The following is a 144,179-nucleotide window of genomic DNA, read 5'->3' as shown; positions in this document are numbered from 1 at the left end:
ACATTGTAGCATGGCATAGACCCATCCACGATCTCTCTCTTCTTGCTGCTCTCCTCTCCCACACTTTCTAAAGTAGTCCACTAGATTTCCCATTTTTCATGCAATGTGTGCAGCAATATCGGGGGACGGTGCTAGGACTCGCCGTGCCTGTCACGGATCACAACACCTACTCTCTTCTGTGTCCGTGGTGCGCATTGAAATAGTATCCCTCCGCGTTCCCCGTCAGTCAGTAATTTCCGGTCAGCGTCATGCGTGGCCACGCATGTACGCAATGGCGGCGATCCTCTCCGTCAGAGGGATCGCCGCACATGCGCATAGTCAAAGTAAATGGTCTTGGAACGCACAGCCATTATGTGAATCGGAAGCACTGGTCCAATTATTTAATAATATTAAATACTCTATTAATAATAGTACAACACTGTGAGAATACATGAGAGGAATCAACAAATCACTTATAATTTAAGAAAATACACAATAATTAAAGAAATGTTATACCTCAATTATATTTCTATCCACCAATGATACCATTATCCAATACAAGGGCTCCATCTAGTGGAAAATTTCATCAATCTCAATTAATACTTACACTACATAATATAGACATATGGCAATGGCAGGGGTTAGATTGTGAGCTCCTTTGAGGGACAGTTAGTGACAAGATATATATATATATATATATATATACACTGTACAGCGCTGCGTAATATGTCAGCGCTATATAAATACTAAATAATAATAATAATAATTAATAAAAAATCTATCCATATACAAAAAAATTTTGAAATAAGAAAATATATAATAATAAAAAATATATATGATAAAAAATGTGCAAAATGACCTTGTATTGGTTTGACTGAATACCAATCCAAGTAAAATACAAGAGAAAAACCTAAAAATATGTGCAACCACCGACCAATACACAATAAATATAAATATAACATTGTTGCCAAATTATATATCATATCATAAATCTTCATTGCTTGTCTTCTTCTCTTCATTAAGTTGCCATGCTGGGAAAATCTGTACCCTCAAACCTCGCGGGTAAATCCCTTCTAGATCATAATTCTGCAAACTCCTTATATTCCACCATGTCTTGACATACGCAATATGCATGTTCTTCAACTCTCTACACAATTCTCTCACTTGTTCCGTGGTTCCACTGTCATTTCGTTCCAAAGCACCCTTATCATAAATGGTTTTGACTTGTAATTCCCATGATTGTTCCAATGATTGTAATATATCCAAATTCATGTTGTACAACAAGACCCTGAAAGAAATCACAGAGATGTCTGAAAACCTGATATGAAACACAAAAACTGGCTCTAAAACCACATAATTGCACCATAATAGGTGTCTCAACAGAAGTACATAGTACACTACACACTTAAAGAGAAAGATCATCTGTCTGAGAAACAGTAATAAATACAAATATGGACCAGTGATAAATTCCATGCATAAATCTTTATTAAACACACCTGAACAAAAAACTTCTAAAATCACTTAAAAATGAGAGCACACAGACAATCATAATGTAATAAGAGATATCAAAAGGTATCTCAAAAAATATTCAATTATAATACTCCCAAGCACAGACACAAAAAAATATATCAAATCTCTTGTCTAAACCTCAAACCCTAGAGTCAAATATGACTGACATACTATACGCACACTAGCAGTGTGCAAAATGGCATGATATGCTCATTACTACTCCACAACCACAGAGCTGCATGTTGTTAGATCACACAAATACAAGACCTCTTGCACGAATATCTATGTTGAAAAACAGTACTGTATTATTCAAACAGCCCCGTGGTCGTGGCAGTGTCAGAGAAATAATTGAATTGGACCAGGATAAATTTATAATTACCTGCACTGTGCTCCACCAGTAGTAAGTCCCCCAAGTGTCCCCTCCACGCATATCGCGGTCTCGCCGCTTTTTCAAGAGGTAACCAAACGGTGCCCTGGTGCGCATTTTTTTCTTTTTATAACAGTAATTTTATTAACTAGTCAATAAAACAAACATAACACCCTCCCCCCACCCCCCTTTTAACAAAACTTTTCTTCCCTTTGGCCTTTTCTTTTTTCTCAGCATCTCTTTAGGCAACTCAGACAGCAGCATCAGAAGTATTTCCCGATAAGGCTCCTTCATCAGAAGTATTTCCCCATGAGGATCCTTCATCAGAAGTATTTCCCGATGAGGATCCTTCACCCAGGACACAGTTCAGTCTACTAATCATTGAGAAGGGACAGCCAACTGCACCTGGGCGCACTGGCTTGGGAGAATACAGTGGAGGGACCTTCCCCTGGATCCTCTTCAACCGAATCACTTTGTAGCATGTCATAGACCCATCCACGATCTCTCTCTTCTTGCTGCTCTCCTCTCCCACACTTTCTAAAGTAGTCCACTAGATTTCCCATTTTTCATGCAATGTGTGCAGCAATATCGGGGGACGGTGCTAGGACTCGCCGTGCCTGTCACGGATCACAACACCTACTCTCTTCTGTGTCCGTGGTGCGCATTGAAATAGTATCCCTCCGCGTTCCCCGTCAGTCAATAATTTCCGGTCAGCGTCATGCGTGGCCACGCATGTACGCAATGGCGGTGATCCTCTCCATCAGAGGGATCGCCGCACATGCGCATGGTCAAAGTAAATGGTCTTGGAACGCACAGCCATTATGTGAATCGGAAGCACTGGTCCAATTATTTAATAATATTAAATACTCTATTATTAATAGTACAACACTGTATAAATACATGAGAGGAATCAACAAATCACTTATAATTTAGGAAAATACACAATAATTAAAGAAATTTCATACCGCAATTATATTTCTATCCACCAATGATACCATTATCCAATACAAGGGCTCCATCTAGTGGAACATTTCATCAATCTCAATTAATAAAAAATCTATCCATATACAAAAAATTTTTGAAATAAGAAAATATATAATAATAAAAAATATATATGATAAGAAATGTGCAAAAATACCTTGTATTGGTTTGACTAAATACCAATCAAAGTAAAATACAAGAGAAAAACCTAAAAATATGTGCAACCACCGACCAATACACAATAAATATTAATATTACATTGTTGCCAAATTATATATCATATCATAAATCTTCATTGCTTGTCTTCATATTCCGTGTTTTCAATTCTTCATCTATCTCCTAATTCAATGTGTCCAGTGTCCAAAAAAGTGCAAGTGCTCTGTGCAAATTTAGATCCAACTAAAAATAACCATATACAACACAAATAAAAAATTAATCTATAGCTGAACATCAGTCACCTCCAAAACAATAAATGACAACAAACCACCACAAAAAGTGTACAACTACTATGTGTGGAGACCATACTCACTCGGTCTCCCACAATCTAAAGTGCTTGGTGCCAATATCAAATTTATATGGGGTCCCCTCACCAAGGACCCTATTCGTAAGCCAATCATACGTGAGCCTCTTTTTCAAGAGGTAACCAAACGGTGCCCGGGTGTGCATTTTTTTTTTTAATAACAGTAATTTTAGTAACTAATCAATAAAACAAACATAACACCCTCCCCCCACCCCCCTTTTAACAAAACTTTTCTTCCCTTTGGCCTTTTCTTTTTTCTCAGCATCTCTTTAGGCAACTCAGACAGCAGCATCACAAGTATTTCCCGATAAGGCTCCTTCATCAGAAGTATTTCCCCATGAGGATCCTTCATCAGAAGTATTTCCCGATGAGGATCCTTCACCCAGGACACAGTTCAGTCTACCAATCATTGAGAGGGGACAGCCAACTGCACCTTTCATTTCCGGTCCGCTGGGCGCACTGGTTTGGGAGAATACAGTGGAGGGTCCTTCCCTTGGATCCTCTTCATCCGAATCACATTGTAGCATGTCATAGACCCATCCACGATCTCTCTCTTCTTGCTGCTCTCCTCTCCCACACTTTCTAAAGTAGTCCACTAGATTTCCCATTTTTCATGCAATGTGTGCAGCAATATCGGGGGACGGTGCTAGGACTCGCCGTGCCTGTCACGGATCACAACACCTACTCTCTTCTGTGTCCGTGGTGCGCATTGAAATAGTATCCCTCCGTGTTCCCCGTCAGTCAGTAATTTCCGGTCAGCGTCATGCGTGGCCACGCATGTACTCAATGGCGGCGATCCTCTCCGTCAGAGGGATCGCCGCACATGCGCATAGTCAAAGTAAATGGTCTTGGAACGCACAGCCATTATGTGAATCGGAAGCACTGGTCCAATTATTTAATAATATTAAATACTCTATTAATAATAGTACAACACTGTATAAATACATGAGAGGAATTAACAAATCACTTATAATTTAAGAAAATACACAATAATTAAAGAAATGTTATACCTCATTTATATCCACCAATGATACCATTATCCAATACAAGGGCTCCATCTAGTGGAACATTTCATCAATCTCAATTAATAAAAAATCTATCCATATACAAAAAATTTTTGAAATAAGAAAATATATAATAATAAAAAATATATATGATAAAAAATGTGCAAAAATACCTTGTATTAGTTTGACTGAATACCAATCCAAGTAAAATACAAGAGAAAAACCTAAAAATATGTGCAACCACCGACCAATACACAATAAATATTAATATTACATTGTTGTCAAATTATATATCATATCATAAATCTTCATTGCTTGTCTTCATATTGCGTGTTTTCAATTCTTCATCTATCTCCTAATTCAATGTGTCCAGTGTCCAAAAAAGTGCAAGTGTTCTGTGCAAATTTAGATCCAACTAAAAATAACCATATATAACACAAATAAAAAATAAATCTATAGCTGAACATCAGTCACCTCCAAAACAATAAATGACAACAAACCACCACAAAAAGTGTACAACTACTATGTGTGGAGGCCATACTCACTCGGACTTCCACAATTTAAAGTGCTTGGTGCCAATACCAAATTCATATGGGGTCCCCTCACCAAGGACCCTATTCGTAAACCAATCATACGTGAGCCAATCATGCAGGTCCCATATTCACTCAGTCTACCACAATCTAAAGTGCTTAGTGCAAATAACAATTTATCAAGGTCCACTCACCAAAGACCATCTTATAGTGCAACTGTACCTTCCCCAATCATATACACAAAATGGGTAAGTTAAATATAATACTCACTCAATTTCATAAAAAACACCAGATCCCTCAAAGTCATAAGAACCACAAACCAATGAATCCTAGAACCTGTTTAATAAAAAGAAAGAAGAACACCATATGTCAATACCACAATTATTAATCATGTTGATCCAAGTCCATGGCTCAATGTCCATACCAGTTGGAATATTGCACATAAAAGGGAAAAATAAGAAAAAAGAAAAAAAAGAGAAAAGAAAAAGAACAAGGCTCAGTCTAGAGTCTGACCCCAGTGCTTAGAGACCATAGAACATGTCATTCAATCATCTATTGAACACACTATCCTGGGGATCAATATGCATCTCCTATTACTGTGGCAAAAAACATCCAAAGGAAAATTACTCATTCATGCCATGTGGACTAAGTGTCCCCATGTCATGGATCCACCGCAGTTCGCACTTTAAAAGCCGAGTCACTACATCTCCACCCCTAATGCCTTGTTTAATGTGTTGAAGGCCCATAAATTTCCATCCTCTCAAGGAGGATTTATGGCTATGTAAGGCATGCGCGGCCACCGAGGTTAAACGCTTTCCCTCTTCAAAATCCCTCTTTGCAAGTCTTACTATGGATACATGCTTCTGTAGCCGTAATTTGAGTACATTTTTCGCTTGACCTATATATTGTCTCTGACAAGGACATTGTAACAAATAAACCACACCTGAAGTTTTGCAGTTAATATAGTCAAAGATCACAAATTGTCTATGATTCGGCGTGCTTACCACGGTCTTGGTTGGAATCATGAATTGACATATCGTACAATTCCCACAAGGAAAGCTTCCCTTCACCGTCCGTCCACTCTCTGGTCTCTGAAAGTGACTCCTAGAGAGGATTGATTTAATGGTGGGTGCTCTTCTGGCAGTTATACTAGGTCGATCTGTTAAATAGGGACAGAGATCATGGTCACTCCTCAAAATACCCCAATGCGTGCCTATCACATTGTAAAGATCTTGCCAATTATTATTATACAGTGTTACCAATCGAGTAATGTCCTGATTAATTCTATTTATTGGTGTCAACAATCGTGCCCTCGGTATTGCTCTTGCCTTCCTCATCGCTTGTTCTACTACTTTGCGTGGATATCCCCTCAAGCATAATCTACTTTTTAATTCACTGGCTTCTTGCTCAAACGCTATACTGGTGGAACAATTGCGCTTGAGTCTGATGAACTGACCCAAAGGTATGTTGTTCTTTGTTTTCACAGTATGGTGAGATCCATACTGCAAAATACTATTGGCTGCTGTTGGTTTCCTGTATGTGGTAGTCAAAATTTCCCCACTCACATCTTTGGTGAGTTTCAGATCTAAAAATTCTACTGAAGTCTCAGAAATCTTATACGTTAGAAAAATGTTCAGGTCATTGTGGTTAAGCTTGTCTAAAAATTCCCTGCAGAAAGCCTCTGTCCCCTGCCAGATGATCAAAAGGTCGTCTATAAACCGATACCATCCAACAATATGTGGATGGTATCATTCTATCTGCGTGGCCCAGACCACCTCGCGCTCCCACCACCCCAGGAAGAGGTTGGCGACCGAGGGGGCACACCGTGCCCCTTTGTCACACCCCTTACCTGTAGGTGGAAGCGCGAGTCAAAAACAAAATAATTATGGGTCAACACAAATCTGAGAAGTCTTAAGATGAACTCACTTTTATCTGAATCCAGATTGCTCATCTCAAGAAAATAACCAACAGCACGTATCTCATCATCGTGATTGATATTGGTGTAAAGGCTTTCAATGTCACACGTCACCAGCATCATATCTTCTGATAATGACAGACCATTGACATGATTGTATCCTTCACATAGGACTCTAAGGTTTCAACCAAAGGTTGCAAGAAAGAATCAATATATTTCCCACATGTTTCTGTGAGACTACCTATTCCAGAGACTATCGGTCTCCCAGGTGGTTTCACAGCATTTTTATGTACCTTTGGGAGTAAATAGAATGCGGCCACTGTTGGTTTTTCAGTCCACAGAAATTTTTCTTCTTTATCTGTGATAATTGTATTCATTCTAGCAACCTCCAATAACTCCTTTAACTCTAATTGGAATCTCTTCGTTGGATCCTGTGATAAAAAACAGTAGAAATTTCTATTGGTAAGTTGTTTATTTACTTCTTCTAAATACGTTTGAACTGGCCACACCACTATATTGCCTCCCTTATCCACTTCACGAATAATTATATCCGTCCTCACCTTCAATTGTTTTAGTGCTTTCCTTTCCTGTCTGCTGAGATTATCATTCTTACTTTTAAATCTCCCTCCTTGATCCAATCTCTGCAATTCCCTGCAGATCTTGTTGAAAAATATCCTGATCTCTGCACTAAATGAGGGAAGAAACTTAGATGCAGGTTTGAACTTGTTGGTCTCACCTCTAGATAGTGTATCTTCATTCTCCTGTACCAAACTCACAAGGTCCACAAAAATTTGTTGGTCCTGGACCTCTAGGCCCATTTCTGCCAATTCCTGTATAGGCACGGGTTTGCGGCCGTAGATTTTTTTGCACATAAGTCTCCTGCAAAAGAAATAAACATCTTTGATGGTCTCAAATATATCTATCTGATGTGTGGGGGAAAAAGATAATCCTTTCCCCAAAACACTAATTTCATCTCTAGTGAGTTCTACCTCAGATAAATTAATCACCTTTAGTACCTCAATTTCTTCCACCTGTGCATCCCTCGTGCCTTTATTCCTTCGTTGTGGTAGCTGTTAATTTCTGATTTCTGCCAATCTACGATCTATGGACCTGCTGATATCGTCCATCTCTGAGTCATTAAAGTCACTTGAGTCTGACTGACGTGTAGCTCACTTGACTTCTATTCTGTGTACTTGAGCCTGTATCCTGGGGATTTCTGGGATTGCGTTTCTTGGGATATCTCTTTGTTATACCCTGTCCCTTCATATTACCCCAATATTTCCAAACATAGGCCCGCTGTAAGCCATAATCCATTCTGTCTCTTTCTAGCTTCTTCTTCTTGTTAGAGGTGATCTCCTGTTCTAATTTGGTTAAGTCCTTTTTAATCTCCTGCAGGAAAGATTCAACAGTACTTTCTGTCTGTAACTCCTTCAGTTTGCCCTTTAACAATTCAATTTTAGGTTTTAATTCAACAAATAATTCTCGATCATACTCAGTGAGCATCCCTACAATGATTTTAGAACATCTGCCAAGTCCTTGTTCCCACCATTTTCTCTTCTCTTCATTAAGTTGCCATGCTGGGAAAATCTGTACCCTCAAACCTCGCGGGTAATTCCCTTCTAGATCATAATTCTCCAAACTCCTTATATTCCACAATGTCTTGACAAACGCAATATGCATGTTCTTCAACTCTCTACACAATTCTCTCACTTGTTCCATAGTTCCACTGTCATTTCGTTCCAAAGCACCCTTATCATAAATGGTTTTGACTTGTAATTCCCATGATTGTTCCAATGATTGTAATATATCCAAATTCATGTTGTACAACAAGACCCTGAAAGAAATCACAGAGATGTCTGAAAACCTGATATGAAACACAAAAACTGGGTCTAAAACCACATAATTGCACCATAATAGGTGTCTCAACAGAAGTACATAGTACACTACACACTTAAAGAGAAAGATCATCTGTCTGAGAAACAGTAATAAATACAAATATGGACCAGAGATAAATTCCATGCATAAATCTTTATTAAACACACCTGAACAAAAAACTTCTAAAATCACTTAAAAATGAGAGCACACAGACAAAGGGGGTACTGGCATAATCATAATGTAATAAGAGATATCAAAAGGTATCTCAAAAAATATTCAATGATAATACTCCCAAGCACAGACACAAAAAAATATATCAAATCTCTTGTCCAAACCTCAAACCCTAGAGTCAAATATGACTGACATACTATACGCACACTAGCAGTGTGCAAAATGGCATGATATGCTCATTACTACTCCACAACCACAGAGCTGCATGTTGTTAGATCACACAAATACAAGACCTCTTGCACGAATATCTATGTTGAAAAACACTACTGTATTATTCAAACAGCCCCGTGGTCGTGGCAGGGTCAGAGAAATAATTGAATTGGACCAGGATAAATTTATAATTACCTGCGCTGTGCTCCACCAGTAGTAAGTCCCCCAAGTGTCCCCTCCACGCGTATCGCGGTCTCGCCGCTTTTTCAAGAGGTAACCAAACGGTGCCCGGGTGCGCATTTTTTTTTAATAACAGTAATTTTATTAACTAATCAATAAAACAAACATAACACCCTCCCCCCACCCCCCTTTTAACAAAACTTTTCTTCCCTTTGGCCTGTTCTTTTTTCTCAGCATCTCTTTAGGCAACTCAGACAGCAGCATCACAAGTATTTCCCGATAAGGCTCCTTCATCAGAAGTATTTCCCCATGAGGATCCTTCATCAGAAGTATTTCCCGATGAGGATCCTTCACCCAGGACACAGTTCAGTCTACCAATCATTGAGAGGGGACAGCCAACTGCACCTGGGCGCACTGGTTTGGGAGAATACAGTGGAGGGTCCTTCCCCTGGATCCTCTTCATCCGAATCACCTTGTAGCATGTCATAGACCCATCCACGATCTCTCTCTTCTTGCTGCTCTCCTCTCCCACACTTTCTAAAGTAGTCCACTAGATTTCCCATTTTTCATGCAATGTGTGCAGCAATATCGGGGGACGGTGCTAGGACTCGCCGTGCCTGTCACGGATCACAACACCTACTCTCTTCTGTGTCCGTGGTGCGCATTGAAATAGTATCCCTCCGCGTTCCCCGTCAGTCAGTAATTTCCGGTCAGTGTCATGCGTGGCCACGCATGTACGCAATGGCGGTGATCCTCTCCGTCAGAGGGATCGCCGCACATGCGCATGGTCAAAGTAAATGGTCTTGGAACGCACAGCCATTATGTGAATCGGAAGCACTGGTCCAATTATTTAATAATATTAAATACTCTATTATTAATAGTACAACACTGTATAAATACATGAGAGGAATCAACAAATCACTTATAATTTAGGAAAATACACAATAATTAAAGAAATTTCATACTGCAATTATATTTCTATCCCCCAATGATACCATTATCCAATACAAGGGCTCCATCTAGTAGAAAATTTCATCAATCTCAATTAATAAAAAATCTATCCATATGCAAAAAAATTTTGAAATAAGAAAATATATAATAATAAAAAATATATATGATAAAAAATGTGCAAAAATACCTTGTATTGGTTTGACTAAATACCAATCAAAGTAAAATACAAGAGAAAAACCTAAAAATATGTGCAACCACCGACCAATACACAATAAATATAACATTGTTGCCAAATTATATATCATATCATAAATCTTAATTGCTTGTCTTCATATTCCGTGTTTTCAATTCTTCATCTATCTCCTAATTCAATGTGTCCAGTGTCCAAAAAGTGCTCTGTGCAAATTTAGATCCAACTAAAAATAACCATATACAACACAAATAAAAAATTAATCTATAGCTGAACATCAGTCACCTCCAAAACAATAAATGACAACAAACCACCACAAAAAGTGTACAACTACTATGTGTGGAGACCATACTCACTCGGTCTCCCACAATCTAAAGTGCTTGGTGCCAATACCAAATTCATATGGGGTCCTCTCACCAAGGACCCTATTCGTAAACCAATCATACGTGAGCCTCTTTTTCAAGAGGTAACCAAACGGTGCCCGGGTGCGCATTTTTTTTAATAACAGTAATTTTAGTAACTAATCAATAAAACAAACATAACACCCTCCCCCACCCCCCTTTTAACAAAACTTTTCTTCCCTTTGGCCTTTTCTTTTTTCTCAGCATCTCTTTAGGCAACTCAGACAACAGCATCAGAAGTATTTCCCGATAAGGCTCCTTCATCAGAAGTATTTCCCCATGAGGATCCTTCATCAGAAGTATTTCCCGATGAGGATCCTTCACCCAGGACACAGTTCAGTCTACCAATCATTGAGAGGGGACAGCTAACTGCACCTTTCGTTTCCGGTCCGCTGGGCGCACTGGTTTGGGAGAATACAGTGGAGGGTCCTTCCCTTGGATCCTCTTCATCCGAATCACATTGTAGCATGTCATAGACCCATCCATGATCTCTCTCTTCTTGCTGCTCTCCTCCTCCACACTTTCTAAAGTAGTCCACTAGATTTCCCATTTTTCATGCAATGTGTGCAGCAATATCGGGGGACGGTGCTAGGACTCGCCGTGCCTGTCACGGATCACAACACCTACTCTCTTCTGTGTCCATGGTGCGCATTGAAATAGTATCCCTCCGCGTTCCCCGTCAGTCAGTAATTTCCGGTCAGCGTCATGCGTGGCCACGCATGTACGCAATGGCGGTGATCCTCTCCGTCAGAGGGATCGCCGCACATGCGCATGGTCAAAGTAAATGGTCTTGGAACGCACAGCCATTATGTGAATCGGAAGCACTGGTCCAATTGTTTAATAATATTAAATACTCTATTATTAATAGTACAACTATCCATATACAAAACATTTTTGAAATAAGAAAATATATAATAATAAAAAATATATATGATAAACGGGGGCGTGGTGAGCTGGCCTGACGGATGGACGCTTCCTGAGCCAGCTCTGCACTGCCAAGCTGCAACGGCTCTGATTAAGCACCACTAGAGGCAAATATTCACAGCCCTATCGACACCATCAGACAGCTAAATACCCCAGGATTCTAATGCCCCGCAAATCTACGGAAGAAGCTGACGGAGAACCACCCCAGGGGCTTCCACAACGTGTCCACGCTCAGACTAAGATGGCGGGCACCACAGCTCCAGAGGCGCGAAAGTCGCGAGGGGCTAAATCCACCGCACAAGACTCTGACGATGAACGAGCATCTCAGGCATCGCAGTCTAGCTTGCCAGACCGAGATGCCACTCTACTGCATAAAATTAAGGCTTTACTGCAACGAGAACTACATAAGGAGCTGGATTCAGCTACAACCAAACTAGCTGCACATTTCAGCCATGAGCTCACCAAACTGGGGAGCCGAGTAGAGGAGAATGAGGAGAGAATAGACAACATTACCACAGTCATTGAAGCCCATGAGCAAGACATCGCCACCATGAAAGCCGACCTAAACACCTCCAAAGCAGACCTTGCGGAAGCACTTCTCCGTCAGGAAGATGCGGAGAACAGGGCGCGGAGAGGCAACCTTCGGATCAGAGGCCTACCCGAGGACATAGAAGACCTCACACCGACAGCCACAGCCCTCTTTCAGGAACTAATTCCATCTATTCCTGTGGAGCGTTTGGAATTTGATAGAATTCACAGGGTCCTTGGCCCAAAACGCCCGGATGGCCCACCTCGTGACATCGTCAAGGCTTTCACGTACTACAAGACGAAAGAGGCCATCTTGAAGGCCGCATGGGAGAAGAAAGACCTCGAGTTTCAGACGCACCCCTACAAGATCTTCCCTGATGTATCACCATCAACTTTATTGAAAAGAAAAGCCATGAAGCCCTTCACCAATACCCTCATTTCTCAGGGGATTAAATACAAATGGGGCCATCCGTTTAAACTAACCTTTTTGCTTAATGGCCGAACCTATAGTGCCATTACTCCAGACGATGCGCAAAAGTTGTTCGAGAAGCTCAAGCTGATCCTCCCAGCAGCAAAACCTGGCCGTTCTCCTCCAACAGGCTCACAGGGATCACATAGATCATCCTCCGCCCGATCGGAATGGAAGAGAGTGCCTTCTCAGAAGACACCACCACGGGATCCTTCCCCAGCCCGCAGCGATGGTTCCTGAATATCTGCAATAGCCATAACTGCTGAAGCCCGAACGGGTGATGTTTCGTACTGCACACCACATTTTCATACGTAGTCTCTCCATGAACCTACGGCCTTGGCGGGACACCTAATTGTGAGTACTGACTTCCTCTCCTTTGCCCTAAGTTCCAATGGCTTGGAGGCCTACTATCCCGTATACATCCTCCTACTGAGCCATATTACGAGGCCCAATACAGCCTCCTTCTGCCACAGAGCTACCGTCTTAACGTTCATTCTAAGGTAAATCGTTAGTCACCCAGAAGAACTCTTTACCGAAGGTGGCTGCCACCAGCACTTTCCCCATGTTCCTACAAACCGGGGACTCCCCTGCGAGTTACTGTGTATCTCCATCGGGGGCGACCAATACCAGTAATCTCCCCATGTTCTCATAGATCGGGGACTCCTCTCCACCGAAGGCGGCCGCCAGCAGAACTTTCCTCATGTTCCCGCAGTTCGGGTATTCCCCTTCTGAGTTACTGCGTATCTCCACCACGGGTGACCAATATCAGTAATCTCCCCATGTTCTCATAGATCGGGGACCCCCCTACTGAGTTGTCACTTATCTCCACTGAAGGTGACCACCATCAGCACTCTCCCTATGTTCTCACAGACCGGGGATTCTATCAGTAATTTACCTACGTTCTCATAGATCAGGGTATACCACGAAGATGATCATCATCAGCAATCTCCCTATGTTCTTACAGATCAGGGACTCTCCTGCTGAGCCGCTATATGATCTAGATTCTAGAACCTCTGTATGTTAAATGCCTTTTGCTGTTTAGCTCGTGGAAGATTGCACACCATGAAGAAATCTTTAATGTTATTATTTAGAGCTCTTGTTGCTGAGAAGCAGTGTCTGCCTTTTAAAAGAATCTGAATACGGGACCCAGGACCTGACGCAGACACTGTAAGTGATTTCCTCTTCAATTTCCCTGTGCTCCCCTAGGCTGGGGATCTCTCTGTAAAACTGTTAACTGTTGCTCTTCCGTTGATGTTACGTCTCCCCCTGCTGGGATGTTTTTTTTATGCCCTTGCGCAGTCAGCTAGTGGAAGATTGCACGCCATGAAGAGACCATATAACACTGCCTCCGGGCCATTTTTACGACACAGGAACTTCCTGTGAACTTTCCATCAATACCCTTCAACAAAAGTTAGTGTACTCTTCAAACACCATATACCAGAACTCCTTTCAGCTTCAATAGCTTGAAGAACTCTGTTTCAGGTTTGATAACCATATCCACTCTAGACTCTGTGTCATATTGCATATCCTGTTTCTCTCCAGTCCTTATAGCATCCTAATAACTACATTCATTGTTCTGTCTTAAGTTAGAGGTTAATACTGATGTCTATTACATCCTGTTGGGTAAAATACACAGTATATAGTTATAAACGTTTATGAAATGTTCATCATTACATAGCTACGCTTACAAATCGGGTCCCCTCCAACACCACGTAAGCTAATCTATGTAGTGATGTCCTACTTTGTTTTATGTTACTATAAGGGCTTACTTAATATATACGTTCATCCTTTGCCTGTCTCAGATGGTCTATAGCTACCACATCTATAGTCCCTCCCTGTTATATAGCTGAATACCCTCAACCCTGAACATATCCTTAAGATCCTCCCTACTATATAGTTGGACGCTCTCAATCGTGAATATGTCCCTGCAATATATTTTCCAATAGCTTTCCAAATCCAGAACTCAAGTCCCCCCTTCACAGCACGGGCAAGATCACATGTACCATATCAAACCATTACCAGCAACTTAAGCCAGATATCTCTTAGATGCAGGAGGCTACACCAAAGATGCTAGCTGATGGTTTAGGTGCGCACAGGTTCATGCCTCTCCCTGTACCCCCCTCCCCCTCCCTGACTCCTTCCCACCCCACATCCCCCTCCCCCTACCTCACCCACGAGATGTGATCCTGTGCGCATTACTTCTTAGGTCCTCCCCTATCCTGAACACGTACGTATTATAATCCTGATTAGGGCGACCATAAGACCCCATAGCTCTTTAAGACAAATAAAGGCCCATCACCACATCACTCTATTAGACTGTTACCTTATAGCCCTGTTATTAAGTAGGAGCGAGGGTTTGTTTGTTTTTTTTGGGGTTTTTTTAGCAACCACTACACCTGCCTCTTTCTCTTCTCATGCCTGTTTGATGGCCCGACACTATGCTGCCTTTTATATACCCAGCTGGTTGTTACCCAACTCAAGTTAAAACCTCCTACAGGCACAATAGAGGAGAGTCAGGACTACCTCCCAGCTAGCATTTCTCAACATTTAGCTAGCCGTGAACTACCACCAACTAGCCCTATGAGATAAGACTACTCATAAATATCTGATTTTCTTCCCATATGTGACTTATCGCAAATGTGTTAGTGCCCTGCCTTCCTAGGAATGCCCATCAGCTTGCTCCTCTCGGGTTATATCGCAATCCGGGCCAGTTAATAGTTTTTAGTTTCTGGCCTTCATTATGTCCCACCCCATAAATTACCATCCCCAATTCTGGGAAACACTTGACATATAACTCCAGTTGACCACCCGAGAGAACCAACTGACCTTCCTAGTAACTGACCAAGCCTAGTCCGGGCAACAGATATCCTCAATAACTCTGCCCCAGTTTATTTCAATTTAGTTTAAACCAATGCCTGATCCCCGTGAAGCCCTTTAAGTACACAATATCACCCTACTTAGTTGCCTCTTCCTATGGGTATGTTAATACATCCCCTTTCCTGTCACCCAGCCATGCAGCTGGCAGTTGCGACCCCCACCATGACTCCCATGTGTGACCTAGAGTCATCTCGGGAGATCTCTTTGTGTCTCCTTGTTTGTTCCCAGCTCCAGACCATTCTTCTCTTCTTCACTACTTACTATTTCTCGTTCCTTTCCTTCCTTCTCTTTTTCCTTTCTATCCCTGAGTCCGAGGGGGTTCCTGAGAGTGTCATTAGTCTAATTAGTCAAAAAACCTAGAATGACGTCTAACCCACTTAGTTTTATTTCGCATAATGTCCAGGGGTTTGGAGTACCACAAAAACGCTCCAAAGCATTTCAATATTACAAATCATGTCGAGCGGATGTTATTCTGCTGCAGGAAACTAGATTGGCCTCCTCCTCATGCCCAAAGTTTATAAGTAAACACTACCCCGAGTTCCACACTGCCTGCGCTCCTGATAAGACTAGGGGAGTTCTCACCTGCTTCAGAAAAGGCCTCCCATTCCATTGCGACAAAACAATAGCAGACCCAGAGGGCAGATACCTGTTACTAATTGGCCAGTTATACGACCAGGAATTAACGATAGTAAACTACTACGCGCCCAACTCTCGCCAAGAACATTTCTTCAGTCATTTACTACAGATAATCTCCCATCACAAAAAAGGAGTCGCCATAATAGCAGGTGATACCAATGTGGCCCTAGACCATAGCTTGGATAGGTACCGACCCGATATCCAGTCTCAATCCCCACATACATCTACCCACCTTGCAGGCCCTAAAATTGTGCAACAACTAACTACATACGCACTAATAGATATATGGAGGGAACTCCACCCGTTCTCACGTGATTATACCTTTTACTCCAATGCTCACAATAGTTTTAGCCGCATAGACCATTTTTTTGTGCCTCAATCACTGATTCCAAATATCACTGATTCAAAAATTCTAACGGTATCATGGTCAGATCATTCCCCTGTCTCCCTAACATGTCTATCACTTATACCAAGAGGAACTAACTACCCCTGGAGGCTAAATGACTCCCTTCTCTCTCAACAGATACACTCAGACCAGATCAGACAACATCTCAAACACTTCTTGGCAGAAAACCAAGGATCTGTCTCCTCCCCATATACCCTATGGGAAGCACATAAAGCATCAATGAGATGTCATCTCATCAGCTTGGCATCCTCCCTTAAACGTAAAAGGCTGCAGAAAATTAAAGAAGCACAGAATAACTTAGAACGCCTAGAGGCACAATGGAAAGCCGCCCCTTCCGCATCCAATAAATCTTTAAGAAATAAAGCTAGAACTGAACTAGACCTCCTGCTTAGTGAACAAGTAGAAAAACAATTACGTTGGAGACGACAGTTTTATTATTTCTACGCTAATAAACCTCTCACTCCCTTAGCTCGTAGACTAAAAAATAGACCTCCCGTTACGCCCGTCCATAGGATACGAACACAATCTGGCACTGTGACGGCCAACCCCAAAACAATCATTGGCATTTTTTCTTCCTTCCTCTCCAAACTATACACACAATCATCACCTTTTCCAAGGGAGATAGCCGACAATTTCTTCTCGGGCCTCCCGCTACCTTCCCTTCCACAGTCCAGTATCGAGACCCTTAACCTAGAGATCTCAAATCTAGATGTTCTCCAGGCGATTAAGGCCCTAAAACCAAACAAGACGCCGGGTCCAGACGGATTTTCAGGCACATACAATCGCAAATTTGCAGACCTCTTAGTTCCAACATTGGCGGCATGTTTTAACGCACTACGTGTTGGCACGACACCTCCATCTTCTATGCTACAGGCCACTGTCTCAATGATACCAAAATCTGACCAACCAACACTACAGGCCCACCAATTCCGCCCCATCTCACTTATCAACACAGATCTTAAAATCTTAGGGAAAATTTTAGCACAAAGATTAAACTCTTTTCTTCCCCAGATTATACACAGAGACCAAGTAGGATTTGTGCCAGGTAGAAAAGCCAGCGATAATACCAGACGAGCGGTACACCTCATCCATTTTCTTAGAACCCGGGGCATACCTGGCCTTTTTTTATCACTAGACAGGAAACTATTTCAGGTATAGAATGTGCCGGGGTTCAGCATAAAACCCTGATGTTTGCCGATGACATGCTTAAAGCCGTTACACAGCCGCTGACTTCCATTCCCAACCTACTAGCTCTTTTAAAAGGATTTTCATATATCTCAGGCCTTACCATCAACAATCAGAAATCCTTAGCTATGAACATAACCTTAAACCCCACCCTCAAAGAAGAAATTTCTTCAATCCTAGAATTCCAATGGTCCAACTCTGTCCCTTATTTGGGTATCACGCTAACCCCTAACACAGATACACTGTTCAAGCATAATTACCCCCCACTCCTTAAGCAAATCATAGCGCTAATGACAAAGTGGTCTCATCTACCATTATCTATGTTTGGCAGAATAAATATATTCAAAATGTCAATATTGCCAAAGATTTTATATTTATTCCGGACGCTCCCCATTAGTGTTCCCCCCCACTTCCTACGAATACTTCAGAGTAAGATGTTAGCCTTTATCTGGGCCTGTAAGAGACCTAGAATCAACAAAACCACCCTACTAGCACATAAGCTCGATGGAGGATTAGGGGTTCCTGACCTTCTCCTCTATTATAGAGCAGTAATAGCGGCCCGTCTCCTGTCTTTTTATAAAGCACAGGATGCTCCGCTTTGGACCTTCCTAGAAATACCTGACAGTCACCCTATTAAATTACATACTCTACTATGGATTCCACAGCGGCTTAGACCAAAGCAACTCAGCCCCTTTCGCTTATCAGATTTGGCTTTCTGGGATTCATTTCGGTACTCAGGGGGTATGCAGTCTCCACATCTACCCCTATGCCCCATCACACATAACCCTCTTTTTTCACCTGGCTATGACAACCCTGATTCCTTTAAGTGGTGGTCAGATCACCAGCTCCTCTCAGTTAAAGACTTCCTCACTGGTAGGGGCCTTCTTTCCTGGGCAGATATTAAAGACAAGCACAATCCTCCCCCACAGGAACACTTCAAATTTCTACAAATAAAACACTGGATCACTACCCTCATACAAGGCCGGGAATTTCCACTATTACCCACCTTCTTCGAGAACATGTGCCTTGGAAATCCGTCTGGCCCCGGCTCAATCTCCACAATTTACTCTAGACTCTCTCGCTTCGAGTCTGCCAGACTACACCCTTATATTTTGGGTTGGGAAAAAGAATTGGGTCAACATAAAGACCGTGAAGATTGGTCTGACTGCTGGTCACGTATTGCTAGCTGCTCCACCAATGTTTTTGCCATAGAGTCGGCCTATAAAGTACTGACTAGGTGGTACTTAGTCCCTTCTAGGCTACATAAACTATCCTCAGTTCTCGACTCTAAATGTTTCAGAGGATGTGGAAGGGAGGGCACAATGTATCACATTTGGTGGCAATGTCCACGACTTACCCGCTTTTGGAGTAGCATTTTTGGACTTATACAGTCCCTTTTCCATATCACTATACGGAAAGACCCGTGGATAGCTCTCTTCCATGGCAAGATCACTGGCCTTACAACAAACCAAAACAGACTTGCATCCTTCCTTTTCCTATCTGCTAAAATGACAATAGCAAAGAACTGGAAGAAAACACCCTCCAATTTCTCAGAGGTCAAAGCACGCATGTCAGAATTTATGGTTAATGAAAAACTAACAAGTGTTCTGCGTAACACGCATAATAAATTCCTTCGTATCTGGCAACCCTGGATTGACTTCGAACACCCAGGCATAGACGCCACTCTACTCACAACATATTGAGCTCTTTTGGGCCTCCTTGGACTCTATCTCTCACCTCTTCTTTTCTTTCTTCTTCCTTTCCTGTTTTCCTTTTCTATTTTCTCCCTCTATCTACTCGTCGTTTCTTTCACTTCCCTATGGTCAAGGGGTGGGGAACACCAAGAGAGAGGGGGCAGCATAGCCCCACTCTCTCTCTTACTTAGCCCTGTCCGTGAAAACCGGTCCCCAACACAGGTCGTTGTGGGACTTACAAGGACTAGGTTTAATGTTCTGTGTTTTTGTTTGAAGTTTAAGTTGTACCTATATAAGGTTCAGGTTTGGTCCTTCCAGTACATGATGCCATTGGCTGCTGGAGGGTCTCCAAATCAAGGTCTGTCAACTTTAGGAACTCCCCTTGAGGGAGATATCCACTGTGCCGTACCATGCATGTACAACTGTCTGATTTGTTCTACTGTTGTATTAATATAAAATCAATAAAAATATTGAAACCAAAAATATATATGATAAAAAATGTGCAAAAATACCTTGTATTGGTTTGACTGAATACCAATTCAAGTAAAATACAAGAGAAAAACCTAAAAATATGTGCAACCACCGACCAATACACAATAAATATAAATATAACATTGTTGCCAAATTATATATCATATCATAAATCTTCATTGCTTGTCTTCATATTCCGTGTTTTCAATTCTTCATCTATCTCCTAATTCAATGTGTCCAGTGTCCAGTGTCCAAAAAAGTGCAAGTGCTCTGTGCAAATTTAGATCCAACTAAAAATAACCATATACAACACAAATAAAAAATAAATCTATAGCTGAACATCAGTCACCTCCAAAACAATAAATGACAACAAACCACCACAAAAAGTGTACAACTACTATGTGTGGAGACCATACTCACTCGGTCTCCCACAATCTAAAGTGCTTGGTGCCAATACCAAATTCATATGGGGTCCCCTCACCAAGGACCCTATTCGTAAACCAATCATACGTGAGCCGCTTTTTCAAGAGGTAACCAAACGGTGCCCGGGTGCGCATTTTTTTTTTTTATAACAGTAATTTTATTAACTAATCAATAAAACAAACATAACACCCTCCCCCCACCCCCCTTTTAACAAAACTTTTCTTCCCTTTGGCCTTTTCTTTTTTCTCAGCATCTCTTTAGGCAACTCAGACAGCAGCATTAGAAGTATTTCCCGATAAGGCATCTTTATCAGAAGTATTTCCCCATGAGGATCCTTCATCAGAAGTATTTCCCGATGAGGATCCTTCACCCAGGACACAGTGCAGTCTACCAATCATTGAGAGGGGACAGCCAACTGCACCTTTCGTTTCCAGTCCGCTGGGCGCACTGGTCCGGGAGAATACAGTGGAGGTTCCTTCCCCTGGATCCTCTTCATCTGAATCACCTTGTAGCATGTCATAGACCCATCCACGATCTCTCTCTTCTTGCTGCTCTCCTCTCCCACACTTTCTAAAGCAGTCCACTAGATTTCCCATTTTTCATGCAATGTGTGCAGCAATATCGGGGGACGGTGCTAGGACTCGCCGTGCCTGTCACGGATCACAACACCTACTCTCTTCTGTGTCTGTGGTGCGCATTGAAATAGTATCCCTCCGTGTTCCCCGTCAGTCAGTAATTTCCGGTCAGCGTCATGTGTGGCCACGCATGTACGCAATGGCAGCGATCCTCTCCGTCAGAGGGAACGCCGCACATGCGCATAGTCAAAGTAAATGGTCTTGGAACGCACAGCCATTATGTGAATCGGAAGCACTGGTCCAATTATTTAATAATATTAAATACTCTATTAATAATAGTACAACACTGTATAAATACATGAGAGGAATCAACAAATCACTTATAATTTAGGAAAATACACAATAATTAAAGAAATTTCATACCGCAATTATATTTCTATCCACCAATGATACCATTATCCAATACAAGGGCTCCATCTAGTGGAACATTTCATCAATCTCAATTAATAAAAAATCTATCCAAAAAAAATTTGAAATAAGAAAATATATAATAATAAAAAATATATATGATAAAAAATGTGCAAAAATACCTTGTATTGGTTTGACTGAATACCAATCCATGTAAAATACAAGAGAAAAACCTAAAAATATGTGCAACCACCGACCAATACACAATAAATATAAATATAACATTGTTGCCAAATTATATATCATATCATAAATCTTCATTGCTTGTCTTCATATTCCGTGTTTTCAATTCTTCATCTATCTCCTAATTCAATGTGTCCAGTGTCCAAAAAAGTGCAAGTGCTCTGTGCAAATTTAGATCCAACTAAAAATAACAATTTATAACACAAATAAAAAATAAAACTATAGCTGAAGATCAGTCACCTCCAAAACAATAAATGACTACAACTACTATGTGTGGAGACCATACTCACTCGGTCTCCCACAATCTAAAGTGCTTGGTGCCAATACTAAATTCATATGGGGTCCCCTCACCAAGGACCCTATTCGTAAACCAATCATACGTGAGCCAATCATGCAGGTCCCATATTCACTCAATCTACCACAATCTAAAGTGCTTAGTGCAAATAACAATTTATCAAGGTCCACTCACCAAAGACCATCGTATAGTGCAACTGTGCCTTCCCCAATCATATACACGAAATGGGTAAGTTAAATATAATACTCACTCAATTTCATAAAAAACACCAGATCCCTCAAAGTCATAAGAACCACAAACCAATGAATCCTCGAACCTGTTTAATAAAAAGAAAGAAGAACACCATATGTCAATACCACAATTATTAATCATGTTAATCCAAGTCCATGGCTCAATGGCCAGACACGTTGGAATATTGCACATAAAAGGGAAAAATAAGAAAAAAGAAAAAAAAGAGAAAAGAAAAAGAACAAGGCTCAGTCTAGAGTCTGACCCCAGTGCTTAGAGACCATAGAACATGTCATTCAATCATCTATTGAACACACTATCCTGGGGATCAATATGCATCTCCTATTACTGTGGCAAAAAACATCCAAAGGAAAATTACTCATTCATGCCATGTGGACTAAGTGTCCCCATGTCATGGATCCACCGCAGTTCACACTTTAAAAGCCGAGTCACTACATCTCCACCCCTAATGCCTTGTTTAATGTGTTGAAGGCCCATAAATTTCCATCCTCTCAAGGAGGCTTTATGGCTATGTAAGGCATGCGCGGCCACCGGGGTTAAACGCTTTCCCTCTTCAAAATCCCTCTTTGCAAGTCTTACTATGGATACATGCTTCTGTAGCCGTATTTTGAGTACATTTTTCGTGTATATATTGTCTCTGACAAGGACATTGTAACAAATAAACCACACCTGAAGTTTTGCAGTTAATATAGTCAAAGATCACAAATTGTCTATGATTCGTCGTGCTTACCACGGTCTTGGTTGGAATCATGAATTGGCATATCGTACAATTCCCACAAGGAAAGCTTCCCTTCACCGTCCGTCCACTCTCTGGTCTCTGAAAGTGACTCCTAGAGAGGATCGATTTAATGGTGGGTGCTCTTCTGGCAGTTATACTAGGTCGATCTGTTAAATAGGGACAGAGATCACGGTCACTCCTCAAAATACCCCAATGCTTGCCTATCACATTGTAAAGATCTTGCCAATTATTATTATACAATGTTACCAATCGAATAATGTCCTGATTAATTCTATTTCTTGGTGTCAACAATTGTGCCCTCGGTATTGCTCTTGCCTTCTTCATCGCTTGTTCTACTACTTTGCGTGGATATCCCCTCAAGCGTAATCTACTTTTTAATTCACTGGCTTCTTGCTCAAACGTTATACTGGTGGAACAATTGCGCTTGAGTCTGATGAACTGACCCAAAGGTATGTTGTTCTTCGTTTTCACAGTATGGTGAGATCCATACTGCAAAATACTATTGGCTGCTGTTGGTTTCCTGTATGTGGTAGTCAAAATTTCCCCACTCACATCTTTGGAGAGTTTCAGATCTAAAAATTCTACTGAAGTCTCAGAAATCTTATACATTAGAAAAATATTCAGGTCATTGTGGTTAAGCTTGTCTAAAAATTCCCTGCAGAGAGCCTCTGTCCCCTGCCAGATGATCAAAAGGTCGTCTATAAACCGATACCATCCAACAATATGTGGATGGTATCGTTCCATCTGCTTGGCCCAGACCACCTCGTGCTCCCACCACCCCAGGAAGAGGATGGCGACCGAGGGGGCACACCGTGCCCCCATTGCCACACCCCTTACCTGTAGGTGGAAGCGCGAGTCAAAAACAAAATAATTATGGGTCAACACAAATCTGAAAAGTCTTAAGATGAACTCACGTTTATCTGAATCCAGATTGCTCATCTCAAGAAAATAACCAACAGCACGTATCCCATCATTGTGATTGATATTGGTGTAAAGACTTTCAATGTCACACGTCATCAGCATAATATCTTCTGATAATGACAGACCATTGACATGATTGAGTATATCCCCTGTATCCTTCACATAGGACTCTAAGGTTTCAACCAAAGGTTACAAGAAAGAATCAATATATTTCCCACATTTTTCTGTGAGACTACCTATTCCCGAGACTATCGGTCTCCCAGGTGGTTTCACAGCATTTTTATGTACCTTTGGGAGTAAATAGAATGTGGCCACTGTTGGTTTTTCAGTCCACAGAAACGTCGGGGCCGCACGGCTCTGCTTCCTGATGCAGGGCTGTGCAGTAGCCACGCGAGCCCGCTCGCGCAAGCGCAGTACCTCCGGCTTGCTGCGCATGCGCGGGTGAGCCGGGTCAGCTATTACGCAGCACCGCATCAGGAAGATGTGCATATGCATTGTTGTTAATCTTCTAGGGGCCGTACTCAGCAGCTGGGGACAACACAGCAGGGAGGAAAGCCTGAACAGCATCCTGAAGCTTCCCTCTCTTTATGAGTTCTGGTTCAACATGAGCTTGCTGGTTAGTCTGTACCCCTCGGTGTTACAAGCCCTACTCCATAGAGCCAAATTAATCCATGCCATGCACTGATGAGGATCAAACAATCCGAAACAGTCTGTATGAATGTTGGATTATTATGGCTCTGTACAAATTAAAGAGCTGACATGTCATTGCATTCCAGTGGTTCTGGAGGTGTGTTTAGCTTCTAAGGGCAACAATGGTTATTTTGCATATATTCAGCAGTGATGCACTGGGAGACATCTCGAGCTCACTCCAACCTGAATTATTGCAAATTCTTTCTGTTGTAAGAAAGCAAACTTTTGTTTTCCATAGCATTTTAGTAAGGGGGCTTTTAGGACCATTGTAGCCCCTCACACACTCCAATGAGTTCTGGTTCACCATGAGCTTTCTGGTTAGTCTGTACCTCTCGGTGTTACAAGCCCTACTCCATAGAGCCAAATTAATCCATGCCATGCACTGATGAGGATCAAATAATCCGAAACAGTCTGTGTGCATGTTGGATTATTATGGCTCTGTACAAATTAACAAGCTGACACATCATTGCATTCCAGCGGTTCTGGAGGTGTGTTTAGCTTCTAAGGGCAACAATAGTTATTTTGCATATATTCAGCAGTGATACACTGGGAGACATCTCAAACTCACTCCAACCTGAATTATTGCAAATTCTTTCTGTTCTAAGAAAGCAAACTTTTACAGGGAAAATTACCACCTCCTGGGACAAACTATATAGCTCTTACAGTCTCACTACTATACCCAGCCCTCTTACCCCACTACTAGACAATCCAGACTTCAAAATAGGCTTCAGATCCCCATCAGTACTAGGAAATAACAGATCAAACTGGCCACAAATTAGACATTACCTAACCCAAAATGGAGTAAAAAACATGACTGACTGGCCCACTTCAACCCCAAACTACAAACCAACTTGGCTAACCAAATTCCAATTAGATAAATATTATAATTTCCTTCATCCCAAAACCAACATCCACAGACCCCTGACACCTTTCGAGATCATCTGCTCACAAACAGAACGGGTAGAACACACCTTATCTAAAATATACAACTTACTCATATCTAGAGGGTCTGAACAGCACCTTCAAAAAATTACAGACACATGGGACAAAGACCTGGGAGCTGCTCTCCCAGCTGAGACTTGGGAAAAGGTCTTTATACTCTCTCACAAACTCTCAATCTCCACAAAACACCAGGAAAGAAACTTCAGAATATTCTCCAGATGGTATAGGGATCCTGAACGGTTAAGCAAATTCCAACACACAACCTCCGACCTTTGCTGGAGATGCAATAACCACAAAGGGACGTACATACACATTTGGTGGGAATGTAGCGAACTACAACCCTTCTGGACAAAAGTCTTTGAGCTACACAAAGAATTATATCTCACCCCAGTTCCTTCATCCCCAGCAATAGCCCTGTTATCCGCCATACCTGGTTCATTTTCCAGTATTAAGAGCTCAATCTTCAGATTCATTCTCACTGCAGCCAGAACTCTGATAACCAGAAAATGGCGATCCACTGATAGCCCCTCAGTCTCAGATCTATTCTCACACTTGAATGAATTAATGAGACTGGATGAACTCTGCCTATCCGCCCAAGGCCATCAGGACAAGTTTGTACATAGATGGGCCATCTGGATTGATTACAGAGAGTCAGATAAGGCCAAAAGATTCATAACATGAGAGTTAGTCTCAACTCCAGGTAAAGGTAGCATATGTCCAGAGGTGCATCTGCTCTCACTGGGTATTAAAAACATAACACAATTAAAGAAAGTGACAGATTCTAGAGAAAGCAACTCACACCTGTGTAGAAACTAAACCTAACTTTTTTTTTTCTCCAATATATAGTAGATTACTGCCATATGTTCATGTCAAATGTTAGTCTGATACCTTTCCCCTCCCATTGCCCCTTATCCCTTATGCTACCACGCCCACCTCCCATCCCTACAACCCCCTTCCTCTTCTTCCCCTTGCCTACCCTCATCCCCCCTCACCTTAGCTCCCTTGGATTGAAGAACAAGCGAAAGTTGACTCCGATTTGCAATATAAGATGCAATTTTTTAAATATACCTGTATTGTATTCAACATGTCTTTTATCCATCTGAGCATTGTCTGTTTAAACGTGTTAAAAATTTCAATAAAAACTTATTCTTCAAAAAAAAAAGAAAGCAAACTTTTGTTTCTCTTTAGGTAAGTATCTGATGTTGTTGTTGTGTACCCGAGCTTCAGCTCGAGTACTCCTTAAAGATGTTCGCAGTAGCCATGTGGTGCACATGCACAGATCGGGTGAAATCACGTTATGTACTTCCTGTATGGAAGTAAGCACGTCACTGGGCAGTGGGCGGGGCCATGTAAATCTCCATCTCTGCGCTGTCTGCCACAGGAATCAATCTGCTTGCAATGGTGTGATGCACTATGGTAGAGCTCTTCTGGCGCGCATGCGTGAACTCACTCGCACTGGACATGTTTATGCTGAACAAATACCTGATATGCAAGGCTGTAGTACATTTTTTTTTACCTCTTGCACATAAATGAGGCCTTTTTCACATTATAAATCGTCAGCGCTATCGGAAGCGCTGAACGATTTATTGAACGATTTCAAAGCCCTTTTCTAAGCCCTTATCCCTTATCCCTTAAAAGATCAATTTTCACTTAGAAAGGCGCTTTTCTAAGTGCTTTTGTGTAGCTTTTTTTTTTCACTTAGTGAACTCTTTGCCCCGGAAATGAATAAATACAATGTATGTATTCATTAAAAATGCTCAGGAAATAGCTTTTCAAAGAGCTTTTTCAAGCGCTTAGCGATTTGAAATCGCTGACGGCCGCATTTTTCAGCGCAATTTTTTTTGCGGCTCCTGGTGCTCCACTGCGCTCTACAATTTTGTACAAAGCGCTTTATAAGCGCTTTTGCAGAGCGATTCCGTGTTTTGACTTCCTGACGTCAGTCAGGAAGTGAATTCTTTCACCCAGAAATGAATAAATACAATGTATTTATTCATAACAGCGTGAACGCAATCGCTGGATAATGCGTTTTGTGAGCGTTTTGTGCATTTACTATACCTTCCATTGTAGCAAAATTGCCCCGAAAATGGTACATGCAGAAAGCAGATGCAACGCTGTCATATGAACTATCCCATAAGGATTCATTGCACTAGCGATTTCAGGGCGTTTTTAAAAATCGGCAGCGCTCAAAAAAAAAAAAACCCCAAAACACGCTAGGTGTGAACAAGTGTTGGAAGTTTGCCTTTTTAAAACAGAACCTATTTGCCTTTATAATGTTTTGCATAGTATTTTAGTAAGAGGGCTTTTTGGTCCTTTGTAGCCCCTTACACACTCCAATGAGTTCTAGTTCACCATGAGCTTTCTGGGTAATCTTCTGTAGCACAGATAGAAATGAAGGAGTCAGGAAATGAGAACCAGCCAGCATGCATGGAAGAGGGTGAAAATAAAGCAAACTAGGACTAGTATATGCACGCTGGCAAGGTGGATCCCAGTTGTGGAGCATTATGTGTTGGTGTGACAGCAGCACAGGCCAGGCAGGCATTGAGCAGATGTGTCTCAGGTAATCGGCCAGAGAGGAGTCCTGTGACTGAGGCTGCCCAGCGCTTCCTGGCGACGGGTTGCTAAGGGCGCTGAGATAAACACAGCAGCCTGCATGAGACAGGCCTGATCCGCAGCCGGCGATTTCCCATCCACGTAGCGCAGCCATCGCCTCTCATTGCTTCTATTTCTCGCGCACACCGGGAGCTACCGGAGAGGATGAGCCGGGAGATTCTGGCTGAGCTGCACTGGGCCGATGGCCTCGCCATCCCTGTGGCCAATGCCGAGAATAAAGACTTGGAAAATGAGGTGAGGATTCGGTAGCCTCCTGCCGTCATTACAGCATACAAGAGATCTTTTATCATTCATTCAATAAAATTATCTGTTAGCTTTGTGATTCTGATGTATGTTTTTGTGTAGTACTACAAGTGTAATGGCAGTGCTTCACCCACACAGCATGGTGGCATCTGCAGCAGATTTCTTGTTCCAATACAGTGATGGATGTATAGTTGGGTATTGTAAAGCTAGCCATAAACAGGTCCAGAAGTGGCCCAATTTTGTAATCAATGATTAATTCCCTACGTGCTGGGGTGTGAGTTATGACGCACTGCACTTGTGCGCTATAATGCATGGTGTCATGAAAGTCCATTGACTTTCATGTTACCGTTTACAGTACAGCTGTGCATTCAAGTGTGTTGCAATGTAACACGGGCCAGGCGCATGTTATCGTACAACACATGTGATTTCCCGACATCTGCATTATAATGCGCTGTGATGGGAATGCATGCACAAAATCGCATTCTTGCATGCATTGTGTTGTGTGAACAGGCAAGGGCCCTTTCCCACTAGCTAAGGCGTGCATGAACCAGATTTAGAGCACGCGCTATGACGCACGGCATGATGACAGGAAGTTGCGGTTTTGATCCGTATCAGCGGTACTAGTTCTTAATTCACCCGACAAGGAAACTCTTGCGTCGCACGATTAAGGCCTCGTTCAGACTATACGCGTTGCCATGCGCATTTTGGCAGCGCGTATAGTGTGCGACACGCAAGAATGGTAGAAGGGCATAGACAGCCCTTCTACCATTCCCATTATATGCGCTGTGTGGCAGCGCGATTGCGCTATCGCGTACTGCACGCATTTTTGTGAATCGCAGCGCAGATCCCATTCATTGTAATAAATGGGATCTGCAGCGCAGCGCATAGGAGCGCAGATGGCGTGCGATTGGACGCGTTGCGTTCCGATCGCACAGCCATCTGCGCTAAATGATGTGAACGAGGCCTAAAAGCTCCCAGTGGCGTTACAACGTAACGCTCTGGAGCGCTGCTTCTAATGTGAACAGTAACATGAAAGTCAATAGACTTTCATGTTACCTTTCTTACAGCACCCTAGGTGCTTTCATTCAGAACGGTTGGAACAGCGCCTGGTGTGAAAGGACCCTCAGGGAGAAGTTATCTATAATACCACCTTGTAGCACTTGATCTTAAAAGTGCTTTTGGTGAAAAAATGCTAAGTTTAAGGGCTGGGACCTACTCTGGAAGCGCAAAGTGCCCGCGGTTTGTACAATCGTGGAAGTGCTGTGATTTCCAGGAGTTATCGAGATTTGCCTACTGTAGCTAGTGATGCTATTGCTCAGGGATCGCTCCCAAACTTCTGCAAGCAGCGTTTTCTGCTAGTGAGACCACCCCCATAGGGATCCATTGGCAAAGTGCTTTGCTGATCACCGGAGATCAGCAAGCGCTGCCAAAGCACGCCTAGTGGGTCCCAGCTCTTAGGCATATGAACTCACTGCCTATATAATCCTATTTGAATGTTTTCTGCGTTTTAACAGATCACATTATCTTAACCAGTTGTTTACAGCATGTTTCTGGATATCAACAACGAAAGTGCGTATATTGCATTGTCCCAGCTATGAAATAATGCATGCTTTTCTTATGTGCACAGTGTACTGTATTTTGTTATGCCTGCATTATATCACAATTGTTACGTAATGTACATAGTGTGAACTTAAAGGGGAACTTCAGGCTAAACAAACATACTGTCATTAGGTTACATTAGTTATGATAATTAAAATAGATAGGTGATATAATCTCTTACCCACCCTGTTTTAAAAGAACAGGCAAATGTTTGTAATTTCATGGAGGCAGCCATCTTTTTGGTTAAAAGGAGGTGACAGGGAGCATGAGACACAGTTCCAACTGTCCTGTGTCCTGATCACCTCTCCCAGCTGCGCGCGCTAGGCTTCAAATCTCAAATTCAAAATTAAAAAAAAAAGTGCACTAAAGCAGCAGAATGAGAACAACCACATCAGAAATCCCATCATGCTTTGCACAGCAATGCTTGGGCAGTTTTCTTCTGTGCAGCTAAAATTGAGGCTTGTGTAAGAAAAACAAAGTTCTGATGCTGTGAAACTGTTGAAGAAACTCAAAGCCTTTTCAGTGCTGCTGCCTATTACTTCCTACATCTATTCCTGGATACCTAGTCTGCAACCACCTATTACTGCCTACACCTATTCCTGGATACCCAGTCTGCAGCCACCTATTACTGCCTACACCTATTCCTGGCTACCTAGACTGCAGCCACCTACTACTGCCTACACCTATTCCTGGCTACCTAGACTGCAGCCGCCTATTACTGCCTACACCTATTCCTGGCTATCTAGACTGCGGCCACCTACTACTGCCTACACCTATTCCTGGCTACCTAGACTGCAGCCACCTACTACTGCCTACACCTATTCCTGGCTACCTAGACTGCAGCTGCCTATTACTGCCTACACCTATTCCTGGCTACCTAGACTGCGGCCACCTATTACTGCCTACACCTATTCCTGGCTACCTAGACTGCAGACACCTATTACTGACTACACCTATCCCTGGCTACCTATGCTGCAGCCTTCTAATACTGACTGCACCTTTCCTGGTTAACTATTACTGGCTATTCCTATTCCTGGCTACCTAGACTGTGACCACCTATTACTGGCTACACCTATCCCTGGCTACCTATGCTGAGGCCTCCTAATACTGGCTGATCCTATCCTGGCTACCTATACTGCGGCCACCTATTGCTGGCAACAGCTATTGCTGGCTAGTAGCTACACTTATTCCTGGCTACCTATACTGAGGCCACCTATTCCTGGCTACTTATACTGGAGGAACCTATACCTAACTAGCTATACTGGAGGCACCTATAACTGGCTACCATACAGGGGAGGTGAGGGGGTGGAGCTCTGTAAAAACAGCGCCAGAGATTTGGGCGCAGCCAGCGCCGTAATAGGAATAACGGCTATAGTAGTGTTCAGCGAGTTATTTGGGCGCCGTCATGACAGCACAAATTACGATAAAAACAATGTAATTTGGCTGCCAGCAATAGGAGCAGGGTGAGCCGTTTTACAGCTTTACCCTGCGCCTAAATCTCCCAGGCTTAATCATATGTATGCTGAGGGAGTGGGGCACATCTGGCTACCATACTGGTGTGTGTGTGTGTGTGTGTGTGTGTGTGTGTGTGTGTGTGTGGGGGGGGGGGGTGTACACATTATTTAATGTAAGGGGGCAGCCTGGGTACAAATAATTGTGTAATACTGTCATACCGTGGTATTTCTTTTGACGGTTACCATACCGTGGAAATTCATGCCGTTGCAACCCTACCAGCAGCTACCAATACTGGTGGCTAATCTGGCTATTTATACTTGGGAGCTAATCTGGCTTCCTATTCTGTGGAGTTACAGGGAACCTAAACTGAGAAGTATATATATTTTTCCTTTAAAAATAATACCAGTTGCCTGACACCCCTGCTGATCCTGTGTCTCTAATACTTTTAACCACAGCCCCTGAACAAGCATGCAGATTAGGTGCTCTGACTAAAGTCAGACTGGATTAGCTGCATGCTTGTTTCAGGTGTGTGATTCTGCCACTACTGCAGCCAAAGAGATCTGCGGGACTGACAAGCAACTGGTATTGTTTAAAAGGAAACATCCATATCCCTCTCAGTTAAGGTTCCCTTTAAGCTGGCTACTTATACAAAGGGTACATGGTTTGCTCTTTTGCCAAACTTTTAATCTCACAAATGGCAGTTTGTTATTTTACTGACAACTCCAGGGTAGAGGTGAAATTCTGAACATTCCACTTGTAATACTAGGTTTTGCATTGTGAATTAACATTTCTGGGGTATGTAACTCATAATTTGGTAATCAGGAAATGATCCCAAGTCATTATGTTTAGCTTCTCATGCTTTGAATTGACATTTCAAAAAAGTTTGATATCGGTTATTTTTTTAATATTTTTTCCTATAACCCATGAGATAATGCTCTGTAAATTGAGCCCAATGTGAATGAAGCCTCATAGTTCTACTAAATAACGCAACAAAAATGAATCAATTTTCTCCATTGTCCTTCTGTCACCTGTTTATTTTTTTGACTGGCACACTATAGTTTGTTAATGGTAATGGTTGTAGCCCAAAGGAATCGGTGTACGATCCATTGGGTGACAGTTCGGGAGTCAAGTGCTGTGCAGATACACCACACTGCTACAGCAGAGATACACATCCATTAGGGACAATGGTGAGGCACACGTCAGAGCAGCTTGCAGCAGGAGGATCAAGAAGGGGAACAATTTATGGGGGGGGGGGGAGGATCGCAAGATCCAGTACTCTGGATCTTTTTTCTCCGTACACATACCAGATGAAACTCGGCCAATAAAAACCATCTCTGCCGAGAATCCAGCTTGTGTAAGGCAGCCCCCAACACCTCTCAACCGCTCGGCCAGTGATCCGTCCTGGAGTAACTTTTTGGTTGGAATTTGGCAGAGAGCATTGTTCTCTCTGCTTACCCTACTCCTGTGTGAATAGGAGTAGCAACATATCATGTCGCTAGCCTGCAGGCTAGTGTTGCGTTCGTCAGCCTCATTGCTGGAATGTCGCCCGAGGGATCGGGTACTGATCTCCGCCAGAAGGCATTAATCTTGCTTGTATGCAGGCCTTTAAAGATTGAACATCTCATCTTTCCCACAAGAAATCTTTACCTCTTGAATAGATCATAGGGGACGTCTGTGTGGCTGATATTGTGGTGAAACTCCTCCCACAGTGTGATGTCATGACCAGGAAATAACATCTGTTTCCAACTGCGAAACAAGCCGTATCACCCTCTTTGCATAGAACTCTCTGTAAATGAACAGTCTGCAGAGCTGCACCTGACAGGGATAAAGGTGTCACTACCTGTGATAAATTTCTGAGGAATGTTTTTACAGTGGGCAAACACTGACTAAGGGCTTGTTCACACTATGAGCGCTTTGGTTTATTTTTAAGCGCTGGCGATTTTTGAAAGCGCTTTAAAAGTGCTTGTGCAATTATTTCCTATGTGAGTATAATCACATGAGCAGTGAGCTTTCTTTCCAATCGCAAATGTGGCTTCTGGACCATTTCCTGAGCATTTGCGCTTCAATGCAAGCTATAGGGAAATCGCTAAGCGCTTGAAAAATCACCTGGAAAAGTGAGTTTGTGAGCACTTTTCCTCACAAAGTACATTAAAGTTATTTAGTTCCAGGTCAAAGAGTTCACTTCATGGCTGTTTCTCTAAACAAAAACGCTAATTGCCTAACAAAAGCGCTGATAAAAATCGCTCATCGCTCAGAAAGTGCAGGGTAAAGCACTTTTAAAAGCGCACACAAAAGCGCTCAGTGCTTGAGATTGCGCTGGCGATTTCTGATGTAAACAAAGCCTAAATAATTTTTAATTGAATATTAAAAAAAGCTATTTTATTCATTATTTTTACTACAGTTCCTCTTTAAACAAGTTCAGGGGACACCGGTACACATTTGATTCTTGGCGAAGTTGGCAATACATTAGTACCAGTTTTGTATAGTGTGTGTGTGTGTATGCACCTCTACACTGCACTATGCATGTCAGCTCCTTCTTCATGGTAGTCCCCGGTATAACTGAACTATATCATTTAATTTCTAGGTGCAAAAGAAACAGAAGGAAAAGGTGCAGTTGTCTAACCAGGTGAAGGACATGGAAGACCGGATCCAAGCAATGACCGACCATCTTAAAAATGTCAAACAAGAACTGAATTATACTCAGGTAATATCACGATCTGGGGAACTAGGAAGCCAGCATTAAATTATGATTCGTTGTGTCCTAGTAAACGGTAAATAGATGAGTAAGATTCATTACTTGAAAGATTTGTATTGCTAATTGATATTGAGGTACTGATAATAGATGGAACACAAACTGTAATGGATTGTATTTTAAGGGGGAAAAAATCAACCAGAACTATTTCTGGTGTTGGCACAATTTCTTTTTTTGTTAACAGCAAGCTGTATCATTTTCACTTTTCACATGTTGTGCCGTGAAAGTTGAAGTATGACTAAACGCCTGATTTTCACAGGCCATCTTCTTTCGCCAGAAATCTTTACCGTTTTTCAAATATATTATCAGGGAAGTCTGTGTGACTGAAATTGAGGTGAAAACCCTCCTACAGTGAAATGTCATGCCATGGCCATGACAGTTTCCTGTCTATGAACCTAATTGCCTTGTAAGAGATTATGCCTGCTGCCAACTGCCAAGCAAGCGGTATATCCCTCTGTGCATAAAACAATATTTTTAGCCTTGCACACCGTTAGTAGGAATATTTATAGATGAGGGCAGTTTGTACTGTCCAGTGGTTTTGTGTATGCCAGAAGCAAATATGCTGACCTGCAGGCTCATGGTGGATCAAACGGCATGAACAAATGAACTTTTTACTTTGCAATGTATTAATTTATTTCCTCCCCCCCACATATTTTGGTAAAGTTTCTCTTTAATGCCAACTATATGGAGCTTGGAATTGAATTGGGCCTCTCAGATGCATTTTGGCTGATTTTAGGCCAGGTACACACCATGCAATTTTCCCATCAGATCGATGGGAAATTTCCTGTCGTTTGATAGTTTCCAGCAAGGTCTGATCTGCTTTCGATTGAGAAAGGGATCGATTTTGTGCGGCACTGAACTCAAAATTGATCTCTTTCTCGATCATAAGCAGATTGGACATGCTGGAAATGATGGAATCAATCTGACGGGAACATTGCATGGTGCGTACCAGGCACTAGTGACGAGTGAGATGCTGGTGTAAGCTATGCAGCGCTTCTAGCTACATACGCTCATTTTCTTCATCATCCTGTGGTTAATTAGGGGTGATCTTAGGATGCTACCTCTACAGCCTGACCTTAAAGCTTTGTACTATTGCTAATAGTAAAAGAACACACAAGAAAAAGTTTTTATCTGAGCTACCTTGTCTGATATAAGTGGCCTCCAAAAGTTACAAGTACCTTGGATCTCAATGGTGCTTTGTAATCCTATGCTTGTTCTCTGGATGAAATACTGGAAACCGTGGCCTAGCGCCGAAGGTAAATCTCCTTTGAGAGCAGTGGAAAGCTGCACCGCGCTAAAGTAAAAAGACATTTAAACAAAACACCTCTTTACTTTGTGTTATTTTAGTGCAGTTTTATAGGTACCCAATAACAGACAGTGGCCATTAATGCATCAACTGTTCCTCCAGTCTCTTTGTAGGGCCCGGGAGAAGGAAATTGAAAGTGAAGCACACTTTAAGACTCTCGCTGAAAGGGAAATTGGGCGCCTAAAGCAAGAAATTCAACGTCTTGAAAATGAGCTGGCGTCCTTGAGAGAAAAGAAAAATAATCAAGAAGTAAGATTTCTATGCAGAATTCATTTTCCTTTCTATGTAAATAGAGGTTCGGCATAAAGGATGCTGGAACAATAGGGCTTCTTTTTCAAACAATCTTTGTGTTTAGTCTTTGCAATGCAATTTATTGTGGTGCTAACACTTAAATGGCTTTAGAGGAAAATAATGCCTATATGAATGCCTTTCGATCTAGTAGCACATACAGCGGACTTGTGTCCATGTAAAGCAATCAATTCAGAGTCAGTGTACAATATTCTTGTTACATTGTAAGCTGTCAATAGCCGATGAAGAGATATAAAGATGAAGAATGCATACGTTAATTAAACAGAGTCAGATAATCTGTTACACTGAATCAGAATTCCATTCATCATTTGTATATCCTTCCTTAATTGTTTCACCTAGAATAATATATTCAAGGCCACGCAGAAGCTGGAGAAGCTGAGATGCCAGCTGAACTGGGACCAGCAGGCTCTGGAAGCCTGGCTGGAGGAATCGGCCCGGAAGGATGAAGATACAGTCGCCATTCAGAAATATGCAGAGAAGGATGAAGGGAAGATTAGGGTAAGTGAAGATACTCCACATTCGTGATATGCAAATATTTCCATGTTTTATGCAAATGTGTTTAAATTAGTATGCAAATATATGCAGCTTGAAAATGGACCAATCAGTTTAAACCTGGGTGGGACTTGATTGGTCTATTTTCAAGCTGCATATATTTGCATACACATTTTCATAAATTTGCAAAAACTCAGAAATATTTGCATCCCATTTATCATCTCTATTCCCCATTCTCGCTGCTGTACAGTTGTGTGCCCAATTACACCTCAATTAAATACTGGACATTTCTCTTTAGGAATTATCGCTACGGATTGAAAGGATGACCACACAAGCTAGCCAGAAGCGGAAACTCTTAGACAATGAGCTTACAGAGACGATCACTGCTCAGGTATAACCAGAACTTATTCCTGTGATTTTCTGTATTTTTTCGCATTTGTGATTCTGTGTTATGTTTTTACTAGGCTCCGAATCTTCTTTTTTTGTGTGCGTTTTTTTGTGAACTTTTGCATTGAGTTTTTTTCTGTGCATGCTAATGAAGTTAGTAATTAACTTTACATTCGTATGCAGAAATCTGCAGTTCCCATTGACGTGCATTGTCTGCAAATCACATGTCTGGTTTGAAAAAAATTCATGGATCATTGGTGGAAAGAAACAAGTTCCATCAGGCACTGCAGTTGATTCGTATTTATTTGCAATTTGAGCGTGATATGAATCACAGCATGGGCAAAAACGGTAGCCTAAAGGCCGTTTTGCACGGCAGTGTTTCTTCTGAGGCTGATCCACGGATCCAGTGGATCAGCCTCGGAAGAAGCACCGCCGTGCGAAACAGCCGTTAGGCTACCGTCTGTGCCCTGCACCCACCACCGCCACCCTCTGATATGGTAGGACATCCATCTCATGCATAATATTGACTCTGTCATCATAGCACAAGTTGTTTGCTCATGACTTATGCACCTGCCTTTTGAATACAAGAATTTCACATGCTGTGATTCATATCACGCTCAAATTGCAAATAAATACGAATCAACTGCAGTGCCTGATGGAACTTGTTTCTTTCCTCCAATGATCCATGTTATATACATCTGCTAATAGCATCATGAGCACGCAGTTTCTTTAATCAAGGTGGTGTCTGGATGTTTGTTACCTCCTGCTTCCAGTGATAGGACTGTATATCTCATAGTGCCAGTAGAACTCACACTCTGGAAAAAATACATGTAGGCCATTTTTTTTCTGCATAAAAAGAACATGCAAAAAAATCGCACAGCAACACAAGTCAAATTCAGTGCCATTGACTTGCATTAGATGTGCCACAAATGTGAGTTTGCAAAATCAAATTCTGTTATCTGTAAAAGGTGCCTGTATCGCGGACAGAGGGGCTGCACACTCAGTAATATCCAAGTCCTTATTTATTCAATAATAGTGACACAAATCCATTCCATAATCCAACAAATCATTTTGGGGCCACGTGGGGTCCTTTTGTCAAGGTAACAGCACAGAATGGTACCATTATTGTGCAAATAAGGACTTGGTTATTACTGAGTGTGCGGGCCCTCTGGATTTCTTCTATTGTTGCATTGATCCTGCACCTTACGAGTGGTGTGCGATTATTCGTCTGCTATTGGATCTTGGATAGGACATTATCTGCATGGAGTCTGTATGTACGTTCCCCCATGTTTGCATAGGTTACATGCACATTCTAAAAACATACTGTTAAGTGAATTTTTACCCCCAGAATTATCCATAGTCTATGACTATATACTCTGTAAAGTACTGAGAAAGATGTTCACACCATAAAAATAATAGTAGAAATTAACATTAGAACTTACGGTATATATTATATTAAAATATATAATATTATATACAATCATATCATAATATATAATTATATCATTTTAAAATATAAAAGGTACCTATAGACAAAATTCTATTGTCACTCATATTAATAGTTTTGGGTGACAATCTGGGCAAGAGTCCTCGTACATGGAAAAGATACCAAAAAGTAGATTAAATAGTACTATCAAAATTATTTTTAATATTTCTTGTTTGCTGGTGGTTTAAAAAGCATTTTATTTAAAAGGTGAGAAAATATTACCTAGGACAAAACTCAGGAGAAATAGTTAATTGCATATGGGCCATCGTCTCAACCTAAAAACTGACACTATACTGTGACTATGGTAGGGATTAGACTCTGAGATCCTCTAAAGGTAGCCATACACTGGTCGATTTGCCATTAGATCGACCAACTGACAGATCCCTATCTGATCGAATCTGATCAGAGAGGGATCGTATGGCTGCCTTTAATGCAAACAGATTGTGAATCGATTTCAGACTGAAACCGATCACAATCTGTTGAGCTGCTCCTGCCGCCTGCCCCCCCCCCCCCCCTTTACATTACCTGAAGCTGGCTCCGGGTACTCTTCTCCGCGCAGCACGCATCCCAGCATCCTGCACCGCATCCCAGCGTACACTGTGTCACTCCGTGACCAGGAAGTTCAAATAGAGCGCCCTCTATCTGAACTTCCTGGTCACTGGAGTGACACAGGAAGTTAATGTACGCTGGGATGGAAGCAGGAACAGAGCGGTGCAGCGCGGAGAAGATGCCCGGGAGCCAGCACAGGTAATGTATAACTGTATCGGATCGGCCACCGCTAGCGACGCGCTCCCTACCCGCGGGCGATCGACGGTAATTTCCCGCACGGCGCGATCCGATTTCGGGAGGAAATCGGATCGGCGAGTGCGTTTAGCGCGAACGATTGGCAGCAGATTCGATCCCAGTGATCTAATCTGCTGTTGAAACGGCGGCAAATCGGGCCAGTGTATGGCCAGCTTAAGGCACAGTTAAAGCAAGAAGCTTTGAATCAGGATGATACCATTCATTGGCCATCTTAAAATAATTAGGAGTAAGCTTTCGGCTATTCAGCCTTCATCAGACTTCAATCCTGTATACTGACTAAAAAAGCGGATACATAGGTTTTTTGGGGGAAACATAAATGCATGTAATTAATATGCCTTAATTGAAAGAAAACATCTAAATAGGGTCTTGAGAGGATGTTAGCTGATTTATGGCAAATAGATAAGACTATCTATTAGGTTTATGGCAAATAGATAAGACTATCTATTTAGCTTATCAATGTCGATCTAGGGTCTTATCTAATTAGCTTAAGGCACGTACACACGCCATACTTCCGCAAATGACGGGTCCGCCAGACCCTCCCGCTGGGCAGACGCTCTGCCGACAGTAGCAAGTTGTGTACGCGATGTCGGCAGACTAATAAGGCTGTTTCTGAACAATCCGCTGAGCGGATGCCGTGTGTACGCGCCTTTACATCCTCTCAAGACCCTATTTGAATGTTTTGTTTCAATTAAGGTATCTTAATGACATATATTTATGTTTCCCCCCCAAAAAATATGTATCAGCTTTTGATGTTGCATGTATATAGCTGTGTGCTATACAGGATATCAGTATACAGGATTCAAGTCTGATGAAAGTTTATTAGCCAAAAGCTTACTCCTAATTCTTTTAAATTAGCCAATACATGGTATCATCCTGATTCAAACCTTCTTGCTTTTACTGATGGCTAACATGGTGCAATGCTCTAAGGGAAAGTTAGTGATACAGTGTACTCTATAAAGTGCTGTAAAATACATCCGTGCTAGAGAATATAAAATCATAATAGCAACACCCTCTGCAATTTCCCCGCATCAGATTACCTTTTTACGGAGATTTCTCCCATGCAACCTACCTATTCTGGCATACTTTCAGATTTACATCCTCTCTTCCTGTATAGTAAATGAAACATTTAGGACAGGAAACCTAAGATGTTATCCTAAGCTAGTTTCCAGAGCCAAATAGCATCCTGTTGCTGTGGTTGCAAAGAAGCACTTCAATACATCCTTATTTTGTAAGCTGATACAGTAAACCTCTATAGTAAACTTCCCCAGGTCCCGGCTATGCGTCTGAATAAATATACAATGTATGACCAATTCTGATATAGTAAATTATTTGGCCAGGTACCTTGACGTTTACAATAAGGGGATTGTACAGTATTTACATGATTCATGTATTTGAAATTATTAAATATTTATATAGCTCTTACATTTTCAGCAAGCAAATTACAGAAGTAGTAATGTCACTAAGTGTCCTGAGAGGAATTCGCAATCTCAACAATAGCCATTGTCTAGTCTTTAGTAAGACACATATAATGAATCATCTCTGAAGTTTACTTTAATTGCAGGTTTACCTTAAAGGGAACCTGAAGCAAGAAGTACATGGATGCAGCCATTTTCCTTTTAAACAATACCAGTTGCCCGACAGCCCTGCTGATCTATTTGGCTGCAGTAGTGTCTGAATCACACCTAAAACAAGCATGCAGCTAATCCAGCCAGATCAGACAATAATGTCAGAAATATCCGATCTGCTGCATGCTTGTTCAGGGTCTATGGCTAAAAGTATTAAAGGCAGAAAATCAGCCAGGCAACTGGTACTGTTTAGAAGGATTTAAATATGGCAGCCCCCATATCCCTCTCACTTCAAGTGTCCTTTAAGGCCAATTTTGGAGAGAGCCCACTTAACTTATTTGTGTGTTTTTGGGATGACACACAAACATTGGGAGATTATACAAACTAAAGTGCTATCCACTATGCCATGTATACCAAAATGCAAAGGGAATTGACAATGGGTTATTTTGTTTTAATAAAGTTATTTTTTTAAAGCAGCATGGTATACAAGTGAGCCCTGTATTTCCTCACTTAAAGTATCTGTGTGTAAAATGTATAGTACGTCTATAATAAGGCATTTCTTCTTCAAACATGGTGAACAGCAAAAGGTTTATTTTATTTTACAGATTGAACTGGACAAAGCAGCGGAAGATTTTCGCAAAGCACATTCAGAGAGACAACGACTCATTCAACAATGGGAGTATACTATTGACCAGATGCAGAAAAGGGACAGTGAAATTGACCACTATGCACTGGTAAACAGCAGCTTTTGTTTTAGAAAATAAACATCTTTGGTTGTTTTAGAGACTGGTAACTGAAAAAAATAGATCAATGAGATGCAAATACCTCTGGCTCGTATGCAAATGTCATTCAAATTGTAAGCAACTTGAAACAGGGTCAATTAGACTGACCCAAGTCCAGGCTGTGTACAATTTGCATTCATATGCAATCCAGAATTATTTGCTTCTCATTGACCTAGTCTAGTCATAATCAGTGAAAATATATTGCTCATTTTGATCTTTCACAAGCAGGATAAGATATACCGTAAATCTAAATAAAGGCCTGCACCTGCTTAAAGCTGAAGCCATCTCTACAGATCATTTTGAGTGGAAGTTTTGGAACAATCATTTTAGTATCCAGTCCCTGGCTAGTGATGGTCATGTCTAGAACTCATGGAGAAACATGTGATTTGTTTGATCAGCTGATAGATTTACAAAGCTCTTTTGCTGTGAGCACACCCTGCTTTAGCACATTACGTTAAAGAGAAATCAAGAGCCCAATATGGTGTAGTATGTCAAAATTGATTGAATAAATGAAACAGTGAGATGGTAATACTCACAAACACAGGTTACCACCTAGGTAACCACTCATTAGGCAGGTGAGGAGATTAGACCTGTCCTCACTCAGGATTAAGAAGTCGCTCTCTGTAGATAAGAAAGGGGGTAGATCACCCCTCCACCTGGGGTGGACTCAAATATATTGGTAGGTGAACAGAGGCGCCAGAAGGATAAAAGTACATAAAATTAAAAAAAAATTGCTGGGAGGAAGTGGTGGACTCGCCTCCGTTAAAGCAGACACCAAGGACTGTAAATATATAGATATACACATTTATTGAAAATACCCCAAAGATGCAACTGCTTTAGCACATGATCATGAGACTTACATATCTGTCACCTGACCAAACTATCTCATTATTCTCCATGAGTTCCAGACATGACCATTACTATCCCAGGCTGAGAAGCTTGTTCATCTCCATGGAGAAAAGATGGGATGGACACACACACAGGAACCAGCTGATCTCTGATAATATCATCAGTCCTTGGTTGGCTCTGCTTATATCACCTAGGACCAGGGGCGTAACTACACATCGTGGGCCCCCCCAACAAAACTTTGATGTGGCCCCTTAATGTTCACACCTTTCCCTTGCCTACCCCTTGTGACCCTCGCAGCCTGAGGACCCATCTTGCAAGGGTCATAAAGCAAGTGTGGACATCATAATATTTACACTTATAACAAGTGCAGCCACAAAAACACCTGATCTAAAGGATCACAGAAAAAGCTCCCCTGTAGTTACTCCCCAGCCTAGGTGTCATGATTCTGATGCATTGGTATACAATGCAAGGGAATCGCAAGGAAGATTGCTCTGTCAGTATGCAAGAAACACTGAGACTGGAATTAAATGAATAAACATAAAGATTTATTGTAATCAGCATAAATGTTGCACATTAAATTCATGCACAGAATTATGCAACTAAACAGTTACACAGCTTACAAACAAACAATCAGCATTAAGATCATGCAGAGAATCAAACAAACAGGACGCATAAACAAGATTAAGTTTATGCAGAGAATCTGACTATCAGAATGCATACACAATTAGCATTACGTTTATGCAGAGAATAACTCTATCAGGATGCATAAACAATTAGTATTAAGTTTATGCAGAGAATCATGCAGACGTCAGGCAAGTAATATAAGCAATGGTGCAACTGGAAACTAACACATAATCAGAATATATCAGGTATTGCAGATGCTATGGACCCCCTGCATATAGGATAATATGCAAAGGTATCCAAGCATAACAATATAGTGTGCACACTGAACCCCAAACCTGACTAATATATACACATGAGAATCATATACATTATATACAGAGACAGAGCATCAGAATTATAATCGGCAGGCAACGGAACGTCATACATGCAGGGTCAAACCAGAGATACAAACAAGATATAATCGCTTGGGCAAAGGGTTAGTCAAATACAGAAAACAGGTCAAACACGATCAGAGCAGATACAAGGCGAAGACTCAAGACAGGATACAAGGCTAGGATTCAGGATCAGGAACAAGACCAGAAGGCTAGAACTCAGGATCAGGAATGGACATTGATGAGCTAGCACAGAGTGGTCTGTTAAGGCAGCTTATATAGTGTGCCAGAAAGTCAGATGACAAAGTCCAGGTGATCACAGAGCTGCCCTCATTAAATCTGCAATAACAGTTCTTGTGAGTGAGACCTCTGCTGGTGGCAGAGAATAGTTCAAGCAGTTTCAAACACTGAGGACATCTGCTGGCGAAATGGAGGAAGTTCATCAATAGTTCAGGAGATTTGCCAGCAGATGCATTTCGTGACACTAGGCCTATGTAAAAGAGTATTTACTGCTTTACTTTTTAGGTCACCTCTTGTTATAACACTGTGAGGCTGAATTATCATGGTATGTATAGGCTAGAGATCAACAGTTATCCTGCACAAATGCCTTACATATACAGTATTGTCTACTGTTAGGTGTACCTCTATATCATAAGACCATAGCAAGGGCTGTTGAGGTTGCAGTAATGTGACTGCAATCACTTGGAAACTTTTTGAAAGATTTAAACAGATGTGGATTTATTTGGGAGAAACAAATCATGATATGGGTGTGAGCATGTGAACAAACATGCTATACCTACTGTGGTATGATCTGATATGATCCAGGAAAGGGCATTGCTTCTTTCCCAACTAAAAGCAAACAGTTTACAATAAGCCCAGATCAGACTTGCAGGATTTCTAATCATCTCTGATCAAGTGATGCTTAAAGACATGTACACACCTTCAGTAATTGTAGATTCGAGTGATTATCCTTGATTGTTTTGGAAAGGCTTTACTAATAGAAAAACAGATGAGAATGTTCTGCTCTATGTAGTGGGGAAGAGGGGTGGGAAAGTGGGAGCAAGATGCTGATCCCAAATGAACTGTCAGTAAATGTTGGAGGACACCTGAACACACCCCTGCTCTTCAAAGAGCATTTTGGGTGATCTAAGTATGTACTGCCTTCATCAAATCCTTCCATAATTGTATGCAACATCATTGGGGACAGATGGCATAAGGTTGAAGTTTTATCTATAGTTTTAGAGTTAGATATACACATCTAAACAGATACCATAAGGTAGATATCTACAAATATAAAAGCACATCATTTTGACTGGATGCCTCTTGCTAACATAAATCTGTTTTTCCTAGCTGCTAGCACAGGTCAAACAGGAGTTACGAGACAGAGAGGCTATAATCAAGGAGAAAATTCAGTTTCTGAATAGTGAAATTGAGAATAACAAGGAATATGAGAAGAAGATTGACATTGTGGAAAGAAAAGCAGCCAGGCTGAGACAGGACTATCAAGAACAAGAAGCTGTACGGAACAGCTTGCAAGACGAGGTAATAAGAGTGATATTTCTGGCTAAATCATCTAGCAATATCAACAAGGTTCAGCTGGGCTGTTCGCAGCTGGTGATGTGTCAAGATTACATGCTTTCAGAAAGATGCAAAAATCATTCATTTTTTCTAATTGTTCAGTGTTTACTTATACCAACAAGACATTTGGCTTTACGACCATATACCTGTATACTTTAAGTATGTGCAAACCATTGATCAGTAGATATTGATTATTCTAAATAATGTTGTAGAGATTTTGCAATCCATTTTAAAATGATTTAAAGAGGTACCGTATTCATTGATAAACATCCATACGTTACACATGAAAGACTGCCAATAGCCCATATCCGTGTACGTATTAGCACGCCGCAGATGATTTAGGCACAGGGCAGAGCTGTGAAGTCAGTAGTCAGTACAAAAATCACCCGACTCCGACTCTTCAGTTTATGAAAGCACCGACTTCAACTCCGACTCCAGGTACCCAAAATGGCTCAGACTCCTTAGTCTAATACTTACCATGGCTTTGGATTTGGTACAAAAATCATCTGACTCCGACTCCCTCGGTTTATGAAAGCACCAACTTCGACTCCAGGTACCCAAAATGGCTCTGACTCCTTAGTCTAATACTTACCATGGCTTTGGATTTGGTAAAAAAATCATCTGACTCCGACTCCCTCAGTTTATGAAAGCACCAACTCTGACTCCAGGTACCCAAAATTGCACTGACTCCTCGACTCCAACTCTGGCTTCACAGCCCTGGCACAGGATGAGCTGAATGATGGCTCACCCTGCTGACTCTCAAATTCCCGACGGTGTAAAATACTATTCCTCCTCCGAGGTGTAGCAACTCGGAGGGAGAAGTAATTTGTGGTCCGGTGACTGCCGGAACCCTGAATTACCCTTGTGTGTGATGCGCACTATAGCATTACTGCTATAGCATGCCCAGCTAACTTTTCTCCTGCGTTATCTCCAAGGAGATATTTTTAAACCTTATCAATTAAATGTTCCAGCATGCAAGAAAATATTCAAAATAAGTTTGATATCACATTTTTACCTTCTTTCTTTCTTTTCAATTGCTAACAGTTGAAAAGTTATTTTTTGATAAGATTAAAAATTATCTCCTGGGAGAAAATTTCAGATAAATAGTTATTGGAAAGGGCCAATGGCTGTTCAGTGTTAGCCCTTATATGAACTCTACCACCTGATACATTAAGGTTTAGTAGAACTGCTAGAACATTGCATAAATTACTGCTTGCTGATGCACTTGAACTCTCCATTCAGGCAGGGGTCACACTTACCGGCTTTCGTACGCGTTTTCTGCACAGAAAAACTGACTTCAACTGAGAACTCATGTTAATCAATAAGCAAGGTCACACTTTAATGCAGATTTCCCATGCAGAAAAAAAAAACTGACATCTTGCGCAATTTGTCAGTTTTCTCTATAAATTACATTAGCTGCTTTAAGGCAGGGGTCACACTTGTCTTTCAGTTTTCTGCAAAGTGTAGAAACTGAAAGACAAGTGTGACCCCTGCCTCAGAGTTGAGTCAAAATACAGTAAAATCAGTTTACCCTTTTCACACTCACATGCAAATTAACCAGGAAGCACTGCAATACCTACAGCTAAGTGAAAAGCTGAGGTCTTCCATTACAAAAGAATACATTCTCTTACAGAGTCACATGTGCCAATCTAGAGGTTCCCCAGACTTTGTCACCTTCCTTATAACTTATTAAAGTGTACCTGAGACTAAACCCAGGAAAGCATTTATATGTACCAGGGGCCTCCCCAGCCCACTTCATGCCGTTGGTTCCCTCACTGTCCTCCCAGGCTGTCTCGATCCTCCTCTGGCCACCCAGGTAAATCCTTCAGTCAGTGCGTACAGCACACATGTGACCCGGCTGCGCACTCGGCTATTGGGCTCCTGTCACCAGGAGTGCACTGCGCAGGTGCTGAACCCTCCCAGCTTTGGGAGCATAATGGGGGTGCACGTGCGAGGCTGAGCTGTACATGCACAGTACAGGGCGACTGAAGGATTTACTGGGATATCTAGCAGAGACACGATGGAGCCAACAGCATAATGGGGCTGGAGGAATCCACAGATATATATATATATATATATATATATATATATATATATATATATATATATATATATATATATATATATATATATATATATATATATATTATTTTTTTGTCTCAGGTTTCATTTAACTGGATTCTGTGTTTTATTTCTTGATTCATAATACTAACACATTTGCAAGATAGTTCAATACAAAACAGCACAACTTGGCATCTGAAGTGGCTGCATGAGCCTCCAGCTCATTTACCGCAGTGCAGACTCTGTCCAAGGTGCTGAATATTTTCTTATCTGAGGAAAGAAACAATAACAGTGTGAGGGTCTTCATGACGATGTGGGGTCCTCTCAACTCTATTAACCTACTTGCTACTGATGTCCAGGGCTGTGGAGTCGGTACAAAAACCTTCCGACTCCGACTCCTCAGTTTATGAAACCTCCGACTCCAGGTACCCAAAATGGCTCCGACTCCTCGACTCCGACTCCTTAGTTTAATACTTACCAGGGCTGTGGATTTTGTACAAAATCATCCAACTCCTGACTCCCTACTCCTCAGTTTATGAAATCTCCAACTCCGACTCCGGGTACCCAAATTGCTCTGACTCCGACTCCAACTCCGACTCCACAGCCCTGCTGATGTCAGCAGTTGGGGAGGGGTGATTTGCAAGAGGCCAGCAAAGCCTTCTACTCACAACACACCACGCCCACTGATGGAGAGCACACCCTGAGTTGTTTGGATGAACACTGACCTGATGGGGTTTCTAGTAATGAGAAGTTGGGGGTATATGCTGCTATCCAATAACTCTGATAAAACAGCGATCATATAAGCAACCCTGCCCTGGCCTATGTGTATATGGAACATTCTGAGATGCCTTATACATTGTATATAAATGTAAAAGTCGGGGTCAGTAAACATACAGCTTTGATTTTTTTTGTAATTTGCTAGAAATCTTCAAGGATCTTCCCAGGTATTTCCATCTTGATCCATCACGCGACTGAAGTCTTTCCCTGTGTTGATTGCAGAGCAGTGTCTATTTTTGTTCCTTACAGTCTTGTTTGAAGAGAGGCTGTGAGAAGCATCTTTGCTCTTTTATATTATATGAATAGATATTACTGGAGGATGCATCAGGCTGTCTTACATTACTGTGGTGGGAAATTAATTTAACGTAAAAACTGAAACAAGGAAAAAAATGTCTAATACTTGCCGATGGAGAGGGAAGGCTCTGTATCCTATTGAGCCTTCCCTGTCCCCTCTTGGTCCCCTCATTCCGGTGCCGTCACCCCAGTTGCATGTATTCAACCAACTGGTTAACATCTTGTGTTCTAAAATTAGCTGCTTTCTGAAGGCTGCTAAGATTATTGTGCTGACACAGCTGAGAGATCAAATTACAGTTGTGATTAGACACAGATGAGGGGGAATACACTCTCTAAATACATACAGGGTGCATTTTTCTATGTCTTCCTTCTGTCCTGTGCAAACCTATTGACAGCCTGATACATTCAATGCATTGTTATCTGTATGAATGAAGCACACATTGTGAAATAACCTATAGTGATGATTTTCTTTCCTCTCACAACAGCTGGACACTCTGAAAGGCACCGTTGATAGGACAGCTACTGAATTAGAAGCGCTGAGAGTTCAAGTTAACAATTTTAAGAAAGAGATTCGCAATAAGCAAGAAAGGTAGTATACATGTTGCATTCAGTATCTCACTTTTAAGAATTGACATTATTTTGTAGCGTGTTACTACTACTGTAGTATACAAAGCATGGCCACTGAAAAATAGAAGTTTTAAGAGTTAAACATGTCATTGTTAAGGTTAAATATGTCAAAAGAATACAATGAAGGTCTTACTGAAAAACTGAAGGTTGTCACTGATTCAGCGCTAAGCGTGGAAGAGCGGGCACAGCGCATAGAAGAGATGCTGAAGGATCAAGAGAAAACAGTGAAGGTGAGAATTATTAAATCACAAAGCGGTGTGCTGTGTAGATATTATCACATTTTAGTTTTTCAGCAGTTCAAAAAAGTCAGAGTGATGAAAGATGACATGTTGGTATGGGTTGATGCTCTTTTCTTTATGAATTGAGGACCACAGGTTTCAGGAAAATGTAACAATGTTACAGCTTAACTTTCTCGGCGGATATCATGAGTCAAGCTCAGGGTGGAAAAAACGGGAGCGGTAATCCTGAGCGTGACTCGTGGTAGCCGCCAGCAGGACTGTGCAGAGCATAGCGTGCAGCGGGCGTTTTCACTCACCTCCCGAGGATCCAGATGCCGGCAGTTATTCTCTTTCCTGTCCTCCCTGTCTCTGCATCCCTCGGGTGAGATCGCCATTTGTCGTCATGACGACAGACAGCGATCTCACTACAGGGTTACAGCGCCACCCAGAGGATGGAGGGAGAACTGCAGCTCTGGATCTCAGGGAGGGGAGTAAGTGCTGGGGCGGCTGCTAATCAGCCAGCGGTGTGATTTTTTTTTTTTTTCCCCCGGTTTTAGGGTCTGAAGGCATGCAAAAAAAATGTGCTGCTTTTAGACCTTTAAATCTGGAAAGAATCAGACTGCCAGTGGGGTTAAAGGATACACCATGTGACGTGACATGATGAGATAAACATGTGTATGTACCAACCATACAATAACTAGGCTGTATTCCTTCTCTGCCCAAAAGAGGTAATATTAAAGTATGCAAGGGGCAGTTTCTGTCCAGATCGGGACTGGGTCAAACCACAGCGTATCCTTCACTGATAAGAAATTACAGCCATAAAACACTTTCCTGGCAGAAAAAGGCTTCTGAGAGCAGGAAATATATTAAAAAGGGTCAGTAGTTTATAGATTTTAGCTGTGGCATTCTTCAACGAAGGTGTCATTGAGCAGAGAGAATAAAACATCAAAATCCTAAAAAGTAGATTCAAATATAAAATAAAACCGTGGGATATAAAAAAAAAGTTATTTTAGGAGGAGGAGGATAGATACAATTGTCTATCCCATCAGTTTTTCACCTCCTTTCTCCTTTAATCTCCTGACCGTTACGTCGCTCAGGAGGTTTTGTTACTTTTTGCCCGATCATTAAATATTTGTCCCTAACGACTGTAAAGCCTATAGCTAGCACTAGGCTAGCTAGTAGAAGTGTCCAGCACCCTCCAATCCCCGCCGCTTCCCTGTTTATACATTAACCCACCTGGATCCAGCGATCGGCGCAGCCTCCCCGCACAGCTCCGGTCTCTCTATGGGGAGGATCGCACATCACGTCGCCGACGTCATGCGCAAACCCGATCCTCAGCTGTGCAACTTGCAAAGGTTTTGGCATTACTTTTACTACATAATGCACTTGTGGAAAGTACTGTATGTGTGTGTATAAACACACACAGATCAGGAGAATGCCAGAGCTTTGGAAGCAACATAGGCAGCTGAGTTGCTGAAAGGGTTAAGTACCCCCCTACGCCCTTTACCAGGATAGGCAATAAGTAGATATGCCTGAGATAAGCTCACCAGTCTGTGAGCAGAGTCCAGGCTCGGAAGCTTCCCGCTGTGTGAGGAGAGGAGTGAGGGAGTCCTGGCCAGCCAGCAAAACCGTTCAAATCTGCATTTACACGCGGGGAGAGGGAACGGGCAGGGAGATCACTCACTGTCACACTCCAAGTCTCTCTTCTTCCTGGAGTGTCTCCATCTCTCCTAGCCTCGCCTACTTCCCTGCATCCAATTGGCCTGCACTTTACCAGCTTACCGTGCCGACCAGCTAATCTTGTTTTGTTCATTTTAACAAGCATGGGCTTTCCCGGAGCTTACGTAAATGGCCCATGTTGTGTATCATGGGTCCCATGAGAGCCTCCGGGCCCCCCTGCGGCTGATGGTGTTGCAGGAGCGGTAGTTATGCCCCGGGATGCCATGAACCCCCAGCTGCTGTCGCCCAAATGTAAATGTACCCCCCCCCCCCCAATGCCCGTGCATTCAAATCTCACCTTCTCCAGCTGCCACAACTATCTAGCTGCTTCCGGTCTCGTACATTGCTTCTTTAGAGCACCGCCTATGTGTGTGACATTAAGCGCGTTCCAGGTGCTATACACATGGTGGTTGCATGCGATAGCGGCGCTCATGGGGAAGCAGCAAATGAGACCGGGAGCAGCTAGATAGTCGTGGCTACTTGAGAAGGTGAGATTTGAATGCACGGGCACTGGGAGGGGGGCACGTTAACATTTGGGAGGACAGCGGCCAGGTGGGGGAGGCGGCATCACAAGGCTGATTCCCAAGACATTCCATCCTGAAATCGATCATGAATCGGCCTGTTGTGTATGGGCTGCCAACAGATTTCTCTCATCCGATTTGAGAGATCTGAGAGAGAGCTGTCTCTTGGTTGATCTGCCCATACATTGCTAGGTGTATGGGCACCTTTAGCAGTGTTGCTCATGTGTACCAGAACTTATGGTAAAAGCATATTTATGACCGGTTTGAATATATGATAGATTTGTAGTCTGAATTGTCATTCATAATCTATGTTCTAAAGCAGATCATGGTCAATAAGACCCTTCCAAGATATCCAAGATGCTTCTCCTTGGGATCTGGTAACCACGAGCTACACAAGCTGCCACCAGCCATCCCCCATTTCAGCAGAACAATGATTGCTGCTCCTGAAAGCCACATCATCAATGCATTTTGTATCCCACATCCATGTGTATATGACCCTATTTCATAGACTATGTAAGCTAAAACGCAATAAATTGAGCAATGAATATAAAATACTATCAGCAACAGAATGACACTATTTACTTCAAGCAAAACACAAATAAATAACCAAGAAATCTCCATTGTTCAGAAATTGTGCAAAATGACCACTTAAATCTCTCCATTGTATCCACAGGACCTTGAAGCTCAACTTAAACATATAAGAGAGCAGCATTTCAAGAAATCGCAGGAGCTGCACGAACACAAGACAAAAGAAAAGCACATGATATCAGAAATTAATGGAAGCCAGGTCTCGCTGAGAAACCTTAATAGTCAACTGCAAAAACTTGACCTGCATGCTTTAAAGCAACAGGGGATCATTTACAATCAGGTACAAAAGCACGCTGGCTTTCAATCATTAAATCCCTTAAATGCCACTGCTGTGTGATTAGAGAAAGCTAACCACATGCAGGACATTTTTCATAATTGAAATATTTTCAAATATAGAAAAGCAGCTAGGAAAAAGCCTAATAAAAACCAAGCATGTGAATAGACAGTGTGGGTATGTAACATTTACCATGAAGTATTTAGAGTTTGCAGGACGAATATAATTGCATTAAAATTATAACGCGTACGTGATTACAAGGTGTTATTTTTAAAGTCATTTTTATGAACTGTATATATCTTAGCTTTCTGACATTTCATATTATAGAAATACATCCAGATGGCATCAGCTGTTGGGTTTCTATCAAAATAATGTATGTTTTTTAATGTAATATTGCTAAAAAGGCTTGTCCAATACTTCTGGACTTGTGCTAGACTCTTAGGGCTGGTTTCCATATGCACGCTTTTAGCCACGCTTGTGGAAACGCGATTGCAGGAACATCAGTCAGTGCACAGACTGCACTCTCTAATGTCTCCATACATGCGCTACGATTCACCACTGAATAGCAGCGCATGGTTGCAGCATTTTGGGGCGATTACGCCCGCGATCCCATTCAATATAATGAGCGCCGCCCCTGGGGGAACCATGTGCAACGCAGAGCTGGCTGATGCACGGCTCCTGTGTTGCATATGGAAATGATCCCTTACTCTTGTGTGCACTGGATCCTCTAATATTTAGCAGTTCTTAAGATGGCAATACTCTGTAAGGCTTTGTAAACATGGTAGGTAGTTGTATTCCAATATGACCGGTCGAGTCCGTCTCTGCCGAAAATCTAGAATGTGTATGGCAGCCCTGATGTATGGGCAGAAGTTCCAGCTTGCCAAATCATATCGTCTGAACACATGCTGAGGCTATTGTTCTCTGCCTTAACCCCCCCCCCCCCCCCCGCTCAGTTGTGCCTTGCACTGCTGCCCCCCCCCCCCCCCCAATAGCAGCAGAATGTGTTGCTAGCCTGTAAGCTAGCAATGCACCTTTACTCCTCATACATGTGTACCAGGCTTTAGATATTTGGTAGATGAGGTAAACAATATCCTTGATATTGATTTTTACCTGTTTTAGGGCCTAAAGGTGGCCATACATTTATATGGTCACCAGATTCGACCATCAGGTAGATCCTTGTCAGACCAAATCTGATTTGAGAGGGATCTGTTACTGCCACACACACTAGGTGTAGATTTTTAATAGATTTTAATCATGAATTCTATTTAAAAAAAAGCTATCTGTTCGATACAGTGCAATCCTATGGGCTGTCGATCTGCTGCCACCTTTGACCTGCCACCAATCGATTGATTTATTCAATGTATTTGATCAATTTTAGCCAGAAATCAACCCGACTGGGCACTTGCTGCATCGATTTCTAGCAGATTCAATCAGAGCGATTGTATCTGCCGCTTACCAATCCTGTATATTTTATATTTGTGTACACCATTGCCTGTATAATTTTGTACACCATATTTGTTTATTATTTTTTACAGAGCTATGAAATATGTTGGCACTTTATAAATCAATAAAAATAATGGTTCCCTAGCCATAGCTGGGTCATCTGAAGTGTAAATGTCTGGCATTGTTTTGTCTCTAGCATTCACCTGCTGAGGAGTTTTCAGTAGCCTGCTTTTTCATACATTATATCTAAACTTACTATATGTTTTTGCATGTGATTTTGTAACTCTGTGTGTTTTTTGTACAGGATTTCCAAATACAGCAGCTGGAGCGCAGTCTATCTCGGTTAAAAGGTGAGGTCAACACTGACGAAAAACACGCTTTGGAGACCAAAGTAGCGGATCTTTCAAAAACACTAGATGAGCGCAAAGCGGCTCTTAATATCCTAAACTCCCAGCACAAGAAACTCCAGGTAACCCTTTTCATACTGTCAGCATGGATAAGCAAAGTGTCCTACTTTTTCAGTTGAGTTAGAGCTGTTTTACACTGTACATGCTTTGCTGCATTTTGCAGATTTTTCGCAACCCACAAAGCGCAAGAACAATAGGTCTATTATGTAAATCGCAGGTGCAAGTTTCCACTAGTGCAGTCCAGTTTCGATCTAATTTGGCCTGAACCCAAATTTTGGTCCTACTAAATTTTTTTTGTTACATAGTTACTTGGGTTGAAAAAAGTACAACGCCAGCCTGCTCCCTCACATATCCCTGTTGATCAAGAGGAAGGCGAAAAACCCTTACATTTGAGCATTTGGCATTGTAGAAGCGCGCGGAAATCCCAGGCCCCTTAACCCTTTAGCAGCCAGTTTATTTAGAGGAATGTCTGAATAGATTTCCACAGAGTCAGCACCTCAGGTAAGGAAACTGGGAATAAGGCTGTTGCCAAGCCTCGAGTGGATTACTCAAACAGTCCTGGACAAACCAATCTATCTTCTACATTAATTTATTAATGCTCCAGGCCAGTTTATTTTAGCACATTTTTTATTTATTATTTGTCATATTTCCTTGCTTCTAATTAGTACTGCTGTAATGTATATTTATGGCCACTTGTCACTAGGGGCAGTATGAGACAATAACAGAGGATTTCTGATTTTCTGCTAACAGAGTCAAAAGCAGTGCACTTATCTCAAATGAGATGACTCTATTGAAGCTACTATTGGGTTAAGGACCAGAGCCTTTGTTTTTTGTTTGTGATCACTGTGATTGGCTCACAGTGATCACAGAGTTTGGAGCCCGTGATCCTGAATGTGATATGGAGCTCAGTTTCATGCTGGTGGGGACGGGCTGTTGTGTCCCATGCAAGGGAGCCGGTATAGTTAAAGCTATGCTGCATCAGGCCTGGAGGGGGAATAGTAATTAACATGGCCCGGACTTGTGCAGAAGCAGGATCAGCCATATGCTGGCTGTATCCTGCGCCCAAGTCTACTGGCGCGTTTTCAAATGTATGCATTTTGCCTGCAGCTGTGCATCTGCCTATGAAGATAAATTGGAATGTGGGTGAGGTGAGTGGTGACCTGTGCAGCTGAAGAAATAAATGTGCAAACTATTTCCCTTTTTCACCTTTGTCAATGCCTCTGTCGCCGTTCTTATTCACCACTTTTGGCCTATGGTTTCTACAGTAACGCTGGGCAATGTAGTCTGGACTGTGTTGTTCTCCATGCTTGGGAAGTCACAGGGTCCTTTCTGATTGACCTGCTTAGCAGATAAATCCAGAGCAGGCAGGACGCAAGCTGTATATTAGTTCCAAGCACTTTTCTTCCTTGAAAAGGCCATTATGTTCACCACTTTGCTTCTGTAAACTGTTTATATTCACTCATACTGCTTTCAGTTAGAATTTGCCACACTCAGTGTTGTGTAGATTAGTAAGGTTTTGACCTTTAGACCATCCATGTAATATATATCACCATGCTTCTCTGACATTATTTTATCTACTCAACAGGGTGATGTGCGATACATTAAAAGAGAACTTGAAAAAACTGGTCAAGAGAAAGGAGATCTAATCAGTAAGCTGGAAGAACTAAAGCTGTTCAACACCATGTCTGATAAAGCACTAAAGGAACTCAGGACATCAAAGCAGGTAATTTGCACCTTGTTAATCGTTGCTTATAAAATCAGTCTGACCATCCAAATACAGTATTTTCTCCAGCAAAACATAGGGGTCAGTTGCACAAGACACTGGCTCTCATTTTCTCAGAGATATATGCAGAAACCATCACTTTGTCATTGGGAAGATGAAGGTCAAGCAAACAATCTGACCATTGGGGACAGTTCGTACAGGTGTTCATTTAGTGTCGCCAGGCTGTGAAAAAACATGATACTCACATCAAGCTGGAAGACCCTTACATCGCTGGTGGGCAGAGGGTTAATGATTGTATGTAAACTGACCACTCCCCTCAGCACCTTCTTTTCCATTTCAAATTGTGGTTCCCAAGCAAAATTAGCATAGCCCCTCCTTCCTTGTATGTATAAACAGGTTGTAAAAGACCACCACAAGCAGCATGCCATTGGTGGCAAAGAGCTTTCTCAGGTGGATAGTGTTTGTTTTGTGTTTTTTATGTATCTTTCTGCAGCTGAATCATGATTCTGACTGCTAGGTAAATAGCATATCACAGAAGGAGCCAAGCGTGAGCAGTGGCAGTGCGAATATTGGAGCCAAAAGCTAGCTAGCAGTGTAGGTGGACTGTTGGTGCAAATGCCTCTCATGGCATTCATTAGAATGAACTTTTGAAATGTTCACATAAAATGTTGACATTATCTCATCATATGTACATCTTTACAGGATTTAATGGTTGATGACAATATTTTGAAGCTGGAAGTGAAGAGGCTGAAGGACATGTTGTACAGTAAAGCGGATGATGTTTTCTCCTTGGAGAAACGCAAGCTACAGTTGCAGACTGCTATGAAGGAGCGTATGCAAGAAATTGCTGTGCACAAAGAGATGCTAAAATCTCAACTCAGACTTGTGGATCAGGAGAGGCAAAATATAAGGTATTTATAAAGTCAATGGTACAAATTAAAACTTGGAGAGCAGTTTGACAAACCACAGTCAATTCCACTGTGTGTATAAAGGCCACAGTGAATGATGAATCATCATTTAAGAGATAGAGAATAGGATAACAGAGGCGCCAACAGGATAAAAAAACACTAAAAGAACTTAAAAACCCATCTTGGTTATAGAGGAGGCAGTGGTGGACTCACCTCCTCCAAGCAGAACACACGACTGTGGATTTTCAGTCAAAACAATTTTATTGGATACTCCAAATAAAGTGCAACGCGTTTTGCGGGATACAAACCCGTTTCATCAGGCAATAACAGATAGGAGTAAACAGCATCTGTCAGTATCATCAACACAGAGGCGCTCAGTGTTGATGATACTGGCAGATGCTGTTTACTCCTATCTGTTATTGCCTGATGAAGCGAGTTTGTATCCCGCGAAACACGTTGCACTTTATTTGGAGTATCCAATAAAATTGTTTTGATTGAAAATCCACAGTCGTGTGTTCTGCTTGGAGGAGGTGAGTCCACCACTGCCTCCTCTATTACCAAGATGGGTTTTTAAGTTCTTTTAGTGTTTTTTTATCCTGTTGGCGCCTCTGTTATCCTATTATCTACATGAAGTCCACCCTTGGTGGAGGGTTGTATCCTTCCTTCTTCTACTACAGAGAGTGACTTTTTAATCCTGAGTGGGGTCAGGACAATCTGCCCACCTGCTTTGACAGTGGTTGCCTACTTGGTAACCCTGGTTTGTGAGTATTAAATTAATATTATTAATCTTCCAATTATACATTACCAGTACATACTACATTATATTGGGCTCTTGGTGTTCTCTCTTTTTCTCATCCTTTGCAATCATTTAAGAGATAAAAGAGCAAGCAAACCAAAATTATATCTTTAAAAACAGAGCCAAGGCCATTGGTAACCAGTTCAAAAAGTGCCCTCCAACTCTTTCTGCCCCCTGACACTGTTTTGTGTAGTTAGTGGTTTGTGCGGCCTCCTCCTAGCTGCCAGTTTTATGTTACCCCCTCAGTTAAAGCCAGTGTTAAGCTAAAGAACAAAACAAAAACCACATACTCATCCATGGAGAGGGAAAGCTCTGGGTCCTACAGAACCTTCCCGCTCCTCTCACGGTCCCTGGCCATGTCTCCCCCGTTTGATTCCCCCCCAGCCGGAGACTTTGGAAGTCTTCTGGAGCCCGAGTGCTCCCGAAGATGGCCGGTTCTATACTGAGCATGCATAGTGCAACAGATAATTAAAATTTTCTTTTTTTCTACAAAACTTTTTAATGCATTTTATAAAATGTATTTAACATTGTGCTTGTACTGGGGCCTTAAGCGTAAGTGCTCACTGAAATTCCTTGAAGTGCCCATCACTATTATTATTAGTGAACGATCATATTAATGCCGTTGTACAAACCAAAGAAGCTGGTGGGTTCGGTTGATCCTGAATGATAGCATTATTAAATGTTAAAGGGATTCTGAAGCTAAAATGAAGAAAAAAAACAAACACAAAACAAATAATTATTTAAGGAGAAGGAATGCTCTGGGTTCTATAGAGCCTTCCCATTCCTTTCACAATCCCCTCATTCCAGCACTGGCTCCTTCGTTGAAATCTCCTGCCACAGGAGGCTTCAAAAGTCTTCAGGAGCCCAAGAGCTCCCGAAGTCAGGTGGCTCTGTACTGCGCATACGTGAGAGAGCTTCCGAAGACTTCCAAGGCCTAAGGCAATGGCAGTGAGAAGTCTCCAAACTATCGGTCGGAGACTGCTAACAGGGGAGCCAGCGATGGATCAAGGGGACGAGGAGAGGAACAGGGAGGCTCTAAGGGCCCAGGGCCTTCCCACACCTAAGGTAAGTAAATGTTTTTTGATTTTGTTTTTTAATATTCCCTTCAGACTCACTTTAACCACTTTACCCCCGCGCGTACGTATTTCTCCGCCCCATTTTTCCATCCTTTAACAACCAGGGACGGAGAAATACGTACTTTCCGCGTTCCCGACGCTGTCCGCGCTCCCGCTCGTAAACACGCCGCCGCCCGCTCGCCCAGAGATCAATGAACGGGAAAATCCATTCCCGTTCGTTGATCTAAGCCCCGCAATGATCCGCTGCTCTCCTATGGGCAGCGCGATCATTGTGAGAAAAAACTCACGTGTCCAGCCTCCTTATACTTCCTCCAAGCTTCCGGAAGGAAGCTTGGAGGTCGCATTAAAACAAAAAGTTACTGTGGCCATCTTGTGGCCAAATAGTAAACTACACCCTACACATTTTTCACATACAAATAAATGACTTTTACACATAAAATTAACTCATTACCTCCCACACTCCCCATTTTTTTTTTTTTTGTAATTAAAAAAAAATTAAATTTACAATTAAAAAAAATACATAAATAGTTACCTTAGGGACTGAACTTTTTAAATATTTATGTCAAGAGGGTATAACACTGTTACTTTATAAACTATGGGCTTGTAATTAGGGATGGACGCAAAAATGAAAAAAATGCACCTTTATTTCCAAATAAAATATTGGTGCCAAACATTGTGATAGGGACATAATTTAAATGGTTTTATAACCGGGACAAAAGGGCAAATACATTTCATGGGTTTTAATTACAGTAGCATGCATTATTTAAAAACTATAATGGCCGAAAACTGAAAAATAATTATTTTTTTCCCCACATTTTTCCTATTTTCCCATTAAAACACATTTAGAAAAAAATAATTCTTGGCATAATGTCCCACCTAAAGAAAGCCTAATTGGTGGCGGAAAAAACAAGATATAGTTCATTTCATTGCGATAAGTAATGATCAAGTTATAGGGGAATGAATGGAAGGAGCGCTGAAAGGTGAAAATTGCTCTGGTGCTCAGGGGGTAAAACCCCTCAGTGGTGAAGTGGTTAAAGACAAGACGAACTGTAATGAATAAATTGGCTTCTTTTTTTTTTACTATTTTAATTTATAACTTATTTACTCAGAGTTTTCCCATTGTAAAATCTTTCCTTACCTTGATTTACATCCTGAAATTTATCACAGGTTGGCGACATCTTTAGTCCAGCCAAGTAATGCCTGTGCATAGAGCACTTAGTAAACAAATATTCCACAAAGGGAAATACTGTATGCTTTGTACCCAACACACTCAGCATCCACCTAGACAGGTCTATAGCTCCAGACCTGCGAGCCGGTGCCTGACCCCTGCAGGTACACCTCTCCTGCTATAGTGTGTTTTGTACACTCTGTAACTGTATGCTGCTAATACAGCTTACTTGAAAGAACCTTCTGTGTGAAGTCTCCAAGTGTTGGCAAAATACTGTATGCTTTGCAGCTGGAAACAGGTTCACTGACAGGAAACTGTCAGGGCCATGGACCTGACATCACACTGTGGGAGGGGTCTCACCACAATATCAGCCATACAGATGTCAGTGATTATCTATTAGAGAAAAGGGAAAGATTTCTCATGGGAAATGGGGTAATGGCTACTAATTGGAATGAAGTTCCTCTTTACAGAAATGGTCGATTGGCAGGGCAAACGTTTTCATAGATGTGATTGCAACTGGTTTAGATACAATCACAAGTTGGATTCTTTAAGGTCTCATTTCCACTTGGGGTTATTTGGAGCGGTTCCTTGCACACAGATTCAATGGGGAATCATAGCCTTTTGACACCAATTATCAAAAATAAGATTGTTCACTAATAATCACACTATTTATGGGCACTTTGAGAAATAATGACAGAGATTTTGAGAATCACTTTAAATATATTACATTTTTACTCTCAAGGCATAAAGTCACTTTCACCTATAGCAGATTTCATGAATGGGTGAAAAGCAAGTCAGGCTCAGAAAGACCAACTTCCTGAGAAAAGTTCATGTGACATGCTGGACATTTTAGACTTGTGTGGAGGCCGCCATATTTATTTCCTTTTAAACAATACCAGTTGCCTGGCAGTCCCGCTGATCTATTTGGCTGCAGTAGTGTCTGAATAACACCAGAAAAAAGCATGCAGCTAATCTTGTCAGATCTAATAATAATGTCAGAAACACCTTATCTGCTACATGCTTGTTCAGGGGCTATGGCTAAAAGTATTAGAGGCAGAGGATCAGCAGGACGGCCAGGCAACTGATATTGCTTAAAAAGAAATAAATATGGCAGCCTCCACATACCTCTTGCTAAAGTTGTCCTTTAAAGAGGGTTCACAATATCAAGTATTTTCTAACGGCCAGTTTTGATCTCTGTAGCTCTGAGCTCCATGACAGATTTGCAAAAGTTGAGAAAATGAGAAAAAGATTTGAAATAACTACTATTGCAATGATGCCCCCAGAGGGAGAAGAGGAAAAGTCACAAGCATATTACATAATTAAGGTAAGATGAACCCATCAATCATTGGCCAATCAAAATTGGATGTGGGTACGTACCCTAAGACTCAACTTAAATGCTTATCCAGGAATACAGGAATTGGCGATTTGTCGTGTTTTAGATGGAATTATTTTTGTGGCCAGCCTTGACATTACACAATAGGCTAGCTGCACCTAATTTTATTTCTCCTAGGTTTTCTCCAAGGAGATAATTTTTCATATTATGTTTAATTTAACATTTCAGCACTCTGCAACTGAAAAAGTACCAATGGTAGGTGAAAAAGTACTGTGAAAAGCATTTCCTTGCTTGCTGGTGGCTTAAAACAAACCTGAAAATATGATTGCTTGCTAAAAAATGTGCCATTAATGAACACCTTTAGAAAAGTTCCTGCTTAACTGGTTGCCAGTGACGAGGTAAAAGCATCATACTTTAATAAACATGTGCTAAGTTTTAAAAAGGACTTTGTTCTGAATTATTGAACACCGTTTCTGAGAAATGAGATATATGACAGTAAATGAAAAACAACTATCCGTGTTTCCTCAAATGAGACAGTGTCTTATATTAATTTTTACACCAAAAGATGTGCTAGGGCTTATTTTCAGGGGACGGCCTTTACTTTTATGAACACACAAGTTCCTGTGCTGTGTGTCCTCCTGCCTTCCCCACATTGGGCCTCTTCCTCTGCTGGATCCACCTGTGTGCCCGTGTCCCCCTTGTACCTTTAGTGTCCTCCTGGTATTCCCCTCTGTACCTATGTCCTCCTCTATCCCCGTCCTCCTGGTGTCCCCCATGCCCTCCGATGTCCCCCTGCATCCTCCTCTTACCCCCAGCTCCATGCCGCACTGTCCCTGTGTCCTCTGATGTCCCCTGCATCTTCCTCTTTCCCCAGCTTCATGCCGCTATGTCCCCGATCTTCAGCCTATGAAAAAAAAGTATGGCAACTTGTATTTCTACTGGAGCTGATGGTCTCGCAGGTGAAACCATCACTGCACTCGCTGAGTAGCAACTACTGCAGGGATTGGCCCAATGATGGAGCCATGGTCCTGCCTGTGAGACCATCAGCTCCAGTAGAAACACAAGTTGCCATACTTTTTTCCCTTTACTGACACTAGGGCTTACTTTCGGGGTAGGGTTTATATTTTGAGTATGCTCAAAATTCCTGCTAGGGCTTACTTTCAGGGGATGTCTTAATTTCAGGGAAAGAGGGTATGTAGCTTGTTTAATAAGTAATTTGAATATAATTGTAAATTTAGGCTGCACAAGAAAAAGAGGAACTTCAGCGTGTTGGTGATGAGCTGGATGCCAAAATTCGCAAGGCAGAAAAAGAAATTAATGCACTAGAGAACACACTACAAGTTGTCAATGGCTGTAACAGCTCTTATAAAAAATCACTTCAGAAAGTGACAGAAACAAGTAAGTCTGTCCATAGTTTGTAGTATGTATACTTTTTATAATAAAAGTAGTTCAAAATAATTAGACAACCATGTTCTAGATGATTATACAAGAGGTACATATGGTGGATATTAGCACACACATTACGGTTATAGGATTTTGGTGCAGGGACATAGGTGCTGAAAAATTAACCCCAGAATCCTTAGGCTGGTTTCACACTAGTAATCAGCATTTTGGGTGTGGTGTGATCACACCACAATGCTAAAAACAGGTTTTGGAGATATCGGCGGTAATGTTTGCTGCAAGCCAAGCTATAAGTGAAGCTCTCTAGCGCTCACTTCCTGTGGTGGAAATATGAATAGCAAGGAAGTGTACTGAAACTGCAGCAGTTAACGTCTGTCAAGCTTTGTTCACATTAGAGGCATTTTTTGAAAAATTTAAGCGCAGGTGTTTTTTCCAAAATGCACAGAAAGACGGTTACACCATGTTTTTGCTATAATGGAAGGTATAGGAAAAACGCAAAATGCTCACAAAACTACTTTGTGGAGCAATTGCGTTCACGTTTTTAAAAAGAAATAAATTGTACTTATTCTTTACCGGATCAAGAGTTCACTTCCTGACTACCATCAGGGAGTGAATTACCAAAACGCTCAGGAAAAACACGCGGCAACCGCTAACCCAACGAAAAAAATCGCCCACCCGAGCGCCGGGAATCGGAAAGAAAGAACGCCTCAAAATAAGGCCACTGCGGACAGACACGAGAGCCGAACGCAATGTGAACAATGCCTCAGTGTGTGTGTGTGTGTGTGTGTGTGTGTGGGGGGGGGGGGGGGGGGGGGATGTTGAAGGTATAAGTTACGAATGCTGCTTTCCCTGCATGACCAATCCAGTGATCCTTCATGGAGTGCACTTTCAGGTATCCTTTTCTGTAGAATCATAATTGCTATTGAACCCCTCTCTTTGCTCTAAGGTGAAGAGTATGAAGAGAAACTTCAGATGGAAGAGCAGAGGAAAGCAGCAGAAGAGATATATAGGTACAAGCGGCGTGAGATGAGAGAGCTGCAAGAGGACCTGCAGGTGAGGAATCATGTGATCACAACAATGGAAGTTAGACGTTGCCCACTATAAAGGTGATGGATCATAAAGAAGAGAAGTATGGAAGGTGTCATCACTAATTTACTTCTTCCAAAATGCTAGTTTACTGACTGAGGTTCCAATTGACTGGTCTATATCCCTTATTAAAACACTTAGCCTCAAGTAAGTTAAACTTTTTTTTTTTTCCATTACAGTATTCCTGTAAACAGTCAGCTAGTAAGAGGAGAATGTGTGCAGGTCTCACCTTGTCATATTGGAGAACAGCGAGTGTTACTGAAAAGTGTTTCTGTTACTGCAGTCGCATCTGTACAGCTGCTGTGAGAACTTCTTTTGTAATACGGTACATACAGTCTGTCCTGGATTTGTCATTAAAAACTCTTCTCACTTTAGGATAATGCATGTGACTGCAGTCACACAACAGCTAAATCACCACCTTTTCAGCAACCATCACTGTGGCACAAAATGACCCAGGCAACAGTTATAAACTCCTCACTCCTATTAGCAAATAATACAAAATACCTCCCAGATCTGCAGGACCACTTACATTCTTCATGTGGCAATCTGCAGCACATTGATTTGCATTGTAGCTGTGAGTCACCTGTTTTAAAATTGTTGAATACCTGCAAATTGGAAAACAGGTGTTTGAAACAATCAACACTTTTTTGGAAATCGTAGCAATCTTGGAAAGTTGTGATCCCTTATAAAAATGACGATGATTGCTTAAAGTAGAAATATAGATACAGAAAACATACAAATCCAGCAGGATGGTGTAGTGGTTAACACACTCGCCTTGCAGCATTGGGTCCCTGGTTCGAATCCCAGCCAGGGCACTATCTGCATGGAGTATATATCTTCTCTCGGTGTCTGTGTGGGGTTCCTCTGGGCACTTGGCTTCCTCCCATATCCCAAAAACATACAGATAAGTTAACTGGCCCTAGACTACAAGGCATACACTACATAATATACAGTGATGTGAAAAACTATTTCCCCCTTCCTGATTTCTTATTCTTTTGTTTGTCACACTTAAATGTTTCTGCTCATCAAAAACCGTTAACTATTAGTCAAAGATAACATAATTGAACACAAAATGCAGTTTTAAATGATGGTTTTTATTATTTAGTGAGAAAAAAACCTCCAAATCTACATGGCCCTGTGTGAAAAAGTGATTGCCCCCCTTGTTAAAAAATAACTTAACTGTGGTTTATCACACCTGAGTTCAATTTCTGTAGTCACCCCCAGGCCTGATTACTGCCACACCTGTTTCAATCAAGAAATCACTTAAATAGGAACTATCTGACACAGAGAAGTAGACCAAAAGCATCTCAAAAGCTAGACATCATGCCAAGATCCAAAGAAATTCAGAAACAAATGAGAACAAAAGTAATTGAGATCTATCAGTCTGGTAAAGGTTATAAAGCCATTTCTAAAGCTTTGGGACTCCAGCGAACCACAGTGAGAGCCATTATCCACAAATGGCAAAAACATGGAACACTGATGAACCTTCCCAGGAGTGGCCGGCCGAACAAAATTACCCCAAGAGCGCAGAGAAAACTCATCCGAGAGGCCACAAAAGACCCCAGGACAACATCTAAAGAACTGCAGGCCTCACTTGCCTCAATTAAGGTCAGTGTTCACGACTCCACCATAAGAAAGAGACTGGGCAAAAACGGCGTGCATGGCAGATATCCAAGGCGCAAACCACTTTTAAGCAAAAAGAACATTAAGGCTCGTCTCAATTTTGCTAAAAAACATCTCAATGATTGCCAAGACTTTGGGGAAAATACCTTGTGGACCAACGAGACAAAAGTTGAACTTTTTGGAAGGTGCGTGTCCCGTTACATCTCACGTAGAAGTAACACAGCATTTCAGCAAAAGAACATCATACCAACAGTAAAATATGGTGGTGGTAGTGTGATGGTCTGGGGTTGTTTTGCTGCTTCAGGACCTGGAAGGCTTACTGTGATAGATGGAACCATTAATTCTACTGTCTACCAAAAAATCCTGAAGGAGAATGTCCGGCCATCTGTTCGTCAACTCAAGCTGAAGCGATCTTGGATGCTGCAGCAGGACAATGACCCAAAACACACCAGCAAATCCACCTCTGAATGGCTGAAGAAAAACAGAATGAAGACTTTGGAATGGCCTAGTAAAAGTCCTGACCTGAATCCTATTGAGGTGTTGTGGCATGACCTTAAAAAGGCAGTTCATGCTAGAAAACCCTCAAATAAAGCTGAATTACAACAATTCTGCAAAGATGAGTGGGCCAAAATTCCTCCAGAGTGCTGTAAAAGACTCATTGCAAGTTATCGCAAACGCTTGATTGCAGTTATTGCTGCTAAGGGTGGCCCAACCAGTTACAGTATTAGGTTCAGGGGGCAATTTCTTTTTCACACAGGGCCATGTAGGTTTTTAGTTTTTTTTCTCACTACATAATAAAAACCATCATTTAAAACTGCATTTTGTGTTCAATTATGTTATCTTTGACTAAACGGTTTTTGATGAGCAGAAACATTTAAGTGTGACAAACATGCAAAAGAATAAGAAATCAGGAGGGGGGCAAATAGTTTTTCACATCACTGTAGACATATGACTATGGTAGGGATTAGATTGTAAGCCCCCCCTGAGGGACAGTAAAGTGATAAGACAATATACTCTGTACAGCATTGTGAACTTGATTTTACAAAAATAACATAACATTGTTATTATGAAGATAATATTTACATTTCAAATGTAAATTACTTTGTGGCTCTGAGTTCTTATTTAAACTGTCCAAATAGTGAGAGCCAATATTTTTTTAAGTAGTTATGAACTTGGCCACTAAATTTAGTTTATAAAACTTCAACATTTTCATCTTTGAGCAATTTTCATTAAAGCTGCATCTCACTGTACCAACATCACTGACAAAAGTGTCTTATTGTTGAAAGGAAAATAGGTTTTGAACGCAGTCTATAGAATTGTTAAAGGTTGTGTTACTTTATTCCAGATTATGAAAAACACTTTTGATAGCATGATGAAAGAGGAGTCCTCGTACCAGGATAAGGTGAATGAATTGCTTCCCAGCGTCACACAGCTTAAAAAGGAGATTGAGGATCAAAAGCTCAAGATGGAGAGAGTCACGAAGCAGGTTAATGTCTACAATTGTGCGGTGGAAACCTGTTTAATGTTTTTTACAAAGGGACATAATGTCTTATGAGGCACAGTATTGTTTCAATGAGTTTATGTTCACAGAAGCACAAAGCTGTATTTCTTCCCTTGCGAAGTTCACAGTAATGAACCCATGGGGGTTCCATGTCTTTATCTCCAGCTAGAATGCACAAAATCAGCAACAGCGGGCTCACTCTTTGTGGATCGATCATTGGCTTGCTGCTTTTTACTAAAAAAAAAGTTTTTATAAAAATATATCTACCCCCCATTGAAGTTCTTATATTTTATTGCCATAGAAAATTGAATCACAGCAGATTAAAACTTTTCTTTTACACTAATTAGCAGAAATAGACTCTTTTATGTCAAAATGGAAACCCCATCTCTGCAAAGTAATTTGTATTAATTATAAAGGGAAAAAAATCGATGGATTGCACAAGTATCTTCTTACCTAGTCAGTATTTAGTAGAAGTGCCAGTGGTGGTGATGTGGCAATTATAGCCTTGTGTGGAAAGCCCTATATTTTCTATATTTGCACATATAGACACTTAAGTTTTCCCTTCAAGCTGTGTCAGGCCTGGAACCCACTAGAGCATTTTTTTTTTTTGAGCGTTTAGGGGGCTCTTTCAATCGCTATCGTTTTCCCTAAACGCTCTGCCAATGTAAATGGTTTTGACAGATTCCACTAGAGCGATTGCGATTAAGGAAATCGCAATCACAGGACATGCAGAATTTTGGGAGCGCTTCCATTCTAATGAATTGTATAAGAGCTGGGAAATTGCTTCCAAAAACGATTGCAAAATGCTATCACAAATCGCTAGTGATAGCGTTTTGAGCTTTCTAGTGGGTTCCAGGACTCAGGTCACTTGAGGATTTCGGGGAAATGGCCTTTTTTTAAGACTAGAATCCAGGCAGACTTTTTCCGTTGGAATGTAATCAGGACTGAAGGTGGCCATACATCTGGCGATGTTGCAGCCAATCGACCATCCAATTTTTTTATTATCGGATCGGATGAAAATTTGTGCCACAACAAGCATGCCCAATCAACAATTCAGCCGATTGCAGCCTGAATGTATCAATCGAACATACTGGAAAATCTCTGGCTCACGTAGTCGTTGGGGTGTGCGGCAGTAACAGCGTGTGATATCGGGACAAGTGGCAAACGCCGGAACACTCCCGGCTGCTGTCCCCTTAAATGATAATGTGCCCCCTGTGCATTAAAATATTTCATCTGTCTGGCCACTGCTAGTGTCCAGCTTCTGCATTCGCACCCCATGTGGCTGCCGGCATATAGCAAGTGTCACATGTGTGATGTCATACACGTTCCATGTAGAAGTAGCTGGATCAGGACCCGCTCTCAGTTCCCAGCAACACAGCCCTTGAAAGCAAGGCTACACATTCAGAACTGTTGGTGATTAGTGAGCCTAATGGTTCTGGGTTCACCATGCACCATCTGTGTATTCCTTAATACTGGTACAAGCTCTATTCCATAAAGTCATCTTTATGGACCAAGGTCAGAAAGAGGCTGTATGTATGTTGGATTGGTGTGGCTCTGTAAAATTTATTAGCTTACAGACTCACTATACACCAGCAGTTCTGGATGTGCAGTCTTGCTTTCAAGGGCATAAAGAGATGATTTGCATATTTGGGAGTGATGCACCATGAGAAAGCACAGTTGCTTACTTACAGATGAATTATCGCAAATACCTTGTTTTAAGAAGGCCTCCAATGTGATCAAGTGTACTGCACGCAAAACACCCATAGTGACCAGTCACTAGTCCCCACAACCCTCACCGCGGCACACATCACAATATGCAGCACTAATTTGTGAGCCGATTGATTACCGCATGACATATAATTGTGTTCATAGCAATTAAACAAGCTCCTTTGCTATTACTCCGGTTGGTGCACGTCTTTCATCTTTACACAACAGAAGTCTTATATGCAACAATGAGAATGGTGACTAAAGAGGAGAAAACGAGAATGTGGTTAGTAGAGAGATTTCGTGCAGGACGATATCTGGAGTCAGGTGTAGTTAAGTCGGGAGAGGCAAGACTGTAGCGTGCAGTCCAAGCTCTTCTCTATTAGTCAGTAAAGGCACCTAATACAATACCAGACCAAAAGAGGGGGTTGGAAAATCAAGAGGATGGATTTTCAGTGTATATTTCTGGAATCAAACATAGGTTCTAAATATGTCATTTATCATTAAGTTTTGTTTCTTAAATTGCTCAAGGTTTCTTTAGGCTCACTGTAATAATCCAAGGAAGGGCCGATGCAAAGAAAAAATTGGGAAGAAGGAACATGCAAAATGTGTTAGTGCTATCTTTAATATTTACTTGTATATTTTGTTCATAGTGCCCGAAACTGGTGAGAGAAATTCGATCAGCTAAAAAAAGTAAAGGAGAAACCCATGATGAACAAGACATTAATGTGCGTGACATTCGGGACTTCAACAGATCTGTTAACAAGATGCTACTTCAAACAATCGAGCAAAACCCAGAGCTGGCTCTACCATTGCAGATGTACTTTCAGCAGGTTTGTACATAGTAACTATGTACTATATGTTTACACCTTAACCCTTTCCATACCAGACGGTTCTGGCCCCATAAAGGAATCATCAAGCAATTTATCTTTCCCCCCGATCTACTTACCTGGGGCTTCCTCCTCCCCTTGCAGCTGACATGTCCGAAGCCGCAGCTCCGCTCTCACCCGCCGGCCTGGGGTCCCCGCACAGTGTCTCGCCAGGCCATACTTTACTGCACCTACGCGAGCGCCGCTGTCAATCAAGTCCACATTGTCCAGACTGTATTGCGCAGGCACAGAACTACTGCGCCTGCACAGTACAGTCCGGACAACGTGGACTTGAATGACAGAGGCGCTCGTGCAGGTGCAGTACATGACAACCTCGAGGTAGGCCTTTGCACCAGCGGTGGGCTAGCGGCGTGGGACATGACAGCTGCATTGGGCTGGAGGAAGCCCCAGGTAAGTAGATTGGGGGGTAAGATAAAATGCTTCATGATGACCAGAGCTGTTCTTTCCGTTTTGCTGTGTGATTTCTGTGATTGGCTCACAGCAATTACAGGGTCAGGAACCAATGACTGAGATACAGAAGCTCTGCGGTCATCATGAGCGGGCTGCAGCAACGCAACAGTGTCAGGAATTGCAAGAGCAACGAGACCACACACCATGTCTGATTGAAATCTATGCCTGAAATCTGCGCCCTGGCAGGAAAAGCAGCACCCAGTGTAGCTTTTAACAACTTAAGCCCTCGGTCGTTTTCACTTTATGCATCCGAGCAATGTTTACCTCCCATTCATTAGCCTATAACTTTATCACTACTTATCACAATGAACTGATCTATATCTTTTTTTCCGCCACCAATTAGACTTTCTTTGGGCGGTACATTTTGCTAAGAGCTACCTTACTGTAAATGCATTTTAACAGTAAGAATAAGAAAAAAACTGAAAAAATGCATTATTTCTCAGTTTTCGGCCATTATAGTTTTAAAATAATACATGCCTCCATAATTAAAACCCACGTATTGTATTTGCCCATTTGTCACGGTTATTTCACCGTTTAAATTATGTCCCTATCACAATGTATGGCGACAATATTTTATTTGGAAATAAGAGCATTTTTTCTGTTTTGCATCCATCACTATTTAAAAGCTTATAAAAAAAAAATAGAAATATTTCATCTTTACATAGATATTTAAAAAGTTTAGGTAAATATTTGTTTTTTGTTATTAAACATTTTATGTGGGTATTTTTGGGAGGGTGGGATGTAAATAGTATTTGATTTGGGTAAATATGTGTATTTTAATTTTTTTTTTTTACATTTAGATGTGGTTTTACTTTTTGGCCACAAGATGGAGTTTGTTTACATGACGTCACTAAGCGTAACATGTACGCTTAGAACACGTGTCGAACTCCAGGCCTGGAGGGCCAGATCCATGCCAGTGTTTAGGATGGACTGAGAAACAAAGGAATGTGTTCTACCTGATGGACCACACCTTTACTGATTCAGACCCATCAATTCATTTGAGCTGTATCAAAAATGTGTGAGGATCTCGGCCCTCGTAGGACCGGTTTGACATACCTGGCTTAGAACGACATAGGAGTCAGAAAAAGCAAAGCTTCCAAGAGAAGCTATCGCTTTTTCTGCGGGGGAGAGGAATCAGTGATCGGGCACCATGGCCCGATTCATTAATTCCTGGGGTAACAATCCGCGGCCGGGAGCGCGCGTGCACGCGCACGATTGGCCGCGGGAGCGCACATGTCCTCCTTGACGTAGAACTACGTCAAGGAGGACAAAGTGGTTAATCATCAAGGTCCAGAAGCGGGTAAAGAGGAATTGTAACCAAACTAACATAATGAATAAAATTGCTTACTGTTTTACAATAATTATTTATAAATTATTTAGTCAGTGTTTGCCCATTGTAAAAATTTTCCATTTTAAATTGTTTTTCTTATCAACTTATTTTCACCTTTGGATGTCCTTTAAAGTGACACTAAAGCAAGAAAAAAACCTTGTAATATAATTGTATGTATGTGTAGTACAGGTAATTAATAGAACATTAGTATCAAAGAAAAGTCTCATTTTTATTTTCAGTTATACAGTTTTATTTCTACCACGAGTCAGGTTCGGGGTTACTGCTCCTCGCTGCTTTTTTGCACCCCGAACCTGACTTAGGGATACTGCCAGGGGAGGTTAAAACGTACTGTGGAAAATGTAGGCTTTGTAACATATACTTTGTTGCCTTGTGAGAGCTATAAATATGCATGATTGTCTCAAAGTGGTTAGGTTGGGCTGCATTTGTTCTACAGGCTTTGAGTTTAACTGTGAGCTAAACTGATGGAAATGACACTGCATATCTCTTCAAAGCAGCTGTTTCAGTGACTGCCATTGGACAGTTATATATTAATAGCACCAGGGCATCTCAATAGAACATGTAAAAATAAATGACAATGTGTCATTAAAAAAAACTTCCATTTTACATTTAAAAGTTAGGAGGTTTTATTGACCTACTTAAAAAACTTCCATTTTACATTTAAAAGTTAGGAGGTTTTATTGACCTACTTCAGCAGTCTGCCCAACTGCAGAGGTTTCAGGCAGCTAAGGACTAATGTATATTGTTTTATTATACACATTAGCAAGGAGTAAACAATACCTTCCATCAGCAGATAGGGGTGGGTAATTAGGACAACTGCTTCAAGGAGTTTAGCCAGAGGAAAGGTGTGAAGCTAGCATCTGTTACTTCTGTAAATAAGGACAGGAAGAAGGGGATAGGGTAACATGGCAGCTCCTATAGCTATTAGAAACCAGGAGAAATTCCAGGGAAAAAAAGGTGCTTAGCTCCCTCGCTAATATGTCACTGCAGTGCCTCATAAATTTGTACTTACCGCAATCCCAGCAGTATATCTACACTCAATGGGACTTCAGCCGAAGTCCCAGGGATGTAGATACTTGTCTTCTGCAACCTATGCGCATCCCGTCACAGCCATTAGAGCACAGATTGGTAAATGGGAACGTGTGTTCCTAAAGGCAATATTATTGATTATTGTTGTAACAAACAGCAGTGATCATTAACTATAAGGCTATAAAACAAAAAAAAAAACTTTCACTTTCTTTTTAGCATAGAATGCTGTGATTAAAGGAGAAATGTAGTGAGAGGTATATGGAGGCTGCCATATTTACTTCCTTTTAAGCAATACCAGTTGCCTGGCAGCCCTGCTGGTCTATTTGGCTGAAGAAGTGTCTGAATCACACCAGAAACAAGCATGCAGCTAATCTTGTAATATCTGTCAAAATTGGCAGAAACACCTGATGTGCTGTATGCTTGTTCAGGGCCTATGGCTGAAAGTATTAGAGGCAGATGATTAGCAGCCAGGCAACTGGTATTGCTTAAATGGAAACAAATATGGCAGCCTCCATATACCTCTCACTACAGTTCTCCTTTAAGTATTCTATGTAGGAAGGGGAGATCTAGTGGATAAATGTAAAAGTGCGAAACGAAAGAAAAAAAGATCCTACACCTACAGTATAAAAAAAGTCCATTATCCCCTTCTTCCCGCCCCATTGTTAAATTAATATAAAATGTAAATAAAGCCAAAGTGATGGAATTTAAAAGAGAATACATAAATTGCTACGTTAGGGACTTGGCTTTTTATATATGAAAACAAAGTATCACCTAAAAAAAGCTTAATTTGTGTAAAAGATACCAAGATATAGATCATTTAGGTGAGACAAGTAGTAATAAAGTTATTGGTGAATGAATGGGTGGAGCACTGAAATGTCAACATTGCTCTGGTCCATAAGAGGAACACAACCTGTAATGGTCAAGTGGTTAAAATCAACATGTTCAAAATAGAGAGGGCAGCACAGTGAATGGCAACGCTAATTGCATCAATTTTCGGTACTGGCAATAGCCGGAGCTCAAATTAGACGAGGAAATTCAGCCAACGGCAATAGCCAGTGCCAGAATTATGTGGGTTCTCTTTAACCTGATAACAAAATAGTCTTTGTAATAAGTACCAATATGTTATATCGTTAAAAAAAAGTCCCCTTTGTCCTACTTGTAACTTAAGCATCTATATTTTGCTTCAGTCTGGTTTAGAATTATCACCAAGCACTTCAACTCCTGGAAGCTCACGAACCGGTTCTTCCCGAAGCTCACTCGCATCTGTCCGGTAAGGAAATCATGAAAGTTTTCAAAAATGTTTCAACTGACACTAAAGATTGTGAAAACAAGACCAGGAGGTCAGGAGACAACTGTGAAAACAGGATATGCGGTTACTTCATATATCGCTTATTGGATGTAAACTAATAATGCAATATTATAAAGAAAAAGATCGGGTACCGGTTGCTGTTGGGCTACTTGTTTGTTTCTTTGTTTGAGGCCACCACTAACTAGATCAGATGCCTAGGGCAAGGGGGGGGGGTCATGTCTGTAGGTGAGACTGCTCAGAGAACCCATCTGGCACACTTTAGGTATTTCCTTGAGCTTTTTGTACCATATAAAGACAACTAACATGATACATTGGCATTTGTCCACAAAAGAACACTAAATTTAACTAGTGAACACAGCGCATGGTAAGTTTGCCATGATTTATGTAGCAAGTTATGCAAATTACATCATTTGTTTTTTTTACAGGCAACATAAGTAATAATTGTATATAGTAAATTCCCTAAATTGTATAAATCGCAGTAAACTTAACCTGCATTATATGTACGTTAATTCTCTAGTGAATATACCGCATACCACGTCACATATTTTTTCTTGTTCTCCACAGAACTAGTGTAGTGTTGGACATTGTCCTTATAGTGAATCAGATACGAAGCATCCTAATGTATTTTACCATATATATCAGTGGTAACATTAGAGAAAACACCTACCCTGCTCTCTGCTTCATCCTTCACTGCTCAGCCTGCTTGTGATCAGCCCTGATAAAATCCCCAACTGAGCATTCAGTCTGGCTTTGCTCAGGAATCATTATAGCTGAGTCATTATAGCAGAGCCAGAAGGGGGCATGCCTGGGCTTGAAAATACAGACTCAGCTATAATGATTCCTGAGCAAAGCCAGACAGCATGCTCAGTCGGGGATTTTATCAGGGTTGATAACAAGCAGGCTGAGCAGTGAAGGATGAAACAGAGAGCAGGGTAGATGTTTTCTCTAATGTTCCCACAGATATATATGTTAAAATACATGAATGTGATTTCTCTCTGGTTCACTTTAAGGACAGCATTGCAAAGCAAGCTATGTTTATTTATTTTTTTGTTAAAGGGACACTATCGATTGACATGTTTTTTTCAATTGAGATTAGAAATGTTTGGGAAGTGCTGCTAAGTGTTGGTGTATACATCTGAATCCTTATCTCTCCGTTTACTGTTATCTAATCCCTTTCACACTTTTCTGACAGCAGTCTGCTAAAATTCTGAGGGCAGACTCAGCCATGAGGGGATTCCCTTTCCAGTGCATAATTAACTATGTGTGCAGAGAGCTCAGAGAGAGAGAGAATGCTGAGAGTGAGAGAGAGCTGAGAGAGAGAGTCCTGCTTCAATATTACACTGTTCTTAGCATCTCAGGTTGCATAGATTCATACCTCTGCAAATGCAAATGTTTACACAGCTACTTAGACATTATTTGTACATTGCCCTTTTAGAACACTTGGTTCGATAGAGTTCCTTTAAGTAAACTTCAGCATAGCAATGAAATATGCACTGCCTACAGAAAGTTTAACCTCCTCCTGACAGACTAATGCCGATTGGCAGCAGGAGAATGGCAGCTACAGGACTGCCTAATGCCGATTGTCATCAAGTCCTGTAGCTGCAGATCAGCGCGGATGCATACACATCCCTGCTTGAGTCTGTCAAGCACGATCGTTGCTGGCAGACTGAAACATAGGTTAACGGTGGTTTATTTACATTGTACAGCGCTGCAATCTACCGCAGCGCTATACTGGGGACAGTCCTGTCACATGGCTGTCCCCTGGAGCAGCTCACAAAGCGATCGCTCTCATAGGCTGATGCTTATGAGAGATGATCACTACTATTGGATCATTGGGGGAGGGGGTTTAAAAAAAAAAAAAAGAAATTACAAAACGCAGCAGCAATCAGATGCCACCAAAAGAAAACTCTATTGGTGGCAAGAAAAGGAGGAAACAAACATTTCTTTGGCTGCTAAGTTGTATGGCCAAGTAATACTGTTAAAGCTGCAGTGGTCTAAGCCTGTGGTCCCAATGGGTACCGCTAATAAAAAAAAAAAAGTCAGATACTCACCTAAGGAGAGGGAAGGCTCGGTCCTAATGAGCCTTCCCTCTCCTCTCCCGGTGCCGCGCTGGCTCCCCCGTTCGCGTCCGCCGCCGCAGGGACTTCTGAGGTCTTCGGGAGCACTCGGGCTTCCGAAGTTGGGCCGCTCCATACTACGTACGCGCCATAGAGGGCGCTCGCGCATGCGTAGTATGGAGGGGCCGCGTCCTCGGGAGCCCGAGTGCTCCCGAAGGCTTCCGAAAGCTCCCTTCGGCATGCGGAAGTGGTAGTATTTGACCGAACTGGTCGAATACTGCCACGGGGGATCCTGCGCGGGACCGGGAGAGGAGAGGGAAGGCTCATTAGGACCGAGCCTTCCCTCTCCTTAGGTGAGTATCTGACTTTTTCTTTTTTGAAACGGTAAACATTCACTTTAAAGAAGATCTGTGATGAATTTACAGCACATTAAAATAAACATATTATGGTTTCCCCCTTTTCTCCTATTTTCGCTGCTTCCGCTGCTAATAAATAACTTGATTAATAAAATATAACTTTTAAACCTTTGGGCAAGATGGCTGCAATGTAAAATGCTTCCAGGTCATCGTGTTCCACACAGTCTCCCTGTACTGCTGTGCACAAGAGATGAGCTGAAGCCACAGGAGGCAGATCACCTCCCTGCTGTCGCCTCACTGGAGTGAGGCAGATCTCCCCCACTGCTGTCAGGATCACTGGAGGGAGGCAGATCTTTACCCTGCTAGCTGGAGCTCGCAGAAAGGTCAGGAATGACTCATCAGATGACATGCAGCAAGGGAAGGGAGAGGCAGATAGCAGGGAGAACCAGCTGCTGTATTGTCTGCCTCTTCCTGATGCACAATATTCACCTAACTAGATGAATAATTAGAAAGGAACAGGAGAGACAGTACAGCTGTTGCTAAACAAGACAAGGGAAAAAAGATTTGTACTTATGAAAGGAACACATCTCTTCATTTAAATTGCATTTTAAAAAAGGGCCACAAAACCTCTTTATGTGGTTAAAAGAAAGGTAAAAATGACAGAGCCTGTCATGACATGCTGTCTTAATGATACATAGGTGTTGTGTTTGAAAATGGGCCCTGACGATTCTTTCAAATTCACTGGCAAGGCTTTGGCCACACCCATCTACATAGCGCTGCACGCCCCCAGCCACTGCCTCATTGGTTATTATTATTATTATTAATTGTATTTATAAGGCACCAACATATTACGCAGCGCTGCACAATAGATAAATGGGTTAACATACAGGTAGAACATACGGAAACTCACAACAAAACAAGATCATGCAAATGATTTGATAACAATACAGTGTCATAGGTCAAAATAGAGACTGTTCGAGTCTACAAGAGGGGTGGTTGTGAGTAAGATTGCATAATCAAGCTGGATACATTAGGGAGGAGGGCCCTGCCAGAGGCTTACAATCTAAAGGGTGGGGTGGAGACAATAGGTGCGTCTTTTGAGAGGGGGTCTAACAGAACATATTATGATGCTGGTGTAGGGGGGTATGCGAGCGTGAAGAGGTGAGTCTTGAGAGCTTGTTTGAAGGTATTAAAGGTGGGGGCGAGTCTGATGGCTGGTGGGAGAGAGTTCCAGAGAGTAGGGGCAGCCCTGGTGAAGTCCTGCAATCGTGCGTGTGACTGAGTTATGCGAGGTGCGACTAGGCGCAGTTCATTGGAGGATCGGAGGGGGCGGGCTGGTATGTGCCTGTGGACCAGATCAGAGATGTAGGTCGGGCAGGTCTTGTGCACTGATTTGTAGGCCAAGCACAGGATTTTGAAATTGATCCTAAAGCTGATGGGGAGCCAGTGTAGTGCTTTACAGAGCGGAGTTGTAGAGGCGCTGCGGTGAGAAGAATGTATCAGTCTGGCTGCCGCATTCATTACCAATTTAAGTGGGTCAGTACGGTTAGAGGGGAGGCCAAATAACAGAGAATTGCAGTAGTCTAGGCGGGAGATGACAAGGGCATGGATAAGGTGTTTAGTGGTGTCAGGGGACAGGTAGGAGCAGATCTTGGAGATGTTGCGGAGGTGGAAGTTGCAGGATCTGGCAATACCTTGGATGTGGGCTGTAAAGGAAAGTTCGGAGTCCAGTGTAACGCCTAGACAGCGGGCTTGGGAGGTAGGGTGGATAGTAGTATTTTCAATAGTGACGTGCAGATCTGGGAGGGGTGCAGCTGTGCGGGGTGGGAATATTAGAAGCTCAGTCTTGTCCAAATTAAGCTTCAGGTACCTGGCAGCCATCCAGGAGGAAATGGATTTGAGGCAGGCAGAGACTTTGGCCACATACACACATCAGACCATAGTCTTTGGAAAATGAAAGATCAAAGACCAATCTTACCACCCTTCATGTAGTATGAGAGCCATACTCTACACAGTCTTTTCTATGGAGCTGAACTCCACATCAGAAAAAAATCTTTGCAAGATGCTGCACACACAGATGCTGTACAGACACAAAAGATCAGTATCTGCAAAAGATCTGTTCCTGCCAAAAATCCATTCCTGCAAATTGCAATGATAGTCTATGAGATCTGCAGATCATCATACACACATGATTTATCTGACATTCATCTACAGATCAGATCCACCAGGATGGATTTTCAGATCTGCAGATAAATGTCAGTTAAATCATGTGTGTATGATGATCTGCAGATCTCATAGACTATCATTGCAATTTGCAGGAATGGATTTTTGGCAGGAACAGATCTTTTGCAGATACTGATCTTTTGTGTCTGTACAGCATCTGTGTGTGCAGCATCTTGCAAAGATTTTTTCTGATGTGGAGTTCAGCTCCATAGAAAAGACTGTGTAGAGTATGGCTCTCATACTACATGAAGGGTGGTAAGATTGGTCTGTGATCTTTCATTTTCAAAAGACTATGGTCTGATGTGTGTATGGGGCCTTTGTCCATGGTAGAGGAGGAGAGATCTGGAGTGTGGAGATATATCTGGGTGTCGTCGGCATACAGGTGATAATTGAAACCCATGGAGGAGATGATTTTGCCAATTGAGGCAGTATAGAATGAGAACAGTAGTGGTCCTAGGACAGAACCTTGAGGAACACCAACTGAGAGGGGTGTAGGAGTGGATGAGGAGCCATTGAAAAATACTGTGAAAGAGTGGTTGGAGAGGTAGGAGGCGATCCAGGCTAAGGTTAGGTCCTGAATGCCCATTAGCTGCAGGGAGTGGAGGAGGAGGGAGTGGTCGACAGTGTCAAATGCCGAGGAGAGGTCCAGGAGGAGCAGGATGGAGTATTTACCTTCGGCTTTGGCAAGGGCGTTTACCACTTTGGTGAGGGCTGTTTCTGTAGAATGGGCTGTGCAAAAACCAGACTGCAAGGGATCGAGAAGGGAGTTGGAGTTAAGGAAGTTGGTCAGGCGTTGGTGGGCCAGGCGTTCAAGAATTTTTGAGGCAAAAGGGAGGAGAGAGATTGGGCGGTAGTTGGATGGCAGAGCAGGGTCAAGTGAGGATTTCTTTAACAGGGGAAGCACAGTGGCCTGTTTGAATATGGAGGGGAAGATGCCGGTGGAGAAGGAGAGGTTGAACAGATGGGTGAGGACAGGGGCCAGATCAGAAAAATGTGGCCGCAGAGAATCAGATGGGACCGGATCATTACAGGCTCTGCCATTTTTACCTTATGTTCTCTAAGATGTATGTAGTCCTTTTACATTCTGTTTCCACTCCTATATTATGTGTGGTTGACATTTAGCCATATTCCTTCACTTGTAGATCAAGTTCTTCACGATCTTCATCAAGCTCAGGACCTTCCTCACATGCAAAAGTTGTTAACCTGGGTCTTCCTCTGACCTCCCCTCCATCAAGTGCATCATCAGCTCGCAGCTCCAGGCCTTCCAGCAAAGGAAGTACTCACAGGAGTCAGAAGTAGCCATTACAGAAATGAAAACAGTGCATTTCAAGAGCAAGTTTTGTATTGACCATTACTGCTGGAAGGAACAATAAATATTGTATGCCATTTACACCTTGACTTTCTCCCCTTTATAAATATAGCTATATATTTCTGCTCCATGGCATGACACCTTTTTGTTTCTATACACAACATCTTTATTAGCAAATTTACTTCATCTTATAAATGCAAAATGTGTCAATCTAGAGCTCTACAGTTTATAAAAATAAACAGAAACTGTGTGAATTTATATACAGCTCCAAGGCAGGGAGTTCAGGCGCGTGATCCTCAAGAGTGACATGGAGTGATCCAATCACTTTAAAACAAGCATAAAGAGCTGGATGATATTAGCTGTATTACTTCAAAATTACACCAAATGTACTCTCTAAGGTGCACCCAAAACAGCAATTCTTTTGCACCTATTGGGCACTAATGCATTATTTTTCTGGTTGTTGCTTTCTACTTAAAAGTCTGAAGGAAATATTTACCTAAGGAGAATGAAGGCTCTGGGTCCTACAGAGCCTTCCCGTCCCACTCATTCCAGCGCTAGCTCTCCGTTAATCTCCCGCTGCAGGCGGCTTTGGGAGCCCGAATGTTCCCAAAGACGGGCAGCTCTGTACTGCACATACGCAAGAGAGCGCATGCGCCGTACAGGGCAGCCCATTTAAGAACATTGGGGTCCCAAAGCCTCCTGCAGCAGAAGAGAGCAGTATCCAAGCCATCAGTCAGAGACTGCCAATTGGGGAGTCAGCTGTGGAATGAGGGGAACGTGAGAGGAATAGGAAAGCTCAGTCTTCATTCTCCTTATGTAAGCATTTTTTTTTTCATTTGCCTTCAGACTCAGGCTGCATTTCCACTTGTGCAGTGCGAATCGCCGCGGTAAAAATTTGCATGCGGATGCGAAATTCGCATGCGGGTCCATGCAAATTTTTATGCAAATTTGCACGCAAATTCGCATGGATGACGATGTAAGCGAATTTAACCATGGCACTGCTGGTGTGCTTTACCATTGTTTCTATGTGAATTCGCATACCCAAACCTCATGCGAATTTCCTATTAAATACATTGTATGCGATTCGCATAGCGGTATGCGGTATGCGAATTCTGATGGCTCTGCCATGCGAATTTTTTCTGCACAGAAAAACGCAAAGGAATCCTGACAAGTGGAAATAGTCCCATTCACTTGTATTGCTATGCGAATTTGCATGCGAAAAACGCATGCGAATTCGCGATAGTGGAAATGAGCCCTCACTTTAATTTGTACCTGAACTGACATGATAGCATGAAGCATAGGTACATATAGTACTAGTCTTATCTTCCTGTACAGCAAGTGTTAAATGAGTGGTGTCATGTATGCAAATGAGGCAGTCAAGCAGCAAGTGGAACTCAAGCCCTGAAAAGTAAAAAAAAAAAAAAGTCCTAAACACTTATCTGGCTGAGGGAACAATGATAGGGTCATTACTTCTGTGTGGGATGACTATTTTTTGCATACTTATGCTGTTTGAAAAATCAATAAACAGAATCTGTTCAAAAAAAAAATTACCAGCAGGAAATCAAATTTTAAAGTGGACCCAAGCCGTTTTTTTTTTTATTCAAAAGATAAACACTGCTTCAAATCTATGAGCATTTTAGTGCATGCTTTTCACCCTTCTCTTTTTATAACTAGGGTTATACAGGTGGCAGCCATTACTTCTGAGCTTATTAGGAGGTTTTAGATTACGGGTGTTTTTGTCATCAGCTACCCTCCCTCACAGGGGCGTCGTCTATGTGAAATCTAACACAAGCTGAGATCACCTCCCCTGTGACATCATCAGTAGCAGCCTGTGTTTTTTTTTTTTTATCTCCTCCACCAGTCTGCCAGATTCTGTCCCGGCAATATAAAAGTAAGGGAGGGGTTCCTCCAATAAATGTAAAATATTTTATATTTGTCATCATACAGCTGAAAGAAGGCCACTATTTATTATAAGTTAGAAATAGATTTTATTTCTGAAATCTTGTATTTTTAATTTGGGTCCACATTAACCACTTAACGACCGCCTAACGCCAATAGGCGTCGGTGGGTCGTTAGTGGTATAGCATGGAAATGGCCGCTGAACACCCGGAGAGCAAACTGTAAACAGGCGGGGAAGACATCCCCGCTGTTTACATCACACAGCGCTGCTGCGCAGCAGCGTCGTGACGTAGATCGGCGATCCCCGGCCTCTGATTGGCCGGGGATCGCTGGCATATGATAGGCTGAAGCCTATCCTTCAATGCGCAGGACGGGTATCCGTCCTGCGCAGCCCATGGAGGGAGAGGGAGGTGAGGGGAAGGAGGGAGCGCCGAAAATGCTGCGGAGGGGGGCTTTGAAGAGCCGCCCCCCCCCCCCCCACAGATCACAAACAGCCGGCGGCGATCAGACCCCCCAGCAGGACATCCCCCTAGTGGGGAAAAAAGGGGGGGGGGGGGGGGGGAGTCTGATCACCAAGGCTCAATCCTGATCGGTGCTGCGGGCTGGAGAGCCCACGCAGCACCGATCACTGCAGAAAGCCCTGGTCCTTAAGTGGTTAATTTTCCGCTGATGCAGCATCGCCCACCTGAGCAGGATGTAATCATGACTACAATTGTGTGCCAAGTTGAAGGATTTAGCCTGCAGCTAAGTGAATCAGGCTATGTTACGCCAAGCAAAAATTAAACGAACTGTAACCAAAATAACAATGAATAAAATTGCTCTATCGTTTTCTTTTGTAAATTATTTTGTCAGTGTTTGCCCATTGTAAAATATTTACCGTCTCTGCTTTACTTTATCACAGGCGGCAACACCTTCAGTACTGGCAAGTGATCTCTGCAGAATGTTCAGTTACTGAGCATTCCAAAGCCAGTACAAAAAAAAAAAAAATAGCTAGTCTCCCAGAATGCTCAGGAGTGTGAATTCCCCAGACCTACGTACAAATTCCCGACAACATATTTAGCCATAGGAAGTGTTTCTGATGCTGAAACCATGATATTTAAAGTAAAAGTGGGTATCCTGAATAATTTGCTGCATTCTATTATGTCATTCCTCTTTAAAGTAGTTTCTACACTAATTGGAGAGATACCATTCCTAATTAGGAATAAAGTGAACTGTTCTACTGCGAACAGTCCATGGGCAGCCTCTGCCTCTACTACTTCCGGGTCAGCAAGGTCCCTCAGTAGTCCTTGATCACGCGCCTGTGGCCGGGCTTGCGGTGCACATGGCGTGTGCTTGCTGAGGGACCTTGTTGACCCAGAAGTAGTACTGAGACAGGCTGCCCATGGACTTTTTGCAGTAGAACAATTCACTCCATCCGTATTCCTAATTAAAGTGACATTGAAGCAAAAAATAAAAATAAAATAAACTTCTAATATAATGAATTGTATGTGTAGTATGGATAATTAATAGAACATCAGTAGCAAAGAAAAGCCTTATTTTTATTTTCAGTCATATAGCTTTATTTTAATAATATTGGATCATTCTCTAATATTTGCAGTTTACAAACTTCTATTTTAAACTAAAACAGAGCAAAACTAATGACCCTTTGAACTTTCCTGTAGTAAAACCTTAAACAAACAAGACACAGTGAGCGACAGGTTTAGAGAAGTGCTTCAGAAAACACAACTGTAGCCCACCAAGTTTGGTCTGAGAGCTCAGAGAAGCTCTTTTGCATAGATAACTGAAGTTGTCTTCTTGAAGTTACACTTCCTGTACTGGAAACAATATGATACTCATATTTGTGCTTCTAATGTTCTATTTCTTAGCTGTACTACACAAACAAATCATTATCTCATAAGTTTATATTCACTTCAGATTCCCTTTAATTTAAAGGTGTGCACTGATTTGCCGATGGCTCCAACTACTATCCACACAAGTGAAATAGCAGCCAATTAAAGCATTTTACTCTGTCAGTGATTCATCCACTCTAGTTAAAATATTTGTGTAGGTGAAGTGGGATAAGATCTGAGAGAAAAAAAGGCCATCCATGACTAGATGACAGCCACCAGCTTTATGGATACAGCATACAAAAACTGAATAAACCAAGTGGCTAAAATGTAAACTTTTTTTTTTTTTTTTTTTTTAAATAGCTGGTTTACTTTCCAACAGTGAAATATATTTGTAATTCCAGAACAGCCTTTGCAAAAAGATTTTTTTATTTACTTTTTTGTTTAACACCCTTTTCCTTCTCAAACTCAGCAATCTGACTGAGAATGTTTAGTAGATTCCCAGGCAAAGCCTTGTTACTAGTTGTGTTAGTACCCTGGGCTTTGTCACTTTCCTGTTGGTCATCTCTGTGAGATGTGCTTCCACTGGCTTGGACAGTTTGCGTATGTGATGGTCGACTGTTACTCCAGCTGGACCTCCGTTCAATAGGATCATGCTCAGAAGTACGAACCTTACACTGAAAAGAATCAGAATTTCTTCTGTAAGGTTTCTGTATAGCTTGTTGATCAGAATAATAGGATTTAGGCTTGGCCTCATTTTTCCTGTGGTAAGATTCTGAGCAATCTCTCCTCTCAGATTTGTATTTGCTAGACGAGGCAGTTTTGTAAGATACGTTACTACTGGCTTGAGTCTTTGCACTGCTGTAAGAATCTCTTGAATCTTCAGATCTTCCTCCTAAAGGATCCACAAATTCTAAGGATGAGGAAGACAAGGAGCGATACCTTGTTTTGCCTTCTACAGACTTCTGCTGGTGACCAGGTCGGTCCTTGTCTTCATATCCTCTACGTATGTCTAGTTTCAGAAATGAGGCAGAGGTGTCTGCAGGGGGCGTAAATGCCTCCTCTTTGCTGTGGGTTGACACATTAGAAGAATGCTTCTTTGAGCGACTGGACGACGTTGAATGCTTTCTGCGACGCTTCCTCTTTTTGTGTTTTCTATGGCTGTCAGAAGAGGAAGAACTGTCCGAGGAAGAGGAGTCTGAAAAAGAACTGCTTGAGGACAATGACAACGACTTTCTCTTTCGTTTCTTCTTCCTACTAACATCAAAGCAAGTAATTTAAGTACCTTTGCAACAAACATTTTCCTATAAACTGTTTATCGGACATCTTGCCAATTACCGTATATACTCGCATATAAGCCGACCCGCATATAAGCCGACCCCCCAACTTTTCCCTGAAAAAACAGGGAAAAATGATTGACCCCCATATAAGCCGGGGGTAGGAAATGCTGGATTGGTGCAGCCCCCCAGTGTGTCCCAATATAGCTAGTATAGTGCCCAGTATAGGTAGGTAGTGTCCAGTATAGCTAGTATAGTGCCCAGTATAGCTAGTAAAGTGCCCAGTATAGCCAGTATAGTGCCCAGTATAGGTAGGTAGTGCCTCAGTTTAGCTAGTATAGTGCCCAGTTTAGCTAGTATAGTGCCCCAGTATGGCTAGTAAAGTGCCCAGTTTAGTTAGTATAGTGCCCAGTTTAGCCAGTATAGTGCCCAGTTTAGCCAGTATAGTGCCCAGTTTAGCCAGTATAGTGCCCAGTTTAGCCAGTATAGTGCCCAGTTTAGCCAGTATAGTGCCCAGTTTAGCCAGTATAGTGCCCCAGTTTAGCCAGTATAGTGCCCAGTTTAGCCAGTATAGTGCCCAGTTTAGCCAGTATAGTGCCCAGTTTAGCCAGTATAGTGCCCAGTTTAGCCAGTATAGTGCCCAGTTTAGCCAGTATAGTGCCCAGTTTAGCCAGTATAGTGCCCAGTTTAGCCAGTATAGTGCCCAGTTTAGCCAGTATAGTGCCCAGTTTAGCCAGTATAGTGCCCCAGTATGGTGCCCAGTTTAGCCAGTATAGTGCCCAGTTTAGCCAGTATAGTGCCCAGTTTAGCCAGTATAGTGCCCAGTTTAGCCAGTATAGTGCCCAGTTTAGCCAGTATAGTGCCCAGCATAGCCAGTATAGTGCCCAGCATAGGTGGGTAGTGCTCCCCCCGCGGCCGCCGCTGCTATTTTACCTTCTTAGACAGCGGCCGCTTCCTAATCCGCGTTCCTCTTCTTTCTCAGAGTGTCAGTGTTTCACAGCAGCGCGCCGGGCGCTGCTGCTGTGACGATGCAGGGGGCAGGAAATAGCGCGGCTCCCTATAACGGCGATCTGTATCGCCGTTACCAAGGGAACCGCTCTTTCCTGCCCCCTGCATCGTCACAGCAGCAGCGCCTGGCGCGCTGCTGTGATACACTGACACTCTGAGAAAGAAGAGGAACGCGGATTAGGAAGCGGCCGCTGTCTAAGAAGGTAAAATAGCAGCGGCGGCCGCGGGGGGAGCGGGGAGGGGGGGGGGAGCGGGGCGCGGACCACCCGACCACCCACCACTAGACCACCAGGGAAGACTCGCATACAAGCCGACCCCCCAACTTTTGACCCCCTTTTTGGGGGTCAAAAATTTGGCTTGTATGCGAGTATATATGGTACATTTTTTGACAGTAAACATGCAGCTGTATTAAGATGTAGTAAATGTAATTTTATTAAATATCTGCATATAGAGCTCCAAGCACCCTCCACCAGTTACTCAAAGTCTCTACTGATATTGTCTGCAGAAATGGCATTTGTGAAAGGCTGTGACTCAACAATCACCTTTTTCTTTGGCAGGGACCATATGGCTAACTCAACTGTAATAGCCATTTGCTTAAAGAGTATCCCAGGTCAATTAAACATCTCTCTAAACAATTTTTTTTAACTTTTAATAATTGTATGAATAGCAAACATTTTGCCATGCAGCATTCTTGCTATACATTCAGATGGCACCAACAGTGCCATCTTGTGGATGGCTTGTAAGCATCTACAAATGGCCTGAAAAATGTCCTCCATATAATGGCCAAGCTGTGGCGCATATCAATAGGGGATGCAGAAGTTGCAACTGCACCAGGGCCCTTGGGCCTAATTCAACCACATTATTAACTCTATTGGTCCTGTGCTGGTAATCATTACTTCTATAGATGCTTTGAATAGTAGTAATCAACAAACTGGTTCCCATTCCCTTCTTCCACCTCTGACACTGTGCTTGTCCTTGGCAGGATTTGGTGCACCATTTGAAGTGTTATGTATAGAGTGCTTGGATGGCCCCATGTAAAACTTGCTCTGGTGTCCTTAGCTACGCCACTGTGGCCACGGGATTTGATTGGTGCACCAAGGCAGGAAGGGGTGGGGGGGGGGGGGAAGGAGAGGTCAACGTCACCTCTAAACAACCACCAGTGAGCTTTGCTGAAAAAGTGGTAGGGCACTTAAATATGTAGCAAGGAGAACGCCAGCGCATACCACTAAGGCTGCATCTGAAATGACCACCAGCTCAGTGTGTAGCACCTACATAGACTTTCTGCACACTTCGCATTCAATTCAGATGCAAATCATATGCAAATCTGCTACTACTTATCATGCAAACAGGAAACACAGGAGGAGGGGCTGGGAGCAACTAACCTGACAGTTACATAGTTACTGGTAGTGGTATGCGCTGGCATTCTCCTTGCTGCTCTACCAAAAGGTAAGTTACACATTTTTTTTGCATAGCTGCTCCCGAGGTTTTAAATTTAGGTTAGGTCACTTGCCCGGAGGTTTGCCTCACCGTGGCGCAAGTGTCTAGTATAATATACTTTGCATGCAAACCATATTGGAAGCTAAAATACCTCCTAGTTTAATAAATGTTAGCACTTGTCTTGAATGCAGGGCATGCATTTTTCAGTCTGGCAGAGGCGGTGTATGCCTGTGCGATTAACCATTCAATTGCAACATGTGTTTAAGGATGCGCAGCCTTCCCCCCCCACCTTCACTTAAATATGTAAATAACAGGAAATCAGTCTGGCGAGTAAACAGCTGAAGAAATGCACAATGTTATGTACACTGTGGCTTGCACCAACTGAAGTACGCATGGCTAGGAGCAGGAAAAATGGAACATACTAGTGCATTCCAAAAAATTAGAGTATCAAAAAGTTCATTTCTGTAATTCAATTCAAAAAGTGAAGCGCCTATAAACTATCACAGAGTAATATATTTCAATCATTTAGCCAATTAGGACCTATGGACAATGTAAACCCCAAATTCAGTATCTCATAAAATTAGATTACATAACACCAAAAAGTAAAACAAAAACAGATATTTAATACAGAAATCTTGGCTTGCAGAAAAGTATGTCTATGTATGCACTCAATACTTTATTGGGGCTCCTTTTGCATGAACTACTGCTTCAATGCGGTGTGGCATAGAGGCAACCAGCCTATGGCAAAGCTAAGGTGTTATGGAAGCCCAGAAAGCTTTGATAGCAGCCTTCAGCTCCTGCATTTTTGTGTTTGGAGTCATCTCACTCTTGACAACACCCTATAGATTATCTATAGCAGGGCTTCCCAACCCTGTCCTCAAGAACCACCACCAGTGAATGTTTTGTTGCAATCCAGAGTGGTAATTAATCGGCTCTAGACACAATTTACCTCACCTGTGAATGTTTGTGGTTTTCTGCAAAACAAGTACTATTGGTGCTACTTGAGGACAGGGCTGGGAAGCGCTGCTCTATAGGATTTAAGTCAAGTGAGTTTGCTGGCCGATCAAGCACAGTGAGACCATGGTCATTAAACCAGGTATTAGTGCTTTTGGCAGTGTGGGCAGGTACTAAGTCCTGCTGGAAAATGAAATCTGCTTTTCCCTAAAAGCTTGTCAGCAATGGGACGCAGGAAGTTCTCTAACATTTCCTGGTAGATGTAAAAGAAAGGAAAACACAATAGAGCCCCCAATAGTGTATTATTGATGATAAAGGAATGCCAAGGTAGCAGCAAATAGAAATATACTCACAAGTATAAGTTGCCGGGTTCAGGCAACCACTTAAAAGCACTTATGGGGATATTAAGCCTGTCCCCACTCAGGCTAAAAAGTCGCTCTCTGTAGAAGGAAAGAAGGAGTGTTCACCCATCCACCAGGTGGATAACAATAATTGCAATGGAAACAGAGGCGCCAGCAGAGTAAAAATTGATCATAGGTAAAAACTAATAAAAGTTAGGGGGGGGGGGGGGGGGTTTCAAGGGTGGACTTGCCTCCCAAAAACAAAACACAACCACTATGTATGGTTTAACCCTCCTGGCGGTATGAAAAATTCCGCCAGGAGGCAGCGCGGCAGTTTTTTGTTTTTTTTTAAATCATGTAGCGAGCCCAGGGCTCAGCGGCATCCCCCCGCCCTCTTCGATCGCCTTCGGCGATCTCCGATCAGGAAATCCCATTCAAAGAACGGGATTTCCTGGAGGGCTTCCCCCGTCGCCATGGCGGACGCCGTGACGTCATTGGGAGTCCCGATCCACCCCTCGGCGCTGCCTGGCACTGATTGGCCAGGCAGCGCACGGGGTCTGGGGGGGGGGCCCCGCGCGCCGGAACGGATAGCGGCGATCGGGCGCAGGCCGGTGGCGATCAGTGTGCTGGCGCAGCTAGCAAATTGCTAGCTGCGTCCAGCAGAAAAAAAAATTAAAATCGGCCCAGCAGGGCCGGAGAAAACCTCCTGCGCGGCTTACCACGAACGTATACCGCCAAGAAGGTTAAACAAGATTTAATCCATACTCCAAAACAAATGCAACGCGTTTCGCGGGTCTCTAGCCCACTTCCTCAGGCAATAATACAGATAGGAGTAACTGCAATATAAAACCGCAACATATAAAATAACATCTGCCTACACTAGCAGATTTATTATGTTCCAATGTTTATATAAGAACAACTAAAAAATATCAAATGCAGATAATGAACGCCAAAACTCTATATCAATTTATATGCTGTGCCCTATATGACACAGTAAAAAATTCATTATTGGACATAACATCTGTATGTCTTCCTTGCTTGGTAAAGGTCAGTGTACCTATAGAAAAGATTCGTAGTACCCCCCCCCCCCCCTTAACCCCAAGTTTTATCTGGTTTTACCAATGATCAATTTTTACTCTGCTGGCGCCTCTGTTTCCATTGCAATTTCCTGGTAGATGTCTGTGCTGAATTTGGACCCGTTATAACAATGCAAACCAACACCAGCAGATAATATGGCTCCCCAAATCATCACTGACTGTGGAAACTTCACACTGGACCTCAAGCAACTTGTATTCTATTGCCTGTCCACTCTTACTTTAGACTCTGGGTTCTTGATATTCAAATTAAATTTACTTTCATCTGAAAGAGAACTTTGGACCACTGAGCAGCAGTCCAGCCCATTTTCTCCCATGTAGCCCATGTAAGATGCTTCTGACGTTGTCTCTGGTTCAGGAGTGGCTTGACACACGGAATGCGACTGATGTAACCCATGGCTTGGATACGTCTGTGTGCGGCAATTCTTGAAGCACTAACTCCAGCCGCAGTCTACAATAACAGACGTGTTCACAGTTCTAATTTTCTGAGGTACTAAAGTAGGGATTTTTGTTGCCTGGAGGCAATAATCCGCAAAATGAAACAAACACTTGAACACTGTGTATAATTCATTTACTACTATACTGCATATGAGTTTTCATTTATTGAGATGCACAAGTATATGCTGGTTTCACTTTTTTTTTTTTTTACTGAAGTTGATTTACTAAACACTACATGTCGGAGCTATAAAATAAATGACTGCTACTTACATATTTTGAGGGGGGAAAAAAAATGTCTGTAGTGCATGGTTTCTTGAATCTAAGCAATTATTTACAAGAGGTAGGACAGAATATGGTATAGAAATAGTACAATTAATTTGTTTCTGTAAATGTGTATAAAAGTACCAAGACTGGAGCTGAAGCCAAATAAAAGGATACCTGAAGTAGGATTTAAAGTAAAAATTAAATTACTTCAGTAGTGGGATGCCTATGGATAATCCAGAGGCCTCCCCAATCCTCCTCGAGCCCACCGATCCAGGGTTGGGACGCTCAAGCAAATGCTTGTCTAATATGAGATTGTGGCCATGCTTCACAAGCTGCTCCATACTGGGAATGCATGGAGTGTAGTGGAATGAAGTTGCTCATGCATGGCTTCTGTACAAGAGCCTGTAAGTGTAAAGCCTGATGTGTAGCCGTGTCACTAATAAAGATGGTCAATGAGATAGTAATAATTCTGTTGATTCTGATTTATGCAAATATACAAATTTATTGCTCATGAAATCAAATAATTTGATAGGTTGTTAAAATTTGGTTTGGGGACTACGAATTAAATGGTACCTGAGAAGGATGAAAAGAAAAAAGTTTTATACATACCTGGGGCTTCTTCCAGCCCCCTTCAGGCTAATCAGTCCCTCGCTGTCCACCTCCACCACCTGGATCTTCTGCTATGAGTCCTGGTAATTCAGCCAGTCAGCGCAGTCCGGCCGCATGCCGCTTCCACAGCCAGGAACAATAGTGCTGCGCAGGTGTTGTATGCTCCCAGCAGCGGAGTGTGTGCATGTGCACTACGCCAGACTGGCTCAAGTACCTGGACTCATAGCAGAAGATCCAAGTGGCGGAGGAAGACAGTGAGTGACTGATTAGCCTGAATGGGGGCTGGAGGAAGTCCCAGGTATGTATACATTTTTTTTCTTTTCATCCTTCTCAGGTACCATTTAATTCGTAGTCATCAAACCAAATTTTAACAACATATCAAATTATTTGATTTCATGAGCAATACATTTGTATATTTGCATAAAACTTTAATTTCATCTGTCTCAGGTTTACTTTGTTACACAGTAGTACTATACTCAACATATCCACTCTCCACAGAGCTGCAGGGAATCAACTGAGAATGTTGTGCACACTGAACACAGAGGTGTTGTGGTCCAGATTGTGCATGAAGAATGTGTAATAGAGGAAGAATCTCCTTATTCCCCTGCAGAGTACCTGCACATCACTCTTACATGTACCTACAGTTACATTGCCTAGGGCCTGATAGATGTTCTTTGTTCCGGTTTGTACCTTTTACAAGTACTCTTACCAAGGACTAGTTTTAGTCTATGGCTAAAGTGAATACATTTGGCAGTCTCCATATCCTTCGCACTTCAGTTGTCTTTTAAAATTCTTAAAGGGAAGGTTCAGGGAGGGGAGGTAAAAAAATAAAAATCAATATCCACTTACCTGGGGCTTCCTCCAGCCCATGGCAGGCAGGAGGTGCCCTCGCCGCCGTTCCGCAGGCTCCCGGTGGTCTCCGGTGGCCGACCCGACCTGGCCAGGCCGGCTGCCAGGTCGGGCTCTTCTGCGCTCCAAGGCCTGGCACTTCTGCGTCCCACGCAGCCGCGCTGACGTCATCGGATGTCCGCCGGGCTCTACTGCGCAGGCGCAGTAGTTCTGCGCCTGCGCAGTAGAGCCCGGCGGACGTCCGATGACGTCAGCGCGGCTGCGTGGGATGCAGAAGTGCCAGGCCTTGGAGCGCAGAAGAGCCGGGCCTGGCCAGGTCGGGTCGGCCACCGGGAGCCTGCGGAGCGGTGGCGAGGGCACCTCCTGCCTGCCACGGGCTGGAGGAAGCCCCAGGTAAGTGGATATTGATTTTTATTTTTTTACCTCCCTCCCTGAACCTTCCCTTTAAAGAGACACTGAAGCGAGACTAAATCTCGCTTCAGGTCTTATATATAGCAGGGGCACGTGTGCCCCTGCTAAAACGACGCTATCCCGCGGCTTAACGGGGGTCCCTTCACCCCCAACCCACCCCCCGCAAAAGTTGGTCGTAAAATGGTCGTAGGGAAAACTCTTCCTGGAGGCAGGGCTAACGGCTGCAGCCCTGCCTCGCCAGCGCGTCTATCAGACGCGCATCGCCGCCTCTCCCCCGCCCCTCTCAGTGAAGGAAGACTGAGAGGGGCGGGGGAGAGGCGGAGATACGCGTCTGACAGACGCGCATGGGGCAGGTCTGCGGCGGTTAGCCCTGCCCCAACCAGGAAGCGCTCCCCCGCTGCACGGAGGGGGTTTGGGGGGACAGGGACCCCCGTTAAGCCGCGCTATAGCGGCGTTTTAGCAGGGGCACGCATGCCCCTGCTAGCTATGAGGTCTGAAGCGAGATCTATTCTCGCTTCAGACTCTCTTTAAGCGTTGGCAGTTAAGAGACGAATTTCATGTTACATACTTTCAATCAACAAGATTGTAATATGCAAATTAGAGGAGTCGGAGTCGAGGAGTCGGTGGAATCCTAAACTGAGTCGGTGGATTTTTGTACCGACTCCACAGCCCTGATTTCTTAAACGCCATAGACAAACCTTTTCTCGGGTTCTTTGAAACAAGTTAAAATATAAATACCTTTTCTCTTCTTTTAGCAGTTTACGCAGTTTTTCTGCACTGGTTTCTATTTTCTTTTCTTTGGCTTTTTCTTCCTTCTCATCAGGTTTCTCTCTTTTTTCCATAGATTTCTTTTTTTAAATTTAATCATCAAAGAACATTATTATTATTATTTTTGGCATTAGAATTAAACAGCCAGTATTTACCATTTCCCACAATAAAAAGTGCACGATTTTGGAATTTGCAAAATATAAAACACAGTAAAGAAATAAAACAAAAAACAGAAGGCATGATGAAATGTGAGATGCAGAGTTTCCCAGTTAATATTTAGCAAAGCAACCCATTTCGCAAGCATTGCCAGACAGGATGAAGTTTCCAAATATGCAAAACATTAGTAGGCAAGAGAGGCAGTAAAACCCATTACACCAGAAGTACAGGCAGCACACCCACATCGCGTGTAACAGTTGGACCAGAAAGGAGCAGAACAAAAAGGGAGGGAGGAGGGGAAAAAAATAAAAAGGAAGCACAAAAATGTGAAAGTAGAGAATAGATTTCATACAAACCAGTTTACATCGACCAAGGCCCAGTGGAAGTGGTAGTTTAGGTATCACAGTCCAGTTTCAATATGGGAAGAGCAACAATGGATTTTCAAAGCCGCAGCACCAGCAGTTCAGAGCAGGAGGGAACACACACAGAAAGACATCATCAGTATTACAGGATAGATATTAACAAAAACATCACACTTGTTATACAGTGATAATACCGTGTTTCCCCTAAAGTAAGACATCCCCTGAGAATAAGCCCTAGCAGAAATTCCTAGCATGCTTGAAATATAAGACATCCCCCGAATGTAAGCCCAAGCAGCAGCCCACATGACACCAGCATGTCACGCTCAATACAAAGCCTGGATACAGGAGAGCAGCAGTATAATGTGAGTTCTACAGTCCTCTATATGTGTCAGGCAATTTGTGTTTTTGTTGGAGCCAGCCTTCCTGATCTGTTGTGATAAGCATCAGCAGCACTTCACCTCTTCACCTTTTCCCAGGGCACAGCTTATCCTATCATTGCTGTGGTGAGCCTAATCTACCTGCAAGAAAGACTCTTCCCCACATGAGCAGCAGAATCTGTTTCTTGGAAGCGAGAGCCAATATCTGCAAACCACAAGCTCTGTGTATGCTGCTTGTGTTTCAGCAGGGAATGTAGTATATACATTTTGTATAGGAAAACTACCAGCGTTACCCCCAAAAATAAGACGTCCTCTGAAAATAAGCCCTAGCACAACTTTTGGAGCAAAAATTAATCTAAGACAGTGTCTTATTTTCGGGGAAACACGGGTAAGATATTACACTTATCTGATGAATGGAATATAAAAATGTACATGATTAAAATACAAACAAAAAAAAACCTACAAGGTGTCCATGTTAAGAGTGTGTCGCTCCTTACAGCTAATGTGGTCACAGTATATTATGTCCAGTTCTGGCATATTTAGCAGCAGCTAATCCTATTGCCATGATGCTATTCAGTTTGGAATGCAGGCAGTAGCACAGACAGGCCCTGATCTATTTCCAGCACAGAGTGTATATGCCTCATCACATGAGTTAGGAGAAGCTGCCCCCATGCACTCGTGTATGACTGAAGCTGCAGCACTGCATGAATGCCATACTAATCAAGAACTGGAATCTGGAATAAATCTTCCCAATTTAAAGTCTTCACAAAGAATTCATGTACAAATAACACTGTGCAGTACAAGTGCACATCCTTCTCTCTTCCTTTTGTTTGAAATAAGAGAAAATAAAGGATCACCTGTATACACAGACGGACTTTATGTAGTGCCTCCTCAGCTTCAGTGAACGTTTTGTCAATTGACGACGCTTTAGTGTAATAAGTCTCTGCATTCAGAAGCTTATCTTCTTCTTCAAGCCTATAATAAAGACACATCAATGTTTATGTGTTTTACAAATGATTACTGGATTTTGACAGTTATAGAGTCTTGAAGACAACACAAATAAAGGGTCAGAATTATATCAATGAAATAAATATTACTTCTCACACTCCCATCAACTATTCTTTTAATAGCCGATGTTAGCAAGACAGGAAGTAAGGAAAACATTTCTACCAGTGAAAGTAACAAAAACACGCTTGTAAAAGTGTTTCCATCATGGTCTGTCTTCACTGAAGAGATTTCACCCTGCTTTATATTGCTACTGTTTCCCCCGAAAATCCTTGTGGTTATGACTTTTCATTACTTAAAGTGAACCTCCGGACTAAAAATCTACTCAGCAGAACTGAAAAGGCTTGGTGTTTCTTTAACAGTTTCACAGCATCAGAACTTTGTTTTTCTCATAGAAGTCATTTTTAGCTGCATTTTTAGCTAAGCTCCACCCATCAAAGAAAAAAGCCCAGGCTTTTTTTCCCTGATGCTGTGCAGAGCATGATGGGATTTGCTATGTTATTCACATTGCCTAGCAACTGTGAGAGGTGCTCAGGACACAGGACAGTTGGAACTGTGTCTCATGCTTCCTGTCACCTCCTTTCAACCAAAAAGATGGCTGCCATCATGAAATCAAACATTTGCCTGTTCTTTTAAAACAGTGTGGGTAAGAGATTATATTACCTATTTTAACTAACATAACTAATGTAACTTAATGACCGTATGTTCGTTTAGGCTGGAGTTCCTCTTTAAAGGACAACTGAAGTGAGAGGTATATGGAGGCTGCTATATTTATTTCCTTTTAACCTCCTTAGCGGTAACCCCAAGCTGAGCTCGGGGTAAGCCGCCGTGGAGGATATCAGCCCCTGGTGGGGAGATTTCAGTTCTGCAAAGTGCTCTAAGCGCAGCTAGCACTTTGCTAGCTGCGCCTCCAGCTCGAGCGCCACCGCTCTGCGGCGATCGTCCGCACGCAGCGGCAGAAGAGGGCCCGCCAGAGCCCTGCGCAGCCCGGACCAGTCCGTCCCGGGCAACGCAAAGGGCTGGATCGGATGGGTCTGACGTCAATGACGTCATTCCGATTGTAGCCATGGCGACAGAAGCCGCCAAACAGGAGATCGCGTTCTATACGCAATCCCGTTTACTTTTGTTGCCGGCGGCGATCGGACTAGAGGGACACATGCGCCCTCTAGTGGTGTTTTATGTAGCTACCACTCAGGTAGCTACATGAAACAAAAAAAAATTCAAAAAAGTACATTGCAGCCTCCTTGGCGGAAAAATTGAACCGCCAAGGAGGTTAAACAATACCAGTCGCCTGGCAGCCCTGATGATCTATATGGCTGCAGTAGTGTCTGAACAAGCATGCAGCTAATCTCGTCAGATCTGACAATAGTGTCAGAAACACCTGATATGCTGTATGCTTGTTTAGGGACTCTGGCTGAAAGTATTGAAAGTATTAGAGGCAGATGATCAGTAGAATAGGCAGGCGACTGGTATTGCTTAAAGAGACACTGAAGCGAGACTAAATCTCGCTTCAGGCCTTATATATAGCAGGGGCACGTGTGCCCCTGCTAAAACGCCGATATCCCGCGGCTTAACGGGGGTCCCTTCACCCCCAACCCACCCCCCGCAAACCTGGGTCGGAAAAAAGGTCGCTGGACCTGATCTTCCTGGAGGCAGGGCTAACGGCTGCAGCCCTGCCTCCAGTCGCGTCTATCAGACGCGCATCGCCGCCTCTCCCCCGCCCCTCTCAGTGAAGGAAGACTGAGAGGGGCGGGGGAGAGGCGGAGGTACGCGTCTGACAGACGCGCATGGGGCAGGGCTGCGGCGGTTAGCCCTGCCCCAACCAGGAAGCGCTCCCCCACTGCTCGGAGGGGGTTTGGGGGGACAGGGACCCCCGCTAAGCCGCGCTATAGCGGCGTTTTAGCAGGGGCACGCATGCCCCTGCTAGCTATGAGGTCTGAAGCGAGATCTATTCTCGCTTCAGACTCTCTTTAAGGCTAGTTACACACCAGGACGTTGCGTTTAGGGAATGTTATAGGGCACATAACGTGCCCCTAACGCAAGGTCTGGTGCTCTCTGGTGTGGACGTCGGAGTGAGCCGCGTTGTGCAGCTCACTCTGGCGTCCGTGATGCCGCTATGCGTACTCTTGGACGCATGCGGCATCACGTGGTCCCGCCCGGCCAATCGACGCACAGAGCGGCCGCTCCAGGAAGTAAACACTGCACGTCACTGAGTGCAGTGAATATTAATTAGCCATGTGCCCGGCCGCTCTCCCCTCCTCCCCAACATGACTGAGCATGTGCAAACAGTCTAACGCGGCTTAGCCGCGTAGAACGCACAGCATGCAGCACTTTGCTGCGTTACAATGTAACCCAACGTGGGCAGTGTGAACAGCCCACTTGTGTTACATTGCTGTGCGTTGGGGGAGCGTTACAGGCTGCACTAACGTGCGCCTGTAACGTCCCTGTGTGCAAGAAGCCTAAAAGGAAATAAAATGGCAGCCTCCATACTCCTCTTGCTTCAGTTGTACTTTAACTGGGTAGGTAGCCTGTATATTACTGATAGCCAAATTCTATTTTTTTTTTTTTAAGCCAAGCGCATACTCACTGTCGTCCTCTTTCCACAAGAGTTTGGCAAAGATATTTTTTTGCATTCTTATGCGTTGGACAATTTTCCAGAGCAACTTCAAAATCATCAATGGCTTTATTAAGGCTTCCTTTTGTAGCATATCTACAAAAAAAAAAAAAAATACATTAACATTTTCTACCATCAATTTTCTACCATTAATCACTGCTTTTTGTCTGGGCTTTTTTTCACACTGTAAATTGCACGGCTACCTGCAGTCTTGTGTTCTATAACAGGACTGTGGCAGTGATCCTAGGTTCTCAACGTGTGGTACGTGTACCCCAGGGGGTACTTCTGATGGATCCAGGGGGTACTTAGGCCTGATATACTTAACCGAGAATAAAAAAAAAGGTAGAGTTTTAGAAAATAATAAATCACCAAATTTGTGTTTTAGCTAATTAAATGCAATAGTAAATGCTTGGAAGTTGTTTAGAACCAATTATGTACTACAGTTAAATATATATTTGCCAAGGGGTACTTCTGATAATGTTTACTATGCTGGGGGTACTTGGTGAGTATTTAATAGGGGTACATACCAATAACATGTTGAGAAACACTACATGCTGTCATGTGATACTGTATCACTTTATGCACCAGACAAGGGGAAACATCAGGCATGATTTCACCGATTTCTATGCATAAGCTTGCATATCGGCTATTGTTGTGCAACATACTGAACTGTACAGCATCTAATGTGAACTAGTCAGTCTTTAATGTATCCTAAAGAAAAGAAGAAAGGTTGGAGTGAAAAATAGCCAGTCTGTGGAACACTTTTAGCCCGTGATAGCCCTTTTTTTCACTCAAATTCCAGGCAAATACGTTAAAGCAGCTCCCTGGCCAGCCCCATAGAACCCATACTGTAAGTTGTAGCATTTCTTAAAGAGGAGCTGATAGCCATACTATGCCAGGAAAAAAAAAAACACACAAATAGATAATTACTTGCTCTACTTGCATATGTATAGTACCACGTTTTGATTTCAGTGAATTTTATATGGTAAAAAAATAAAATACTGTTCCTGGCAGGGCCCATCTTTAGTTCCGCAAGATAAAGCTAATCCTGATGTAATTTCCTCCCTTACTCCGTGCATCCCCCCGGTCACCCCCCCTTCCTCCCTTCCTCCCTGCAGTTTTACAGAGCGAAGCGAGGAGGAATAAAGGCAGCGCACACAGACTCACCTACTCATGGTTCCAAGCGCTGGAGTTCCAGTCTATAATATCTGCACTAGAGAATTGATTTTGGATTTTACTCTAAATCTACAGGGAGAGTATGCTATGTGAATGAGCTGTCAGACTTCTCAGCTTCTGTGCCTCTCCAAGCAGGAACTAAATGCTAAAGACACACACAGCTCGCTCCTACCGGTGGAGGAGTCCAGGGTTAAGTGTACAGTGCTGTTCTGTAAGACAGTAGGCTTCTAAATAACATTTATACGAACACTGCCATTGCTAGCTTTACACCACTTACAGTACAAATCTATGCAGCAATTCATTGCTCGCCGATCACTACAAACATTTATAAAGCGCTTTTCTCCCGTAGGACCCAAAGCGCATTGGCTGGTCTCAGATCACCACCACATCATGAACAGCTTTTTTGTATCATTATCATTTACTATTTGTATAGCATCAACAACTTCCACAGCACTTTAAACAGTAAATAGTCTTGTTACTAACTGTGCCTCACAATCTAATCCCTGATCAATTTCAATTAATGATTTAGTCAAACATTGATTGAGAAATCCCCAGTTTTTCAAGTATGCCTGATCTTAGGCAAAGCTACCAAGAGGAAAGCACAGAGGTATATTCATACAGGAGCAACATACCTCTCTGCATTGTCCATTCCTCTTCTCGCTCCTCCTGATCCCCTTAATCACTCCTTGAAAAGATGGACTTTTAGCTAAAGTTAAATTTTCAGTCAGGAAGAGGCAAGTTTTTGGCAATGTTCCCTCTTATCACCCTCCCACCTCTTCCCTACCCCATTCAATACCCTCTAGGGGCTTCCTACATCCTCCTCACTCTTTATGCATGAGTGTGGGTGCAGCATGGACGAGCGGCTCCTGGTTACTGCGCAGGCACATTTGTACTCACACAGTTACAGTAAGGCCACATTCATGCATAAAGTAGCACAGCCACGTAACATATACAAACTCTAGTCGGATATGTTCTGGAGGACCGTGCATGACAATGGTGGGGGCCAGGAGGATGTGGAAACCTCTACGGGGTCTGTAGGCTTCCCTCTTCATAAGTATCTAATTTATTTTATCTCGCCTTGAATACTCTTTAAGGGTGGGGAAAAGGAGGGAATGGAAGGGTGGGGACATCACTGTTAACCTGACTCTTCCTGTCCAAACATTTGACTTAAGTCAAAAGTTATAAAGGCGCAAATATCAATTAACCATTTGAGGACTGTGGGCTTTACCCCCCCTTAAGGGCCAGGCACTTTTTTTCCATTCAGACCACTGCAGCTTTCACGGTTTATTGCTCGCTCATACAACCTACCACCTAAATTAATTTTGGCTCCTTTTCTTGTCACTAATAAAGCTTTCTTTTGGTGCTATTTGATTGCTGCTGCGATTTTTACTTATTATATTCATCAAAAAAGACATGACTTGTCAAAAAAATGATTTTTTTAACTTACTGTGCTGACATTTTTCAAATAAAGTAAAATTTCTGTATACATGCAGCACGAAAAATGTGGACAAACATGTTTTTGATTAAAAAAAAAACCCATTCAGCCTATATTTATTGGTTTGGGTAAAAGTTATAGAGTTTACAAACTATGGTGCAAAAAGTGAATTTTCCCATTTTCCAGCATCTCTGACTTTTCTGACCCCCTGTCATGTTTCATGAGGGGCTAGAATTCCAGGATAGTATAAATACCCCCCAAATGACCCCATTTTGGAAAGAAGACATCCGAAAGTATTCACTGAGAGGCATAGTGAGTTCATAGAAGATATTTTTTGTCACAAGTGGAAAATGACACTGACCCAAAAAAAAAAAAAAGAGTTTACATTTCTTCTAACTTGCGACAAAAAAAAAAAAAATGGAATCTGCCACGGACTCACCATGCCCCTCTCTGAATACCTTGCAGTGTCTACTTTCCAAAATGGGGTCATTTGTGGGGTGTTTACTATCCTGGCATTTTGGGGGTTGCTTGTAAGCACCCCTGTAAAGCCTAAAGGTTGGACTTTGGGCCCCTTAGCGCAGTTAGGCTGCAAAAAAGTGCCACACATATGGTATTGCCGTACTCAGGAGAAGTAGTATAATGTGTTTTGGGGTGTATTTTTACACATACCCATGCTGGGTGGGAGAAATATCTCTGTAAATGACAATTGTTTGATTTTTTTTTTTTTTAACACACAATTGTCCATTTACGGAGAGATTTCTCCCACTCAGCATGGGTATGTGTAAAAATACACCCCAAAACACATTATACTACTTCTGAGTACGGCGATACCACGTGTGGCACTTTTTTGCACCCTAACTGCGCTAAGGGGCCCAAAGTCCAATGAGTACCTTTAGGATTTCACAGGTCATTTTTGTTTCAAGACTACTCCTCACGGTTTAGGGCCCCTAAAATGCCAGGGCAGTATAGAAACCCCACAAGTGACCCCATTTTAGAAAGAAGACACCCCAAGGTATTCCGTTAGGTGTATGGCGAGTTCATAGAAGATTTTATTTTTTGTCACAAGTTAGTGAAAAATGACACTTTGTGAAAAAAAAAAAATCAATTTCCGCTAACTTTTGACAAAAAATAAAATCTATGAACTCGTCATACACCTAACAGAATACATTGGGGTGTCTTCTTTCTAAAATGGGGTCACTTTGTGGGGTTCCTATTCCGCCCTGGCATTTTAGGGGCCCAAAACCGTGAGTAGTCTGGAAACCAAATGTCTCAAAATGACTGTTCAGGGGTAAAAGCATCTGCAAATTTTGATGACAGGTGGTCTATGAGGGGGCGAATTTTGAGGAACCAGTCATAAGCAGGGTGGCCTCTTACATGACAGGTTGTATTGGGCCTGATCTGATGGATAGGAGTGCTGGGGGGGGGGGGGGGGGGGGGGTGACAGGAGGTGATTGATGGGTGTCTCAGGGGGTGATTAGAGGGGAAAAAAGATGCAATCAATGCACTGGGGAGGTGATCGGAAGGGGGTCTGAGGGGGATCTGAGGGTTTGGCCGAGTGATCAGGAGCCCACACGGGGCAAATTAGGGCCTGATCTGATGGCTAGGGGGTGACAGGAGGTGATTGATGGGTGTCTCAAGGTGTGATTAGAGAGGGGGGGGGGAATAGATGCAAGCAATGCACTAGCGAGGTGATCAGGGCTGGGGTCTGAGGGCGTTCTGAGGGTGTGGGCGGGTGATTGAGTGCCCTAGGGGGTCTAGATAGGGGTCTAATCTGATAGGTAGCAGTGACAGGGGGTGATTGATGGGTCGCAGTGACAGGGGGTGATTGACAGGTGATCAGTGGGTTATTACAGGGAAGAACAGATGTAAATATTGCACTGGTGAATTGATAAGGGGTGGGTCTGAGGACAATCTGAGCGTGTAGGCGGGTGATTGGGTGCCCGCAAGGGGCAGATTAGGGTCTGATCTGATGGGTAACAGTGACAGGTGGTGATAGGGGGTGATTGATGGGTAATTAGTGGGTGTTTAGGGTAGAGAACAGATGTAAACACTGCACTTGGGAGGTGATCCGACGTCGGATCTGCGGGCGATCTATTGGTGTGGGTGATCAGATTGCCCGCAAGGGGCAGGTTAGGGGCTGATTGATGGGTGATTGACAGGTGATCAGGGGGATAGATGCATACAGTACACGGGGGGGGATAAAAAAAAAAAAAATAGCGTTGACAGATAGTGACAGGGAGTGATTGATGGGTGATTAGGGGGGTGATTGGGTACAAACAGGGGTCTGGGGGGTGGGCGATCTGGGGCGGGGGGGGGGAATCAGTGTGCTTGGGTGCGACATAGGGTGGCTGCTGCCTGCCCTGGTGGTCCCTCGGACACTGGGACCACCAGGGCAGGAGGCAGCCTGTATAATACACTTTGTAAACATTACAAAGTGTATTATACACTTTTTATGCGGCGATCCGGGTGCTAGTAACCCGCCGGTGCTTCCGAACGGCCGGCGGGATACAGCGTGAGGTGGGCGGAGCAAGTCCCTGGCGGCCGATCGCGTCACGAATGACGGGATCGCGCCGCCCATGCCCGTAAAAGGACCGCCGCCATTTGTCAATACTGCGGTCCTTGCGGGGTCCACTTCCCGGCCGCCAGTTGTCTATACGGCGGTCGGGTAGTGGTTAATATCATATATAAGGGTATGAATTTATGAATTTAGTGTCCATAGGAATCCCTGCACGATTTTTCTCTCAGAAATTGCAATTTCGATTTCCCCCCCAATTTTTTTTGTATAAAACAAGCTTTTGCATTTTAGGGGGGGGGGGGGGGGGGGTCTAGGGAAGGCGTTTCATGTTAAGACGATCTGGTGATGATAGTATACTATCTGCGGCAGCTTACATTGTGCCCGCACTGCCCGGCCCGTTGTCTGTAGTACCTTGTATCTGGCCCCGCTGTGCGCGATTGGCCAGAAGCAGTGAATATGCATTAGTGTTAATGAGCGGGGGGCAGATCCACAGTGATTGGTAATGCTGTGTGTGCCCGGCCACTCGCTCGAGTGGATCTGCCCCCCGATCATTAACACTAATGCATATTCACTGCTTCTGGCCAATCCGCGCACAGCGGGGCCAGACACAAGCGTAGAGACAGCGGGCAAAAACCGAGGATACTGACGATCACTAGATCGTCTTGTCACAAACTGCGGTTTCGGTTTTAAACCGAAAAACCGTGCAGCCCTAATATACAATATCAAATAATGGGAAAACTCTTTGAATAAGGCCTAGTGCAGAGGATAGGGATGTCTGTAGAGATCAGGATGGCCCTTATCCATGATAAAATGATCACGGGGTAATAGCAATTTCTATAAGATCCCAGGTTGTCAATAGTGAAATGTGAATAAAAGATAACAGATACTCACAGTGCACCTCGAGCTACTAAAGCTTCAACATTTTTAGCATCGATTTCCAAGGCTTTGTTGTATTCATTCATGGCATCCACATGGCGACCCAGCTTGAAGTAATCAACGCCTTGTTTCACGCTAAGAAGGCAAAAGACAGATTATTTCTGCTATATTTTATAGATGCATTTAAGACATGACAGACCTGAAGTCAGGAGGGATTTCCAGAGATCTCCAGTCAGAAATCATTAGTGATACAACAAATCTGGCTAGGATTTACTTTAAAGAAAACCCGAGGTGGGATTTAATTATGTTACTGGGGCACAGAGGCTGGTTGTGCACACTAAGACCAGCCTCCGTTGCCCCATGGTGTGCCTCCATGTCCCCCCTGCGCGCCGCTATACCCCCTGCAGTGCTGGCGACACGCAGCGTGTTGCCAGCACAATGTTTACCTAAGCGCTGTCTGTCAGCGCCGTTCCACCGCATCGGCGCTACCCGCCCGTGTCCCTTCCCTACCGCTGATAGGAGGGAAGGGACGCGGGCGGGTAGCGCCGATGCGGCGCTGACAGACAGCGCTTAGGTAAACATTGTGCTGGCGACACGCTGCGTGTCGCCAGCACTGCAGGGGCTATAGCGGCGCGCAGGGGGGACATGGAGGCACACCATGGGGCAACGGAGGCTGGTCTTAGTGTGCAAAACCAGCCTCTGTGCCCCAGTAACATAATTAAATCCTACCTCGGGTTCTCTTTAAAATATTATATTAAAACACTTCTGTGAAGGATTCAGTACTCCCACCCCTGCAGTTAGTAAACTAGATCCAGTGTAATTGCAGTTCTAAATTTTTATTTAAAGCAAATCTGAAATAAAAATAAATGTGTGTGATACTTGTATGTGTAGTACTAATGATAAACAGAACATTAAAGACACTGAAGCGAAAAAAAAATTATGATATTATGATTTGTATGTGTAGTACAGCTAAGAAATAAAACATTAAGATCAGATACATCAGTCTAATTGTTTCCAGTACAGGAAGAGTTAAGAAACTCCAGTTATCTCTATGCAAAAAAGCAATTAAGCTCTGTGGAGAGGGCTGTTATCTGACTTTTATTATCTCAAGTGTTATTCAACTATTTACTTTTCCTCTGCCAGAGGAAAGTTCATTAGTTCACAGACTGCTCTGAAAGAATCATTTTGAATGCTGAGTGTTGTGTAATCTGCACATATTATAGAATGATGCAATGTTAGAAAAAAAACACTATAAACCTGAAAATAAAAATATGAGGATATTTTCTTTGCTGCTAAACTTCTAGTAATTATTCTTAGTACACAACCAATACATTATATCATTTTTTTTCGCTTCAGTGTCTCTTTAAGTGAACCTAAACTTATAAGACAATTCTACATGTAGTACATCTGATAAATAGTACATTAGTAACATGGAAATAAGCCTCATTTTTATTTTCAGTTTATTAGCTTAATTTTTAAGATTGCATCAGACTGTCAACAGTTGCTGTTTAGAATCTAAATTCTGCCTTCAAGGATACCAGAACTGAAACAAAGTAAAAACTGGGGAAGCAGGCGTGTGCATGAAGTAGTCCTCATGCCCACCGCTGTCCCTGTTCTTCTCCATCCACTCCTTACTTGCGCAAATGCCCTTGGGAGCTACTCCCTGGTCGGTCAGGTCAGGCATTAGTGCGCAGGCGCTGGCCCGTCTGCAAGTGTCCATAGCTGGGAGACCTTAGCACATGATGTCACGACTACGTTGTGCGCATTCGGTGACTGCTCCTGGCCACCCAATTAAGGGCACGCACAGCCAGGCCAAAGCCTGCGCACTAATGCACGACTCGGCCGACCAGGAAGCTGCCAGGGGCACTTGCACAACCAAGGATGGGGATGGAGGAGACCAAGGGAAGCAGTGAGCATGATGACTACTTATTTACATGCCTGTTCAAGACCGGTTTCAAATTTGCCTCCAAAGAGTACCTTCCAGGTACTAACCTGCCCCGCTGGGTCATCACAGCTGACCCTAAAACAGAATCGCACCATAGCTCCCCGCACCTGCGCAGTTCACTTTGCTGCTACTGAGTCTATGCAGGTCGGGAGCTCTCTGCCCCTGGGTCCGCCACTCCCAGCGTCCACAAGGACGTATAGCTTGCGCGCACTGAGGAGAGAACTCCCGACCTGCGCAGGCACCGTCGCAGCAAAGCAAACTGCACAGGCGCAGGGAGCTATGGAGGCATTCTGTTTCAGGGTCAGCTATGCCGACCCAGCAGGGGGCGGGGTCAGGACCCGGAACGTACTCTTTGGAGGCAAAATTGAAACAGTATGGGGGAGAACAAGGACGCAGACCGCGTCCCAAAGACATTATGAACAACAGGTATTTACTTTGTTGACACTGTCACCTCGTATCATGTCACTTTTCAGCAATAACCTCATCTACATTGTTTCCTCTGCAAGATAAGTATTTTGCCTTCTATTTACTTTTAAGGACATCTGGTTAAAATGTATTCTTTTGGGCTGCCTTGTTCAGGTACATTCTTAGTATTGCTGATCTGTTATGATCGCCACTCTGGAGATGGCCTAATAAACCACATGCAATCTTACCATTTTAGCGCCCATGATGAGGACTGTTTTTTTCTTAAAAATGGAGCATAATCCTGATCACAGAAGTTCTCTCTACAAATGACAAAAAGGTTAATTACACATTTATTTGAACTCCTATCATGTTTAACTTGCTGTATAATATATTTAACAAGAGTCCTAAACGCTAAAGTCATGTCCCATGAAAATCTGACTATATGGCAGCAGCATCAAGTCCATACATCCATTTCAGTCTTCTGCTATTTTGATACACAGAGTGAGCAGCATTACCTCTGAAGGCCTCGTATTAAGGATGGAGGGTTAGATTCATCAATTCCCAGAGCATTCAAAAGAAATTCAACAGTTGATGGGTTTGAGAAGGCCGTGGATTGCCGCAGGACATTTTCATAAGTGTCGCTGTTGCGCAAATGAGCAGCACTTTGCCTTTAACAGAAATAAATAGAAAGTCACACACATTGTCCTATTATATTGGTTTATGAATCTAAAAGCAAATATTGGTACAAGAAAGACATCAAAATGCCACAATGACCTGCAGTTTATATTTGATTACACCTGCAATCACTTCAGCTTCGACTCTTGCAAAGCTGCCCATTAATACCATTTAGCAAACCATGAACCTTCCAATTAGGGCCCATTTCCACTTGTGTGGTGCGAATCGCTGCGGAAAAAATTTGCATGCGGATGCGAGTTTCGCATGTTGTATACAAATTTTCATGACGCTGTACGCGAATTTAACCATGGCAGTGCCTGTGTGATTTTCAATTGATTCCATGCGAATTTGCGTGAAAATTTCACATGAAAATTTGCATACAACCGCATAGCGGTATGCAAATTCTGATGGCTCTGCCATGCAAATTTTTCACGAGGACAAAAACACTCAGAAATCATGACAAGTGGAAACAGTCCCATCCACTTGTATTGGCTATGCGAATTCGCGATAGTGGAAATGGGCCCTTAGAGAGGATAGTGTTGGTGGTGCCAACCGACGTTGAATGTAGGCTCACACCATCCGTTTTTTTCCAGCAGCACATTTGGGAGGCTGCCAACAACTGTTCTTAAAGAGACACTGAAGCGAAAAAAAATATGATATTAATGAATTGGTTGTGTCGTACAGCTAAGAAATAAAGCATTAGGAGCAGAGACATAAGTCTAATATTTGTTTCCAGTACAGGAAGAGTTAGGAAACTCAAGTTATCTATGCAAATAGCCATTGAGCTCTGCGACTGAAAGTGGTGGAGAGCTCTGACTTCTGATTGGGTTATCTCAGCTGTATTGGCTGGATGGTGTAATGGTTAAGGGCTCTGCCTCTGACACAGGAGACCAGGGTTCGAATCTCGGCTCTGCCTGTTCAGTAAGCCAGCACCTATTCAGTAGGAGACCTTAGGAAAGTCTCCCTAACACTGCTACTGCCTATAGAGCGCGTCCTTGTGGCTGCTGCTCTGGCGCTTTGAGTCCGCCAGGAGAAAAGCGCAATATAAATGTTTTGTCTTGTCTATTGTGTTTTTCTTTTGCAGAAAAAAAGTTAATTGCCTGTTCTGCAAAAAAACTTTTAGAATGCTGATTAAAGAGTAAACTGCAAGTATTAGAGAATGATGCAATGTTATAAAAAAAAAAATGTATAACTGAAAATAAAAATGAGAATTTTTTTTGCTACCAATGTTCTAGTAATTACCCCTACTACACAACCAATTCATCATAATTTGTTTTCGCTTAAGTGTCTCTTTAAAAGAACACCCAAAAGTGAAAGGGATATCAACGCTGCCATATTTATTTTTTAAAATTGCAAATTGCCTGGCTCTCCTGCTGATACTCTGCCTCTAATACATTTAGCTACAAACCCTAAACAAATATTTAGATCAGATGTTTGATTGGATGCAGGTTTCAGCAGGACAACAGGCAACTGGCATTGTATAAAATGGACCTCAAGTGTCACTAAGGTATCATTGGGAAGAAGAGATCAAAGAATAATCTGGCAAACCTGCTTTATGTCTGCCACTAGGTGGCAACAATCTGCAGCAATTACTATTACAGTTCTTGGGAGGTTAGTGAGACAGTTAATCAGTTGCGATACATGTGACAAGATAAAGTTTTTCCACATAATATCACTAGTTAAGAGAGTTCACAATAGAGATAAATTATTAATAAAAGCATATTTGTGAATATCGTATATGACGCCGTATACGCTGCACATTTTCTCCACAAAAAAAATGGGGAGAAAAGTCCCTGAGTTTTATACAGCGTATGTATGGAATACCCGACTTATGAATGCCCTAAGAAATGTCGGGGGCTCTCTGCATTGTCCCTTCTGTCCCCATTTTGCCACCCATGTGTCCCTTCCCTCCCCCCCCCCCATGTAATTATCAGGATATTGGCAGTGTCTCACCTAATCCACCAGCTCCAGCGGGGATCGCAGATCTGGCTCTCTCACAGCTCCCCCTAGTGATGACGTCTGCTGATGACACGATCAGCAGAAGTCATCACTAGAGGAGCAGAGCGATAGAAGAGAGGACAGCTATCCCAGCAGGAGCTGGACACTGCCAATTTCCTGATTAATTATACCGGGGGGGGGGACACAAGCAAGGGGGGTGGGGGGGAAGCGGACAGAAGGGGACACATGGAGGACATTGAGGGAGAACATCTACAAGAGGCTCCTGGAGAATTTTTCTGGTTTTGTCCTCTAAACCTAGGTTTATCTTATTTTTCGGAGTGTCTTAAACACAGGAAAAATGGTAATTCATTATTAACTAGTAAAAACTACACAAAAATAAATGATAGCCACAATGTAATGATCATACCTGTAATATTCAGGCATATCTTCTGAGTTCATAACTCCCAGCTTTATGCTAGAAAGATGTGTTGAAAGTGAAGACTTGTGCAAAGACAATGTAATCTTTTCATGATAACGGTCAATGTCCTTTACAGCAGCTGGAAGTTTAAAAAAAAAAAAAAAAAGATAGATAGATAACTAAGAATAACCCAAGTGGCTTTGCAAAACTTTTCAGGCTAAGAGCAGTTTAAAAAGTGTACCCGAAAAGAAAAAAAAAGTGCCCCAAATGGATACTCCAGAGACTTCCCTGTCCGCTTTGCCTCCCTCCATCAATCAATCCAGTGCTGGGAACCCCCTACACCCCCCCCCCCCAAACCTCGATGAAAAGGGGTTGTCAAAGAGTGCGTGCAGCTGCGCTCCCGTATGTGAACATGCGCTGTCACACTGCGCAGTAACATGGAGCCGATCACCATGCTACTGTGCAGGCGCAGAGCATCTTGTCCAGTGCAGCCGTGCTTGTTCATGGATGGGAGCAAGACTGGGAACTGAAAGAACTGTCCCAACTCTGGATCAGTGATCTCAAGGAGGACATGGGAAGTGTCTGGTGTAGTTAGGTGGGGGGTTTTTTTGTTTTTTTTTTAAAGGGAACCTAAACTGAGAAGGATATGGATTTTTCCTTTTTAAAGCGGAATATAACCCTGCATTTCAACTTTGGTCTAAAACATTATTTACAGCAAATTACATGCAACCAGCTTTTTTTTTTTCTTACTAGACCAGCATTGGAAGGGTTACACACAGAGCTTTGAAGTTCCGTGGAGAGAAATGCTGCCGCAGCCGAAGTTTAGATAGATACATTTAAGTAAACAATGTAACAAGTGAGGAATGTGACTCTCTCTCTCTGTCCAGGAGCTCCTGCACAGTCAGTGTGAGCCACATTCCACACTTGTTACATTGTGTTTACTTAAGTGTATCTATCTAAACTTCAGATGTGTCTGCATTTCTCTCCATGGAACTTTAAAGAGACTCCGTAACAAAAATTGCATCCTGTTTTTTATCATCCTACATCCTAAAAGCTATTCTAATGTGTTCTGGCTTACTGCAGCACTTTGTACTATCACAATCTCTGTAATAAATCAATGTATCTTTCACTTGTCAGACTTGTCAGCCTGTGTCTGGAAGGCTGCCAAGTTCTTCAGTGTTGTGGTTCTGCTATGCACTCCCCCCTCAGGGGGGAAAGAAACACACAAATGATCTCTTGAGATTCAAAAGGAATGCTGTATACAGCCTGCTTGTGTATGGATGTATTTTCTATGTGTGGACATACTGTACATCAACCTACTTCCTGTTTTGGTGGCCATTTTGTTTGTTTATAAACAAACTTTTTAAAACTGTTTTTAACCACTTTTAATGCGGCGGGGAGCGGCGAAATTGTGACAGAGGGGAATAGGAGATGTCCCCTAATGCACTGGTATGTTTACTTTTGTGCGATTTTAACAATACAGATTCTCTTTAACCTCCCCGGCGTTCTATTGAGATCGCCAGGGAGGCTGCGGGAGGGTTTTTTTTTAATTAGAAAAAACTATTTCATGCAGCCAACTGAAAGTTGGCTGCATGAAAGCCCACTAGAGGGCGCTCCGGAGGCATTCTTCCGATCGCCTCCGGCGCCCAGAATAAACAAGGAAGGCCGCAATGAGCGGCCTTCCTTGTTTTGCTTAGATCGTCGCCATAGCGACGAGCGGAGTGACGTCATGGACGTCAGCCGACGTCCTGACGTCAGCCGCCTCCGATCCAGCCCTTAGCGCTGGCCGGAACTTTTTGTTCCGGCTACGCTGGGCTCAGGCGGCTGGGGGGACCCTCTTTCGCCGCTGCTCGCGGCGAATCGCCGCAGAGCGGCGGCGATCAGGCAGCACACGCGGCTGGCAAAGTGCCGGCTGCGTGTGCTGCACTTTATTTGAAGAAAATCGGCCCAGCAGGGCCTGAGCGGCAGCCTCCGGCGGTGATGGACGAGCTGAGCTCGTCCATACCGCTCAGGAGGTTAAAGCTCTGTGTGTAACCCTTCCAATGCTGGTCTAGTAAAAAAAAAAATGCTGGTTGCATATAATATGCTGTAAACAATGTTTTAGAGCAAAGTTGAAATGCAGGGTTATATTCCGCTTTAAATACCAGTTGCCTGACTTTCTTGCTGATCCTGTGTCTAATACTTTTAGCCACAGCCCCTGAACAAGCATGAAGATCAGGTGCTCTGATTAAAGTCAAACTGGATTAGCTGCATGCTTGTTTCAGGGTTGTGATTCAGGCACTATTGCAGTCAGAGATCAGCAGGGCTGCCAGGCAACTGGTATTGTTTAAAAGGAAACATTCATATCCCTCTCAGTTAAGGTTCCCTTCAAGTGCATTATGAAGAGAAAAAGGGCTAGCAAAGCAACTGCATACAATATTTTAACAGAATATATTTTTTTTTTTCGGTGGGGGGGTATCATTTACTTTAAAGGAAATAACACTACTGCAGCCAAACAGATCAGCTAGGTCAACTTGTATTCGAGTATATACGGTTACTACCTAGTGCAAAACAAATTCAACTTCAAAATGTCCCAGCACAGCCCGAGACAAAAGACACATGAATGTGTCATGTACAGCCGCTGAGCTGGAGATCACATTCACTTGAGGGCCCGTTTCCACTAGAGGCGATTGCGATGCTGAATTGCAAAAAACACAACTCGCTAGGGTTTGCTACGCAACATAGGAATTGAAGTAGGTAATTTCCACTACTGCAATTAGTTTTTTACTAAAGCACAATCGCGCCGCGATTTTTGCAGCGTTTTTGCTATGCAGTGCATTGCATAGCAAAATCGCAATTGCCGGGAAAAATTAGGACTTTGCTGAATCGCAAACGCTAGCGATTGCTAGTGGAAAAGGGCCCTTAAGCAATTTTTACTTCTTACTCATGCATTATATTCAACAGAGACATTACCTCGTATTAAATCACCAATGTGAAAATAGGATAAGGGATCTCCATGGCTACTTTGAGAAGGCACATCTCTCAGAGGACACAATGCCTAGTGTAAAAAATAAAACACTTGTAAGTAACATAATATCATACGTAACTGAAAATTAGGACTGTAATATGAGAGCTTACACTTATTTCTAGAGCTTCTATATCTCTTAAAATGCCGCTGCCCATACAGATCAGAACTATAAAAAATCCAAAGTCACGAATGGACGTTATCCTTCCAATTACAATATCTCCACGTTCAACATCTCGGAAAAATAGTTCTCTCTTCTGGTTGCTAGGAACCTCCATGAACTGCTCCAAAGGCGGCATAACAGTATAGCGCCCTGAAACAAGAAAACAAGCCATAAGCTCTGCAATCTAATGCACAAGGACCAATGACTCAGCTTAAAAACTTTAAGAATAGAAACAAATATTGAAATAAGTATGTTGTGTTTTGTTCTTTAACAAATACCAAGGTGAAAATAAACTGATAAGATATACAATTGTAGCCATCTTCCTACTCCTAAAAATGATTTACGAGATACCTCAGTTTTATTTTATGTTTAAAGGAAACAATCGGAGGTGTTTTAAAAAAAGTAGATCTACTTACCTAGGGCTTCCTCCAGCCTCTGGCAGTAGGGCTGCTCAAATCCGACCCTGGAGACATCCAGATAGTGGCTATCCGGATATCTCCCAGGAAAGCTGTGCGGGGGGGGGGGTGAATCTTACCACAATGACGTCTTCTTCGCGTCCGTACAAGTCACTTACACTATGCGTTCCAAGCGCCGCATTTGCCGGTCACGTAACTACAAACACTTCCTCCTTCCGGGTTGAAGGAGGAAGTGTTTGTGTCACGTGACCGGCGAATGCGGCGCTTGGAACGCATAGTGGGAGGCGACGCGTACGGACCCGAAGAAGACGTCATTGTGGTAAGATTGACAACCCCCCCCCCCCCCCCGCTTTCCTGGGAGATATCAACTATCTGGATGTCTCCCGGGTCGGATTTGAGCAGCCCTATCTGGCAGCTTATACATCCCCCACCGCAGCTCCACTCCCAGCTGGTGGATTGAGCTCCCCTCTGTTGCAGCAGAGGTCGTCAGCCTCTGCATGAGCACGAAGCTGTGCCGCTCGCACTCCCACTCGCAGAATGCTCCCGGCTATGTGAGTGCGATCACGAGTGGCACGGCCACACACTCACGCAGCACCTGGCGACTTTGCCAGGTCTGCTGCTGCAACGCATGGGAACCCAAGCCACCAGCTGGGAGCGGAGTTGCGGCGAGGGACATACAAGCTGCCAGGGGCTGGGAGGGAGCCCCAGGTGTTACAAACTTGAACGGAGGAACAGGTGATGACCACAGCGTGCAGCGATACAGACACTGAAATACCGAATATTATGCAATAATAGTATGTTGTTCACAGATTGTGCATCCAAACAGATCATGTAAATAAAGTGCAAACCACATGTAATCACAATATATACAACGAATCTCCCAAAAACCAGAACAAACCATGTGCACACATACAACCAAAACCCTGACTATCTAACCATTTACAAGCAATGTACAGGAGATATATACAACAAGCAAATATATATACACAAACATATGTGGTACCGAAGGAATAGACAGAATCAGCATCATTAAAGAAGCAGGGTCAGTAAATGCTCATACATACCATCAAAAGGTTTTTTTAAAGGGACCCTGAGCAGTAAAAAATAAATGAAATCAGGACTTAAACTGGGGCTTCCTTCAGCCCACCGTAGGTGGGGAGGTCCCCCGGCGTCCTCCTGGCTCCACTCCCGGTCCCATTTCTAACTCTAAACCACGCATGCGCAGTACAATCATGCCGGCCGTCGTGATGATGCATAGCGTCACCGTTAAGGAAGTGTCAGCCCGACACTCAGCCCGGGTGTCGCCGGTAACGGAGCCGGGACCTGCAGAAGAGCCAGGAGGAAGCCGGGGGACCTCCCAACCTACGGTGGGCTGGAGGAAGCCCCAGGTAAGTCCCAATTTTGTTTATTTTTACAGCTCAGGGTCCCTTTAAATGCACGATTATCAAACAACTTCAAGTTGGATTGACTTGAGCTGTGCCTTATCAGTTGTTGGTCGCCTCTTCTCAGTGATAACGCTTAGTCGTTTGCACATCTTTTAAGGTGACCATACACTTATAGATTTGCAACAGATTCGACCAACAAATCGATTTCTGTCAGATGCCTATCAGGTCGAATCTGACAGGAATGATCTTATCTCTTGCCTGCACTTAAAAGTTGTTCTCTGCCAGGAAAGTTTTTTGGCTGTAATTCTTTATCAGTGAGGGTTAGACTATAGTCCAACTAGGTCCTGACTGGTGAGCAGGAGTGTAGCAATAGGGGGTGCAGAGGTAGCGACCGCATTGGGGCCCTCCTTCAACTACAGTATCATCTCTCTATTGGTCCTGTGCTCATAATAATCACTTCTAGAGATACTTTGAAAAGTGTTCATCATTAAACTGTTCCCCATCCCCTTCTTGCACCTCTGACACTGTAGTTGCCATTGGCAGGTTTTGGTGTGCCGTATAGAGTGCTTGGGGGGGTTCCCATTGTAAAACGTGCATCAGGGCCCACAGCTCCTTAGCTACGCCACTGCTGGTGAGAAACAGTCATTTGCATACCTGAATGTTAACTCTTTCAGGCAAAGAAAGGAAAAAATGAACACCGCCTATTTGTTTGCTCGGCACTGTACATACACATGCTTATCTCATTTTATTTTCACCAAGGTATTCCTGTAAAGCAGAGGTTCTCAACATTTTTAGCACATGTACCCCTTTGTGAGTCATCCGTAGGCTAATGTACACCCTACCGAAAAGTGCCATGGCAAAAAAGTGGGTGTGGGCATTAAATGATGTGGGTGGAGCCAAATACTAGCAAAATACAGGTAGTCCTTGGTTAACAAATGAGATAAGGACCGTGTCCATTTTTAAACCAAATCCATTCTCTTTTGCCCCCCTATGCCTCACCTCTGTTTGTGCCTCATTTGTCTCCCTCTGTGCCACTTCATCTCCCCGTATTATCTCTCTTCTCCCTGTGCCTCTTTTGACTCCCCTCTGTGTCACCTCTGTTCCCCCAGTGCCTATTTTCTCCCCGTCTGTTCCTCCTGTGCCTCTTTTGTCCCCCTCTAGGTCCCCCTGTGTCACCTCTTGACCCCCTGTCCTAGCTAGGTATAGGTGCCCCCCCATGTAGGTATCCAGGTATAGGTTCCCCAGTATAGGTATCCAGCCATAGGTGCCCACAGTATAGGTTAGCAAGGTACAGGTGGTGCCCCAGTGTAGGTAGCAAGCTATAGGTGCTCCAGAATAGATTAGCCAGGTGCAGGTGGTGCCCCAGAATAGATAGCCATTTACAGGTGGTGCCCCAGTGTAGTTAGTGAGCCTATAGGTGCTGCAGCATAGATAGCCAGGTAGTGCTCCATTATAATCTTACTTAGCCCCGTTCCCGCGCAGACTCCTCTCGCCGCATCTTCCCGCTATGGTTACTTCCGGCAGCAACTCTGGCGTCATGAAAGCCTGCCGGGTAACCATAGCGACATGACGTGAGCCAGTGACAGGAGGAGAGCCCGGACAGGAGTCCACAAGGGAACGGGGTTATGTAAGTTGCTGCGCCCATGCCACCAAGCCTGCCCTGCCTGACACTTCTCTCCTGGGGGCGAGATCCGCCATTTTGTCTGTGGCCTCTGTCTGGGGGACCCCCTGACAGCTGCCGATGTACCGCCAGGTGTCCGCGAACCCCAGGTTGAGAACTACTGCCTTGAAGGATAACGGAGCTAAAAACCCATTGTAAAACAGGGGGAGTAGGCATGTATAGAAAGCAGTGTTTTTTCACCTAAATGCCCCCCGCAGCCGCAATCAAGGCCACGTGCAGTCAGGCCAGTGCCTGAGCACTACTGCAAGACTCGCTGACCCAGAAGAGTCTGCAGGGGGCATTTAAGTGAGAAAGTATGTGGATGCTGAACAAGGGGAGTGGTGGGCATAAAGCCTGCTTCCTATACATGCCTGCTGCCCGTTTTTACAATTGGTTTCAGCTCGGATATCCCCTAAAGTTACTGGCAAATTTCATAATCAATTTGGATTTACTTATGCTGAAAGACAAAAAAATGTTTCAAGTCCTTTCTTCCTGCCTCAGATAACCACTCTGTGCAGCCAACAGATTCCAACTATCCTTAGAGGACAAAACAGTTACTTCCTTTGTACTTTACAATTTACATAAAGATGGGTTCGTGGCTGGTGCCAGTGATGGGCTTTCGAGTCCAGGCGGACTCGAATCCTGAATTCAAATGAAGTCTAATAACTTCAGGTGTGACCATGGGGTGGGGGGGTGTTAACTTACGCAGAAGTATTGTGGACGTCTGCATTCCATAATGAAAGCCAAGTTCCACCACTAACTTCCGCGCTTCCGGAAAGAGGAAGCGTGGTAGTGAGTAATGCAACGCGGTTTTCATTACACCTACGAGGCATAATGAAATGCAGACGTCTCGAAGACTTCTGGGTAAGTTAACCCCCCATCCAATGGTCATACCTGAAGTCATTAGACTTCAATTGAATTCCAAATTAGAGTCCGTCTGGCCTCGAAAGCCCATGGCTGGCTGGCGCGCTAAGGAGTTGGCCACTTCTTAGTTGCTCTCTGCATGACCATCTGCCTTAGCTAAAACACAGAGCAGTCACACTGCCTTTCTTTACCCGACTTTTCCCTCTACATTGCCACTAAACACCAGGGCACCTATGGACCAGAAATCAAGAGGAGAGAGGGACAACTCACCCTCCACTTCATCTTCCTTGCGCGGCTCTACAAGTATGGCGTCCTCGTGCTCAAGAGCTACCATTGCCTCCTGTCCCCCGCTCCCAACCTAAATGATCCAAAGGCTCCACTCATGATTCTGGGGCTCCGGAGGCCTCTCTAGACTGGACTACTAGGGACACTTTACTCCTGGACAAATATATGGCCCTGCTGCACTGCAAGCTAGATTTGGTGGCGAACAAACTGGCCAATCAGCTTTAACCTCTTGACGACCAGCTAACGCCGATTGGCGTAAACTGGTCGTCTGCGGGTTACCATGGAAACGGGCGCTCAATCGAGCGGCCTTTCGATGTCAGTTCACGGAGGGTGTCTCCGTGAACAGCCGGAGAGCCGCCGATCGCGGCTCGCCGGCAAAATGTAAACACGCGGGGAAGAAATCCCGCTGTTTACATCATACGGCGCTGCTGCGCAGCAGCGCCGTAAGGCAGATCGGCGATCCCGGCCTCTGATTGGCTGGGGATCGCCGGCATATGATAGGCTGAAGCCTATCCTACAATGCGCAGGACGGATCAGAGGGGAAGGGAGAGGGAGGGACGGAGCGCCGAGAACGCTGCGGAGGGGGGCTTTGAAGAGCCCCCCCCCGCAAAGCGCAGCAAGCCGGCGGCGATCAGACCCACCCAGGAGGACATCCCCCTAGTGGGGAAGAAAGGGGGTAAGTCTGATCGCCCTGGCTCTATCCCGATCTGTGCTGCGGGCTGGAGAGCCCACGCAGCACAGATCATAGGAAAAGCCACTGGTCGTCAAGTGGTTAAAAGGAGATCCGCAACCTGGCTACTCGCACTGGGGAGCTGGAAGATAGAGTGGGGACCACTTCTACAGTACTCGCGATAAAGAACTCACTGACATTAAGGCGGATCTTGCAGAGACTAAGCTACGCCTGGAAGATTCCAAAAATCGCTCCTGCCGGAGCAATCTTGGGGTGCACGGGCTTCCTGAAACTATCCTGGACCTAACGTCTACAGTGAGTGAGGGCCCGTTTCCACTATCGCGAATTCACATGCGTTTGCCGCATGTGAATTCACATAGCCAATACAAGTGAATGGGACTGTTTCCACTTGTCAGGATTTCTGAGCATTTTCGCTGGCGGTAAAAACGCATGGAAGAGCTATCAGAATTCGCATACCGCATACGCGGGTGTATGCGAATTCGCATGAAATCAATGGAAAAGCACACAGGCACTGCCATAGTTAAATTCGCATACAGCGTCATTCATGCGAATTCGCATGAAAATTCCATTCGCATCCACATGCAAATTTTTACCGCTGCGATTCGCACCGCACAAGTGGAAATGGGCCCTAACCGCTTTGTTTCAGGAGCTTGCTCCTGCTACACCAGTCAAGCACCTTTAATTAGACAGAATCCATAGAGTGCTGGGTCCTAAGAAAGCCGATGGTCCTCCTCGGGACATAGTCATAAAGTTTACATAATACAGAACTAAAGAAGCAATCCTGCAAGCAGTGTAGGAAAAGAAATCACTGACTTTTCAGGGGCACCAGTACCAGGTATTTGCTGACCTGGCTCCCTATCTCTCCCTAAAGGTGCTTTTATTTTGTAACCTGTAATTTTCTTCCATGGATTCCTGACAGCATCATTATTTGACCTTATTTTTGATCAACATAGCAGTTAATGACAGGAGATCAAAAAACCTCTACAGCAAATGTTCTGCTCAGATAGAGAAAAATTGAATGACTATCTGATAGATTTCACCTCTGACTGCAACTTAAAGGACACCTGAAACAAGAGAAATATGGATACTGGCATGTTTATTTCCTTTCTTTTAACAATGCAGATTGCCTGGTTGTCGTGCTGATCCTCTGCTGCATGCTTGTTTCAGGAGCATGATTCACACACTACTACAGCCAAAGACATCTGGAATTGTGTAAAAGGAAATAAATATGGCAGCCTCCATATCCCTTTCAATTCATGTGTACTTTAACTACTTGAGTACCGCGGTGATTGAAATCTACGGCCCTGTTTTGGTGGGCTCCTGGCTGGCAGGATGTAGATTTCAATCACCATCCGAAGTGCGCATTCACCGTTTCCGTCCCTCCCCACCGATTGCGCCACTCAAACCCAACGTTTCTCGCCGCAGCTCACAGGGTCTGCCTGTCTCTATGACGGCAGAGCCGTGTGACCCGGTCAGGAGCCGATTTCATCGGCTCCTGGCCAGGTCTATCAATGATAGATAGGTCAGGAGCCAATGAGAGCGGCTCCTGAACGGCTCACATGACTCTGCCGTCAGAGACTGCAGAGTCTATGTCCTGAGGATCCTGGCGTGCGGCGATGACGGCAGGTATGCGCGGCGATTCGTCGGGATTCTGTCATTCTTGTACCAGCAGTCTCTGATCCTTAAGGGGGCAGAGACCACTGGTACTAAAGTGGTTAAAAGTGGACATTCTGATTATAAATTTCCATATTCAACAGGCTCCCTTTATAGTTTTTTTTTATTATTATTATTAAGTTATATGTTTTTCTATTAAATTTACCTTCTGCTGGCTCATTCGACTCCTTTTTCGTCTCTAAATTTGATTTCCACGAAACAGAAAACAGCAGATCAGCTTTTCTTGCAATAAAATGTTGAATTTCAACATTGTCAAGACTCCTTTCCTTCCTATTAATGCAAAACAAAAAAACAAAACGGCTGAACAACGTAGAAAACATGGCTTCATCCCTCACTTGTTAATTCACCAAACAAACCAGACAGAAATGATAAAATGCCACCTGTGCAGATGTATAGTGGCTATATTAGCATCAATATTACATACATCTGGCCTTCACAGCACCAGGGATGCTCCATTACAAATAAACGGAGGCTCCGGTGCTGAGCTAATCAAGATGGCTATAGATCAGATTGCTGGTAGGCGACAATAAGCTGCGAAGAGCTGGGGACCTGTAATTCACTGCAGAAGATAAATAAATGCATTATTTACACTGCAAAAACTGAACATTTCAGAAGAAAAATTTGAAAGCACACTTGTATTGGTAAACCTAAACTGCCCCCCCCCCCCCAAAAAAAAAGAAACGTTTCACCTATCCGGGACTGTGAAGTTGGAGCAATTTTGGGTACTTGGGAGTCGGAGGTTACAATAAAGTGAGGAGTCGGAGTTGGATGTTTTTTAAACCAAATCCATAGCTTTTGTAAAAATTAAACTAAGGAGTCGGAGTCGAGGAGTCAGAGTCGGTGGTTTCATCAGTTGAGGAGTCGGAAATGTTTTGTACCGACTCCACAGCCCTGGCTTCTACCAGCCCCTGCAGCCGCACAGGGACAACCTGATCCTCCGGTCCCCCGCAGAGAGTCATTTTCATTTTTTGCCGACTGGTCATTTGATGGCCACTGTGCCTGCGCATACTCAATCATGCCCAAGTCCCTGGGAGCATCCTGTACATGACGAGAAAATCTTGCCTGTGCATGCACAGGATGCTCCTGGCGGCGAGCGCGTGATTAAATACACGCGTGGCCATGGCCAGGCAGCAAAAACAACACTAACTCACTGCGGGGAAATCGCAGGATCGGGTTGTCCCGGCACAGGGCGGCTGCAGGGGGGTCGTAGAAGCCCTGGGTTAAGTGAAACTCTGTTTTGGGGAGTCAGTTTAGGTTCCCTTTAAAACTGTTGACTTGAACCTTGAGGCTTCTTCCAGCCCTCCATAGTCTGTCAGGTCCTTTGGGTCGATTCTGTCAGCTCCTATATTTGTGCAAATGGAGCTCCACTGCGCATGCATGTTCCCATCTGCACACACTCCTGGCAACCAAAGCATTATGCCCATGCACAGTTCAGTCTTTTGAGATCTGCACATGCACGGGTAATTGTGCTTTTTCAGCCAGTACAAGCAACCATGCTTTTGCCTGTGCCGGTGTTCAGAGAACTTTGCTGTATCATTTTTCCTAATATTTTTCTATTTTGTTTTATTTAGAGGATAGTAACAGGTATTTATTTTTTGACTACCTGCAGCCAACACACTGAACAAACTCTCTGGGCAGTCACAGGTGGCAGAGCAAAATTCTTACAGGCCCGGTTGCAATGCCCAACAATGCTGCAAAACTTGTGGAAGGGATCACATGCTGCAGGTCAACAACCATGCGTACACTGCACCGATCCAGCAACATATTGGCAGCCCATTACCTGTACTGCGGCCACTTGGACAGATCCCCCAGCAGCTGCCTGAAGCCGGCGTGTTCATGCTGCTCGCACTTCACTAGGGACAGCAGAGTGGGGCCATGGTAGCTCAGACTCTGCCTCACCAGGTCTTTATCCATGATACGCACACCGTACTCACTACACGGCGGCCGCCATGATAGGACACGTACGTCAGACGAGCACGTCATGTGACATGATGATCATGTGACCGACTCCAAGGGAAGTATCACTGAGCCACGTGATTAGCACAAACTAACCAGCAAGCTCATGGTGACCCAGAACTCATTGGAGTGTGTAAGGCACGTGATTAGGCAAGGCTAAAGATAACAGTGTTCGCTTTAATCATAATATGCCAATTGATTGAATGCACAGTCCAGGGCAATGATATGAGGAAAAATGTGGCGTTATTGCTAAGCTTTTCATACATTTTGCCCGTAGTAATTCTCGTTTGGTTACGTCATCATCAAATGACACACTTTAGGGACACGCCCCTGCCACACCTCCGTTCTAGAGATGGGAAGTTCGGATCTTTTCAATGATCCGGATGATTCGAATCGGATCATTGAAGAGATCCGGATCTTTGATCCGAATCTCGGATCATTTTACTACCGGAAGCATTCGGGGGTGAAATGAACAGCAGGACAGGTCTGTGGACAGGAGAAGGGGAGGGAGTGGACACACAGAGAAGGGGAGAAGATGGACAGAGGGCAGGGAGTGGTCAGAGGAGGGACGAGAAGAGAGCAGAAATCGGAAAATTGTATACTTACCTTCCGTAATTTTCCTTTCCTGGATCAAACGATGGCGGCATACATATGGGTATTGGCTCCGCCCCCTAACCCCGATAGGACAGTTCATCTATAAGTTTTAGGCGCCCGCCCCCTCCAGCCATTCTGGTCTAAATCAGTCCTCGAATGGACAAGAGGGAGGGATTCGTATGCCGCCATCGTTTGATCCAGGAAAGGAAAATTACGGAAGGTAAGTATACAATTTTCCGATTTCCTGGACCAAACATGGCGGCATACATATGGGACATAACAAACCACACATGAGGGAGGGAATACTGCAAAACATACGAGTTTATTTATACAGACAAAACCGCTCTGCCAAAGTCTACAGAGGACAAAGAGGCAGGATCCACATGATAGTGCCTCAAAAATGTATTCACAGAAGACCAACTGGCCGCTTTACAGATAGACTCTACTGACACTTTCGAGAAACAAGCCCAAGAAGCAGCCATGCCCCTGGTGGAATGCGCATGAACCTCCTTAGGGGCAGGAAGTCCCTTAATGGTGTAACATCTCTGGATAATCTTAACTAGCCAAGAAGCCACGGTTCTAGTAGTTACTGGAAGGCCCTTCCTAGGACCTCTAAAGTTAATAAATAACCTATCTGAATTTCTGAATGAAGCTGTACAGTCCAGATAAGCTCTAATGGATAGGCTCACATCCAAAGGGTGACATTCACCATCTGCAGAGAACGTAGGAAGGGACAGTTCCTGATTAATGTGGAATCCAGACGCTACTTTAGGCACAAACTGAAAAACTGGCCTAATCACTACCCTATCCGGGAAGAATTCCAAGAGGTTATTGGCACAGCCTAGAGCTTGAAGGTCTGAAACTCTCTTCCCAGAGGCTATAGCTGTCAGGAACACTGTCCTCAAGGACAAATCCTCCAGGGAGATGGACTGTAATGGAAAGAAAGGTGGAGACGAAAGGATTTCCAACACCATGGGTAAATCCCATTTTGGGAAGAATGGTTTTCTTGGCGGCCTTATCTTGACAATGGCCTGTACAAATTGCACAATCAGAGGCTGGAAGGCCCACTTTTGGCTCGTTAATACTGAAAGGGCTGATATTTGGACCTTGATTGCCGCCACACTGAGTCCCTTCTCTACTCCTGACTGAAGAAAGTCCAGGATATTTCTTACGTCTGGAGACATGCTATTAAACCCCTTCTCCAAGGAAAAGTGAATGAACTTCTCCCATATGCGATAATAAGTTGAGTTAGTAGAAGGTTTCCTAGCCCTTAGAAGTGTCTCTACCACCTGGCTGGAACATCCCATGTCTGCATATTTCTGCCTTTCAATCTCCAGGCCGCTAAACATAGGCCTCTGACTCCCGGATGCCGAAGAGTCCCTTGACATAGAAGGTCGTGGATCACTGGTAACTTCACTGGTTCCTCTATGGTCAGGAACATTGCGAGAGAAAACCATGGCCTCCGTGGCCAGAAGGGCAGAATAGCTATGATCGTGCACGACTCCCTGCACAACCTCTGCAGGAATCTGGGAATCAATGGTATTGGAGGAAAGGCATAGCCTAACTGGAAGTCCCAGATCTGAGTCAGACAATCCACTCCTGCTGAGGTGGGGTGATGGTAAAGTGAATAGAACTTCCGCACCTTGTTGTTCTGAGGAGATGCCCAGAGATCCACCTGCGGTTGGCCCCACTTTGAGGCTATCTTCCTGAAGATTTTCTCGTTCAAGGACCACTCGTGTGGGCTCGCGAACCTCCTGCTCAGCTGATCGGCCAAGACATTCTTCTCCCCCGGAAGATATGCTGCCGTGAGGTCCGTCAGATTCTTCATAGCCCAATTCATTATCAGAGCAGCTATTCGGAGCAATGCCTGACTCCTCGTCCCTCCTTGTCTTCTGACATATGCTACTGCCGTGATGTTGTCTATTCTCAACAAGACCGATTTCCCATAAATCAGGTGGCGAAAAGCCTTCAAGGCCAAAAAGACTGCATTCAGTTCGAGGAGATTTGACGGTACCCCCTTTTGTACTGTCTTCCACTTCTCCTGCATTCGGATCCCATTGCAGTGGGCACCCCAACCTCTCACACTGGCGTCTGTGGTGATGACTACCGGAATATCCGTCTGAATCTGCCGGCAGTTCCTCAAGTTCTGTTCTGTGGCCCACCACAGAAGGGAGTCTCTCACAAGAAAAGGGAGATGAAACCTTTGAAGCATGGTCCTTTTGTTCCATCGATGCAGAAAGAATACCTGCAGCTTCCTGAGCGCCCAGTGGGCCCATTTGACCATTGGAATACAGGATGAGAATGTCCCCAGTAGGCTCAAACACTCTCTGGCCGACAGGGACTGACTTCTGAAGGCCCTCTGCACCTTCCATTGAATTGCTGTAATCTTCTGTTCGGGGAGGCAAACTTGATTCTGCACCGTACGGAACCTCGCCCCCAAAAACACCAAGTCCTGTGATGGCACCAACTGGCTCTTTTTGAGATTGACTAGCCAACCTAGGCGTTTCAGTAGCTGAAGGAGGGTGGACTGGTGTTGAATCAATTGCTTCCGATCTTGGTGGAGCAGCAGAATGTCGTCCAGGTAATGGAATATCCTCAGACCCTGGAGTCTCAGATACGCAATGACCGGCAGAAGAACTTTGGTGAATGTTCTCGGAGCAGTTGATAGTCCGAATGGCAGACACTGAAACTGGTAACCTTTCCCTTCTACCGCAAATCTGAGGAACCTTTGAAAATTGTGATTTATGGGAATATGCAGATAAGCGTCTGCCAGGTCCACCGTTGTCATCCAGTCTCCTATACTTATCATCGGGATGATGGATTGCAGAGATTCCATCTTGAAGTGTCTCACCTCTATATGCCTGTTCAAGTATTTCAGGTCGAGGACCGGTCTCCAACCTCCCGATGACTTTCTTACCAAGAACAGAGGAGAAAAGATTCCTGATTGGCAATCTTTGCGTGAAAGTGGAATAATCGCCTCCTGAGCCAGTAAAGTTTGTACATACTCTGCCAGGGCCAACTTCATTTCCTTGTCTTGCGGGATCTTTGTTGGCATGAACTTGAAGCATGGGGGTCTCCTCTTGAATTTCCAAGAGTGTCCCATCTTCAAGGTACTCAGCACCCATGAATCTTCGACTATTCCCACCCAAGATTCCCAAAAGAGGCGCAATCTGGCCCCTACTTGGCAATCTTGAGTGGACGCCCCATCAAAAGCGCTTCTGAGGCTGTTGCGCATCGGACGGACCTCTGGACTTCATCCCCCTGCCGAAGGAGGACTGGGTCCCTTTCCAGTTTCTATCAAACTGTCTTCCTGGTCTATACGATCTTGCCTGCTGATATCTACTATTAAAGCTCCTCCTGGGAGCTTGCTGTCTGGAGGATCTCTGTTTCCTGTCCTGCGGGATCAACCCCGACTTTCCTCCTGTAACCTTCGAGATCGCATTGTCCATCTGGGGCCCGAATAAATGCGCTCCATCGTATGGAATCTTGCACCAGTTAGCTTTTGAGGACTGGTCGGCCGACCAAGGCTTTAACCACAAAGCTCTTCTTGCCGTTACACTACATAACATGGATCTTGCCGCCAGTCTAATTATGTCAATTGCAGCTTCACCCATGAAGTCCCCTGTTAGCTTTAACTCATCCAGGGCTCTTATGATCTCTTCCTTATCTGCCCCTGAATTCACGGCCGCCTCAATGTTGTCAACCCAGACACGAGATGCTTTTGCTAATGAGGTTAAGGCAATCGCTGGCTTACATGCTGCCCCTGCATTTAAAAAGGCCCTCTTGATATCGGTATCGATTTTTCTCTCTGAAGGGTCCTTAAACGCTATAGCATTCTCCATGGGTAAAGTAACATGCTTTGTAAGTCTCATTACTGACGCATCCACAGCAGGGGCTGAGTCTAGCAGCTTGCAATCCTCCTGACTTAGCGGGTAGAGCTTCGATAACCTGTTATTCATGGAAGGCTTCTGTTCCACCTTACTCCATTCCTTAAGAATAACTTCCTTTATAATCTTCATGAATGGGAAAACTTGCGGTTGCTGGTCTAAATGCGGATAGTACTTGTCCGGCTCTGGAACCGAACCCTCCTCATCCTGCCAGTCAATTGCTGACCTAATAGCCTGGAGGAAAGCAGGTACTAATGAGAAACTAAAGCCTGCAGCCGAAACTTCTCCCTGAGCGGAGTCCTCCTCTAGCAAGGCCTGCGGAGCAGCCGCCGTCAAACCCTGAGGAGGTGCCATATTCTGGAAAGTCTCCTTTACTGCCTGCTGGATAAAGGCTAGCACCTGCTGGTTATCCGTGTCTCTTTCTCTGCCTAGCTCCGCAAAACAGATTTCACACATTCTCTTGCCCGGCATTGCCGGCTGAGTGCACGACCAACATAAGTCCTGAACTGGTCTTTGAAAGGGTTCTAAACGATCAGATCTAGAAGAAATGTCCCAATCTTTTCTCGCTCTCTTAGGGGACCTATCCCTTTCATGATAGTGTCTTTGTGGAGAGTAGCGCTCAGATGATCGCCTCCTTCTCCTATCACGGGAACGTCTGCGTGAGGATCTGGACCTAGAACGGCGTCTTCTCCTGGAAGATTCCCTGTAATGTCTCCTACTTCGGGACCTGGATCTATAATCCCTTGAAGACCTCCTCTTGTCACGAGAGCGACGACTTCTGCTTCGTTCTCTTGATTGAGGACGGGACTTCTGTCTCACCGCTGAGGAAAGACGCTCCTTAGGGACCGCCTGTCCACTTCCTCCTTCCCCCGAACTGCGGAGACATAAATTTTTTTTTTTTAATGTTCCACAAACACATCCGCCATAAAATTTATAAATGGGGATAATCTGCACTCTTTTTACTTCCCTTAGGACCTGTGCAAGGGATACTATGTACAATTCACACCCGGTGCATACAAACAGAAAAGGCTGCATTTAGCAGCCTGTTACCTGCCAGGGACCACCTCCTCCTCATGCTCAATAACATCCATTTCTCTATTTAAGAGAAAGACAGATAGAGCTATTACAGTCATGTGAGAACATCCTGACAAGTTAATAACATTGCCCAAATGATAAAAATTGCATACCTGCTCCAGCAGACCAGATAGGGAGTAGTAGAATCGACTCTCTCGAGCAAATCCAGGCAGACAGCGTGGTACCAGCGCAGAAACACGCCACCCACCGCTATCACGCCGGCATCAGCGTGCATCCACCGCTCTGGCACTTCCTGGAGAGTTAAAACACACCCTACAGCCAATCAGGGCTTGCCAGCGCGAAATCTCGCCTCTCGCGAGACTTCCAGCGCTGTACTGCGCAGGGATACAATGCGGAGGGGTCCGGCGGCGCCATCTTGCCTCGGGGCAGCCACCACAGCAGCAGAAGGCTGCAATGCACCAAGGAGCCGCCATTCGCCCTGTTTAAGGGCTAGAGACGCTCCAACTCGGCGGGAGAGGCTGAACTCGCACAGGTAAATCCCTAAGGGGAAAGAGGGGAACAAAATACCTATGAAAAAAAAAAAGCAAAAAAGAAAAAACATTAGCACAAACAAATAGACGAAACTGTCCATTCGAGGACAGAAAAAAGAATGGCTGGAGGGGGCGGGCGCCTAAAACTTATAGATGAACTGTCCTATCGGGGTTAGGGGGCGGAGCCAATACCCATATGTATGCCGCCATGTTTGGTCCAGGAAATGAGGGAGTGGACACACAGAGAAGGGGAGAAGATGGACAGAGGGCAGGGAGTGGTCAGAGAAGGGAGGAGGGACGAGAAGAGAGCAGAAATGTTTGCACGTAATACCCACATGCTGAAGTCATATGCTTTACATATATTTCACCTATATGTTCATCTGTACACTTTGAAAGAAAAGGTCGCACAGTGAAAGAAAGCATTCCCAGAAGATAAGTGCAGCTGTTTAGTGCTGAGTGCAGGAGGATTATATTGCCTTTCAATCACACTGTCTGCAAAGTTACTGAGCTGTGCTGAGCCAAAAGCTTCCAATGTGTTCACTGTGCAGCACTACGGAACAGCCAGCCTATAATGGGCAGCACGTTATAGCCAGTATGTGTGCTCTACACATATCTGGCAGTGGCACCCATGTCCCCTCTCTCTCATCTACCTGTCTCCCTGCAAGGCTGCCTCCCTTCCAACAGAGCGATCCATCTCAGCTCTGCTTCCAAGACCCCGCTGCCCGCTGAGAGGGGGCGTGTCGCTCCTGGCCCCGCCCCTTTTGCGATCCGAATCACTCATTTTGATGATTCGGATGATCGACTCATAAAATAGATTCGGATCAAAGATCCGAATCGTTCATGATCCGGACAACACTACTCCGTTCATGCCACATTGCACCTAGACATTCAAACTACAAAAAAGTATTAAGAAAAAAGACATACTAGTTTTATATTTAAAGAGAGTCTGAAGCGAGAATAAATCTCGCTTCAGACCTCATAGATAGCAGGGGCATGTGTGCCCCTGCTAAAACGCCGCTATCCTGCGGCTTAACGGGGGTCCCTTCACCCCCAAATCCCCTCGGTGCAGCGGGGGAGCGCTTCCTGGTTGGGGCAGGGCTAACCGCCGCAGCCCTGCCCCACGCGCGTCTGTCAGCGCGTATCTCCGCCTCTCCCCCGCCCCTCTCAGTCTTTCTTTACTGAGAGGGGCGAGGGAGAGGCGGCGATGCGCGTCTGATAGACGGCGCTGAGAGGCAGGGCGGCAGCCGTTAGCCCTGCCTCCAGGAAGAGAATTTTACGACCAAATTTGCGACCAACTTTTGCGGGTGGGTTTGGGGGTGAAGGGAACCCCGTTAAGCCGCGGGATAGCAGCGTTTTAGCAGGGGCACACATGCCCCTGCTAACTATGAGCTCTAAAGCGAGATTTATTCTCGCTTCAGAGTCTCTTTAAATAGAGTGACCAGATTTTTGAAGGCTCAACCTGGGACGGGGGGGAATTGGGGGGGGGGGGTGAAAAACAGGGGATGCGGCGAAAAATGTGGTGCCTGCAGCGCGCGCGAAAAATGGGCGTGGCCATGACATTCTATGGGCGGAGCTAACGTAATGATGCAACAGCGAGGCATAAGAAAGCAGTGTTTACGCCGTGATGTGGTCAAACGTAGATTCACATCATAGGTGTGCAGAAACTGTGTGATGCTATTTAATAGTATACCATAACTCCAAAGCAGCAAACACAGCCAACTATGACCATTAAATAATAAATGCAGCAACAGTTACCCCAGACACCACAAAATAAACGCAATGGGCAACATTTCAGCACAAAATAAACGCATTGCGGGCAACATTTCAGCACAAAATAAACGCATTGCGGGCAACATGTCAGCATAAAATAAACGCAATGGGGGCAAACATGTCAGTACAAAATAAACGCAATGGGGGCAAACATGTCAGTACAAAATAAACGCACTGCGGGCAACATGTTAATACAAAATGAACGCACGGCGGGCAAGCATGTCAGTACAAGATAAACGCACTGCGGGCAAACATGTCAGTACAAGATAAACGCACTGCGGGCAAACATGTCAGTACAAGATAAACGCACTGCGGGCAAACATGTCAGTACAAGATAAACGCACTGCGGGCAAACATGTCAGTACAAGATAAACGCACTGCGGGCAAACATGTCAGTACAAGATAAAAGCACTGCGGGCAAACATGTCAGTACAAGATAAACGCACTCCGGGCAAACATGTCAGTACAAGATAAACGCACTGCGGGCAAACATGTCAGTACAAGATAAACGCACTGCGGGCAAACATGTCAGTACAAGATAAACGCACTGCGGGCAAACATGTCAGTACAAGATAAACGCACTGCGGGCAAACATGTCAGTACAAGATAAACGCACTGCGGGCAAACATGTCAGTACAAGATAGACGCACTGCGGGCAAACATGTCAGTACAAGATAAACGCACTGCGGGCAAACATGTCAGTACAAGATAAACGCACTGCGGGCATACATGTCAGTACAAGATAAACGCACTGCAGGCAAACATGTCAGTACAAGATAAACGCACTGCGGGCAAACATGTCAGTACAAGATAAACGCACTGCGGGCAAACATGTCAGTACAAGATAAACGCACTGCGGGCAAACATGTCAGTACAAGATAAACGCAATGCGGGCAAACATGTCAGTACAAAATGAACACAATTTGGGCAAATATGTCAGTACAAAATGTGGGCAAACACTTCACCTGCAAGAAAAAGCATTTACTCACCTGGCAGAAGACGTCCCCTCACGCAGCCGGCCTCTGGTGTGTGCAGCTCCCCCTGGCCTGGACGATCTTCTTCAATCTCCCGCTCAGCCTCTCACAGGCAGAGCAGGGCTACGGCAAGATGGCGTCCGGAGGCGGAGCCCTGTACTATAGACAAATAGTCTCCAATACAGGGCTCCGCCTCCGGACGCCATCTTCCCGTAGCCCTGCTCTGCCTGTGCCTGCCGGAGGAGAACATTGCAGGCTGGAGCGGGGCTGCAGGGAAGGAACTAGCGCAGCGTCTAGTAGACGCTGCGGCTAGTTCACTGTACGGTGGCCAGAGTCCCGAGGCCGGGACGTCCCGCTACTAAAAGCGGGACGTTTCCCGGGACCTCATGCAGCCTGGGACAGCGCCCCCCGAAGGCGGGACGCGTCCCGGGTAAAGCGGGACGTATGGTCACCGTACTTTAAAGGGAATCTAAACTGAGAAGGATATGGAATTTTCCTTTTAAAACAATACCAGTTGCCTGACTCTCCTGCTGATCCTGTGTCTCTAATACTTTAAGCCACAGCCCCTCAACAAGCATGCAGATCATGTGCTCTGACTGAAGTCAGGCTGGATTAGCGGCATGCTTGTTTCAGGTGTGTGATTAAGGCTCAACTGCAGCCAAAGAGGTCAGCAGGCCAAAGGGTATTGTTTAAAAGGAAACATCCATATCCCTCTTAGTTAAAGAGACTCTGAAGCGAGAATAAATCTCGGTTCAGAGTTTATATTCAGCAGGGGCATGTGTGCGTCGCAATCCCGCGGCTAAACGGGGGTCCCTTACCTCCCAAATCCCCTCGTGAAGTCCCTGGTGAGGCAGGGCTAATGGCCGCAGCCCTGCCTCCATGCGCGTCTATCAGCGCGTATCTCCGCCTCATGCCCGCCCCTCTCAGTCTTCCTTCGCTGAGAGGGGCAGGGGAGAGGCGGCGATGCGCCGCTTATAGACGGCGCTGAGAGGCAGGGCTGCAGCTGTTAGCTAGTGTTGGGCTAACACCTGGATGTTCGGGTTCAGGAAAGTTCGCCGAACATGGCCGCAATGTTCGGCATGTTCGGGCCGAACCCCGAACTCCCCGAACATCCCGCTTTTGGGGGCCCTATGGGGTCGCAGGCATAAGGGGGGAGCATGCCCCGATCGCGGGGGGGGGGGGTCGGTACTACTGCTGAACCGCCCGCTGCCCGGCCTCCCTCAACGCGTCACTCTCCGGACTCCTCCTCCTCAGTCACTCACTTCACAGTGCCGCCCACTGCCAGCCACCCACTACCACCGGACCGGTACTTCCTGAAACTTTTGTATGGGGAAGCGGGCAGAGGGGGGAGCGCTAGCGGAGGGGGTGGGGGGAATTTCCGACCCGTCCCCCCCGTCCCCCCGCGATCGGGGCATGCTCCCCCCTTATGCCTGCGACTCCATAGGGGGGCAGTATTCGGCCGAACTGTTCGGCGGCCAATTAGTAGTTCGGGGCGAACCCGAACTTAAAAGGCCGAACACCATCAGGTGTTCGGCCGAACTCGAACATCACCCGAACAGGGTGATGTTCTGCAGAACCCGAACAGTGGCGAACACTGTTCGCCCAACACTACCGTTAGCCTTGCCTCAGCAGCAGCAAAATCTACGACCAAGTTGGTCATGGATTTTGCAGGGGGGGGGGTTTGGGAGGTAAGGGACCCCCGTTTAGCCGCGGGATAGCGGCGTTTTAGCAGGGGCACACATGCCCCTGCTGAATATAAGCTCTGAAGCGAGATTTATTCTCGCTTCAGTGTCTCTTTAAAGTGATACTGTAGGGGGGGGGTCGGGGGAAAATGAGCTGAACTTACCCGGGGGTTCTAATGGTCCCCCGCAGACATCCTGTGTTGGCGCAGCCACTCACCGATGCTCCGGCCCCGCCTCCAGTTCACTTCTGGAATTTCTGACTTTAAAGTCAGAAAACCACTGCGCCTGCACGCCCGTGTCCTCGCTCCCGCTGATGTCACCAGGAGTGTACTGCGCAGACACAGACCATACTGGGCCTGCGCTGTGCGCTCTTGATGACATCAGCAGGATCGAGGACACGGCTACGCAGGCGCAGTGGTTTTCAGACTTTAAAGTCTGAAATTCCAGAAGTGAACCGGAGGCGGGGCCGGATCATCGGTGAATGGCTGCGCCAACACAGGATGTCTGCGGGGGACCGTTAGAAGCCCTGGGTAAGTTCAACTCATTTTCCCCTGACCCCCCTACAGTATCCCTTTAAAGTTCCCTTTAAAGCTAACCTTAAAGGGAACCTTAACTGAGAGGGATATGGATGTTTCCTTTTAAGCAGTACCAGTTGCCTGACTATCCTGATCTCTGTGTTTTCAGTAGTGGCTGAATCACACACCTGTAACAAGCATGCAGCTAATCCAGTCTGACTTTAGTCAGAGCACCTGATCTGCATGCTTGTTGAGGGGCTGTGGCTAAAAGTATTAGAGACACAGGATCAGCAGGAGAGTCAGGCAACTGGTAATATTTTAAAAGGGAAAATACATATCCTTCTCAGTTTAGGTTCCCTTTAAAGAGACTCCGTAACAAAAATTGCATCCTGTTTTTTATCATCCTACAAGTTCCAAAAGCTATTCTAATGTGTTCTGGCTCACTGCAGCACTTTCCACTATAACAGTCTCTGTAATAAATCAATGTATCTTTCCCCTGTCAGACTTGTCGGCCTTTGTCTGGAAGGCTGCCAAGTTCTTCAGTGTTGTGGTTCTGTGATGAATCTCCCCCTCCAGGCCACTCTCTGCTTACTGCCTGTGTGTTATTTAGATTATGGCAGATTCTCTCTTCTCTCTTATCTTTTACAAGCTGGATAAATCGTCCTCTGAGCTGGCTGGGCTTTCACATACTGAGGATTACAGACAAGGACAAAGCTGTTTGCAAGAAGAAAAGACCAGCCTGAAACTTCAGTGCAGAAGAGCAGAAGGGGGAAATAAACACACAATGATCTCTTGAGATACAAAAGGAAGGGTGTATACAGCCTGCTTGTGTATGGATGTATTTTCTATGTGTGGACATGCTGTACATCAACCTACTTCCTGTTTTGGTGGCCATTTTGTTTGTTTATAAACAAACTTTTTAAAACTGTTTTTAACCACTTTTAATGCGGAGGGGAGCGGAAAAATTGTGACAGAGGGTAATAGGAGATGTCCCCTAACGCACTGGTATGTTTACTTTTGTGCGATTTTAACAATACAGATTCTCTTTAAAGGGGACCTGAAATGGAGCTGGGTAGACTGGATTTAAAAAAAATATACATACCTGGGGTTCCTCCAGGCTGATTGCTCCCCCACTCTCCTTGTGTGCCGTCTATATTCTCACAATTCGCCCAGGAAAGTCCTCTGGTCTGGAGCGTACTGCGCATGCATTTCCCAGCCGCATGTGCGCCCCCATCGCGCTCCTTTTGGCAGGGGCATTCTGCACCTGTCCAGTACTACTGCGCAGAGGCATACCTCCCAACTTTTTGAGATAAGAAAGAGGGACACTTAAGCCACACCCCTGATCACGTCCCCGTCACACTCTTAGTCACGCATACCATAAAGATTCCATGAGAAAAACCACAGTGGTCCTTTCTATTATGGGTAATTTTCCTTCATATTAACATTTGAAATTAAGAAATATATCAATTTAAAGGATGGGAATAAAGTTTAGAGTCAAGCAAACACATTTTTCAATAAAGAAATACATATATTTACATAGAAAGAGGGACAAAGTCCTGAAAGAGGGACAAATGAGGAAGTAAGAGAGACAGAGGGACAGGGCTCCCAGTGAGGGACTGTCCCTCCAAAAGAGGGACAGTTGGGAGCTATGAGAACGGGCCTGACCACGGCAGCGCTACGGGGGAACGTGTGGAGCCGGACTGCGACGACTGGAAGACTTTCCGGGGCAAATTGTGGAGGATCCAGATGGCGCAGGAGGAAAGCGAGAGAGTGATCAGTCTGGAGGAAGTCCCAGGTATGTAGAATTTTTTTACATCCCCCATATCTCAGGTACACTTTGAGGAAACTCACTTCAGGTTTGATACTTTAGTGAAAGAGAATCTCTGGATAGTATAGTCTTTCCATCCCTCCATCTTGCTCATCATTGCAGCATTGTCGCGAATATCAGTGGATTGAGTTTTTAATGGTGAACACTTATACCGGTGCAGATTGTGGAGGTGGAGAGCGAGGATTCAAGTGAGAATACGGTTAGGTTAGACGATAGAAAATATCAGTACCAAGTAAGATTACTGATATTTTACTAGCTGCTATCCCTGGTACCCAAATTACCTCTGCACCCTTTTTCGATGTACACGGTTTAAGCATGTCCATCTTAAAGTGGACCTGAACTCAGATATCCAGCATAATAACCTTTAAACAAAAACATTTCTTTGTTACAGCTGGTACAAATCCTAAAAACATGCAGCTGGCACTACGTTTTTTCCCCACACGCTAATTCAGAAGCAGCCTATTGATTTCAATAGGCTGGGGAAATGCTGCAAATCGCCACTAGTGGAAATAAGCCCAGGTATTGAATAAAAAAGAGTGCTATTACTAGTGTTGGTACTTTGTTAAACATAATAATAATTTAGATGGCATTTAAAACACTTAATTATGAAGCATTTTGTTTATTAAATAGTGGCTTTATATTTTTCGAAGTGTAACTTTTTACTGAAATCTTCTGACAAAAAAAGAAAATACATACCAGTAGTTTTTTTTTGTCATTTCTGTTGTTGATCCATGATTGGTTAAAGTATACCTGAGGTGACATGATGAGATAGACGTGTGTATGTTAAGTGCCGAGCATACCAATAACCAGACTGTGTTCCTTTTTTATAATTCTTATTATGTCTAAAAAAGTTAACAGGTATGCAAGTGACAGTTTCTCTCTAGTTGGGGCCTAGTCGGGCTATAGCGTAATCCTCACCTAAAGGAATTACAGCCATAAAACTCATTCCTGGAAAACAACAGCTTTTGAGAGCAGAGGATAGCTAAAAAAGGTCAATAGTTAATATATTTTAGCCCTGGGATGCTTGGAAAAATGTATCTTTGAGCAGGGACAATAAAACATTAAATCTACTTTTTACATTTTTAAACATAAAATAAAACTGTGGGATGGCAAAAAAAAAAAAAAAATGCTGATCCTTCCCACTGAGAGACCCCCCCCCCCCCCCTTACTGGAAACAGTGGCCATGACATGTGAACAAGGGTTGACCTTAGTTAAGTTTCTAGTGGGAAGGGGAAGGGCTTGTGCTGACTTACTTGTCCAAGCTTCTCTGCAGTCCTATTGAAATTTTAGGTAGAAGTGCCAACATATAAAGCCTCCTTAGGCTTAGTTCTCACTTGTTGCAAAAATGTGCTTGCTGGGTATTTTTTTGCAAGCTCCGGCTAGCGCAGGAAGCAAATTCTATTCTATTTCCAGTTGTTAAAAAAAATAAATGGAATGCACAGTCTGAACTTGCCTAATTTTTCCAGACCATCAGATGCATTGCCCATAGCCACCTATGGTGCAACATATCTTCCCCTAGACGCAAACGCGACGGTAAAATGGAGCGGACCCAAATCAGTTTGCTTCTATCTGTGCTGAACAGATACGTTGCCAAGCCTAAGGCTACTTTCCCACCAAGACGTTGCGTTTTAGGGGACGTTATGGTCGCATAACATGCCCCTAACGCAACACATGGTGGTGTTGAAGTTGGACGTCAGATTGAGCTGCGTTATGCAGCTCTTAAAGCAGCCGCTCCAGGTTAGTAATAGGAAGTCCGGATCTTTTTAAGGATTCGGATCATTTGAATCGGATCATTGAAAAGATCTGGATCTTTGAACCAAATCATTTGAATAATTTTACTAGGGAAGCAGACTGGGTGAAATGACTAGCAGGACAGGACTTTCCCTGCACTACTGTACATTCTGTATGTTCCGGTTTCTTCCTGACAGACATCCACTGTGAACCGAATCTTTCATTGTGATGATCCGGATGATTCGACTCACAAAAAATATCCGGATCATATGAACAATTCGTTCATGATCCGGACAACACTACAGTCCCACCATGAGTCACCACAGTGCAGTGAATATTAATTAGCCATGTGGCTGGCCATGGAGGAGAAAGGGAGACCTCCTACTCCAACATTACTGAGCATGTGCAAACAGTCTAACGTGGCTTAGCCGAGTATAACGTACATTATGCAGCACTTTGTTTAAACGTGCTGCGTTAATATGTAACACAACGTGTGCACTGTGAACAGCACATTGATTTTACAGTGCTGTGAGTTAGGCTGCGTTACTGGCTGCTGTAACATGGGACTTTAAGCCCCGTCTACACGGGGAGAGGTTGCAGCGATCCGGCGGCTCGATTAGCCGCCGGTTCGCCTAATCCGCGTGCCCGCCGCGTCCCCGCTTGCCGCGCGTGCGCCGCATTCGATTCCCCGCTCGTGCCCGCTCGTCCCCGCCGGCGCCGCTTATCTCCCGCACGATTCCCTGCCATTGTCCCCTCGCGGGGATCGAGCAGGGAATCGGCGGTGCGGAGATCCGTCCTGTCGGATCTTATCAATCGAGCCGCATCAGCGGCTCGATTGATAAGGAGCATCGCGGCCGCATCTACGCGTGTAGATGCGGCTTTAAAGAGAAAATCCAACCAAGAATTGAACTTTATCCCAATCAGTAGCTGATACCCCCTTTTACATGAGAAATCTATTCATTTTCACAAACAGACCATCAGGGGGCGCTGTATGACTGATATTGTGGTGAAACCCCTCCCACAAGAAGCTCTGAGTACTGAGATACTTCTGGCAGTTTCCTGTCTGTGAACCTTGTTGCATTGTGGGAAATAGCTGTTTACAGCTGTTTCCAACTGCCAAAAAAAAGTATGCAGCAGCTACATCATCTGCCAACAGTAAAAATGTCACCATGTGATAAATGTCAAAATGTGAATCAGGGATGTAAAAGATTTTACAATGGGCAAACACTGACTAAATAATTTATACATAATTATTGTAAAAATGAAGCACTTTTTTTATTACATTATTTTCACTGGAGTTCCTCGTTAACGTCCCACTGTGAAACCAGCCTAAAGGTCCAGACCAGTTCAGCAATGCTTCTGTTTGAGTTTCAATATCTCGGACAGATTTTAGTTTCCATGAAGATTTAGTATTGCTTTTTTCAGGACAGATAGGACTAGTCTAATAACAAAATGTTGATTCCATTTCAGGTTCAAAAGAGCAAAAATGAAATGTTTGTTTTTTTGCAGGAATACGCCAGTTTTTCTAGAGCTGTGAGGTACTGCAGAAGTAAAAATCCCACCAAAATGACACATTTAGTATCCTATGACATGTTCAGTATTCTATATACCCTAAGGCAGGGACGGATCTGGGGGGGGGGGGGGGGGCAGGCGGGTCTCATGCCCCAGGCGCAGTTTGTTGAATTCTTAAAAAGGCGGTAAAATTTGGATGGGGAATGGCAGTTTAGGCGCCAAAACCTGACCTTTAGGCGCCAAAACCTGACCTTGCCCCAGGCGCAACTTGGTCTAGATCCGTCCCTGCCCTAAGGTGTTTATCCAGATTCCAGAGATTCAGTTAGTCCTTATAAATAAAATGATACCACCCCATTAGTGGCTAGACTTTTTCGGTGGTAAATTGTAGAGGCTATAACAAGTTTTTCCCATTTGAGGTTTCAGAGAGCACAAAAGATATTTTTGTGTTTTGCAGTGTTTGGCACTTTTGCTGCAATGTGAGGCAGAGAAACAATACAAATCCCACCAAAAGGACACCGTTCAGTGACCTAGACCACCTCAGCTTCGGTAATTATCCATGGCTGCATTGAATATTTCTGCTGCTAATTTTTTTTTTGTGGAATCTGATTTTTTTTTTTTATCTTAGAGTGTTCCATAAAATTAAATGAAAGCCCAAGATAACATTTTACAGCAAGGTTGGATACTTTAAAACATTATTATAAAGGCCAGGTTTTTCAGGACACAGTGGACAATGGAATCAAATGTTTTCTGTTTTGTTTTTTTTGCTTACAACAAGTGCAGCATTTTTTCTGGGGATATTTTTTTTTTAGTTTTCAGTCTCTGGTATAACTTGAGGGAAATTTTCCCAGTAAATCTGGAAACTGAATTGAAACTTGAGCTAGGGTCAGATTTAGATTGAGAAATTATTAAGGCAATCATTGCCCCCTGGAAAGTAAAATAGATGGTAGGATCAGATTTAGATTGAGATATACACAACTATTGAAAGCACCCTTTAAACACCCCTTTGTCCAGTGGCAAACCCATCTGATGTTCTTATCTACAGTGGTGGACTTCGCTATAATTTTGTGAACTTAATTTGGATTATATCAGCTTGTTTTTTTTTATTTCTTTGAACCATATTAATGGATATGAATGATCTGTCTGTATTTCTAAAAGCCTGATTTTGCCATTATTTTTGCATCCATCCACTAGGGGGCATTGTAGCACTTTCATATGTAGAGGATTTATTATTTACGCTTTAAGAAATGAAAAGTTTATAGTGATCTCTAAACCTAGCAGATATTCTTTTCTGCTGAACCTCAGCTTGATGAATAAGATGATTTGGAAAAAGTCTGTCAATTTCTTGTTTTAATAAGCCACATATTACATGTTAGTAAGTAGAAGTGCCGGTAACTACGAAAAGTGCTACATTTATAGCAGGAATGTGGACTACAAAAGGTGTATATTTTAGATAGGCGATAGAACATGCAATACATAAAGTGCTAAGGTGTGGGAGTGCACATAATCATTCCTACAGTATATGTTGTGTGAAGGGGTGAACTATGTGAGAGATATCTTCACTTATTGAATAGTATATGCTCATGCTAATAACTGTGACCCACCTGAACTGTTGATCCACTCTAGCATAGCCTTGTCTTTAGCCATTCTCTGAAATGACCCTCACCACCCTACCCTACAAATGAGCACCCAGATCCCCCATTACTCCCACTTGGACTGTTGATCAGTCACATTTTCACACAGGAATAGTGACCACTTCACAACACTACCACCTGGGTGATGAGCACTTGAAAGCCCACGGTCTTTTAATCACTCACAACTTTCTGATAATTTGGTGAGCAATTTTAAGCCAGTCCACCCTAATCTGCTGACTGATAAATGACTTTAAACCCTCGCAAACCTAAACCCAGCCCATGTTCTATCCTAGTGACTATCCTAGTGACAAGTAACACAGCAAAGTGTCCTGATTTTCTGAACAGTATCTTTCACTTGATATCCACTATATGGCAACATTTGGAGTTTAGTCAGTGGGATTTGAAGATTATAAAACTGAGCTGTAAGAAAGGGACTGCTAAAGCGTCGTTTGTAATATCAGATGTATCAGTAGTCTCTGCCACAATAATAAGCTTTTGCTTTTTAAGGGGGGTAGCAAAGTTTAGGTGAGGTTAGAGCGAGCGTGTCATAGTGTCACCACGTTTGACAGTGGGGATAGTGTTCTTTGGGTTGAAGGCTTCTCCTTTTTTACGCCAAATGAAGGAAACCTCATTGTCACCAAACAATTACATTTTTGTTCCATCTGACCATAACACAGAAGACCAGAAGTCTTCTTCTTTGTCCAGATGAGCATTTGCAAAGGCCAAGCGAGCTTTTGTGAGCCTTATCTGGAGAAGTGGCATCCTCCTTGGTCTGCATCCGTGGAACCCAGCGGTGTGCAGTGTCCGTTGGATTGTCTGCCTTGAGACATTGCCACCAGCAGAGCCCAGATTCACCAGGATGGCCTTGGTGGTGATCCTTGGATTCTTTTTCACCTCTCTCACAATCCTCCTCGCCAGCACAGGTGTCACTTTTGGCTTCCGACCATATCCTATGAGATTTCCCACAGTGCAGAACATCTTGTATTTTTTAATAATACTTTGCACTGTAGCCACTGGAACGTGAAAACATTTAGAAATGGCCTTGTAGCCCTTTTCTGACTTGTGAGCAGCCACAATGCGCAGCCGCAGGTCCTCACTGAGCTTGTTTGTTTTAGCCATGACAATCCACAAACCAACTGCAGAGAGCTGCTATTTTTCACCTGTTGAGTTGATTAAAACAGCTGTTCCCAATTAATCAGGGTAATTATGATGCTTTAGAACAGCTTGGACTATTTGGAATAGTATAGAACTTTGGATTTTCCCACAGACTGTGACAGTTTATGAAGAGTATGAATTTGGGACTAGACACTTTTTGCTCAAATGTAAATGACATAGGGAGACACCTATGTCATTTCCCGTCAAAAAATTACTTACTGGTTGAATTAAAGTAACTTTAAGTCAAAATTTGCCAGGGGTATGAATAATTATGGGCAGCACTGTAAGTGTCTGATTTTGTTACATTTTTTACAGCTCAGGTACACTTTAAAACCAACATTTTTCTTAGATTTTCTTAGTATTGGCCAGTAACGTATTTGCTCCTTTATTAGCTTCTAAGAACAAGATTCAACATTTAGTATAATTTCATCTCTGCAATGCTATAAAAATCACACTTGTATTGCTGAATCAGTATACGGAGGGGTTAATAGACACTCATTCTTCTTGCGTCCACATGTTGAAGACAGCTATAAAACAGCCTCTTCAGATCCCCAGTGGCAGAAGAGATATTGAAGTAAAGGGACTAAACATGACTGCAATGTGTTCCTGTCACATGCAATAATACATTCATCCTTTTAACAAAGAAGAGAGCTGTCACTGTAAATTGCCTATGTGTTGATTTTCTTGTTTCTGTTTTCTGAGGCGCAGTAACTGATCGCTCTGCTTTAATATGCAGGATCCAATTTAATGTGGAATTCTAGGAATTCGGCCTATCATCCACATGTAGTTCCACTCTTATATCTTTTTGTTTTGGGTTTTTTTTTTGTCTATTTTGTTTTATTTTACTTTTTTTTTTTACTGCATTCTGAGGACCATTCTTCTTCACTGTCTTAGACTGCTATGTATAGTGTGGCACCCCAGCAGAGATATATTAAGATGTAATGGAGCCCTAAGCAAGGTAGTAGATTTGGGGCCTTCTTGTAAGCTGAAGTGGAGAGAGGCCCCAAGCACCTGCCTAGGTTACCTAGTGGATAATCCTGCTCTGCGCTGCTGCATTATCTGAGATACTATATATTATGCTGAATTATGCCACTCTTCAGGAACGTGGGCATTGCATAAATCCAGCAAAAGGCAACATCTATGAAGAAACAGAATTATCTCAGAGGAGAAAGAAAACTCAAAGCACAGCACAGTGTTTTTGTTTATTCTGAAGGCCTATATTGTTTTTTATGACATTAATGAATTTATTCTGAACACAGCAGAAGAGATCTTTATATGCTGTTAGTGTGGTGATCACTACGTAATTCCTGATTTTTGAGCTGTATCATATATTTTTAATATACACTGTCCCAATTAGGCTTTGTGGGGGCACTGTGTAATAAGTCTTGACAGAGCGCCTACTCACTGTCCTTCAAAACTGCTAATGGTGGAGTATGCTAAATTGACAATGCTCCCTATGTATTAAGAATTTTTTTAAATGTACTGTATATTTTTTAAATGAGACATACAAATCCATGGTACTTTCAAGGTGCCTTTAGCTGAATTCCTAGACTTTAGCTTCAGGGCAAAAAGGAACCCAAATTTGGTCAACTTCATCTCACCTTGGTCACGTTCTACTTACCTAAATAGCAGTTTTACTAGTGCACATTGGCATAATGCCCTGCTGGACAGAGCTACAGAATGCTTAGATTTTGCTCCATGTTGCCACTATGTGCAATTTTGGTCAATTCTAAAAATATTTCCTCTATAGCGATACACTAATTGTCTTTCAGTCTATCAGGAGCTCATAGGCAGTGCTTTTATACAGCAAGGTCAAGAAGCAATAAGACTGCACTGTCTTATTGGTTATCAACTTTTACACTTATCTTTAACGCTTTTACACTCAACTTTTACACTTTTACTCAACTTTTACACTCAACATTTATGCTTTTCAACACTAGCACTTATCATCTTTTCAACAATTCCCCACCTTCAGCCTCCCATGTGAAAGAGGCCATAAAAAGCAATTTAGTCCAGTAATGCAGTGTGACAGCTTTCAAAGTTGGGTGTGAGCAGGTGGGTACATGACTTTATAGGGAATCAGAACCATTTATTTCACCAAGTACAAAGGATTTGTACCCAGAATTGGTTTTGGCTTATACAGGTTATGAAAGAGGAGGGGGGTGGGTTATGGTGAAAGTAACAGGGGAATATGTCTGAAAGCCAAGAGCCGAGGCTGCCATACCACGGCGCCACCAGTTGCACTTGGCAATCATCTGTTATCCCTAAGAAGACATCGAAGGGGAGGATCAGAGGAAGGCAAAGGTTCAGCAGTGATGACCTAGTTCTTCATGAAAGAAACCGTCGTTGATGCTGCTGAGGATCCCGATTGCTGTCTTCTGGCAGCGCTGGGCAAGGTGATCCAGTTCAAAAGATGCAGTATTGTTCATTTCTTTGGTGGGTCCTGACTCCTGGGCAGCATTCGGGAGGGCAGTCAAGATAATCTGGCTGTCACAGAAGCATCCGGATGCGCTGGCCCTTACTTTCGGATTAGTGGCTGGCATCATGGAGGGACTGAACCAAAGGTGTTCCTGTTGCAGTGGAGCAGCAGCAGCCGATATATGGAAGGATCCCACATCCAGAGAGGCCAAAGGTGTCCCAATCAGCATGGTTTCTTCTGACCTCAGTGGTGCCCCGAGCTCCTGGGTAGCAGCAGTGGACTCCACAGGCCTGTACCTGCACAGGCAACAGACCCAGGCAGTGGCAAGGTGTAAAAAAAAAACTCCAGGTCCCGAACTCGAACTACCATGACCCGCACCAACGTCCTAGGCTACACTGGACCACACTGCACACCTTCAGGGGGAAAACAAGGTGAATTGGTAGGGAAAAGGGAAGAAAAGGCCAGAATCGTGTAGCTGCGGCTGCCAATTAAGGCACCACCTTAAATATGGATGTATTTGGCCTGACCTATCGGAGTTACAGCCTGTTTCTGTCCTGTCTAAATCATTATCATTGTAAGTGTGCCAACTTTCCTACTCGACGTATTGAATTATAATAGTATGTAACCCCTTATGAAAATCAGCATTTGCCATGTACCCTATGAATGGGTAAAATTACCTCAAGCACTCTTGATACATATACATTTATTAACAGCGCACTTTATCTGGTTTTATGTAAATTCTGTCTAAATATATCATGCCACTATTAATTAACTGAGAAAGCATTTGCCAAGTTTTGTTTATATATATATTAATGTGTCATTGTCTAAAGCCTCATATACACATATGAGGACTGACACCCAGCAGGAATTGGGACTCGATCTCTTGGGTGATGGTTCAGGGCCGGGTCTGTACAGACTTGCTGTTGCTATGGAAGTGGGAGGAGAGTAGATGGCACAGACAGGATGAGAAGAACAATGTTCTCGGACTACACTCTGCCAAGTCGATCCATCAGATATGTTGCACAGTGGGGGATTGGGGGCCACTGTGCACACACTAGATTCACAGCAAAATACTATAGGCTGTATACGCTTGAGGGGATCTGGATACACATTCCATATATTGAGAAACCGTGGCCTAGTAACCAATCAAGTTGCAGCTGTTGAAAGAAAGACAGTTTCCAATTGGTTGCTCTGAGCTACTGTTCTGCACTTGCTCCAGTTTTCTTAAGGCCGTACCTGATTGATCAGCTGCCACTGTGTTTTCCAGTTTATATTAGAACTCCCCTCATTAGAGGTGCTAGAGAAATAAGAGATACCGTAATTGATGTACTATAGCGGAATTGCTGAATTCAGCATGACTGTCTGGAGTTTCAGTGACAATTCATATTTTACATATTTTTAGATAAATCTCCAGTAATTAAAAATTACTATATTAGGAATCTTGTTTGAATGTAAATGAAAAATCGCAAAGCTCTGAAAGGTTTTGTTCAGCTAAACAGGCGCAGATGACGGTGTGTGTCAAAATAAAACACAGCTTGGTTTGTTTAAGTCATATGCCATAGTTCAGCTTTGCTTTTTGCTGACATGACAGTCTATAGGCCATTGCTGCTATATTTAATCACTATCACTTCTCTGTACAAAAATAGTTGACCATTTATTTTTAGCCAGCTGCTGTACACGTTGTCACCTTTTTTCTGTATGCTTGAGATGTAGACACTGGAAATGAGAAAACTTCAAATTTGCTCCACCAGCAGTTTGCTCAATTAAAGCTTACAGTTTGTGACATGAATAGCCACCATGGTTAGCACAATTTTCCACTTCAGTTTCAGGCAGCTTAGAAAAAAATCTACTTAATGAGAATAGTATTCAGAAGAAAATTGTATTTTACAAAGAGCTTCATTCAATAGCACTTTTTTGAATGTTTTGCTTGTTCTTTGGTCTCTCAGGAAAATGTGCCAATTATAGTTTTTGTTGCAATGTGCATGGCCATGTCTACGGGTAAATTAGCAACTTGATCACTCAATTTGAACCACACCATCTAAAATAATCACTTTTATTTTATCTTCTTTTGTTAAAATACAGATGTGTTTCAAAGATCCAAAAACATTTACATTTCCTCAAAGAGGAGCTGTCAGCCATACTATCTCAGAAAAAACACACATATAAGTAGATAAATACTTGCTCTACTTACATAACATATGTATTGAACTGTCCACATTTTGATTTTAGTGATTTCTCCATAGTAAAAAAGGAGAAGATCTTTCTTACGATTCTCCATTTTAATTGTGTATACCTTGAAGCCAATCCTGATGTCATTTCCTCCCGTACTCTCCTCTGCCTGATTGTGTATGCATTGGACGCCCTCCTCCCAGTCTTCAGGCACTCCCACTCAGCTCTGCAATAGAAAGTGCATTGTCTCAGCATGAGAAATGTTGGCCAATGAGAGAGGAACAGAGATGTGGGAGAGGAAAACAGGAGGGAAAGAGGCTCCAGCCAATCAGGCTGTATTAGTTAAGTGTGAGAGGAAAGATTTTTAACATTTGGATTGCCTGGTTAGCATCCTTATTACTTGTTTACCAGATAAAAAAAAAGAATTGATTTTTGATTTTATGCCTGACAGTTACACTTTAAAGCAAAAAATATTACATCCCTTCCATGTGTGGAGCAGCATGCAGTGTAATGGAATATAACTCTTTATCAAGCTCCCTGGCATACAAAGTAGAAAGAAGTATGATTTAGTAAACCAGCGATCGCACGACAATACAATACCAATACAGTGCCAGTCCAGACTTGATGGAGAAACTGATTACAGCTGGGGCAATAATGTAAGAACCATTCAATTCTAAAAATATCTGAT

General features: G+C 43.5%; 2 protein-coding genes across 4 annotated transcripts; one reads left to right on the top strand and one right to left on the bottom strand.

Annotated features, from left to right (window-relative positions):
- Positions 1-27,825: 27,825 nt before the first annotated feature.
- CCDC39 (coiled-coil domain 39 molecular ruler complex subunit) lies at positions 27,826-78,970 on the top strand. The gene is made up of 20 exons (XM_068281077.1): positions 27,826-28,302; positions 33,950-34,069; positions 35,526-35,672; positions 36,072-36,230; positions 36,523-36,615; positions 41,072-41,200; positions 44,443-44,634; positions 48,288-48,391; positions 48,527-48,659; positions 51,561-51,755; positions 53,497-53,661; positions 55,185-55,322; positions 56,025-56,233; positions 60,471-60,594; positions 61,842-62,001; positions 62,951-63,057; positions 66,059-66,199; positions 68,572-68,751; positions 72,823-72,905; positions 78,723-78,970. The coding sequence occupies exons 1-20, from the start codon at positions 28,213-28,215 to the stop codon at positions 78,877-78,879; spliced, it is 2,826 nt and encodes a 941-aa protein (XP_068137178.1). The 5' UTR covers positions 27,826-28,212; the 3' UTR covers positions 78,880-78,970.
- Positions 78,971-83,025: 4,055 nt separating this feature from the next.
- Positions 83,026-143,653, bottom strand: TTC14 (tetratricopeptide repeat domain 14). 3 transcript variants are annotated; one of them, XM_068281075.1, is made up of 12 exons: positions 143,616-143,653; positions 118,249-118,373; positions 111,079-111,278; positions 110,914-110,998; positions 107,971-108,100; positions 105,446-105,598; positions 105,179-105,250; positions 102,596-102,715; positions 96,552-96,674; positions 93,817-93,934; positions 92,035-92,144; positions 83,026-83,871 (listed from the first exon to the last, which is right to left on the bottom strand). In XM_068281075.1, the coding sequence occupies exons 1-12, from the start codon at positions 143,636-143,638 to the stop codon at positions 83,043-83,045; spliced, it is 2,088 nt and encodes a 695-aa protein (XP_068137176.1). In that variant the 5' UTR covers positions 143,639-143,653; the 3' UTR covers positions 83,026-83,042. The 3 variants fall into 3 exon arrangements, with proteins under 3 accessions (XP_068137176.1, XP_068137175.1, XP_068137177.1); XM_068281074.1 differs by lacking the exon at positions 143,616-143,653 and adding an exon at positions 119,884-120,097; XM_068281076.1 differs by lacking the exons at positions 83,026-83,871; positions 143,616-143,653 and adding an exon at positions 119,884-120,097 and having other exon boundaries at positions 92,041-92,127.
- Between the last annotated feature and the right edge of the window lie 526 nt (positions 143,654-144,179).

This window comes from Hyperolius riggenbachi, chromosome 4 (assembly GCF_040937935.1).
Source record: "Hyperolius riggenbachi isolate aHypRig1 chromosome 4, aHypRig1.pri, whole genome shotgun sequence".
Classification (NCBI taxonomy): Eukaryota; Metazoa; Chordata; class Amphibia; order Anura; family Hyperoliidae; genus Hyperolius; species Hyperolius riggenbachi.
The sequence above is the reverse complement of the archived record's forward strand: the minus strand, read 5'-3'. Positions and strand labels throughout refer to the sequence as shown.

Coding starts and splice junctions, on each gene's coding strand:
- TTC14 (XM_068281074.1), bottom strand. CDS start 120,086: ATGACGTGCTCGTCTGACGTACGTGTCCTATCATGGCGGCCGCCGTGT. Junction 118,374..119,883: donor TCCAAGTGGCCGCAGTACAG/GTAATGGGCTGC, acceptor TTGCATTAATAG/GAAGGAAAGGAGTCTTGACA. Junction 92,145..93,816: donor AAGTCCGTCTGTGTATACAG/GTGATCCTTTAT, acceptor ATTTAAAAAAAG/AAATCTATGGAAAAAAGAGA.
- CCDC39 (XM_068281077.1), top strand. CDS start 28,213: ATGAGCCGGGAGATTCTGGCTGAGCTGCACTGGGCCGATGGCCTCGCC. Junction 51,756..53,496: donor AGGGGATCATTTACAATCAG/GTACAAAAGCAC, acceptor TTTTTTGTACAG/GATTTCCAAATACAGCAGCT. Junction 63,058..66,058: donor AGCTGCAAGAGGACCTGCAG/GTGAGGAATCAT, acceptor ACTTTATTCCAG/ATTATGAAAAACACTTTTGA.